At 43.6% G+C, this 131,846-nt stretch overlaps 4 protein-coding genes across 5 annotated transcripts; 1 reads left to right on the top strand and 3 right to left on the bottom strand.

Moving 5' to 3' along the window:
• Positions 1 to 2,765: 2,765 nt before the first annotated feature.
• VIPAS39 (VPS33B interacting protein, apical-basolateral polarity regulator, spe-39 homolog) lies at positions 2,766 to 14,096 on the bottom strand. Of its 2 annotated transcripts, XM_054400059.1 has the most exons (19): positions 13,997 to 14,096; positions 13,439 to 13,538; positions 11,760 to 11,903; positions 10,791 to 10,829; positions 10,386 to 10,450; positions 9,364 to 9,420; positions 8,395 to 8,487; positions 7,723 to 7,756; positions 7,273 to 7,375; positions 7,157 to 7,184; positions 6,908 to 6,981; positions 6,313 to 6,388; positions 5,892 to 6,026; positions 5,296 to 5,337; positions 4,820 to 4,909; positions 4,260 to 4,346; positions 3,650 to 3,739; positions 3,254 to 3,358; positions 2,766 to 2,982 (listed from the first exon to the last, which is right to left on the bottom strand). In XM_054400059.1, exons 1-19 carry the CDS (start codon positions 14,087 to 14,089, stop codon positions 2,962 to 2,964), a joined length of 1,476 nt encoding a protein of 491 aa, XP_054256034.1. In that variant the 5' UTR covers positions 14,090 to 14,096; the 3' UTR covers positions 2,766 to 2,961. The 2 variants fall into 2 exon arrangements, with proteins under 2 accessions (XP_054256034.1, XP_054256035.1); XM_054400060.1 differs by lacking the exon at positions 3,254 to 3,358 and having other exon boundaries at positions 2,962 to 2,982.
• A 588-nt stretch (positions 14,097 to 14,684) lies between these two features.
• Positions 14,685 to 21,031, top strand: AHSA1 (activator of HSP90 ATPase activity 1). The gene is made up of 9 exons (XM_054400207.1): positions 14,685 to 14,768; positions 15,135 to 15,325; positions 15,502 to 15,584; positions 16,386 to 16,503; positions 18,186 to 18,274; positions 18,608 to 18,742; positions 19,548 to 19,649; positions 20,168 to 20,219; positions 20,644 to 21,031. The coding sequence occupies exons 1-9, from the start codon at positions 14,689 to 14,691 to the stop codon at positions 20,814 to 20,816; spliced, it is 1,023 nt and encodes a 340-aa protein (XP_054256182.1). The 5' UTR covers positions 14,685 to 14,688; the 3' UTR covers positions 20,817 to 21,031.
• Positions 21,032 to 30,643: 9,612 nt separating this feature from the next.
• On the bottom strand, positions 30,644 to 47,114 carry ISM2 (isthmin 2). The gene is made up of 6 exons (XM_054400748.1): positions 46,977 to 47,114; positions 34,047 to 34,307; positions 33,155 to 33,527; positions 32,222 to 32,362; positions 31,677 to 31,754; positions 30,644 to 31,161 (listed from the first exon to the last, which is right to left on the bottom strand). The coding sequence occupies exons 1-6, from the start codon at positions 47,112 to 47,114 to the stop codon at positions 30,644 to 30,646; spliced, it is 1,509 nt and encodes a 502-aa protein (XP_054256723.1).
• An 8,347-nt stretch (positions 47,115 to 55,461) lies between these two features.
• Positions 55,462 to 124,699, bottom strand: SPTLC2 (serine palmitoyltransferase long chain base subunit 2). The gene is made up of 12 exons (XM_054400491.1): positions 124,574 to 124,699; positions 116,903 to 117,097; positions 107,559 to 107,713; positions 106,415 to 106,563; positions 106,073 to 106,197; positions 100,668 to 100,761; positions 98,016 to 98,121; positions 96,959 to 97,178; positions 94,953 to 95,079; positions 62,897 to 63,032; positions 60,696 to 60,825; positions 55,462 to 55,581 (listed from the first exon to the last, which is right to left on the bottom strand). Exons 1-12 carry the CDS (start codon positions 124,697 to 124,699, stop codon positions 55,462 to 55,464), a joined length of 1,683 nt encoding a protein of 560 aa, XP_054256466.1.
• Positions 124,700 to 131,846: the final 7,147 nt, after the last annotated feature.

Here is a 131,846-nt window from a genome sequence, read left to right as displayed (position 1 = left end):
ACTGCAGGCAGTTTCTCCACACCTTGTTTCCTGTTCTATCTCACAAGTGATTATCTTACAGCAGTAATCTGAGGCCCTGTTAGGAGCAGAGTTTCAATGCCAGCATTGTGTTTAATCTAGATCTCCATTAACTCCTTTTGATAATTTTCAGGTCTATAGCCACAAAGTCTCCAGCTTCTCTAGACAATCAAGAAAGGTGAAACTCTAAAGTGTTTCTGTGATTCTAGCAGTTGGAGACTTGAGGAAGTGACCAACTGTGACAAGGTTTGCAATGACATTTCACAGTCATGAGAGGCCACAAGAGCTCTGGCTCAGCCAGAGCTGTGCACTGGGCTTGCCCAAACAATGGCAGCATGTTCTGAAATGATGTGGTCCGTTTCACCTGAGGAGAGGGATGGTGGTGACAAGGCTGTACACAATGCAGGATTTCTGGGTAGCAGGCTGAGTGATGAAGTAGATAAGCAGCATATGCAATGGGAGGCAGCAGAGAAATGCAATGTCAGCCAGGTCACCAGTTGAGTGTGGATATAAAAGCACTCAAACCCCTGCTTCTGCAAGTCTGCTGTGATAACCAAGGAGAAAACAACTCAAGAGTCCATGGAACCAGCAGAGGCAACTGACTTCTGGGCACCAGCAGCATGGCTGCTTGTGCTCTACCACATGCAGGTGAAACACAAACCACCATGCCCTAGCTGGGACTACTGTCTGCCTGCCCAAAGTGGCACTTAAGGACACTGACTGCTGCCCATCACTGTTCCTACATGGCAAAGGGCAGCAGCAGACTGGCACAGAGCAAGAAGCCTCTGCCATGAATAAAATGCAGGGAGCTCATCTGCCTAGCCCCAATTCATGCAGACTGATTTGAAGCCTTTAGCTGAAACAACCAGGCCTTGGGATCTGGCTAGTTCTCAAGACCTATAAAAAGCTATTTAATAATCCCTGCTTCTTCTGTGTCCTGAGATGATTAGAAAGAGGATTTTATTGTTCCAAGCATCTCCCTGGAGGACTGTTCTCCCCACTTGCCTTGTTTTATGTAAGAGTTTACAGGGCAGTTAGTTTCTGTGCAGTTGCTGTAATGCTGCAGGCTGAACCCTCCTGGCTGGGTGTTGAGAGCCCACCAAGAAGCTTGTCTGCTATAACTGACCCTGCAGCCATGCAACAAGGAAAGAGGCATCTCTGTTTCAGCACTGATGCTCATTTGGTGATTTTTTTTTTTCTCTGCTGGGTGAATATTTAACAACCTGGAGTCTCAACCACCACTTACAATTGGCCTTAACTAGCCAGCCTTCAGTAAATGGGGTTTATGTACCTACCATGTTCCAATAGGGCTAGTGAAAAAAAAAGCAAACAACTAAATAAATGCTTCGTGAACAGCTAAGTTTCCAACCAAATGAACAAAGCAAAATGAAGATCTCTGAAGCATTCTTCTCAATAAAACCCCTGGAGTTTCCATGCCATCAAAAATTTTGTCAGAAAAATATTATTTAGTGAGTTCTGCCTGAAGTGCTATGAAGAAAGTGCAGTGGGCACAAACTGAAGGTGAAGACAGGAAAACAGCTTTTTACTGTGAAGGTGGTCACATTCAGGAACATGCTGCCCAGAGAAGCTGAGCCATCTCCAGCTGTGCAGGTACTGAAAATCCAAATAGACATAGTCCTGGTGCGCCTGTTCCAGGTGACTCTGCTTGAGCAGGATTTGACTTGATGATCAAGAGGTCCCTACTAACCTAAACAAATTTTGTAAGAAAACCAAACACTGCCAGAAAAAAGAGTGCACAGTGCATCAGGGAGACGGGAGCTCAAGCTTGCCCTCACGCTTCCTGTGTACACCTTTGCAGCATCAAACTCTCTTACGTTATTAAAATTAATTAATCTGTGCTGATGGCAGTGGAAATGTAAAATAAGATTACTACTGCAAGCAAAGCACTAGATTTGAGGACATGAGAAAAGACCCTGCATACTTGCTTTGTGGGAGGTGTGAGAAATCGCTGAGGGTTAGCACACAAAGTGTTCAGTGTGGGAAGGAAAGAAACAGTCCAAGAAGAAAGAGACACAGCTTTATTTAAGGAATTGAATCGAGGTCTGGAAGGATGAAGCCATCAGTTTCCTGAGGAGTTGTATTTCTGTGAAAGTGCAATTCAATCCCTCCTGGCTAACACTTTCAAAGAAAAGAGCTGCAGTGACCAGCAGCTTTGTGCCAACTGAGAAGGGTCCCTCCTTGCTCTCCCTCCAACCCAGCAGGGCTCTGACCAGCTCCACACTAGGTGCCTGTTCTGCCCTGATATAAGGATCTTCCAAGAGTTGAGGGGTAGCAGTGCAAGCATAATGGCAGAGGCTGCTATCCTGGTTCTCTGTAGGAATTCACACAGCTCCTCTATTCCTAGGGTGAGCCAGAATGAACTAAGAAAAAACAACCAAACAAATAACCCCAAATAAAAAGGATTAAAGGTACAGCTGCTGAGCTGGTCCTTTCCCCCAATACACTCTTTGATGCAGGGTGAACACAGTCCAGTAGGCTTTACTCCAACCATAGCCATGACTGGTGGTGCCCAAGCCTGTCTTGAGTGCTACAGGGATGGGTCAGCACTGTCTGGTGGCAAGATGACAGGTGAGACAGACCTGTTCCTCTTGTGAGAATAGGCCCAAGCACCACCTAGAGCAAATGCTAATCTTGTTGTGCCCAGCAACTTCCCTCTGTAAACAAAAGCAATGCCTGGCTTACAGCCAAGTCAAAGAGAATCAGATTCCAAAAAGAATCAACCCTGGTAGATCAGTACCATGGTTTTACAGGCTACATTGGAGCAGCTGTGTTCAGCCAGCCTGAATGCCACTGTCCCATAAGCCACAGGCACCCACTGTCACTGACAAATGTTGATCATGCAGTTGCTCTGTTGGCACTGGACTGAGTTTTGCAGTTTCCTCTTACACTGGCAAGGCAATGGCCAAGCTGCTTCACCGATGCTCAGTTCTTCCATCGGATTTGCTAAGAGAGAGTAAGACACGACTAACATCAGTGCTGAACACAGATTCCTCAGGTGAAAAGTCAGCGAGTCCCACAATCCTTCCCACTAACAATTATGGCTAGAGAGTGCTATTTCTCTCAGTTTCACCTTTCACTCCGACATTGAATACAATCCCAAACACAAGATTAGCTTCCTAGCAGGGATAAAAAGTATGTAGGGCAGTCATGCCCTTACACCTCATCTATGGCTGTTTCTGATGAGCCCTGGAAGAAAAAGAAGGTATTTTCTCACCATGTTGTTGAGAATGCTGTTTATCTTCTCTTCTTCTCCAGAGCCTCGCTCCACCTTACATTTATATGCTGCAAGCTGGATGCGATCCTTTAGATCCCTGTACGTCTAGATAAACAGCAAAACCAGCACCCAGCTGAGCGAAGAGGAAGGACACTTCCACAGTTAGACAGTGCCCTGTCTCTTGCCCCTCAGCACAATTCCACAGCACAAATGCTAGGAGCCACTCTCCTGGCCCACTTGTTTTCCACTGGCCACTGTATCACTGCTCCCAGGCCACACAGATAAACAAACTCCACCAGGCACAGGACTGCAGTGGCTCAGGGTAGAGCAGGAGAAAGATAGAGAAAAAAAAGCAGGCTCTTGTCCCATCTCTTCACACACAGAGCAGGGACCTACCTCAATGACAACATCATGACACTTGTACTTGGTGGCGAGGTTCAGCCGCGTCTCCACATCCTCCACCAGGCGCACGTACTCCTGCAGCACCTGCGAGGGAAGGAACAGCATCTCAGCTGCCTTCTGCAGCCATCTCCTGCCTCGTTCTCTCACCCCAGTCACAAAACCTTGCAAGTCTGCTGGTCACACAGACTTGACCCTTCCTAAGACAAAAAATGACCAGGACAAGACTGCTCAGGACCCCAGAAGCAGTAAAGCTTTGCTCGCAAAGCTCAAAGTCCAAGGCTACCTTGTTCCCATGGATTGGGTGAACCAGATTAAGCACAAAGGAAGTTAATGCAGCAAACAAAGCTGACACACTGTGGGAAAAGAGCTCCCAGATAACTGCTGTCCCTCTTGCAGTCAGTCCTAGGGCCCAGCCCTCATTACCACCCGCCATTCTTTTTGGTGTATGGGTTGCTCAGCTAATTGCTGTGACCACCTGGTCGAGTCAGCGTCTCAACAAGCTGTTCTCCCACTCCCAGCTGGGAAGCAGCTCACTTCAGGGAATCATCCACACCTCAAACCCACCCAAAGAGCAAGATGACATAAGCAGTGGTTCCTTGCTCACCTGCACAGGAGCATTGTTCCTCTGCAAGATCTCCACCACTCGATGGAAGCCAATAGGTGCCTTCTTCTTGGTGTAGCCCAGCCAGTTCTGAAACGAGAGCCAAACCCTGTTACTCCTGAAAGGGCAATCTCTCCCAACCCCCTGTTACTCCTGAAAGGGCAATCTCTCCAAACCCTCTGTTACTGCTCAAAGGGCAATCTCTCCAAATCCTCTGTTACTCCTCAAAGGGCAATCTCCACATACACAAGAAAATGTTTTTCCCCAGTGCCAGCAACATACGCCACCAATCCCCACATGCAAAGCTGGCACGGCCCTTCAGGCAGTGGCTGGGCACAGGTTGGCTGAGAACTCTTTGGTAACAAGAGCATGAGGGCAGCCCTGACCTTGTTGTTACAGTCAACTCAGACTAAGCAGAGGTCTTAGGCAAGGAAAGTAGGAAGGCAGTGCAACCCCCTGCAGCACAGGTGCTGGGCCCTGCTGAAGTAAAACCAGTTTGTCTGGTAACTCCAGAACAAGCCAGATAACAGCAGTGTATGTCATTACTTAGAACTGCTGCTCACCTTGGTGGTGAAGAGGGCATCCACATCATCCCAGGCTCGCAGCTTGGCACGGGCAGCCAGGGCAGTCAGCACATACTGCTTATCAGGAATCTGCAAGGCAGAAAGCTGCAGTCAGAGCAGTAGCACAGCTCAGACGACCTGTGTGAGCTGCATCTGAGCCAGTCCTGTCAGGACCTACACCAACAGCTAGACAAGGAGATGAGATGCTGCCTAAGGCCAGGGCCAGCACTTGCAGAGAGCAGAAAGTGGGGATTTACAAGTGCTGCTGCAGACAGGATACACTCAGTGAAAACCTCCACATGGCTCTCACTTGCATTTCTAAGCCTCCAGAGTGTCCCTGCTCAGGAGGATGCCATGCTCTTCCTTATCTCAGTGCTGAGCTCCTCAAACTCCTCCTCCCCAGTCCCCTTGCCAAATACAATTTGGCTACTCACATTTTCTGCTACTGCTGCCACAATGGCAGGAGACTCACGTACCTTAAATGTTTTCTTCAGGTTGGTCGGGCTGCTAAACATCCCCTAGAGAGAGCAGCAGACAAGTCAGAGAAAACTCAGCAGGGTACGCTAGGGGAAAGGTTCAGACACCTGTTGTAAGGCCTTGCACAGGGTGAACCTGACCAAGTTTTTACTGCTTTTTGTTCATGTCAGTACCACAGACGGAAACGGCTGGCAGAAGAGAACAACTATCCCAACACCATTAGCTCTCAGGTTTGGTTTCCCCTACATCCTCGACTGGTACACCACCAGCAGTTCCAAGATCAGTATCACACACCTCAGCCTCATGGGATTAAGGGTTGATTCTGGCTCCTTGGAGCCAGAAGTAAAAGACAGTTGTTTCTAGGAGGCAACTCCCTGACAGGCTGTCTGATGTTTAATGTCCCATCTTAGAAGCACACAAAACTCCAAAATGGTCCCAGACGAACAAGAGGACCTAGGTTCCTCTAGGTCTCTCTGATGGGTGAAATATGACCTCCCCCTAGTTTTTGCCTTAACATGGCCTGGATTAACCACCCCACATATTGAGGGCTACAAGGATGAGATGTAACCCTTCTTTTCTCCCACATCATCCTCACCTCAGCCTCTGTGTAGTGGTAGAAACAGGAATAGAAGAGGGTGGTCACGAGTGGCATGTTGAGAATTGAAGCCTTGCGAGGATATTTCCGAAATATCTCTGACTGCCCAGCAGTCTCCAGGTGTCGATCATTGGCCTGTGGAAACAGAACGACAGAGAGGGTGGGGCTGAGCCAGGCCAACTGCCTGACCTAGCTGCAGGGTAGAGACCTGCAGAGAGTGTCATGACAGCACAGCTTCAACAAGGCATTAAGTTTCAGGGCTGGTATTTCACACATGTGCCTGGCACAGCAGTGCGAATAGCAGTTAAATTAACACTAGCCAGGGCAAGCTGATTAGATCTAAAGTGAGACAAGTTAGGGACAGACAGAGATCTTTCAGCTAGCCCCAGTCATCTTCTGACCAGCAGGGAAAATGTCATACCTCAATGATGATCTGTCGTTCCAACAAGGTGTAATGGTCTTGGATGTGGGAGGTATCCTCAGCTGAAAATGGTAGCCTGGTGAGGCATGGAGGAAGGAGACACTGTCAACAGCTATCAACAGTACACTTTGGAAGGATGCTCTTCTCTACAAAACGTGCTCCCCACAGAGCATTCTCCCCAGCCTGAGTGGTTAGTCAAGCTTCTGCCTTGCTGGCCTCTCCAACTGGCTCTCTCCCAGACAAGCTCCAGAGAAGGAAAAATCATGTGGTGTCTTCACAAAACAACCTAAAGCTGATGCTACCAGTTCCCTCAAGCACTCAAACTCACAAGGTTTTCATCCTTCACAACCTGAAGGGTCAATGATGAGAAGGTACCTGAAGCATCTTTGCCCACAAGTAAGCAGCAAAAGCTGTTGGACTAGTGATCAACACAAATTCTTTCTCTCTGGTCTACACTGTGTCCACAACATCCCACTGCAGCAAAAATCAACATCAGCTCTCAAGCTGTGGCACTGGGATAGAAGTCTGATTTTATTTACTGTCGCCATCTGTGAAGAACTCTCATCCCTCCCACCCTCTTGCACTTTTATCTTACCCAATGCAGCCTTTCAAAAATTCCCTCCTTTTTTCCACATCCTGGATGTTCAAATGCTCTCGGTACTGGGACAGCTGGAGGGAGGGAAAAGGAGCACAGTCTGTCCTCATGGATTTGGAAGGTACAGGACTCCAGAGGGAAAAATGGGGATGCAGAATTCTCGCCTGACTACCCTGCAGGCAGCATCCCTTGCCCATTACATTCTCTCTTCACTAAGAAAAGGGAGCTTCTCCTCCTGGGAATACTCACAGCAACTTCCTCAGTTCTGTCCAGGAACCTGCAAAAGGAAATGAGCAAGCATTAGCGTGGAGGCAGGTTCCTAGCAATATGCTCAGCCCTGCCACAAGGCTGTGCAAGAGCCTCACCTGAGCAGATCCAGAAGGAACTTCTGCTCGCCTGTCTCTTTGAGGAAATGGATCAGATGACACAAGGCCACCTGCCGCACCTCCAGCTCCCGAAACAAGATGTCTACAGTAAAGAGTGATATGTACAAGTGGTAAAGTTAACTCTACCAAGCCAGAGAGGGCTAAGCATGGTGCCCAGAGTTGCATGCCACTGGCAACATTCAACGACGTTACCCCATCTCAAAGCACAGTGTTAGAGGCTAGAGCACAGGAAAGCCTATTCACTAGGCTACCAGCTAAATTCACAGCAGTCTGCTAGCCCTACAGATTCATTTGTATCCACCCCATCACCACTACCTCTGCTTAAAGCTCCTCTCTGGGGCCTTTGTGGGCATGACCAACCCCCCTACCATGTTACACTTGCCCTGCAATGAAATACATTACAGAAACCCTGTCTCCAGTCACACTTACCTCTCCTTAGAGTCCGCTTCAGGAATATCAGGACCTGTGAACACAGAGAGGCAGCTCTCAGATGAGCAGATCAGTCCTCATCCGAATTAAGACAGAGAGTGAGTGAGCTATGCCTGGGGAAGCTTTTGCAAAGGGCCTCTGAATACACAACTCTTACAGCATCACACTGAATTCTGCTACAGACTAGACACAGGACAAACAGTAAGCCAGAGCCACAGCTGCCTGGACACCACCCTAACTCCTACTCTGGAGCTTAGATGAGATCAAAATTTACAGAGAAAAACCCTTCCATGTGAGATCTGGATGAGGGAAGCTCTGACACAGTCCCAGTTTGCTGCTTGATGCTTTGGAAGCCAAATAAACTGGAAAGACCTCTCAGATCTTCAGTGTCACAGTGAGCAGATTAAGCTTCAGCCTTCAGGAAGTTGCTGCAAAGATCTACTGCAAGGCTGAAGGATCAGGTTCCTTGTTAGGCACATGACATAATTGTGCAGAGCGGCAGGAAAGCCATCAGCAGTATGGAACCTCCCAGCCTCCAGCTTTGATGCTTTTCAGTAACTTCTTGGGTTTAAGCAAATAACTCCCCAACTTGCAAGATACTGCATTCACACAACCACCCTCTGTGGGGTCACGCAGGAAGTCCCAGCCCTATACAGCCGCAGCAGGACTCACAGCTGTAATGACATTCCCATCATGCCCTGCCACAGCTTCATCCAAGAGCACCAGCTTGTCCTGCAGGGAGCGGAATCTCTCTAGAGAGCAGACCTAGAGACAGAAGTAGTATATGGTACAACAGGCAATCCCTAGGCTGAACCAACCCACAAGGTACTACCTATTCTTCCCCCATGAGTCCTTCAGCAACATCAATAACTGCCCTCCCAGCCAGCAGAGAACTTCTCATTTAGCTGAAACTGCACATGGCATGATCCCTGAGAATCTGTCCACAAGGTTTGCAGAGCTAGCCCTCGTTACTGCCCCAGCTAGGACAGCAGACATTGTATATGCAGCACAAATACCCTTGCAACAAGGCAAAACTTCCCTGCAAACCACCAGGCCTGATAGGAGAAGGACACTCTGCAGGGCCCTTTCCACAGAGGAGACCAAAAAAGTAGGCTAGTAAGACTCCTCCTTCCTTCTCCTTACCCCATAACTGTGGCCTCTCTCAGCCTTTAGGTCACCTCAGCCTTTGAGGAAGTAAAACCAAAAGCAGCTGAGACTAAGAGTCCAGATTTGGTGTAACCAAGATTGCTTCTGTCTTCCTCCCTCCATTTGCCACCAAGTAAGAAGAGATGTAAAGCCCCACACCTTCAGATTTTTTCCACAAACCCAGCCCCACGGAGCAGAAAGTTTACAGTGGGACACAGTAGTACACACACCTTCTGTCAAAGCCTTGCTGAGGGGATGACTCAAAACAACGCAGCAAACCCCTGAAGGTCTCTTGCTGCTCCTGAGCTAGTGTGCTGTCAGCACCGCCACCTGGCAAAGCAGTGGACAGGCAGAGCACCATCCCTGCTAGATGCTGCAAGAAACTCAGATCCCCATCCTGCTCTGGAAACAGCCAGGAGCATAGGAAAGTGTAAAACCATTTAGGACCTCCCACCCTCTGTGACTTGAAAGCAGGTGGGAGTGGAAAGCCCTTACCTTGCCCCTCTGCATTCGTATGACTGTGTCTTTGGGGCTCCAATCACTGCTGTAATCCTGACACAAGAAAAATAAAGAGCTCTTGAGGCTCAAGAGGTCAGATCACACCAGCAGCCTCAAAGCTGCTTTCCACTTCTGCTGGATCAGAGTGAAGGCCCATGTGTAGCTGCTCCAGGGTGGGTGTTTGTAGCATGTGTCCCTATAGTGTTCAGGTGCAGATGCAGGGCCATCAGATTCTGCATGCTGGTGGAGAGAGAAGCTAGAGGCTCAGATCTTAACACAGAGTCTATCACCTCAGTAAGGTCCACTATCAGCATATCCTTTATAAGAAGTGCATTTCAATAGGTTGTCCTCCTTGCAAATTAAAGCTCCAGTGTCGCTTTAGAAAGGCAAACAAAATACATGCAAACCTGACAAACCCAAAACTGAGGAGAAAGGATGCAGTTCCTTGTTACAATTCAGACAAACTTCTGCTGGTGAGCCTTCCACAGCAGTGTGGAGAATGCAGGGACAACAGCCTCAGGCAAGTGCCTGGAGACCTGCACAGGACCAGTACAACGTGACAAGGGTGCTGAACCCTTTAGTGAGACCATCTTAAGGTAATATGCTACCACTGCCACAACGACCAAAGTCCTTCCCCTGCAGACACCATGATCTGGAAACAGTGGCAGTGACCTGAGCACTTGAGCCAGCAGCTGCAATTCAGCCTTCTGCCTCAAATGAGCCAAAGAAAGGGAGTAAACAGAACTAGGTCTGAGGATACTGAATTTTCATTGAAGATTTTCTGAGACTAAAGAAAAAAAAACAAAGGGCTGATCCAATCCTATTAGGGTACCACTGCACATAAGTCTCTCAAGTCAATGTACAGCTGAGCATCCAAGGTCCTGAACACCAGGGTTCCCTCCAGCACCTCCGGCCAGAGGCTGTCTGAAATAGCAATTAATCACTTCACATAGAACCAATAGAGTAGAAAGTTCTGGCAGTGCTCTGACCTCAGCGTGCCACAAACACAGGCTGCTCACCTTGTACTCAGCTTTCGGTCTGCGCAGCTCTGGGGCATAGTTTTTAACTCCTGTGTCAGAGAGGGCTGAGAGGGAAAGGCAAAGCTGAGTAGCACATCAAAATCCTGATTTACACCCACTTCCAAAATCACCCTTTCCTTGGTTTTCATGGTAGAAGGTCCAAACTCAAGCACCAAATGGCAATACAAAATTGCTCTAAATCCAACAGCTGTTAGTCCTACATAAGCAGATTAGCCCACACCAGCATGCCAGCTCTTTCGCTTCTTTGCTGAATGACTTTCAAACAACCCAGATTGAGTTTCCCTTTCTGCAACATAAGGAAAATGACACTTCCCTTTTTTTTTTTTTTTTTGGTCTACGTAAATCTGCACCCCTCCCAAAACGAGGCAGGTATTCAAAACTTACCATCTGAAAGGGACTGGAAACTTGGAAGTTTGTTTCGTCCTGAAATCAAGACAAACATTCGTGTGAGACTGTCTCTTCATCAGCAATATCTCCTGCAGAGGTAACACAAACCTACGCTTCAGGCCAGTATGCTGCAGCTCTAGAACAAGCCACTCTGTATGGTGATTCTCAGTGGCATAGCTGAGGCTCACCTGCTTGCAATCTAAGGCTTGAAGTTATCTGTGGCATCACAAACCACACCACACGCTGGCCCTATCTGCCCTCTAGCTGTTTAGGCCAGGAGAGGTTAGCCTAAATTCACTTAACTACTTGCAGAGGAGAGGCTCAAGCATGCATCACTGTTTAGGCCATGGCAACACACACAGCTTTCTTCACCGGGGCTGTGATTTGGATGCCTTCTATTATCACCATATTATCAAAGTTGAAGGTGAAATCCACCCCACAGAGAGAGACAGAGCAAAAGCTAGGTTGTTGTCTGGCTGTGAAACAACAGAGCTGAATGCCTGCAAGCTGTGTTAAGTCTCCCCACGGCACAGCTTCCCCTAACCAGCTATGCTACCACTGCTGCTACCATGGCTGAAACAACTAGAACATCAACAGCTGCCAGCTGAGCTCCAAATAAAGAAAAACCAACTTGTGTTCTCTACAGTACTGAAGGTCAAATGAGCGCCACATGAGTCAAGCCAGCCCCTTTGCAGCCTTCTCTTTTCCACCATGCAAAGTCTGCTGTACAGTCTTGTGCTCTACCTTGCTGCTCTGTGGAATATGGCTTTTAAGAAGCCATGAACTCCAAAGCTCCCTCCAATACCACAAGAACATGCTAGTGAGAGATACACTCCCACACTGAGGAGAGATCAGAGCTTCCCTGTGGTGCAATACACTTAAAAGATTTACATGAGATAACACAATTACCCCTTGACACTCTTGAGAGAAAACCCATTTGTCCACATTGTATAGGAGAGCCCTCACCTTTAAATAGGCTGCTTAGAGAATAGGAAGAAGCTTGTTTGGGAAAAGCAGCATAGGAGGAAGGGCCCTTCTGTAGGCTGGAGTCTTGGCCCTCCAATGAGCTAGTGCTGCTGGAAGCTGTCTCTTTAATCGACCAGGAGATACCTGTGTGCAGACAGAAGACATTTATGACAGGGAAAAACAGTCTGTAAAGAACCATCTTATGGCACCGGAGGAATATTACCAAGCGTGTCCCAGTCAGTTCTGAACTGGCACATCCTGATAACACTGACCCTCAGCACTAAGTAGACAAAGTACCCAGAATCCTAACCTCATGTAATACTGCTTGTGAAAACATTTATGCATTGTTCTCCAGAAATGGTTGATTTCAGCAATGTTCATCATATCACAGCACATTAGAGGCTGGAAGGGACCTCAAGGGAGTCCAACCCCCCTGCCAAAGCAGGATCACTTACAGTAGTCAGCACAGGAATGCATCCAGACAGGTTTTCAAAGTCTCCAGAGAAGGAGACTCCACAACCTCTCTGGGCAGTCTGTTCCAGTGCTCCATCACTCTCACTGGAAAGAAGTTTCTCCTCATGTTGAGGTGAAATCTTCTATGTTCAAGCTTGAAACTGCTGTTTCTTGTAATATGCTGTACAGCTGGCATGGCTTATAGAAAAAAAATGCATAGACCACTCAACATTTATATGTCGTTGCATGGGGCTCTAGAGGCACACAGCAACACAGAGAATCCCTGTCTTACCCCTAATTACAGAAACATAAGAGCATACCTTCCTGAACACTAGAACACTAAGACAGTTTTCCTCCCCACACAGACAAAACAAACTATCAATGTGCACATGCTGCTGGCAACAATGTGCATGTCTCTCTCCTGCTTGTCTGAGATTTCCTTTTCATGCAGCCACACAACACACAAGTTTTAGGACAGGGTGACAGAGCAAAGAAAGCCAATAGGCAGAGACCTTAGGTGGGAAAAGAAATGGCCTGAACCAGAGGGAGGAGCTATGGCATAGAACAAGAACAGGCTCTTTGAAAGTCCTCTGGGTAACCCAAATGTAAATTTTCACAGTTTGGCACTGGCTAGCAAGTGCCACACCATTCTGCAGGTCATGAAATCCAAATCGTGATAGACAGCATTACGTGTGGGTCAAGAGCTCACTCCCATCACCACTAGAAACACATTTGCTTAGTGCTTACAATACCTTTTCAAACCTCTAGCATAACAGTTTGCCCATAAATGCACACTAAACCCTGGAATATCTCCTTAAAGTCTTGTGGAGACAAAGCACAAAGAACTTTAAATAGTGCCATTTCAAGCAGCAGTGTGAAGGAAATGATCACCTAGAATCCTGCAGGCCAGCTAAGCACAGTGAGTATCAAGCCATAACCTCCAATGTACCAGCTCTAAGCTGGGCTGCATACTGGGAAAACCACAGTGAATTCCCTCCACTTGTCTGCACTCCTCTTCTTTATGTAATTTGGAATTTTGCTTGCTCTCTTTTCAGTGGACCACACAGATAAATCAAGTGGCTCCTATATAACCTGAGGAGATGACAATTAGATTAGATGTGCAGGACTAGATAGCAAGTAGTACTCCTAACCTTGATTAAATTACTTAAGTGGTGATTTTAAACTCCTTCTGTTTCAAGGATAACTTGCAGTACTTCTGCACTTACTTCCCACAGGTTCTCCACTCCAGCTGACCCTCTCAAGGTCATCATCATCATCATCGACGATATCCCGAAGGCTATTCACTGCTCGTTTAGATTCTTTTAGCTATGGACAAAAGAAAGATCTTGCATAAAACCCAGCAGTGGTGCAGAACACGATTTGTTTCCTATTCCCTTGAATACAGCTTTTTCGGCTTCTGCTGTCACCTCCAAAGAACAGAGACAACGCCTGTGTATGTGTTTCAGAGATGTTTAAGAGATACAGCAGCCCTGCTTCACCACTGGGATTCCAAAGGCCACTGACACCAACACTGACAGCTCAGCCAGCAGGAGGTACACCACGGCCCTACGCAGATTTCGGACTGGCTACCGTGAGGGGCGAGAAGGGAGTCCACGGTGGCCTTCAAGCAGGGCAAGAGACAAGCATCCACCCCACCCAGGAAGAACGGACCCTCCGCGAAACACGGGGCCGAGGCCTGGGCTCAGACGGCCACGGAGGGGGCCTGCCCAGGGGGTTCTGAGGTCGGGCCCTGGTGCTCCAGCAGACCGGGGATCGGACCCTACCTGTGAGAGCTCATCATCCTCGTCGTCGAAGGTGAAGGCACGGAACTTGGAGCTGTGCCAATACTCTTCCTCGTCCGCCCTCGCCCAGCTCATCTGTAATGGCACCGCGCGGCAGTATCAGGGGCGCGGCTGCCTGAATGGAATCCTCGTCCCGCCGCCTGGTCCCGATCCCAGTCTCGTCTCCCGGACTTGCTGCCCCTCGGTCCCGCTCACCTCTCCCGTGCTAGGCACTGCCACCGGCAGGGCACTACCGGGGAGGGGAGACAAGGAAGTGCGGCTGCCGCGCAGAGCACGCCGGGACTCGTGGTCTCCCCACCGCTGCCCACCGCGACGCTTTCCCCGTGGCATACTGCGAGTACCGGCATGCTCTGTGCCCCGCGACGCCGCGGGCACCGGACTGCACGTCCAGGGCGGTGGCGCGGCCTGCGTGCTGGATACTAAGGGCTCGGCTGTCGACAGCCGGGTTCGGGCGACTGTGAGGCGTGGCCGGCTCCGGGAGCTGCCTACCAGCAGAAGCAGCAGCTGAAGGCGGCGCAGCGGAACTAGAAGGCAGGCCTGCGCCAAGCGGGGGAAGGGCGCCGGAAGGGACCGTACCGGTGACGGAAGCCGGGAGGTGGCGCGGCGGCCGGCGGTTCTAGCAGTTTCCACGGACGAGCCGTGTGGAGGAGGCGGCGACAGCGGCGGCGGTCCCGATGGCCAAGTGGGGGGAGGGAGACCCGCGTTGGATCGTCGAGCAGCGGGCGGACGCCACTAACGTCAACAACTGGCACTGGTGAGCTGGCCGGGCCGCCGGCCCCGAGACCCGTCAGGACGTCCCTTTTGGCGTCCCCCGTCCCCCTGGGCAGAGGGAGGCTGCCGGCCGCTGTCCCTGGGAAGGGGCTCTTCTCTTCTTCCCCTACGTGTGTGTTGGTGCTGGTTGAGGGTGCCTGGGCTGACGCCTCGGAAGGCTTTCGCCTCTTTTTATGTGGGGGGTGCGTTGGGGCGCCCGGGGAATGCCTGGGTAAGCGCCTTGGGGAAGGGCTCTGTGTGCGTGTCGGAGCGAGGCAGAGAGGGAAGGATCCGGGAAGGCCAGGTAGTCCCAGTGTGTGCTGGTGGTACGGCCTGTCCCACGTTCTCACATCACCTGGTCTTCTCAAAGGACGGAGCGAGATGCCTCCAACTGGTCCACCGAGCGGCTGAAAACTCTCCTCCTGCCTGTCAGGGTGGAGGGTGAGGAAGGGGCTTGTGAGGTGACAGAAGTGAGCAAGCTGGATGGAGAAGCTTCCATTAACAACCGCAAAGGGAAACTTATCTTCTTCTATGAGTGGGCTATCAAGCTGGCATGGACTGGTGAGTGACATTCTCCACTTCTGTTTCAAAAACAGATTCAAATACGGGATTAAAGATAAGGATACTTACCTAATTTAGGAAATAGTAATAAAGTATTGCATTGTGCTACAATATGTTTGCTTTTGCAACAACTGAAGCAAGAAATTTTAATCTAAACAACCTAATTGTGATTATAGGCACCTCCAAGACAGGGGTGAAATACAAAGGTTATGTGGAGATTCCTAATCTTTCAGATGAAAATGACATCGACGAAGTTGAGGTAAGCACAGCTAAAGGCTGATACTGTTTGACTGTGTGGCTGTTCTAACAAGAATCCTTACAGAAATAATACTTGTTAACCTGTTAAAGTATATTTCTGTATAGCTTTTTTAGTGTTAGAGACTACTTAAGTTAATGGGACCATGGAATCGTAGAATGGTTTGGATTGGAAGGGATCTTAGAAATTACCTAGTTCCAATGCCCCTGTCATGGGCAAGCACACCTTCCACTAGACCAGGTTGCTCAAAACCCCATCCAGCCTGGCCTTGAACACTTCCTGGGGTGTATCTTTATCAAATTCCTGTCCTCTAGATGTAAGTGCTGGTGCTGGTCTCTTCTCATAGGTAGTTAGTGATAGAACAAGAGGGAATAGCCTCAAGCTACGACTGGGTAGGTTTAGACTGGACATTAGGAAATTTCTTTTTCACAGAAAGAGTAGTCAGGCATTGGAATGTGCTGCCTAGGGAGGTGGTTGAGTCACCTACCCTGGATGTGTTTAAGGGTCATTTGGATGTGGTGCCTGGGGATATAAGGTTTAGGGGTGAACCTTGTAGAGTAGGGTCATCGATGGGACTTGGTGATCCTGAGGGTTTTTTCCAACCTGAATGATTCTGTGGTAATGCATGAAGATATTTAGGTACATGTGTACATTGCTGTAGGCTCAGAGAGATAAAGTGAAAGATTAATAAAATTGCACTGTTACTTGTGAAAGTTTAGTCAAAGTCTATCTGTGATGTTGAACTGAGTAATAAAAGGGACCATGCAAGTATAGCTTTGTTAATCTGTACTTGTCCATGTTTAGATCCTTGTCAGCCTCGCTAAAGATGAGCCTGACACTAACTTGAAGATGTTGATGAAGCAGGAGGGTGCAAAAAAAATAAGAGATGCAATGAAAACATACATCAGCACTCTCAAAACAGGTATGTAACGGAGATGGAAAAGTGCTGTGGGAGCCCATATGGGCTAGTGCTAAAGGAAAAACTGGAGTAACAAGAGGATTGAATATTAGATCCTCACCCCATCTCAACAGGAAGGTGTCACAGCAACAACCGTAACTTTTCTGGCTCTTTTGAAAGTGGTTAGTGTCTGTCAAGAAGCACTTCTGTCTTTAAACACTAGCACAGCCCAGAAAGATTTGGTTTGGTGACAACTCAGTAACAACTTTTGCATTGATATTCTAAAGTTGAGAATGTCCTTCACACACTGAAGCTCAGCTGTGGAGAAAATCAAAGCCAGTAAAATGTGTTTGCTACTCCAGTGACACAGAAATACCAGTCACTGCATGTGGCACAATTTGCCCTTCAGTTAGTCCTGTAGAAGGTGATAACTTCTCTCTAGTTTGTTAGTTTTTCTCTTTTGCTACACTAGTAAAGGCATCTGGTGTTATTTGGATTTGAGAATAACTCAAAACTGGGCATGGCTCTACAGGTTTTGTGTCTGTCATTGAATTTCTCAGGTCAAGATCAAAATTAATAGAGAAGATACACCCGATTCCAGCAATTGGAGCTAAATCGGTGTGCTCTGGATGAGTTCTGCTTTGCTGTGTAGTACAGACTGGGAACACTACAGTTGCTTTTTATATCCAATTACTTCTACTGCACTACATGAGCTAGATATTCAAGCTTTGTAAATACAAGCCACTGCTGGCTGCTGCTTTTCCAGGATAACATTTCTGTACCCTTGGGGCTTTTTTCAGATGTTTTAGTGTTCAGGGTGGGAGTTGAAGTCACCCAGTGGAAGATGAGAATGTTGTTCAGGTATAACTATATAATCTTGTGGGCTGGAATAAGTAATAATTAGGAAGTAAGTGGTGTGGTACGCAAGATTATACACACAAATGTGTGTATATATATATATATATATAAAATAAAATTCTGCTGTATAATGGAATTTTGCCAGTTTGAACAGATGAAGAAGAAGGAGAAAGAGCAATGACAGAAGCGATAGAGCTGGAGAAAAAGCAGCTGAGAGAGGTAGAAGCTTCTGGTGGAGTTATAAAAACATTAGTGCAGCTGGCAGGGCACTGGTGAGACCTCCCCTGGGTTTCTGTATGTCATCTGTCATCTAGTCTGACTATGTCATCATCAGTCCTGTCATCTGGTGTCAACAAAGATAATGTGAAGATGGAGTTAGAAGTAACTATTCTGTACTGCAAAAACAGGGAGAGGGCAGAGCCAGTCTGAAAAACAATTGTAAAGCTGGGTTTGGTTTGTCTAGACCAGCAAGATGGAAGTATTTGAGATGTGATTGCTATTTATATTGGAGAATGAGAGAGGGGAGAAAAAGCTACATAAGTGTAAGGCTAACATTAATACGAGAACAACATGTGGAACATAGCGATTAGTGTGTCTAGGCTAGGAAGAGGAGGTAAGTTGAAACAAGTTCTGATACGGCTTTCAGTGAGGAGTAATGAGGACAAGAAGAATTAATTGCCTGTAAAAAGAGGTTTCTCTACTTTTTTCAAAACTGTTTTGAGTCATGGATGCTAGCAAGAGCAGGGGAGAAACCTGGAATCCTTTTTTGGTTGTGAATTTTGAAGAACAGTTAAAACTGTTCACTTGATCTTTTATTAGTTTTCATGGGCACATTCCTGTCTTTCCAGAATTCACCCAGGGCATGATTTTGCCCACAGTGAATGGTGAACATATGGAAACAACACCTCAGGTGGCTCCTAAAGCAGAAGACCGCAAGGTAAATAAAACCGTGCAAACATGCTTTTGGATCTGTGAAGGAGAAGGTACACAGCATTAGATTCTGGAGCTTACAGGAGCAACCTATGCTGTTTATTGGATGCATATAGTCAGGAATCTGTGGGGAGGCCTGACTGTTTCATTTTGCAGCACGTGATATTTCTTGATTCAGTTAGAGTGATAAATCTGCTTTTTACGCTCAGATATGGTTGTACCTAATTATGCCTTTACCAAAGGCCTTTGTGTTTTTTCTCTTGGATATGTGAACCATTTGTTCAGCTTTTCTGGTGAAAAATCTATAGGGGTGTGTGTTTTTTCCTTGTTGTTTTGCTAGACGGCTGCTAGCAGCAGTACTGCCACATCGCAGTCCAAATCCATAGGAGTCAAGATCCCTACGTGCAAGATCAGCTTGAAGGACACCTTCTTAACATCTCCTGAGGAACTCTACCGGGTATTCATTACACAGGAGGTAATGGCAAGCTGATCTGAGATGTGTCCTTTGCACATAGAAGATCGTTTCTAAAAAGCTTTTTATAGTGTTCTGTAGGATGCTCATGATCCATGAGAATGGAGTAAGAAAGCTGGTCTGCAGAACAGTTGTGTTACAGTGGAGCTTAAAGCTCATGTGTGCATCTTTTCACACAGCTGAAAAGAGAGAATTAACGCCAGCCAGAAGCCAGTTCCAGAATGCTATCAGCACCTCTCTGTAGGTGTATCCCTTACTGCATGTGGACACATCTCTTGGGATTTACAGTTGTGTGCTCTTGGTTTTTTGGTTTTTTTTTTCCTTTTAAGGTTAGGTGGTATCAAAGGGTACTTTGGACATAGCTTTCCCTTTTCTGCACATGCTGTTATGTAGTTTAAGGAGAGAGAGTGACATTCTGTTATTATTTAAACGTGGTCTTAGTGTTTTGTTATTCTTTTTCTTAAAAAAAAAAAAAGAAAAATGCAAAGAAAGGGAAAAAAAACCCCACTTTTCTCAGAACTAGGTTTCATGAAGGAGTTAACAGAGTATAAGCATGGCTTACAGAACACTGCATGGAATATGTAAGCTAGAGGTTCTTTTCCCATGGCAGGCAGAATGCTGTTGTGGTGGCTACAGCCTTGATTTTTCTGGCCAGGCCCTGGTATTTGTCTTTTCTTGATGAAGACCTCACACTGTTGACTTACCTCCTCTTCCAGAGCCTTGGTATCTTGGTGAGGGAGGCATTAGACAACAAGTTTGCAAGCAGATGATGCAAAGTAATACAGATCTTCTCCTGAATTCTTTTCAGATGGTCCAAGCTTTTACTCATGCACAAGCCACCTTGGAGGCTGATAAAGGAGGCAAATTTCAGTTGCTGGATGGCAGTGTCACAGGAGAGTTTGTTGACCTAGTAAGTACTAACTAGTGCAGATATATCTTGCTTAGAGGCAGCTTCTTGTTTTTCAGGTATCAGTTCTGTAATAAAACTTCAGTTAGTTGAGGAATTCTGCCTGGTGCCCATAGTTATCTAGAATCGATTGCTGTGGCTATTGAACTGTTTTTTATAGTACAGATTAATGTATGGGACTTCAATCTGGGGAGAAAATCTGGCCTCCAGTCATGCAGCTGCCCTGTCTTTGATTTTACTTACTTATTAAGGGTTGAAGGGATGTTAAAGACAGTAAAAGACTCTTTTCCTCTTTAGCCCTCCTTCCACTGAAGTCTTCTGAATAGGGACACTGTCTCAGTGTTTGGGAGTGTACTATGGCCTACCATCCTAGAATAGTGGAAAGAAAAGGACACTTAAAAATCTCTTTCCCTCTGTGTGTGTGCTTGTGTTTCTCAACAAGTCTCTGAGGCTTCAGATTAACTTTCTTACTAGACTGCAAGATCTGCAAAAAATTACTACTCAGTCTTTCTCTTTCCAAGGTCCCTGAGAAGCAACTTGTTATGAAATGGAGATTTAAATCTTGGCCAGCTGGTAAGTAGTTCAAGAATGGACGTTTGCCTGTGTTTGAAGCTTTCCATCCCCATTTGCCACACTGCACTCTGGCTTGTGAACAGGGAGCACAGAGTGTTCTGGGAGCTGTACCAGCCTTATTCCAGCTTCATATCTCACACTATCAGGTCAGAATCGTCATCTGTGTCTTAGAGCAGTAGTCAGGGATTAGGAACAAGGAAGTAGCAGTTTGCTCAGCTGTGGCTGCAAGTGCTTCGAATCCCATGAAGAGGGAGCCCTCTCCTCCCTCTCTATCTGAAGAAGGCCTGCAGCTGTCATAAATAGGTCCTCTGGGATGGATCATGAGGAGTCTTAAAGTGGTGCTGTGTGAGAGGAGGAGCAGAGCAGCAGCCTGAGACAGCATATACTGTACCACACACTGACAGATTTGCTTTGGTTCCTCCAGGGCACTTTGCAACTATTACCTTGAACTTCACTGACAAAGGTGGTGAGACAGAGGTGTGTTTGGAAGGAAAGGGCATACCTGCTAGTGAGGAGGAAAGAACAAAGCAAGGCTGGCAGCGCTACTACTTCGAAGGCATTAAACAGACATTTGGCTATGGCGCCCGCTTGTTTTAATACCAGTTGCTGGGAAGGCTCTGCCTGAAGACTCTGCCACGTGGACTGATAAATTTCTCACCTGTCCCTTTCTAATCTTGGCCCTGCTGCTGAGTAAAGTGGGATGACAGGTGATAAGGAACGCCATTGAGCAGCACCACTTTCAGTCCCTCACAGCTTTGTGCATGTCTCGTGCTGCAGGGGATTCTCTTACATGTACATACTTCTATTGCTAAATAAACCTAACTTAAAAAAACCCACCATGGAACTTGTGTCGTCAGATTGGCTTGAGTTCAAAGGGTTGGGTGATAGGCTGAGAAAGGGATCTGTCTGGAAAAACAGCAATCAATAAGGAGCGCTGATCCCGATGTGATTTACTCCTCGCTTCTGGGGGAGCAGAGAGCATTAGCTTGATGCAGTTTTTAGTTTGAGCAGCTGCTCATTTTCTCTGCTTTTGATCTGCCGCTAGTAAATGTTTCAAACCCTTTCCATTTCTGAAGGGATCTAAGATGCTGTTCAAGCTATTTCTCTCCTCCCTTACACATCCCTTTCTCCAACACAATCCATTCTTAGTCAAGCCTGCTCTACAAGAGCGCTGGTAGTTTGTTCACCTGATGTCTGAGAAAACCAAATGACTGCTAGGGAAACTCCTGCTTACAAAATGGTTGCAGGTCCCAGGGTCAGCTACCTCCAAGAGCTTTAGGCCAAAGCAAACTACATTCAGAGGGTGGGATTGGTTCCTGTAAAATAAACAAGGTGCAGTACTTCTGGCTGACCCCACTTCCACTGTTTGGCTGGTAAGGGGAAAACCACTTGTTTGTTCTCTAATGTTAACACAGTTAATTTGCAGAGATGTCTTCCAAGGCAATAAAGTTGCTTAGAGGATAAGGAATAAATCCAGTTCTGGTCAGAAGTGCCAATCTGCTTAATCTCAAGTGCAACAAGTGCTCGGTTTTCCTTTTGAGGCATGAGCTTCTGTCACACACTTTGTCTTATGCTAGTGTTTTCTATAGAGCACCTCTAGTAAGCTAGAAGTAAGTACTGCTGCTGGGTGAGAATTTGGGGAAGTTTTTTTGATTCATCTCTTACTAAATCTGAATGGCATGTTGTAGCCATTCCCTTCAGTAGAGGAGACACAACCCCACCCCACCCCCAGATCCTGTTTAAAAAAAACAAATGTAATTGAGTTGCCTTTTAAGCAGTGGAAATAGCATTTCTAGCCTTTTCCACTCACTAATCCAAAGTGATTTATTCATGGCAAGATGAGGGATGGCAAGAGTGCAGTATGACTGCACAAGTTCTATACTGTGCTTACTCCTGTGTGGATCTGTGACTACAAAAATTGTTTGAAGATAGAGCAGGTGTAGATAGGGTAGGGCTTCCCTGTTGCCCCCTAGGTTGCCTTCCTTAAAGAGCTGTCTGGGTGGGAAAGGTGCTGCAGGTATTTTGCCAGAATTCTTATGCACAGATGAACATCTGTGTAGGCATCTGCTGGGCTGCAGGAGTGTAACAAAGGTAAGCATGCTGATGTCACTGTGAATGGTTGGTTTTCTGTTTGGGAAATCCTGAACCATGGGAAACCTTAAACAGCATGCCTAGCAGATATGTTCACAGCCAAGGCAAGAGCTTCAGTAAAAGAACTGCAAAATTATTTGAAAACTGAAAAAAAAGTTAGCTCATTCTAAGTTAACCTGGGACAAACTCAGCAGCCAAATCGAGTGTCCTTGCTGTGCTTTGGCAGCCCTGCTGGCAGCAGTGCTCGCCTGCAGCAGGGCTCTGCTGGTACAGCTGAGCCAGGGCAGCAGAAGGCAGGCCCTGCTAATCACCTGCTGCTGGAAGAAGTGGGACAGGAAGGCAGCTGAAGTGGAATTTTAGTTGCCTTCCTTTCATCACAAACAGGGTTTTCTTCAGGTATTCTGCTGCTGCTCTAATAAGATAGGCTTTGGCCTCAGCCAGCAACCTATATTCATGGGGCTCATGGGTTCTGGGCTCTGCTTGGAGGCCATCTGAGGGCTCTTCTTCCAGCCAAATTGCCTGCCCTGAGTTACCCTGGTACTGCACCAGATGGCTCCTTGTCCCTGGGGCTGGAAATTGTGCACAGCAGCAGAAGAGGCTGGTCGCTGTGTAGCCATGCCTTGGCTGCTCTTCACAACTAAATCTATTGGCCTAACCCAATAGATTCTATTGGTGAGGAAAAGCCTGTGCCAGCACACACTGAGCCTGAGCCACAGAGTGTGTCAGGATATGGCAGCAGGGCACAGCAGTGGTTATGCCTTACACCACTTCTGCTGTTTATTTGGCAAAGGTCATCTGAGGCTTAAGTTGAGGCATGCTGGGGAAGGTCTCTGTGCTACATTCACCTGCTTTCACAGCATGGAGACCCCCTCCTTCAGCTACAGCTGACATCTGGTGCAAAGTGTTTGCTTCTCCTGAAAATGCCAGGAAAACTGGACACAGTTTTCAGTCCTTCAACTGTTGGAGAGAGGGCTATATAAGACAAGGAAGAAAAGCAAAGTCTTGTATACTCCTGCCCAAAAGCTCTTTGAGAATCTGAACTGACACAAGGTAAGAGAGAAAGTTTTGTGAATTAAAGAAAACAAAGGTTAAAAAAAACCTCAGAAAACAAAGATAGAAGTAAACTGTGATTTTTTTTCAGTGCTGAGAGGTTAGAGAAGGATGCTAACTGGTTACGCATGAGGCATATGGAGTGTAAGGAGCAACCATCAAACAAGGGAGGGAATATAGTAGCCCAACCAAATTAGTCTCTGAACACAGTGAATTTTGGAATTTCTTGCAGCTGGTGATTCAGTAGCACTAAAAGTTTGCATAGATTCAGAACAGGAGTGGAAAAAATCATGGAAGAATAAACTAACCAAGGGCTATTAATCAGACCAACCATCATATCTCAAGAAGTCTCTTGGCCACCAACTGCTGACAAGGAAAGTACTTCAGGGAAATAGCTACATGTGCTTGTCCTTCTCTTTACTCTTCCTTACTACTCACCTGCTCTTGACTGCTGTCAGAAACTGGATGCTGGTTTAGGTGGTCCCTGAGTCATGTGTTTTGATCAAGTATGTATGTGAAACTTCTATGGGAAAATCAGGCCACAAATCAGAAACAGAAATCCATCACTAGCTTAAGTAACTATTAAAACTGCTTTGAAACATCATCCCAACCCTACTTCAGATAAGCAGGTAAAAAGTAATGAGCAACACACCTGTATCATGACTACATCAAGCACAACTTGTACTGAGCTAACCTAATGCCTTTCTTCAGCAGAATATGTGGGCTTTACTAAGGCTTTAGGCAAGTTTTTTTATATGTTATTTTTATTAGCAAGTAAGGGAAGGCTGTAATGAATGCAGTATGTTTTGGTATAGAAGATAATATAATGGATAACTTAAATGTCTAAAATCATTTACATCACTGTCAGTGCTGTAAAATCCTTGGCAGACAAGTTTAGGATTGAAAATTGTCATGCCCAAGTGGAAAAGTGACTCAGGATCAAAAAAAGAATAAATGCATATTTGACCTCTCTGAACTGCTACATTTTACACTGAGGCAGAAACTACCAGTAATATGCACAAGAGGAAAAGTGAAAGGCTTGGCAGCACATCTGTAAAAGATGATTGAACTGGGCTGGTTATGGTGAATTTTCAAATGAACACAAATTTAAAACATCATGCAAGAGAAGAAAAGCTGCCTGGGCAGGCTGTGGTTTGTAGGATTTGTGAAGAGATCTTTCCACATAGCATTAAGAAAGCCCCACAGTTTTGGGTTGCATGCTTCAAGAAAGATGTCAAGCTCAGTGGAGGGCAATGAGACTGACCAGAGGTCTGCAAGTACTGCCTCTAAGGAAAGCCTGCATTAAGTCTAGAGAAGAGGGCAGAGAAGGAGGGAAATAGGGAGCACCATGATAAAACCCTGAAATAGATGAGAGGTAAAAGCAAGTAAGGCAATAATATGCTCTCTGTGGCCACTGCAGATTAGATGCAGTGGTCTTAAAGCAGGAAGGCTGCTAGGAAAATATTTCTCTCTGAAGCACAGTAAAGCTGAGGGTTACTGTGGCATCTAGCTCACTGGGTTTGAAGCCCAGGAGGGAGTGGGACCCATCAGTGAGATACAATTTGTCCATGTGCCCCACGGTGGGGCTGTGTAGTTTCTCAAGGCTCTTGTCTAAATCTGTTTGTCTGTGGTACATCTCTGTGTGCAAAGGCTGAGATGCCTGGCAGGGGGGACACTTTCTTCTGGCTCTTCAGAAACTTCACAGCCACTTTGCCAGTGACTGCTCAGCACACCCAAGCCTGGGTAGGGTCAGGGCTGTCAGGACCTGGTGTGGTGGGGGACACTGGCTGGTGCATGGCTTTGCAGCATCCCCTGGCCCCTGTGTGACAATCAAGCTGTGCAGGGCTGTGATCCCTACTGCTGGACTCCCATGCAGTGACAGAAGAATAGCTGACATGCTTGCAAGGCCCTGGAACAAAGCAGAGGCTGAGCCCCGCCAGCTGGGCTCCTCTCAGGCATTTCTGAGGGGCAGCTGGCTGCTGCGTGGCAGGGAAGAAGACATTCCTTTCCTGACTGCAAACATTTGGGTCTCTTCTCTGTGCAGATGGAGGGAGTAAATCCTGCCACTTGGACACGTTAGGCAGGGCTACCCAGGCATGATTTCAGCATGCCCCTGCATAGTGTCACAGAATCACAGAATCAATCACAGAATTAACCAGGTTGGAAAAGGCCTTCGAGATCATCAAGTCCAACTTATGACCCAACACCATCTAATCAACTAAACCATGGCACTAAGTGCCTCATCCAGTCTTACTTTAAACACTTCCAGGGACAGTGACTCCACCACCTCCCTGGGCAACCCATTCCAATGGCCAATCACTCAGTTTAAGAAAGATGTTGAGTTGCTGGAACCTCTCAGTGAAAAGTGGAGCAGTGGAGGGGCTCTGCTGGGTGCTGGGGACCCACTGGGGATGATTTTCTGCACTTGGCATGAAGGCAAAACCCAGGAGACCAGGTCTTGCCACAAACTCCTGTTTGCCCAGTGTTCACACTGTGGTCAGCAGGACTGCTGCTGGAGAACTGCAGCTAGAGTGGTTTAAAGCTTTTTTCTACTCTTCTCTCTAGAAGTTGGCAGCAGTGTGCCATGCTGTGTCACCAGCACACCCAGTCCAGAGGGCTAGTGTGGCCACGCAGTGGGATGAGTCCCTTTACAGACCCAAAAATGGGAGTGCTTGGAAGGTTCTTTTTTTCCTCTTCAGAGCCTCAGTTTTAACCCAAGGTCCACAGATCATTACAACCACATACTGTTCTTTCCTAGGATAAGGCCAGGCCTTGCAGTTAGGTCTGCTCCATAGGCTTTGGCCAAACTCTTCTGGTATTGTCAGTCTCTGTCTTCTCTTCCCAAAGCAGCTCTTTTTGGGACCAGTTGGGATTTTTGAGTGCTTTCCAAGAAGCAGATTCTTGGAGCAGGAGCCCTGGAAAAAAAAGCAGATAGCTAATGGAATTTCTGTTGCTGTAAACATGTTTCTATGACGTCTCATCTTCATCCCTGAGTGATGGGCTGCACTCACTGCCTGCCAGGCAGCTGACCATGCACTCATGCCTTAAAGGTGTCATCTGCTGCGAAGTCTTTGCATAGCTTGCTCCTGACTCATCTGGGGCCAAGACTGGAGGTCAGCAGCAACAGGAGTATGCTGACTGCTGTGCCTAGCAACACCTGGACACTGCTCCTTCTGTGTACATATTAACTCAGCTGCAAGTTGGATGCCAGCTGAGCCATGCAAAGCTCCAGTCCAGGCTGGCAAACTTTGACAATTTGGCTGGTCAAGAAGTCCTGCCATTCAAAGCAGTAGGCAAAGATGAGGCAGGCTTACTCCATGGTTTCAGGTGACACCTCCAGGTCTTGAGCACTAGCAGAATTAGGGCAGCAATTCTTCCTGCTTCTATCTTTTGGCTGTGGGATTTCTATAGCCCAGGAGTTTCAGAGCAGACATCAGCATAAAGCACAGTGAGGACCTTGCTGCAGAGGATAAAGGCATGTTAGGCATATTACATACAACTGTCTATCCAGAGAAAGAGTGATCTTCCCTGTGCTGCTCTCCCTGCAAAGTGCAGCTCAGCCTGTTGTCTCTGGTTTAGGTTCCATGCAACAATGTTTTTGATATTGAAGATCAATAGGAACCATTCTTCACTGAGAGGAGCCACCTGCTAATCTCAGGCAGGGGTCAGTAATGGCATCAGGCAGCTGTGGAGCAGAGCCCCATGCTGGAGTAACAGATAACCCTTGACAGATGTGCAGCCAGCACAAAGCAAAAGGAGAAACAGAAGAAGGGAAAACATCTGGAAATAAAAAGAGCTTGGAAGTGGTCATGATTTATGTGCCTAATTAATGACAACAAAAAGTTGTGATCCCTGGAAAGCTTCACAAATCCCCCTGCTATCATTAGCAGTTGGATCTGGAGGTGGTTTGTCAAACTAGTTTTACAGCTGGGATGATGCTGGGATTTTTTTTTTCACCCACTCCCATGCTCAACACCTGCTTAAAGAAGTGTGCTTGTGTAAGGCTGGTTGGCATCCAGCTTTGGCCAGGCTGAGCATGGCATAGAACCTAGGGTAAGGGCTGAGGTACAGGCAATGCATTTGCTTCTCAGCCAGCACTGACCCTGAGGAAGGAGGCTTCCTTCTCCATGAGCAGAACTTCACATATCCCATGGCTGTGGGTCGCAGATAGGCTCTGTTAGCTGGAGTTCTTGCAGTCAAACACCATTTAATGCAAATGCTAAGGGAAGGAAGCAAAGCAACCAGAGTCTTTGCAGCACAGTTGGGGCTGGAGACCCAAGACATGTAGCATTTAATGTAGTGTCATCAACCAAAACAAAAAGCAACATAATGCTTCAGTCCCACCTGAATGACATCAGTAACACACATATATATATATATAAAGTGCTTTATTGCAGCATCAGAATAAAGGATTCTTCTCTATGAAATTTTGTAGGAAAAAACCACATTTTATATATTATATATAAAAACCACAGTCAACTTAAGGAGAGGAAGCTTAGATTTATCACTTAAATAACATTGAGCTGGACAGAATCTTTGATGGGATATAAAAATAAATGCTTCCTTAATGTCTACTTTTCTCATGGTGCCCTGCAAAACCTCCCAGTATATAAGGTGCTTGTGTGAGGAACAACACTGCTTCGTGTTTCTCATGCTCCAGTTCATGCCTGGAGGCATACAGAGGCAGCAAGGCAGAACTGCCACTCAGCTTTCAACCAGCTCTTTTGAGAGGGAACTCAAAGCAAGAAATGTTTCTCTTTTCCCCTGGGTGGGAATCCCATTTATTACAGCAATTATAGCTTCTTTTTTGGGGGGATTAGACAGGTTGGCATGTCCAGTATAAAAAGGAGGAAGATGCAGTCCTCATTGAAGTAGCACTTGCTCTGAGAGCAGCCAGTCTAACAAATAAATTGGCTGAGCTATCCAAAGTTTCCTTCAAGAAAGGCTGCTTGCAGAGGTCCTGCTTCCTTGTGTGGGTTCAACACTGAGGCACTAGGCACACTTAAAGGAAGATGTTTTAAAGTCTGTGCATTGATGGTAAATAAGCTCTTCTGAGACTCTGCTGATGCTAACGGCAGCCATGATGTATGCTATGGGAGAGGAAATGTGAAGATACTCTGATGAATGACAGAAGGTAAGTAGCTCATCCTTCCCTGACCTGCTTCCTATACAAACACCTCCATGTTTGTTGCTGAGCTTCCCAGTACATGTCCTAGACTCCCAGAACCAAGCCACCAGATCACTACCACCCCCTCTTGACTACCTCTTTATGACCTACCTCTTTACCAGTATTTACTAGTCACTCTTTGCTAGTGAGCAAATGAAAACAAGCCATGAACATTTTCTAGGGTCTGGGTTTCCATCCATGCTTATTTGGTTACGTTTTCCTTCTTACCCTTTACATAACACTGACCATGGCACAACTGTTGGGAAATGGATGGTGTCTGCCAATGTTTTGACAGCACTCATAACTGGAGCCTTGGGAATATGTGTAGAACAGTATTTAAATAAGAATAATTCAGTGATAACTTCATTAATACTTTTGTTTTAAGAACAATGAAGTTTTAGGTACTGATGACCAAGGATGTAATATTCTATCGGTAACCAGGGCAAAAGGATCCACATACACTCAACATACATAAAACACTCCCAGAAAGGTCCCCAGAGTGCTATCAGACTGTGGATATTCACTGGCCCTGCAGAAAGCTCCTGAAAGAAGGACAAACCTAGCTCAGGATAGTCAACCAAGGACCTCTGCATTCAGACAGATGTCTTTTGCATTAAAACAGAGAGTAGACAACTGCCTTGGGTTAAACCCCTAGTCTAGAAATAACTCCATTCTTTTTCATGTGTGCTTGACTTGCTCTTTTTATTTCCTCTGATGAATAGCATTTGTTAAATAGCTATGAACAATTTCTCCCAGGTTCAACAACTGACTGTCCAGGGATGAAGGTGCTTTCTCTACAGGAAACTTGGGAGATCCCAAAATATGCTGCCACGGACCTGTGAAAAGCTAAATAAAACCCAGGCAAGACCAAAGTGCCAACAAAGAGCATGATGATCCACGATCTGCAGACACCAGGTATTGACATTATTAGCATGTGTATATCTTCCTTCCCTGGAGCCACACTTGCTTGCCTGAGGAACACAAAGTCTGCTCATGACTTACTTTCACAGAGCTGCCTCGCTCTGCTGCCCAAGGCCAGCAGCAGACCAGGGAGGGGCAATGCTAGGCACTCCCAGCAGTCCCTGACTTGCTCCCATCTCCATGGGGAACTTGGCTCAGTGCTTTTTGCTCCTCCAGCAATGGCACAAGTAGTGGCCGAGCTGCCTCCTGTCCCCAGCAGGGCTATGGGTGAGAAACACAGGACTTTGTGCCAGGCTGCATCAAGGGTGCTCCCAAGCACTGAAACCCATTGCGGGGCTGCTGGGGAGCAGGTGTGGAGACAGGCTGGTGGTGGGACTTGCATGGGTGCTGCCACCCCAAGCACTGAGGTGGAGGCTGAAATGCCCACAGGTGGTGCTAACCTGAGCTGACCAACTCCGAGGCTCACCAGTGTCTAGCTCTGACGTCTAGTGTTCCCTGTCACAGCCAAAACTGTCGTGACAAGAGAGTCTTGCCAAAGGAGCCCAGGTGGCCAGGCTCCTCCTGCCTCACATAATTCCTGGACCACAAAACCCTGATAAACCTCTCCCTGCTCCTTCCCAACTGAGCATGCAAGAACTCAAGGAGAGGGAAAGCCGTGTTCTGTATGCATGAGTGGGACAGCCCTGCCCTTCCTGAGGAGAACCCAGCCCCAGTTTCAGAAGCAGATCAGCATGTACACCAGAGCAGGTGTACAGGCAAGAGCAGGCAGCTCTGCCTGCAGCAGGCCAGTTCTTCCGATGTAACGTGAAGCCAGCAGGATCTAAGGTCGTTTCACCCTGCAGAACTTCATCTTTTAGCTTGCACTGATGTATCATAGAGAATAAAAGCAGATGGGAGCGGCCCCCCATTCACTTTATGTCTCCCATCCCCTGTGGCTCCTTGCATGCCAGCAGGCACTCCGGGGTGTGAGACCTCCCTGGGTGGTGCAGCAGGGATCGCACTGCAATAACCTTTGGCCCCTTCTGAAATCCAAGGGGGGCCGAGGCACCCCTTTGAGGAGATGAGATGGACAGCACCTCCTCCTCCCCACTCTGCCCAGTGCCAGCAAGGAGCCCATAAGCAGGGCCAGGGTTTTGCCAGGCTGGGCCAGGTTAGGGGCCAGCAGCGGCCCTGCCTCCCGTGAGCGTGGCTTCGGCTAGTACTCCTTGGCCTCTTGCAGCTGGGAGAGGTACTCCTCCTCGGCAGGGTTGTCGGCACACCGCCGCCCGTTGTTGGGGGGCCGGATGGCGTGGTAGCGGCTCCAGTCGCCCTTGCAGAGGATCCAGGGCAGCATGTCCACCTTGTAGTGCAGCTCCGGGGAGAACTCGGTGCTGATGAGGTTGGGGACGCCGGCGCCCTTGCCACGGGTGATGAGGCGCGTGTGCTCGTCGTAGCAGCAGTGCTGGGCAGCCAGCGTGGTGCTGTCGAGGGACAGCATGGAGCGCAGGCAGAAGCGTGCCGTCGGCTTGTAGATGTCCAGGCGCTCCTTGGGGCCGCTGGCGTCCCGCCATCGGAAGCTCTTGCCCTGCTGCTCGTCCTGCAGGTTGACGGCGCTGTAGACGGCCTCCAGCGGGTAGGAGCAGGGGCAGCTGGGCAGATCTGTCAGCACCTTGCTCAGGTACTTGGTGAGGAAGTCGCTCTTGCAGTTCAGCCACTTCTCACAACTGTCCACCTCTGTGGGGGAGGGCATCAAAAAGGTGAGGGTACGTGCAGCCCTGCACCCCACTTTACCCAGCTGCTATTTGCTTGTGGTCTCACCAGCACCACCAGCAGGGCCTGCAGCTGCCAAGTGGGATCAGCCAGCCTTGTGGGACAAGCTGGGCCCAGGCTCCATCACCAAGGCAATGACAGAGGGAAGAGGTTTCACGCTGAGGCAGAGTTGGCCCTCACAGGGGCCCTGCCTGGGGCACCCATTGCTGCAGGGGCCAGGCTGGCAGCATTACCTCTTGGGAGAGGGCTTGCAGCAGGCTGGCCTCAGCCACTGCACCATAAAGTGGGATTGTGTTGTACCAGGGCTGTGGGAGGAACTCGGTTTCCCAGCATGACTGCAAAAGCCTGCATGTTTGGGTGACTTAGATCTGGACAGCTGATGTAGAAGACCTTAGCTGAGCCCTCCCTGCCAGCCAGCTAACATGCCCAGAAGAGCCTGGCACTGAAGTACCCAGAACAAGGCAGACGTAGATGCTGACCTGAGTTGAAGATCTCTGTGGTGTTGTCACTTTTGAAAGGCGCCTCTTCTGTGGGGAAGACCATTTCCCCTTCTGCTCCTTGAAACAGGAAAAAAAAAAAAAAACAAAACAACAAAGAGCCAAGCTGCAGTAGTGCTTTTTTTCCTCCATAAGTGCTCCAGACACTATCCGTTTTTACACCCCCTCTCCAGCTACTTTGGTGACAAACCTGTGCCTGGAAGGAAGGGCCAGCAGCAGGACAGACAGCCCCAAGACTGTGTTTATGCAAATCCCAGTGGATGGAGCTAGCTCTCAGTATGTCTCAGGAGAGGATTCCAAGCTCCCAATGTGAGAAAGACATGAGGAGTCACACAGTAAGCAGAGCACCAGCTCTGCCACCCTTGGGCACCATATAGCTGCTTGGGGATCATGAAGACCCATTGGTCATTATCACAGATCACATAACTAGTTTTTGAAGCATGAGTTATACTCAGCCCATAGTGGTGGGAGACCAGCCCACATCAAGGTCAGACAGTGCCCAAGCACTGGTATGGATGAAGGCTTACCAGGGCAGTGAGGAAGGTCACAGGTCCTTGACTCTGTTGCTGTGCAGGCATAGCCACAGGACCGAGTCCTCTTCTGGTTGCCGCTGCCACAAGTGGTGCTGCAAGGGGACCACAGGCTCCACTCCTCCTCATCTTCATAGTCTGTGCATGGCAGGACAGAGAGTGGTGGACCACAGCAAAGCCTCAGCAGCTCCCTGGAACCTCCCTCTAGCTCTGTCCTGTCCCTGGGATGTCATTTACAGGGACACAGGGCCTAGGGTACATGGAGGTGACCAACCATGTGATGCCAAGGGACAACTCTGCCCTTGCTGGCAACCCCAGAAAAGCAGCCCCTGAGCAAAGGCTCTCGTTCTCACAACTTTGTTGAAGGTTGCACCGACTCAGACAGGCATTGCTGCTCACCCCCATCCTCACTGGCCCTGCTTGATGCACTGGCCCCCATGCTGAAGCATCATGTTAGCAAAGTTTGACTGGTTTTGGGCTTGTGGTTGAGAAGCTGTAGGAAGGAGCTGTAGTGATGCCTTAGCCTGTCTGTCCACTGGCACCTGCCATCAAACCCTCTGCAGCTCCCCTCCTGGCAGACTGCTCAGGTCTGTGGCAAAGGCTTCTGATGCTGGTGTCACCATGGGGATCTGAGTTGATGACAACATTTGCCATTAAACATTTACCTTGCATTTCTCATCTGAGCCTGCCTTTGGAGGAGTCTACACTCCTGTCTGATTGTATGCAAGGACAACTCCTGCTGGGATGCTGGGGTGTGTCTGCCTGCAGGCATCCCTGCATGAGTGCTGGCTTTGCTCTTCAGCATGCTTGCTTAATTTTTAAGTAGGAAATGAACACCACTGTGCTGTGCCCCCTGGTGCAGGGCTGCGGCTGTGGCAGAGCAGCAGAGGGCAGCCTGCAGGGCAGCTACGCTCGCCCAAGGGGACTCACCATAATTATATTTCTCTTTAAAGATCCAGTTCTTCTGCCCAGGCCACTGCTGGTCCCAGTCACCTCCCACTCCGCTGAGCATGGACTCCTCCTCCTCATACTCTGCTGTGTAATCTTCCTCTTCCTCCTCTTCCTCCTCATCCTCTTCTTCCTCCTCCCTGTCCCCGACATCCAGCTTCTCATCCTCTTCCTCCTCTTCCTCATCCTCCTCCTCCTCCTTCTCACTGTGGTCAGTGTATTCCCAGAAGAGGGGCCAGAAGAGGTCTTTGTGGGACAACCACTCAGAGGACATCAGGGACCAGTCATTGCTTGTCTCCTTCAACAAGTCCATCTCCATCTCGGCCTGAGGATCATCCACCACTTCGATGGTCACCTGGAGGCCAGATAAGAGGTAGGGCAATGAGCTGGGGCATAGCCCTGGAACAGACCTACCAGCCCATGCACTAGTTCCCAACCTGAGATGCCAGAGATGCTTTGGGCTACAGGACCATGTGATGGGTACAGGAGGACTCATTTCATCTGGAAGGACTGAACAGAGGCAGAGTGGGAGGTGCAGGGACGCTGGTGGTCACGCACAGGGACCAACACCACCCTCAGAAATTGACAGGTGACCCCTGTAGAAGCATTTGCTCCTGCTCTGCAGCTCTACAGAGAGGAGCAGGGGGTGGGGTGGAGAGGGTAAGGTACAGAGAAAAGGCAGTGAGCAAATTCCCCTGCCATGGAGCTTGTCTTTGCCAGCTGTTTGCATCAGATAGCTATCAAGAAGACAGATGTCAGTGCCTACAGGTAGACCACGCATGAGATCTTTCCTCCTAGGGAACCAAATGAGGCTGGGGAGCACATATGGCACTCACCCACATGCCTCTGCAGGCTGCCCAGACCTGATCCCTACCTGGATGTTGGGATTCTGGGCGCTCAGGTCCACATTGGTCAGCCCCGTCAAACTCTGCAGGTCCAGCACGAAGGGTAGGTTCTGCTCCTGGTTGGTGTTGTCAGGATGGGGCAGTGCTGGGCTCCTGGCTACCTGCTGAGCCACCCCCCGGCGCCTGTGCCGCCGCAGGCCAGCCTGCCCGCTCCGCCTCAGCCCCCGTGCCTTGCCTGGTGGTGGCAGCTCCTCGTCCCCTGCCAAATGGGGGTTGGATGAGGCAGAGACCTGGAAAAGGAAGAGGCAGTGAGGACACCTCCTTGAAGGTGGCTGTGCAGGGAGCAAACCACTGCCCAGCAAAGTGGGATCTGGTCTCCTGCACCAAGCAGTTCCTCCACCCCACCTTACTGCAGCATCAGGGTAGTAATTAACATGGTATTTAATCAGGTTAATATCCAGTAGTCTGTGCTATTCCAGGTCTTAGCCCCACTGCATCTGAACAACCTACAAGACTACTCAGGCTGGTGCTTTCCATCCTGTGACCACCCTCTCTGCACCTCTCTGCTGTCCCACTGCCCATCTCACCAGGCTTCATACTTCTCACCCTCCCTTTGTGGCCACTGCTTAGTCCCTGGAGATGGGCAATGGGAAGGGCTGTTTCTGGTCACAGTTACCAGAGCTCATGTTTAATAATTTTCTGTATTTATATAACAAGTCTATAACACAGACTTTACAATGAGGGGGAAAAACTCGCCTGAATGTATTGTTCTGTGGTGCTGGTAATAGACAGATGACTTCAGGCAACTGGAGTTTAACTGAGATTTCAGATGCTGCCCAAAGGGTACCACAAAGAGGGAAAGAAACTGCTGGTTGATATAAACCAGCTACCTTCACCTCCTTAGGAAAGGAAGATGCCAGATGAACAGGACAACACTACTTACTTGCCAGTGCTGCCAATGGCTCTAACTGCTGCTGCCGCTGTGCTGGCACGCAGCCTTGGCAGCCAGCCCTGCCCAGGAGGTGCGGGGGGAGCGGGCAGGGAGCCAGGGTGGCAGTGGCGGCTGGCTGAGGACATGGGGGGCAGCCAACAAACCCTGCCGACGGGCCGTGCTTGTGCTGAATTCCCATGTTCCTTGTCCTCGTCCTCGGCGCACGCTGGCATGCAAGAGCGGGAGTCCAAGGACCAGCAGGCTCCAGTGCGCCCGAGAAACCAGAGATGGAACAACTGGCAGAGCGCCCCCGCAGCACCGGACGCCCCCGGGAAGGTCTGCAGGGCCCCGCAGCTGGAGGCTGGGAGCGGAGGTGCCCAGAGCCCCGGTATCTCTGCCAGCGGCTGCCTCTTCTCGGCTGCCCAGCAGAAACCCCCTTTTGTTCCCAAGCTCTCGCCCTTGCGCCAGCCCAGCCGCGGGATTAACGAAGGGAGCGGCATGCCCCATCTCCACAGGGGACGCGAGAGGCATTTCTACCTGCAATTAGAGCCAGATGGTTCGGGGAAGGACTCCCCTCCCTTTCATCCTGATCACTGGAGCACTTCAAAGGCAGCTGGAGCCTGGCCAGGCTCTCATGAGCTCACACAGCCTGTCCCCAGCTCTGTGCCCGCACATCAAAGCTCGCGACCCCCCTCTCCGGTCCCCGGGGGAGGGAAAAGAGCAGCAGGGACACTGCTGGTCCCTTGGCTGCTGCCCAGAGCGGGCTGCACACAGGGAAGGGCTGGTGACAGACTTCACCAGATGGGGCCGGAGAAGAGATAGCTGTGGGGAGGAGGGAGCCTGTGCTGCCTGGTGAGAGGATTTGAGGCTCACCCCTGTCCCTGGCCAGAGACCTGGCAGCAAATGTAGGCACAGACAGACCTCTCTGCCTGCACCTTTCTCTCCTAGCTCCCTTTACCCCCAACCAAAACCACAACAGTTTTGTGAAGGGCCCATGGGAAGAATGTCTGGCTGTGCCCCAGCCTGGCTCCCAGTGCCTCAGCCCCCTGCCAGATCTCATCTTATGCCCAGGGACACCCTGGTAGAGAGCAAGGAGGAGCCCAGGTGGAGCAGAAACCACAAGGGGGGCCGAGCAGGCAAACCTGGCTGTATTCTGGTGCTGGCCACATGACATTGCCTGCTGGTGTTGGGTTTGCTGCCAGCTGTGTGTATCCAACAGAACCCCTTCACAAGGTGCTGCCAACAGCCCTGCGAGGCTTGGTAAGCTCATTTCACAGACAACCTAAATTTAATACACATGGAAAGAGAGGTCTCTAGCAACAAGATCCAAGCCTACCCAAGGACATCAGAACAAGCAAGCCAGGAACAGGCTCCAAGTCTCTAAGCTTACACCCAGTGCCTAATTCAGATTTTATGCCCAAACAAGCTCAAGAAATTCAGAGTACTGCTCCCACTGGGAAAATACAAAACTGCCCCAAGGGGACTGGCTATGAGTGTTGTAGGGTGAACAGAGTTCCATTTACTCCCTAATCCTCCCGAGGCAAAGAGAAGTCTGTGGGGGTGTCCATGCTGCATAGCCTAGAGTCTTTCAGCAACAGTCACTGCACCGTACCACCCAACCCTTCTCACATCTGCATCACTCTGAGGCTTCGTTTGGTTACAATTTGTCCCTGTATCAAGAGATGTCCCTCCTGAGCAAGGTCCTGCTCAATGCCTGGCCCCTGCTGATCAAGCCATGGGTTTTAGCAAGGTCCTGTGATAGCTAGTGCTCTCTCTGGGTCAGCACGTCCATGGCACTATGATCCTGATGGGTAGATGTGTCTTCTCCCTCTCACCACAGGGCTGCTGCCTTCAAGGGTCACACTCCTGTGTGACACCTACCTTCTCTTCTTCCCTTCCTAGGCAACAGATGGATAAAGCAGTAAAGCCTGGAGCTAACCCACTGCAGTGCATTAGCTAAGGGAAGAGCTGGCCTGACCTGAGTGAGAACTCCACTCCACTCCCCTCCTCTCCTCTCCATGGAGTGCAGGGGAAAGGCTGCAAACCATTGCAGAGCTGGTCATTAGCAGCTCCCTTCTCCTTCTGCCGCTGTGGAAGGACACTTGCCTCCACAATTCAGAAGCAGAGAGTGCAGTACTGGAAAGCCACCAGTATCTCATGGTCGAGCTCCAGCCTTCTGTGACCAGTCAGCACCAAGTAAAGGAAAAAGCCAAAGGAGGAATTGCCTCAGTGTCTCCTGCATATACTTGGGATATCCTGTCTGGCCAGGAATAAGGTTTTCCAGGGTAGGAACCCAAGAGAAACTCTGGGATAGCACTCAAGAAAGACCATGTTTAGACCACAGGCTATAAGCAAGATCACACCCTCCTTTCTGCCAGCCCAGGAGCCCTTCCCACATAGTCTGGACTATCCCACATGTAGCACTGACCACCAAAACACCTTGGGGCACAAGCTCAGCAACAGTGTTAGGAAGGGGAAGGAACTTATCAGCAATTCACCCCGGTGTCGTGCCTACTTTGTATGTAACACAGACAACAGAGCATGCGGAGAAAGTGTGGGGAAAGGCCACACATCATTTCTGCAGAAAATCAAAGTCGGTATTTTCCCTTTTCTAGTCCATATACCTCTATTAAAATTGCTTGGAAATCTGAACATGGAGAAGAGAGCAACCACAAAATCATTTCAAGGGATGGAAAAACGTTACCACTGAAAGACATATAATTCAATTTGTTTGTCATGTTAAAAAGAGAAAGGAATTACTTGATTTCCCAGTTCTTTAAGGCAATAATCCACCAGGCACCAGAGACTTTCTAATCCAGAACAGAAACACATAATAGGAAACAATGTGCCTGAGTCCAAGCCAGATAAATTCAACTGAGGAATAAAGATCGTGCTTTAAACACTGTAGGTGATTAACCACAGGAACAAGCTAACAAGGGAAGTGGAGACAGTCAGATCCATGTCACTGGGCTCAACACATATGCACTGCATCTGTGCTAGGAAAGAAATTCAAGGATCTACTGTTTTCCTCTGATCTTAAAAATCTGTGATTTTGCTATAAACTTCTCTAAAGACTGAACTAAATCCTAGGTTAAGAAAGCAAAACAACCAGTATTCACACGCTGCAGCTCTTAAAAGTGATTACAGATATGACATCTCAGATCCTACAGCAGGTTAAAACCTGAAAACATCAACAAGACTAGTCTCTGTACTGTACTGCCCTTTGGCAACCAGGGACACCACTATGTTAATACCACAACCACAGGTACTTTTTTTCCCTCCAGCACATTCCTCCGCATCCCCACAGGCCCAGCAAGTTGCCAGTGAGCCCACCAGCAGGGCTCTTTGTAACTACATACACTGCTGAGCAGAGCTGCTCTTCATCACAGGGCTACATCCAAGCCAAGTACACTCACCACAGAGGGAAGCACTGCTGGAGCCTGCAGTGCCTGTACATCAGCAGCTTGGAGCAAGTGAGGCCCCAGCATAGGACAAGCTCAAAGGACGCAGTTTCTACCCACACCTATCCTGAGCCAATTAGCAAGCACATGAACTCGTTCATCTTGAACCAAAGAAACCTGTGCATATGGGAGTCAGATCAGAGGCACTGTCCAGGCTGTGCCTTGGGCTTGTTAACACTGCAGTGAAACAAGGATGTATTCATTAAACACCGACACTGCACTGGGCTGTAATATAAGGAATGGGGTGGGGGGTGTTGCTTATTCATTACTGCTTGTCTTAAATTTCCTTTGAACAGTTTTACCATGTTGTACTGAAAGAAGACTCCACGAGAAGAACTATTGATGTTTTCCTGAATAAAGCTGAGTCCACACAAGTGTCTTCTGACTCCTTCCCCCAAGCTCTCTCCAACATTATTTTCAAATCTATCCCACAGTCTGTGGCAAACTTGCCCACTTATGAATCAGTCAAGTACAAGATAGAAATCAGAACTTAAAAAAAATCTATTTATTACCATAAAACTTTGCCTTCTATATTCACCTAAATGAGCTACAAAGATACAGAGAAAGCTTTTAAAAAACAAAACAAAACAAAAAAAAAAAACTACAAGAAATATAGAATCATAAAATTGTTAGGGTTGGTAGGGACCTCAAGGATCATCTAGTTATGCACACTTCATCCATGCCCTAGTGCTGGGCATGCTCTCTTCTTCATGACCCCACCACAAACACTGCTTAAAGAAAGGATTTTTTTAGCCCAGCAGGCTGAGATCACTTTAGCCTCCTGAGGGCTCTAATTTCATTTTTGTGGCTCATAACCCATTGACCAGCACACAACCTGTCTTTCACCCAGATGGAAAATCCACTGGATGCACATCAGGCGAGTGATCTCTGCTACCCATCAGTTCATCACCTGCTTAACAAAATTCCCAGAGTGCCAAAGTGCAGCATGCTTCTACAGGTGTCAAGAGCTGGATGGGTACTTACAAGAAAATGAGGAAGAAGGTGCCACACAGTCCCCATTACTGCCTGTAAGCCCTTCCAAGCCACAATCCCAACAACCAGACACAACATCTTTAGACTCAGAGGCAGGTGGTTTAGCAGGAGCCATCATCACTCTGGGTTTGGGCAGGTGAGGTCTGGAAGATCTGCCAGAGGTAATTTAAGGCAGTGGACACCTCCGGCTGCCTCCCTCTTCTTCTGCCTTGGGTTACACTCCTGCCCACAAAGGGGCTGTGGCACATGTAAAGGGCAGGACCATGATCTCCCAACTGCTCTACTCACTGGTCTGCCTCAGGATCAACTTGCACTTGAGTGATGGGTTGGGGATTTTTTAAAAAATAAAGACAAAGCCATCTCCCTTTAGGTTTTGGGAGAGCTCTGCGAATGCTCATGGAACAGGCAAGGCACTTGGTTATCACTTGCATGGGCAGATCCTGCTTATGACAGGAGCCAGTGGGAGGCAGAAGCACAGTGTGGGCTGTGTGGATCATTATTATGCCCTCATGATTATAATCTTCATGCAGTTATGAAAATACTTTAGAGCCTATGGAACCTCTCTCTTTTCTAACTATCTTCCTCACAACTGTCTTGAGTAGGAAGCTGCAGGAGGCAGGAAAGACTTCCTCATGTCTCATTCATTTTCATAACTCACATTTATTTTCATGTATCATGACTGCAACAACACTAGTATCAAAACTCTTTCCAGAGCTGTTGACTTGGCTGTTCCTGAGGCAGAGTCAGCCCTGAAGCAGGAGACAGCACAGCAGAGAGAAGCAGCAGCATGCAGCACAAGGAGCCAGGACAGGGCATAGCTGACTTTGTGCAAGATCAAAAATGGTCAGTTGATCATGCTGCTGTTAGTGCTCCTCACCACATGTTCTTGTCGGCGTGGCCCAGCCCCTCTTGCAATCAGCTTTCCTATGGGTACACTAATGAGTAACTTGCCCACGGCACCCTTGGCCCACTCTTCAGGTCACCTGTGAGCCACAAGGACAAGTAGGAGCTTGGCCATTATGCTTCAGTTAGGTGTTTCTCTAGCATAAATCTCTTTCCCCTCTTCAGTGTGAAATCAAATGCTGTAAAACCCTCATTTTGCAGACAAGCAAAATTACCTGTGCCAAGTCTCTTGGGTATCCTGTGGCAAAGCCAGGAATAGAGGCAGGTCTTCCATGTTATATTTGGAGAAGGATCTCAGGAATATCTACCACAGACCAGTTTCTCTTCCCCACCTGCCCCGCAGGAGGAGCTGCCCTGCCTCCCACACAGATGAAACTAGCAGGTTTTGCAATGGAAGACATGGAGCGCCTGATTAGCACCACTGACATGTCCCAGCACAGCAGCTGGGGTTGTCCTTGCACTGAAGACTCTGCCTAAGTGCATAGGTCCAAGGGCTGACCTTTAACAGGTGGCACCTGCTGCAAGGAGCCCAGCTGGCAGCAAGGCACCCTTACCTAAGGAGAAAAATATCCTTGAGACCTGTGCTGCAGACAGGTTGGAGCTGCCCAGATGGGGCACAGCTGTGGGTATGGAAGCAGGGTCCCTGCAGAGGCTGCACAGAGAGGTCCCCTGGAGAGGTTAACAGACACACATCCATACCCTCCAGTGCTCTTTGGAAAACGCTCCTGCTAGGGCACATGTTTTCCGTTAACATAGTTGAGCTGTAATGTGCATAAGCTCTTAATGCTTTGGACTAGGTGCTGGTAACTTGTTCCAGCTCTGAACCTCCTGTGCTTCAGTAACCATTAACTCGTTCCAGTTAACGATCCACATTTGTTAGCTTGCACACCATAACCCTCTGACTGCTGCAGCTGCTGCTCCCCTCCCTGCAACAGCCCAGGCAAAACTGCAAACGAAATGCAGAAAGTGGAGGGATCAGACCAATGCCAGCCTCCCCCTGCCCCCCATCCCTGCTGAACACTATAAGAGATTTCGGTGTGGGGTGGAAACAGGGTAGACAGGAGTGCAGGGGGCACCCTTGTCCCGTGCCAGGCACACAGGCTGCCCACTCCATGCAGGCAGCAGGACAGGAAACGCAGCTGACCAAGCAGACGCAAATCCATCAGGGATCCCTTAACAACAGACAAAACGGGCACTTGAGCTGGGCATGGGGAATCTCCATGCCCTGCATGGGAAGAGATCCAGATAAGGACACTGCATGTCAGTCTCCTGAAGGGACAAAGTGGAGCGACTCACAGCCAACAGCCCCTGATCCAGTGAGCTCAGCTCCCCTCCCCAGCCCAGTGGCACGATTTAGTGACTCCTGTACATCAGCATGGAGTAGAGAAAGGATCTGGGGTATGGAAACCTTCCTCTCCAGCTCCAATCTGTCGTTCATAACTCATTTGTTCACAAGCTTTTCCAGGATAGTCCCTGCTACTTCAAGCACAATCCCTATGAGGAGAGGTTGAGGGAGCTGGGGTTGTTTAGCCTGGAGAAGAGAAGACTCAGGGGAGACCTTATTGCTCTCTGTAACTACCTTAAAGAAGGTTGTAGCCAAGTGGGGGTTGGTCTCTTCTCCCAGGCAACCAGTGGCAGAACAGGAGGACACAATCTCAAGCTGCACCAGGGGAAGTTTAGGCTCGAGGTGAGGATAAAGTTCTTCACATAAAGAGTAATTTGCCATTGGAATGGGCTGCCCAGGGAGGTGGTGGAGTCTCTGTCCCTGGAGGTGTTCAAGATTGGATGTGGCACTTACAACCATGGTTTAGTTGTCATGAGGTGCTAAGCACTAGGTAATAGGTAAACTTGATGATCTCTGAGGTCTTTTCCAACCTGGTTGATTCTGAGATTCTAAGTTCCTCACCAAGAAATAATTACTTTTTTTCCCCCCAAGAGATGGGAGTCTGAGGCCTGAAGGACTGCAGAGGCAAGTCCAAAGGGAGAAGAAAGCTAGGGCACATCGAAACAGAGACACCTGCTTCCCCAGCATCTTAGTCTCCAGTTGACCCCTTTTCTTTCTGTCCAGTCACTTCCCAGTGGGACCTCAGCTGTAACCTCAGGACCCATCCTCAGCATGGGCACAGATGCTCAATAGCTGAGTTGTAATCCCAGCTGCAGGGGAATCCAAGCTGACCCCAAGATGCTCACAGCATTTTATACAAAACCCAAGCTTCTGGCTGACAGCATTGGAGGAGCTGGATGGCATGGGCCACCTTGCTGTCATGACTGCAGCTCACACTGTCCTCAGGCTTCCCTGTGGGAAGTGTCTGGGTATCTTGTTCTGGGGATTATTCTGTGTGGAAGAATATTTATTGATACTGTGGAACACAGAAGATCCCTGGTTTGCACTTCCTAGGCCTATGACACTGACAAGAGGAAAAGAGGAACCAATCCCCAGAACACTCCCACTATCACCTTGCTGGGCTTGGAGGGACTGGGTTGGAGGCAGGAGGACACCCCAGCCTAACAGTCTTTAAGGAGGTCTGCAAGAGCCAGGCACTTTTGAGAGCCCAGAGAGAGGGCCAGGCAATGCCTTGTGGAGCGATTTATGCCTAATCTCTTCCCCTTACATGTGCCTTTTACAGGAACCCCTTTGACTGTGACAATGGGAATGCAGCAGACCTATTTATGCAGTGAAAAGGGAAGAAGCCCCCATGTCGGGCAGCTTCCCTACACCCGGCTCTCCTTTGTTTCTGCTCCTGCCTCAGCCCCAGGGTGGGAGGGTTTTCAACTGTGTTGACTAAGATAATTTGGCACTTCTCAAAAGGAAATTTGCTACAAAGAGCGAAGTACCTCCCAGTGCACAAAGAGCCCCTTTCAGAACGGAAGGATGCTTCAGTGCACGTTTTGTACCCGCAAATCCGACCTCTGCCACGGACAAAGCCAGGGACAAGAGCGCTTAATTGCTGAAGAAATGAAAAGGTAAAAAGCACATCCGCAAACAGAATGACTCTGCTACTGACACAGCACGCAGTGGCAGTGCAAGCAGCCAGCACCGACCCAGCCGAGCCCTGCGGAGCGGGCTGCAGCGCGGCGAGATGTCCCCACGCAGGGCAGGCATCGGGGACAACACAAGCTGGAGATCTGCAGGGCCAGACAGCTCTGGGCAAAGCGAGACCCTCTCCTCGACCAGATAGCCCTAGGCGAGCCAAGGGAGACCGAGATCTCGGGGAGGCATATGAGGCTCCGTGCCTCCGCACACAGGAGCCGCTCCCAGGCTCCTGACGGCCCATCCCGCCGGTGGCTTCCCCAGGCAGTGTGTCGAGGCTACATTAGGGCTCCCAAATGACAGGGTTACCCCAACTTACAGTCTCCTGACAGACTCCTTGAATGGTTGAATCCCCAGCTGGTATTTCCCTTTAATGCTTTTTATCTAGTACAGCCACTCCATACCACCTTGGTGCTCCTTCACTCTCTGCTTGCTGGTAGCAATCAGAAAGAATCCGAACATCTATTAATAATGCTTAAAGCCAAAATTCTGAAATCCAGTGAGTTTATCAAAACATATTTTGCATTTAATCCCCCTTGACTTCATAAACAATCAAAACATTAAGTAACGTGATGAGCTGTCCCTTGTCTCCACAAGGGACATAAGCTTTTCCAAGTACTCAGTTACCCAAATCTAAAGAGCATGGATTGGTGCTTGGACCTGTCACATTTGTGCCCACATCAGACTGTAATGCATTCAGCTGTAATGCAAAAGTGCTTCTAAAACCCCTGCTGTACACCTGCCTGCTGCTTTGGAGCTCATCTGCCTTGGGAACATCTGTTGTTCCCAAACAACACCAAAAATTCTTTGAATGAGCAGGTACCTTCTTTCATTACTTTTAACTCATAGTTTGGAAAGGAAGTATTCAGCCTTTTCAACTTCCAGACAAACAAACTGAAGAAATAGCAATATTCTCACTGTATCTGTTGTTTATACTGGAATCAAGCAAATTGTTTCTGCAGTATGACTGCTGAGAAAATGTAAATGCAAGTGCTTGCTCCTTTGGCAATGGTTGGAAGTAATGGATTCTAATTGAGGTACAGGGCTTTGGGACATACCAATGTAGCTACTGCCCAAAGACAAAGCATCTGCTCCCTCCATCCTTCCTGCAATTACAAGACCTTCTAACTCAAAAAACGTACTAAGAACCTCAATGATTTTAATTTTTCCAAATTGTTTAAGTATAGAAGTTCAGCTCTGAGCATCAGCAGAGATTATAAAAAATCCCACTCAGTTCTAAACCAAGGAAAAATGTTTGCTTTAAATAAAGATGTTAAATTAAACCAAGTCCAAGTTATGTAATTGTTTAACGGCTTTGATTGTCTATCTGCTCTGCTCTGTCATTTCTATTTTTCTTCTCCAGGCCCCCTTCATTCTACCCACATCTGTAGGGCATTACCCATAGTGTAAGCAATACTCCAGCTGTGGCTGCCCTGCTGCCATAGAGACAGGACCTATCAGCACTGCAACAGGAACCATCTGTGCATATGACCCAAAATCACTCTGGATTTTTTTTTTCTCAACCACCATACTGCTGTGCTTGTTTTCAAGCTTTAGTTCAAACTCCAAATTCTCCCCCACATACACCAGAAACAGAAGGTTTCCTCCCAAAATGCAGCTAGAAGACACATACCAATACCTATTGCTTTCCCCCTGCTGTGCGAACTGTGCAGCCAGGTCCCCAAAGGGACACGTGCATGGGATCACTGACAGATCCCCAGTGGAATCCATTCTTCATCTTCTTCCTTGCTCCTCACCTCCACCCTCAAACCTTTCCCTACAAACTTCTTGTATGTTTTTATTTCTGCGAGAAGCAAATGGGACAGAGGCTGTGCTGTGTAAGTGCTGTATGTGATCTTTGGCTGGTCACACAACGTTGCCATTCACAACCATTCACAAAACGGACTGACAGCAACTCACCCCACTTCCTGATGTATTTTAGGCATCAGATTAAAAGGAGCCTGAGATCACACTGCAGGATCCTATGGTGAAAACGTGCATAGCTTCCTCATATGCAGTTTGTCCCTATCCTATGTGCCCTGCCACAGGGCTGCTGTACTTTCCTGGATTTCAAGCCATAAATCTCTATTCCCTCAGGATCTGGAGCCTGAGCACACTCTGCCTGGCATTTGTCTGGTGGTGAATCACTACCTATGTCAGCGCTTGAAGCTTCACAAGCAAAGTACAGCATCAACATGGTTTTACCAGCACTGCAGCACGTAATGTCCGTAGCAGTTTTCTTTGCATCTGCAGGGTCCACACTCCAGACAAAACTATTACCATGCTCAGATTGTGGTACGTGGCTGGATACAGCCCATGTTCTCTCTTGTCTGCTGGCCAGGCTTTCTGTGCACCAGATTCCTTCTTCACACTTGTTCCCTGGATTTCATGCTGCAATGAAGTTTAGCACATCTGCCAGGAGCTCCCAGTGTGACTTCTCCACAGATCAGCACAATGTTTTGGCAATAACTAATGGTAAGGTATATGCCCATCATTCAGCATCTCCTCTGCCCATGTGATCTGCAGATCAAATCTGCTCCTTCTCATACTGCTATGTATCACCAAGGGCTGCGCTGCCCTTACCCTGTCCTGCATAACCTCCTCCTATTGCCACCTTTTCCACTTATTCCTGTAATCCACTTTTAACAGCAGCATTCTTCAAAAGATAATTTTAAAATACAGCTCTGCTGCCTGAATTACTTTTCTGCAGTGAACAGTTTCAAGATGAAAACAGCTTGTTTTAAGCGTCCAGTTGTCTATCTTGTTCAAATTCTTCTCCTTCTCCTCCTGGTAGTTTGATTCTTCCCGCTTCCCTTCCTGTCATCCCCATCAGGTCTCATCAGCTGGCTCCCAGTCTAACCAATCCCTCACTGCCTGCTTAAGTTTCACTTTCCACAATCTGTGCTCCGAAGCCAGCGGTGCCAGGACGTGGCTCTCAGGAGAGCGAGACGCAGAGCCCCGGGACTTCCCTCCGCTGCCTGTAAGGGCTCCCAGGGCGTCCTGCCCGGGGAACGCTGGACCGGGCACAGGCCAGCAGTCCGGGGGATGTTGGACGGGGCGCTGGCTGCCGGGCTGAGGACGGAACATGACCACTCTGGAATTTGCCCCAGTGTCGTCCCAGCGTGAAGGAGAGATGGTGGCTGAAATCCGCCACGTCTTATTTTTGTAGTAGCGGAGTTTTGGAGTTCCTGGCAAGCCACCAACCTTGCTAATTTTACTGCAGGTCGGGCCGTGCCCGCCCTCCCCTCTCCTACGAGGGCTGTTGCCCCCTGGAGGCAGCGGATCTTCCCGGGTACTGGGTCCCAGCATTCGACCCCGATCTCAAAGCACCTAAACCAGCCCCTTTACTGCAGCATCTGTGAAATGCGAAGACCTGAGGCTACCCGGAATTCTCAGAAGCTGGGACAGGGCTCTGCCCCTCAGCGAGTGAAGGAACAGCCCAGTAGCGGAGGCACCAAGCGCCCCTTCTCCCAGCTGCTGCCGCGGGGACACGTGTTGCGTTCTGTTCCCTTCCGAGCTGCACGATCGTCTCTAAGAGAATCCTGATGACTGCCCAGGTGTCCGGCTGCTCTTCTCAGCCCACGGACGGCTCGCCCCAGCACCTTCCCGGCTCTCCATCCCTCCCCAAAAGCTGCCTTACCTCCGCCAGCTTAGAGCTTCTCTCCTTTGGGCTGTTGCTGCGCTCTTTCCTCACGGGCAGTCCTCTCACGGCAGCCAGGAAAGTTGTCAGGCAGACGAAGCCGAGGATGAGCAGGACTCTCCCTCTAATCACAGGCATCTCTCCCTCCCTCTCGCCCCACCTCGCACGCCCAGGGCAGGCGGCCCGGTAGCGCGCCCGCCCGCAGTGCTGCAAAACCCGTCCTTCCTCGAGGGAGCGAAAGGAGCAAAGGGAAAAATTAAAAAAAGAAGAATATATAAAATATCGCAGAAGGGAAGTGCAGTTCCCCGCGGGTGCGGGCAGGGTCCGGGGCAGGGTCCACCGGCCCGGCCCGCTCCGCTCCCTCTGATCTCTCTTGCAGTTTGCCGAGCACGTTTCGGTGTCGCTGCTCCCCCGGACTCGGCTGCCGGTGCCACTGATGCTGAAGGATAACTCTGAAAAGCTTTACAAGTGTGTGCGGGGGGGGGGGGGGGCGTGAGGGGGGAAAGAGGGTTTCGCCTCTCCACCCCCCTGCCTAACCCGTTCGGCAATCTGATTTCTTATCTTCCTCTTCTCCTCCCCCGGCCGAGCCACTCTCCGGTGCTGCCGCGGCTCTTTAGTCAACGCCGGGCACCGGAGGGCGGGCGGCTGCTCCCCGCTGAGAGGCTCCTTCTCGCATGAAGCGCGGTCAAGCCCCTCCTGGGCGAGCAGCGCGGCAGCCAGCCTCGGGCACGGCCCCGCCGCGCCCCTGCCCAGCTCGGGAGCTGCCGGCGCTGCCAAGCCTCCTCCCAGCTCCCTCCGAGCGCTGTCCCCTCCGGGGCGCCGCCAGCCACTCCTCCCCTCCCGGCAGCTGCATGGCCCGGGCGGGCGCGACCCCCTCTACCCGGCGGTGCCGGCCCGGCCCGGCCCGGGGCTCTTTGTTCCGCTCTCGCGCGGCGGCTCGCCTCGCCTCGGCGGCGCCGGCCTTGCACAAGCCTCGTGGCACCGGGGCGCTTCCCTCCGGGGAGCCCCGCCGCAGAGCCGGGGAAGCGCCCTCACGGCGAGCAGGGCGGGGCGGCGGCGGGCTCCGGACTGGCCGCATGAGGCGGGGAGCGTAGAGGGGCGGGAGCCGTGTCGGGGCTGGGGACTCAGCGGCATCGGCGTTTCAGAGCCTCCCGCCTGGCCCCCGGGGAAAGCAGATTCAGTGCGAGGAGCCGGATTCCGCTTGCTAAGGCCTCCCCCCTGCCCGTTTCCCAGCAGCGCCGGGGCCACTCTGCTGGTGAGCGGGGACAGGGCCACCCCCGATCTGGGCCAGCCCGTGGCAGGCAGAAACAGGGCTCTGTACTCCCCGGTGAAAGCTCCGGCTGTTCCCGAGCTGCGGGAGGAAGTTTCCGTCACTCAGAAGTTTTAGTTCTTTGATCTGCTCTCTCCTCCGCCGGCAGCATCTTTTCTCATCTCCAAAAGCCGTTGGAAATATGGCGAGCCTGTTTATTTGAGGTCTAGAGAATATCTTTTCCAGGATCTCCACATCAGCCTGGGAAGGAAATTATTACGAAGGAATTATTAGGGAGAGACACTTGAAAGAAGGTTTTGGAGCCCATTGAGGAAAAGTGCCAGTCCTGGCACAGACCCCAGAAGAGGACACCAAGGAAAAAACAAAGGCCAACATTTCTACAGCACTTTAAACATATCCCTGCGAATCATCTGGGCCCAGTTCTGCACCCACAGCTAAAAACAGGACCTGGCACCTCCTTTTCAAATACCGACATCTGGTTTATGCAAACTCGGGGCTAAGATGAATGGAAGGAAGTATTTAAAACAAGGCACAGTCTGCAAGGCACATGTGAGGTCAAGAATCCCATGCATGACGGATCAAACATCTCATCTTTTCAAACATCTCATTAGCAGCATGACAGTTGATAGCAGCCTGACTGCCCACCATAGCCAGCTTCATGTAACTAGCACAGAGCTACAGTGGGCACTGCAGCTCAGGAACAGTAGTAGCCTCTGCAGACCTGTCTCTCCCCAAAAGCAGCAGCCCTCTACACTGTGCATCAAGGCTGTTGCTGTATGATGGACCTGAGACTGAAAAGCAACAGCTGAGTGTCCGTCTCACTTGCAAGGTTTCCTGACTCTGGAGTCCAAAGCTATGGGGGGACACTGATATATCTGAGCTCTCAAGTAGGCTATGGTTTTACTCAGCCATTCCAGTATGAAACTCATGTGCTGGGTTTGGTTTTGGCTTTTTTTTGAGTGGACGGGCAGTGGAGTGGTAGAGCAGTTGGGAATGAAGGGGAAAAGGGTTTGGTCTCCCTATCAGGGGAAAAGACTCATTAGTATCAAGAAAAAAAAAAAAAAAAAATCACAATACAGCTTTAAATTTTTTTTTTTAAGTCTTTATTATGCAGAACATAGAATATATTTGAATGGATTTTTTTCCCAAGCATTTTTTTCCTCCAAGTGTTTGGTTTTTGTTTTTAAACATGCATTGTTATCTTTTAAAAGCCAATGTACCATCCATTATTTATTTTCCCCTGCACACAGAGCATCCAACTTCATATTAATCCCAAGTGTAAAAAAAATTAGACATCTGGCATAAAATATTTTGGGGGAAGCCCATTTAAAAATTTTATCTAAAATGTCTTATCTACAAAAAAATTCAATATATATGTACATTATAGCAACACAGAGGCATATGAATACAGTGCAATTTTAGACAAAGTGCTGTGACTTGGTAATTCTGCCCAGGGCTTGTGGAAATGTGGGCCACCATTGGCTTTGGGGCTGCTAGCCTAAAGCCTCAGGCTCCAACAATCCTCTGATCTCTTTCAAACTGGTCTGAAGTTAATAATATTGGAAGGCCAGAGATGCATTAGCTTAACATACCGTTAGAGGGTAGCAGAAACACTGTCTGAACAGGGTGAGGTTTTGCAGAGAACTCAAATGCTTTACAGGGGTCAGATGGCTTGGTGCATGTTTCACTTCACCATGGGTTTTTTTTGGAATGGCACCAACCCTTGGCATATTCAAGTGAGGCCTGTTTACATACTGTTGAGGAAATTAATTTGCTAGCTGCCACTGCTTCTGAAGTCCCTGATCCTCTCAACAATTCTCCCACTTTTGGCAGCTCAGCACCAAGTTACCGATGCTACATGGGAACATCAGTGCAGAGAACTGCACTATTTTTTGCCTTCACATACAGACACCTCTTCTGTTCCTTAAACAGCAGTACCTACTCCTTAACTGAAAGCACAGAGTATTCTTCCATGGGTTAAAATCCACTGCATTCTTTAAGGTCAGTTTTAATTTCAATTCTTCATACCAAGAGTCACAGTTTAAGGCCTTGAACACCCCCCCTCACACTCCCCCCCCCCCACACCCCCACACACCCCCCACACCCACATCCTCTTCATCCAGCCCCTTTTGGGCATGTAAACACAACAGCTTCAATGTCTGCACCAAATGCTTCTCTTAGTGAAAGATAAAGCACAATACTTCACACAAACACTTCATGGTTGTGCTCTAGCTTCACGTCCAAATCCTTGGACAGGTGAACAGGTGAAAGGCTGGGGACATTTACAGGAATACAAGCTATCACAATGGCATCTGAGTTGGTTTTGGTTTTTTATCTTTTCTTTCTTTCAAAGCCATGTTCAAGTTACACAGGTTGAATGATTGGTGTTCTTCCTAAACAGTGGTCCAATGCCACTTGGGTTCCAGGTCCAGCACCAAAGCCTGCAATGCACCTGCTGAGAGGTCATACTAGGCACTGGTAGATAGCTCAGTGCTTCACTATCAGTAGAACAGATCACGGGTGCCTCATATCTCTGTGCAGAAGGTGCCACCCACACAGATCCCAGCATGCTCGACACTTTCACAGGCTGAATATAAACTGTAAAAATAATATAATCTAAGATGTATGTCTAAACTGTATACATTTTGACTGAGCATTGTATATTGGGATAAATCTCCACAAGTTTCCTTCTCTGGGATCCAGCAAGGGAGCTTGTGCATTGCACATCAGATCCAGTGCTGCAAGGTGTTCTCTGAAATGGAGAGCTCATGCTCATGCTTTCCTCCAACCTCTCCTATGATCTGCCTGAATGGATAACCTGGCTTCTGGATGAGCAAACAACTGTAAGCTGAACACTTTTCAGAAGTAAAGAAATTAAAATTTGCACACAAGGAGAAGAATTATTTACTTGATGTGGAAAAGTTGTTGAGGGGTGTCCCTCTGGGCACTGAAGTCGCAGTCCTGTCTTAGAGATGCTCGCTCAAGTACACAAGAGAGATCCCTAAATATAGGTGAGAGAAAGTGATGACTGACTGCCCCTTTTCTCCATCTCTGCTCTATCAGTCCTTCAACCACACAGCATGGGGCTGGGTCACTGATTTCAAGGACTCACTTCCCTTTTTCCTGCTCTGTGTGAAGATGCAGCTCTGACAAGAGGGTATCACTCCTGCACTCTTAGAAGAAAAAGCAAGAGAACAATGAATGATGCAATTCCTTCACTGCACAACTTCATCACAGTAAGATGTTTGGGCAATTCACTCCTGAGTTTTTGCCTAAAGCAGAAGCACGGTACACCAGTAACATAAAAATCAGAGCAGCTCTTTTTAAGGAGGGAAAAAATATAGAAACTAAACAAAGAGTTAAATATACCATATACACAGATAATATACAAAAGTTTGTCTCTTGTGTAAAAAAAAACCAAACAAACAAAACTCAAAAATCCCCCAATCAACAAAACTAAAAGTTTTGAATATTTTGACATGAAAAACCCCCTTGGTTTCTTTTGTGCCAAAGAACTAAAGAAAAATTATGAATCAGGCTTCTTAAGACAAAGGTCTCCTCGGAAAGGCCAGTTTCTAACAAGAAGCAGATCTGTCACTCTTTGCTGATGCTTGGTAATAGGAGCTTCTCAGTTTTCTTAAGTGTAAAAGAATATGGCCATCAGCCTTGAAAACTATAATGGTTCTAAACTCTTCACTCTGCTCAGCAGAGGCAAAATTTTGCTTGCTAATTTCTTCACAGAGGTACTGGTAAGGTAAATTGTATATTTATGAGTAAGTTTAGCCAATGTACAGTACAGGACAAAATCCTTTGTTCAAAAGCAGCCTTCATTTTCTTTTGAATTTTGCATCTCTTAAGAAACACCAGGAGTCATTTTCAATTAGAATGTCTCAGAAAAGTTGGCAGGGACTGAAGTCTATTTCTAAAGCAGCTTTTCTTCCTTTGTGATCTTTCAAGTTTGGTTCTTTCATTCACTTCTGCTGCCAGGACAAAAGAGACACACATTTCTGTCTAGTACATAAACATCAATGTAGCAATCCATCCTACACATGCTACAGGTTTGCTTAGTACAAACCAGTACTGGGTTGCTCCTTTGGTTGTGGGAGCAGATTTTTTTAGTAGATGTGAAAAAAATATTCCTGGCTTTCATGCTCAGTGAATTACTGACTTAAAAGTGCAAAATCTTGGACTTACAACTTCTTGTGTTTTTTGTTGGTGTCTTTTTTTTCTTCAGAAGTGGTTTCAACAGGTACTAGACTTTGGCAGAAGAGCTACCCTTGAATAAAAGACCTCCAGGGTCTGGGGTGGGGAAGTTGCTTCCCAAAAAGGATGTGGCAGGGCTGAAATGTAACCAAGCAGTTTGCAAATGTTTCTAACTGCCTGAATGATTTCTGAAATGTCTTTGCAACCCAGAACTGGAAGTCATACACAGAAAGATACTAAATGGCAGAAGATTAGCATGAACACAATTTCCTGAACAAGTGCAACTGGAATCCCAATGGGGACCAGTAATTTTCAAACACTGACAATTTCAGAACTGTTATATAGAAGTTAGCTGAATTACTGAGATCTATCCACTTTTTCTCCCTTCTAAAGACAAGCTGGCCTAAAGATGAATCCCAGAGACAAGATTAAGACTCGAGACTTGCAGAATCTACAATAACCCACTTCTAAACTTAATACATCATACTTTTCAAACTGACTTGACTACACAGCAGACAAGTACATGGTATATCTGGGAATGCTCAAAACAGTTCCTTACTGACTCATGCCTATATCTTCAAGTTGGCCAGTTTTGTCTGATCTTAAATAGTTTTGTGATCAAGTCTCCAGAGCTGGAAACAGGGCTTCCTGCACTAACCTCTTCTTGTTCCATACTACAACCCAGAAGGAAAAAAAAAAGGCAAGCAAAAAAAAAAAGGCAGTAATTCTTTGAGGCAAAGTTTCTTGGAAGCCAGAAAGCAGGTCATCTGTTGGAATGTTAGAGCTAGCCCTGGGCAGAACACAGATGAGAAAGTAAGCTCATGTAGTTGCAGTTTACTCACTCTGTGGCTGAACAAGTGAGACTACTCCATAGCTAGTAAAGTTGCATGTACAGGTTATGGACTTCTTAGACTGTGCTCCAGAAGGTGAGCAAATCAGCATTGGTGGACTAAGACAGAAACAGTTATCTGGACCTGCTGTGAAAGAGTTTTAGTTCTTCTCATCTAATTAAATTTTTGAAATGCAATGGTAAAAATCTGAACTCCTGTTTTGAAGTTCCATTACATTAAAGTGGAACAAGATCTATAAATACATGAAGATAGATATTCCATAAAACCCAATCCTGCTTTAAATCACCAGTTGTATATGCAGAATTGGTTGGTTCTAGTGACCAAAGTGCTTCTTCATTGTTAACTGCAGAATGAACATGACAGAACTTATCTTTTTTTCTGTAGCACCAGGCAAACAGATTTGAGTTGCACTCGGACTTAGAAAACTCCAGTCATCTGCAAAGAGCATCATGCTAACTCAAACTGGAGAGCTGGCCCAACAAAACTATCAGTGTTAAAGCAGAAACCCTAAATGTCCAAGGTATAAAATACAGAAACAAACGATACTGCAACAGACTCCTGTTAGGAAGCTTTTGGTAACTCTTCAACAATCCATCCCACTTCCTGAAAGAATTCAAAAGGCAACGACTAAGTAGCAGAGCACTTCTAAGGTGTGCTAGAGCAAAGATGTCCATTTCAAACATTGATCAGAGTAAGACAGTGTGGAACTTGCAAATCAAGATTCCAAATAGAAGCTGGCTCAGTGACTGTTAATTTGATCTCTAAAATAAATGCAAAAGAACAAAATTCTCCAACTAAATGCAATTGTGAGGACATTCTCTCTTCAGAAGAGGTCTACACAGACATGCAGCTGCCAACTGACTTTGATGAATAGCCAAAATGTAATGTATGATACAAGATCCAAGCTGTCTACACTCTTTGTGTAAAAGCCTTGTTCAACAAGGCCAACAAAGAACATCTCATATATGACAAGAAGCAGTGAATTAGCATGGCCAAGAGTAGCAATCAGTCTTTCACAGACCTGCAATGAAATAAGTGGTTCTGCCAGTAGTCATCCATTGTATAGGCCTGCTTATTGAGGGGTTCTGGTCCCTATCAAGAAGCACAAGAATTGCTATGGTTTACTTATTCCAAAGAGCACCCTTCAGGAACTTAGCAGCGACTTGTTAATGGTTGTATGATAATTCTAAAGCAAGAGAAACAAACCTGCAGATGGAAGGTAATGCACACTAACCCCATCTTTTTCTTTTTTTCTTAAACAGAAGTAAGTCAGAAGGAAGACAAAACACAACTCATTAAAAAAAAAACCAAACCAAACCAAACAAACCATACCCAAATCCCCTCTACATCACTTACCCTATTATCAAGAAGATAATGAGTGTCAAAAATCAGGAGACAATTCACTATCCATACTGAGAAGGAAAAGAGGCTAGAGCTCCAAAAGTCCTTATGTCTGTGGCTTACAAAACTAAATAATGTTTGGGAACAATGATCCTGTCAGTGACATGTCAACAACACATTTATTTTAAAAAAGGCTAAATTCAAGTTTTAAACACAAATAACTGCAAAAGAAAAAAACAAAACAAAACAAAGAACCAAAAATCCCAACAACAAACCCAGCTTTGGTTGATTATCCATCTTGTTAAATATGTCAAAGTTAGCAATCAACAGCTTCTCTAGAAGTTTCCAAGAACAGACAGGTCAGCGCACTCCTTACTCGGAAGGTCAGAGACCTAGCAGCGACACTGAAAATGCTGCCATGCCAGCGTCACACATGCTCACAACATCTCAGCCAGCATTTGGGAGGGTAATGGTGCACACAAAGTCTGATCTGATCAGCCACAGCCAACTTGGACTGCTGTGAACTCACTGAGACAAATAAATAAAAAAAAAAGGCAACAAGAAAAAAAAAATAAGCCAAGCACCTGTAGGGCCGGACCCCGAAGACACAGGAATCAAGGAATCAAAGCTTTTTTTTTTTTTTTCCTCTTCTCCTTATTTACAAAATGCCATTTAGAGCTGATGTGGCCACTTCAGTATCACGAGGAAGTGTCTTTTATGCTAAACAGTCACAAGTGTGTTGTTCATGGACGCTGTTGGCCTGTATGCCATGGAGTGTTCCACAGGGTGTGTCCATCCCACCAAGGCACATGGAGGGAGTTCAGTCTTCTGTTTCTTCATATGTCGTCTCATCGAACGGCCGGTCCAAGAGAGGTACCAAACGGTGACGGGAATATTTCAGTTGCAAAAGGTCCCCAACTTCATTGATTTCTTTTAAAGCCTGAGAAAGAGACCACAGTAGATCAGCAGAAGCGACAGATGCACGCAATTATATCAGCACATCCTCCTTTTCACATGCCTGCAGACTACTGAGAGATTTTACTTAAGTGAGGTGGTGTTGTGCTAGAAGTCTGTAGTTTCAGAGGTGCATAGGATTTAATTTGATTTTAGCATTCAGAAGTCTCAAGATGAAGTGAGCAGCACTGGTCACTCAACTGAGAGTGACTCTGCACTCACCTGACTACTCCAGTTCCAAGGTGGGATCATAGTATCCAGTAATACTAACTCAAATTTCAGTCATCCCCAAAAAAAGCCATGACTATTCACAGACAGAAAAAAAAACAAGACCAATGTTCCTCCCTTTCTGGAGGTGACAAAGCTGAAACAGAAAAAATGTAGGTGGAGGTTTGACTCCTCTTAATGAATCATTCAGTATGAAACCAACCTGTGTGTTAATGTACCTGTTAGTATACCATCTCTGGTATACTCTCTTTCTGAAACTGCAAGATAGTGAAAAGCAAAATGCAATATTGTGCTATCAAGTTCTGTTGAAGCATTATATCTCCATTGGGTTAATTTGTATTGTCCATATCCAACTAGAGATGCAAGGTCTGTATTGTTAACAACACTGCATAGGAGATTCTTGCCAGCCAACCCAAGGAATGGAAAAAAAAAAGTTATTCTGGGTAGGCATTTTCTCCCTAAAAAACAAGTCCCACTGAATGAGGGTGCCATAAAACAACACTCACACAGCTGATGGCCCAGAACAAGCTAACAAAACCTTAAAACCTTTCACTATTGACCTGAATACAAACGTTACAAAGTTTACCAGAGATCAAGCATCTGCTAGTGTAAGAAATGAGTAAAGTCCCAGCTCAGTTAATCATGCTTTCTTTATGTTGCAATCTCTTTGATAAAACACTGGTTCACAACAGTGTTTGCTGAAAGCCAAACCCTAAATTTCATTTCTCTACAGAACACTCCTGGAGCAAGGTACAAAATAAATCAGTTGCTGCAGACATTCTGCAACAGTACCTTGCAGGCTAATTATCTTATATAGGCAAGTGACAAAGAAATGAATTCAGAAGATGACTTCCAAGTCCAATGTGATTTTTGGCCTCAAAGGTTGAGTTAAAGAATTGCCATTCTGCACCCTCTTGAAGTGGTTGGCATTCTGCACTCCCTTGAACTGTACATTTATTCATATGGGTACATTCAGAATTCCTTCAGCATGCAACTAATGCAGCATTAATGCTCCAATTTTAACATGTTCTGGGTCAAATGCCTGTCTCTTGAGAATAGCTGGCAGACAGGGGTTAATATCCCTACATGTTTTTCCTTCCTGGATGGATAGTTCAAGTTTTTGTTTCTTTAAGCAAAGCAATGTCCCCTCAATGCTTGCTCATGCTTGTTATATCTGGCAGCAAAAAACCTCTCTACTCTAAAATGTGGGGGGAGCAACAAACCCAAGCTGGACCTTGGTAAAACAAAACTGAAACAAACAAAACCACAAACCAAACAAAACCCAAAACAACCAACAAAACCCCCACAAGAAAAGCGTGGGCACAGTTTGCCAGAGCTTTAAGTAAAGACCCCATATGGAAACAATTTAAGGTTGAGTTTCTGTTGAAAGAGTCTGTTAACTGTTATTCTTGAATGCAGATTTAGGATTTTATTAATTTAAAACAAAAAGGACCATGTGACCAGCAAAGACTACAAAGGAAATGGCATTGGTGAACTCTGACTTCAGGGGAGTGTAATATATTTTTCATCACTGAAAAGAAAGTACTAGCCCACAGGGATGCAGGTTATGAGGGACTTCACTCTGATCCTGAGCCAAATATTTTCAGGCAAGGAAGTTCTATTTACATAAAACGGTTAAAATTGTAACTGAGCACTGTTCCTCATCATGTGGGTTGATTTAATAAGAACAAGGAATCATTACAAGTATCAGCATTTACAAGACAAGCTTCTCTTCCTTGTGGTCAAACCTGGATAGACTTTTTTAAGAAGAAAATGCCACAACAGCCTTAGTTATCACACAAGGATGGGCCACCAAGTTTTCCTCACTGTCATTGACTTGAAGAAGCTCTCTGCCAGCTCTCTCCAAGCCTATTCATTCCAGTTCTTTTTCCTTGTGGATAGTGTTGCCACAGTTCAGCAGAGGGATCAGATCTTAGGGCTGCTTTAATGATTAGCTGCTTGAAATCAATCCCCTTCCACTGCATCACAAGAAAACATAACACAAAGTCAGTGACAGAAAGACTGGCTCCTTATTAACTCCTTTTTCCAGTGTTCTGGGTTCAGAGTATGCAGCTGTTTTGAAGCCTAAAGTGGATTAAAGTAACTTGGAACAAAGCCTCCACATACTGAGCTAAATTGGGATTTCTTCATTCGCTTCAAAATTCACACCTCATTTTGCCCTGGATTAATTTCCTTTGGCAGACAAGCCCTAATATATTAAATAAGCATTTCTTCAATTTAGAGCATTTAGCACCTACAGAAGTCCTCCAGAAATGAATCTTCAAGAGTTAAATGCACAAAACTTGAAACTGTCTGGAAAGCAGAAACACTTGTAAGCAAATTGACAGGAAAAGAGCCTTTTTTCATCAGAGTAGTACAAGTTACAGATTGGTTTTGGAAGAGACTAAGTACAGTAGTTATATAGATCTGCAAAAGCAGCTTGTTATGGTAAAGACTCCAGTTAGTCACCAAGAGAAAAGACCAAGAACCTAATCAACAGCAAGAGTGTGTAACTGCTCAGGTCACGCCAACACATCAAGTTTGCATGGTTTCAGTTGTAGCTCAGTTTGCAGCAATGTGAATTCACAGACTTCAGTTTTGTCTCTTCTCCTTCCTTCCATCTCCTGCCCATGTCCATCTCCCTGATCCCTCATGTGTCAATGCACTCAGCTCTATTACTGTGCTCTGAGTCAACTCTATGATACGATTCATTTCACACTGGGAGGAAAGGAAGGACAGAACCTTCTCCAAACATAGTTTCAGAATTTTTATTTGGAACAGAAACTGTAATTTTCTTAATTCAGTTGTAAGAGTAGCAGGACAAGTAGCTGAGAAGGAACTCCTGAAGCAGTTTGCTGTTGGGAATGTCAGGGAAGAATCACTCAGGTTTTACAAGGCAGAAACAACTCAGTAGCATCAAGTACAACACCACAGACATGTGGCACATTGTTCAACTGAAAGAGAACAACACAAAGCATACATCAAACTGCACACACCACTGCCCTACTGTTTTTCCTAACCAAACTGAAATAAAAGAGAGCAAATTTCAGCTGCTGATTTGGAAGTTCCGTGGCAGTGAAGTGAGAAAAGTCTGAGGTGTTACCAGCTGATCATATGTGGACACTGGGCAGGATTTCACCTTCATAACTACTCCCAAACACCTTCTTGTCCACAAAATGTTTGAAAATAGTTTCAAGGGTATTTTTTTTCCATTACCTCCCCAAGGATCAAGGTAAGGCTTCTCAATCTGAAGTTCTTCAGATCATATTTCTTGCCCTTCTTGAAGTTAGCGATGATATTTGCTTTCTTCTCATCTTCAGGAACCTCCCTTGATCACCGTAACATTCCAAAGATGATAATCAAGAGTGGCCGTGAAGGGCCAGCCAGCTCCCTCAACATTTGTGTGTGCAGCCCATGAAGTCCCATGGACTTCTGTATGTTCAGTTTGCTTAAATATTTCCTTATCAGACACTCCTTCACACCAAGGGTAAGTCTTCATTGCTCCATATTTTTCCATTGACCTCATGGGCCCAGGATTTCTGAAGGCAAGCCTCATCAGGAAAGACTAAGGTAACCAAGACACTTGAGTACCCTGTGCTCTTGCATGCCATTTATCACCTGATCCCTATGCCATTCAGCAGTAACCCCACAGTTTCTCTGTTCATCCTTTTGCTACTGATATCCCCATAAAAGCCCTGCCTGCTGCACTTCATGTGTTTTGACAGAGTCAGGGGCAGGTGGGCTTTGGCTTTCCTGATCCCATTTCTGTATGTCTGTTTTCCTCCTGGGTCACTTGTTCCTGCTTGCACCTCTTATATGCTTCCATTTTATGCTTTTGTTGTCTTGTCCATCAGTGCAAGCTTCCTGCTACATCCTGTAAGTCAGGGTGGATTATTCTTCAGGGGGAAATAACTAAAACCAACAGTTGCCTTGGACACCTCCTCTCTTCAAGGACATATCCTATGAGATTCCTTAAGGCAGGTCTCTGGATAGGACAATCTATTATTCTCAAGGCTAAGGTTGTGAGTCAATCTATCTTAGATTCTGAGTGGGGAACAAAAACACAACAGAAAACTTTGAAAGAGCCTAAGATAGCCCATGTCTGTGTCCATCAAAGGTTATTCAGAAGACTCAAAAATGCATGTAGTTACCACACTAAAATGTAACAAGGATAGGCAGGCTTATTCATATAATCCCTTTTCAGCTGTTATTAGTCAGAGAGTAAACCTCCATAATTAATTTTTAAGGCAGCATATCATAAGTAGCATCCTTAGAGGGAACCTCCATTCCTGCTGGATCGTGCTTAGGGCAGGCAGGAGTCAGTAAGGCATTGCACATGGCACAGATGCATTTAGGAGAGGATTATTTAAGATATAAGTGATCTGAAGTGGTAAATAAGAACTGGAATAGTCATCTTCAGAATAAGAATTCTCACTGGTAATCACACGCTGAGGTTTGCACTTGCTTTTGGGAAGATTATAGATTTTTGGAGGTTCTCAGGTGTTTGTTGGGTGGGTTTCTTGGGATTTATTTTTTCGGTTAAACTTCTATTCAGTAGAAGTTTTTCCTTCTAACATTCAGTGGAAGGTAGAGCCTCTTTAAGAGCAGAGAAAGCATTGTCTCAAAGGAATGAGACTCTCACACAATTAAAACAGGAAAAGAAAGTTGCTGAGGTTTACTGTAGGCAGACATTCTGCATTGTTGAAGGAAGGAAAGAGGTGGAGTCATTGTCAGCTTTACTACACAAAGCTTTGAACACTAGGCTCAACTGATTTGTGTACCAAACACTGAGCCAGTCCACAAAAAACAGACAATTGTTGCATCTGTTTATAGAAGGCATGAGCAAAAAGGAAGACAAGGTGAGACACTTACTGTATCAAGCATCTCTTTGGTGTGAGCTGCAGACAAACAGAACCTGGCTCTGGACTCGATGATGGGGGTGGCAGGGAAGCCCACAACCACAACACCGATGTTCCGCTTCAGCATCTCACGCCCAAAGGCACTGCCAGAGAGAACAAGAACGACTGTCAGAATGCTATTAGTGGAGGCAAAGCAGCAACAGCACTAAGGTCTCAGTATGTTAACCCATAGAGGCCTTTTCTGAAGCAAGCCTGTAAGACCACAATTTGGAGCTTCAAGTACGTTTTTTTAGAGGCAGAACACCTGTTCACAAAAGGCTTTTTTCAAATTCAGTCCCAAGGTCATCCTCCTCAAAAGGTTTGACTGAATTAAGTTCTAACAAAGCTAAAAGATTCTACACGGCAGAGGCTAGTCTTTTAGCAAGCTGTTTCTACATGGATTTGTAACCTAAGCTTGGAAATCTTACTGATAGGAAAAGGAGATTTTGGCTCAGAAGTCTGACTATACAAGGAATCCCCCATGCTGCAATGCCCCAAAGTAGATGCTTCTGCAGTTTCAAGATGATTTGTTTTCACCACATTAATTCAAGTACATCATGGTGTCATAGAATGTACCAGCTATCATGGGAACCACTGAATTGCCACAGTAAATTGAGATCATCTCATCTGATGCAACATATTTTTGAGGAGGGTGCAAAAACCTCATAAACCAATCATACAGTATCTTCAACAAAACAAATTCTTATGGGGATTAAATGAATTAGTATCTGTGACATGCCTCAAGAGGCACAAAAATCTACCACTTTTTAGGGATGGTGGTGCAATTGTGAGTGTTTCTACAGGCCACAGGAAATAGTTAAATCTTTTTGAATTGACCTTGCCTTGAGAAGTAGCAAGGATGTATAAAAGGACCATCCTTTTACAAGGTTTCTAAATTTTCTGCCTTTTATTTCTGCTGCAACTATTTTTCTTATACATAGGTGTATTCTGATACACTTCATTTTGTATCCATTCAGTAATCCCAAACTATTTTAAAGGCAGGCTGAGACAAAGAAAGAATGAACTAGACTGCATGTAGATCCTAAGGGCCAACTCTCATCAGAGCTCTGAGTTCTTTTTTTTTTTTTTTTTTTAATTAAGTTACTGGCCCAACTGCTCAGCTATTAAATATTTCCATGGGCACTTCCAGGGAAAAGATTGTACTGACTGGTAGAGCAGTTGGGCAGTAGAAACAGTATGCTTCTGTGTGCTGGATGGTGCAAACTGCAGATGCTACAGCAAACTGCAGACTCTACAGCACCTATAAAGGTTACAGACCTTTTAAATTTGGTTAAACTGAGAAAGGTGGAGAAGACTATATATAGCTTCATGCAGAGTGCCAAGAGATGTTTGTTCCCTCACAGAACTACAGTGCTTAAACAGACTGAAGCCTAAGTGAGCTAGAAGAGCACCAGAAATGTGTGATATGGCTTTAAACGAAGCTATGCTTTCCAAATTTCAAAGTGTTGGTTGAGCACTGCAATATACATAGACACTGAAAAGCAGCTATCAAAGCCAAGTTGTCCTTGAAATCAGGCTTTTGTTTATATTGCAAAAATTTTTTATATATACATTGTATCCTGCTGGCAGAATTTTAGCCTTAATTATCCACACAGCAGCCCACAAGCATTTACAAAGCTAAGTATTTACAGTAACAATATCTCAGCTATTAAATCCAGACCTCTTGAAAAACTGGGGATTCATCAAATACAGGTTTTTGTGACCCATCATGCCTTGCCCCTTGCTTTTTCTTTTTGTTTTTCCTTAATTTTCAGATTTCGTCTATGGAAATGTTGGCTCCTTTTGATCCAGGAGCGGCTGAAAGAATCCTCCAGTGACTTTTATTGTTAATTTCCATTCAATTGAAGCTTCCTTTTAGCACATACATACATTCTACACACAAATAAATTAAAGAAAAAACCTCCCAAAACTTCAACTTTTACAGCTACATGCCATGTTTTAAAACTACTTCCCTGAAGTGCTTTTTTACTAAAGCAGAAAGCCTCCACTTTCTCAAGCTCACTTATAGGAAGTTTCCATGTTTTACAAGACTCAGTAATGATCATAAAAGCAAACAATCAAATCAGTCTTTTCTTATGTTTAGAAAAGTCTTAATATTCTTGCTCCATCCTAGCTTTAAAGGAAACAGATGAGAAGTTATCTTGTTAAACCGACCCAATTTTGGCTGGCATGTACAGCATCAGAGGCACAACAGGAGAATCTTCATTTCCATAGATGATAAAGCCCATCTCTTTCAGTCGTCTCCTGAAGTACCTTGTGTTCTCTGCTAGCTGCTGCACACGTGCCTTCCCTAGAAAAGAAGTTAAGGTAAGACCATGAACACAACAGTCATTAAGTCACATGAGTAACTGCAACACAAAGCCCCTAGTTAAAGTACAAACTAAGAAATGTACTGCTTGTGCTTATGGAAGTGTTAAAAAGAAACACAAACTAGAATTCAGAGTCTCTTCTCCCTTGTGCAATAAAGATTAATCACTCATCTTCTGACAAGGCTGTAGCTGAACAGATTAAGACAGGCACAACCATCAAGTCCAAGCACTCCCCTAGGTTCTCCATAGGTTTTTATTCAAGAGGTACCTGGCTAAACAAGGCAGTCACATCTGCTTTTAAACTAGAGTCAGAATTCCCTAGTAACTGCATCCTGCTTAGCAGATTGAGCACTATACTATTGATGAGACTATAATAAGCAACATTTATAATTACTTGTCTCTAGTCCACAGAGTATAGCTGGTTAATCAGTTACCCAAACACTGCCTTCACCAGATGGATGATTCATATGCTGAAGCATTAAATCTGCAGCAGTGCAAGTCCATGCCACATTAGTGAAGTAGGCTGCTAGATACTAATCATCTTCCTTTGGATTTGTAGATAACAAAGTGATTAGCCAGAAGTAATGCCAGGTCTCAAAAGAAACATCTAACATCCACATAGCTCTGCTCCAGGCCACAACAAATGTAATTTTAAGAACCTATATACTATTTTGGAGCCAAGAATATCAGACACTTCACTCACAACCATGCAATCAAAAGGAAAAATCCCATCAAAGGCAAAGCATGAGAAAAACGGATGAAACCTGTTAAGTTTGCAAAACTTGGCCTATCATTAGTGGGTAATAACTGGTATTTTTAACAGCAATCACTACTATTTAAGACATCTTTTCTCCTCCATTAACAGCATTATTTCTTAATCTTTTCTCCCACAGAGTTTCTACAGAAGCTTAATTCCTCTTCCTTCAAAAGCAGTAAGATTTCAGTAAACCACAAAGGCATCTTGTGCTTATGAACTTACTTTTAAATTGGTTCTGATTGGGCCACCTAATGGAGGCCTTGGTTTCTCTTATCTTTTGGTTATTTTAAATACCCCAGAGTGCAAAGTGAAGGTCCAAAAAAAAAAAAAAACCAAAATCAAGAAACCCAACAAAAGAAACAGGCCTACTGCAAGGTACTACAGACGGTGGGTCAAAACCCACAACTTAGAAGTCTACATGCAGGATCAAAAGGCTACCTTAGTACCTTTTGAGAAAGATGCATCTGTATGTGTCCTATGCAGAAATACACAGCTTCTGATAACGTTTCAAGTCAGTTACACAGAAACCCACTAAAACACAAAGACTTCACCACTTCAAGAGGAGTAAGACAACATACACAGCTGGATACAGTTGCTGTGATCACCCCCTCTTCCACAACCAGGAATGCAACTTCTCCCATACATACATTCTCTCCATGCTCCCAAAAAGCAGGGAGTTTACAGTGTTTCAAGCAGAAGGAACTTCAGCACCTTTATAGTTTTCCTCTCTATACATTCACATCCTTTTTCAAGTTGTTGGGAGCCTTCCAGGCTAAAGAGCAACTTTAATTTGTACTTGGCAACTACTTCACAGTCTTCCATTTCCTTCCTTACACTCTTTCCCATAACAAGAGCTTATGATTCTAGATTTGTCCTTATGGATTGGAGAGTGTAAACAAGTTTGGCGTGCAAGTCTTCTAGTTCTCTAGAGACATAATCACATACTACAGCAACTGACAGACTTGGAAGACACTTGCAACCTTCATTTGTGGGTCTCAAAGACCTGTCAGCTTTTACTTTACTTCAGAACCATCAGTCAATGTGATGAAATTATTACCTTTCTACAAACTTGTTACCACAGCTACATCACTACCACAAGCTTGAAAATATATTCACTGGTGTCTTCTCATTACCCACCACGTTACTATCTTCTGAAGAGAACTGTAATTGTGGAGAAGCTAAGCACCACGAATTGAACAAGAACTGAGTGCAGGTTCTTTGTCCTTTGCTTTCCTTTCTCCCTGTATCCTGTGCAACTACTTTTCTCTGCACTTCAATATATTTAGTCTCCTATTCCTCTATAAAATCCTGCACTTAAACAGTCACATGTTAATTGAGTAGGGTTTGCAGTATTACACAAGCAGCATACCCACAGTGTTCTGCTCTGTTAATATGCCCTGGTTCAGCCTCACTGGTACACACTAGCTGTGTGCATGTATGTTGACTGGCTGTTAACTGCTACCACAGTTTTATCATGTTCTCTGGGACTACAAACCAAGCAGTGTCTGGAGACAGCAGTGACTAGGTAACACTGCTAATCCCACTGTACCCAAACAGTGCTTGAGGATTCAGTCAGGACCTCAAAATCCCTTCTCAGTCCAAACACACTCTGCACTTCAGAGCTCTGTCCATATCTGCTCAACTGTAGGCCTAGAAAGACTGCTGGGACTGCACGCAGTTGGCTTTCTTGGCAGTATGCAGATTAATTTTTAAGACTATGCAAAAAAAAGAAAAGGCTCAGCCACCACCCTACCAATTGTTCTCACATAGAGTTGTGCAATGATTCTGGTAACATCGTTTCATCTAGGAAACTGGAATGTGATGACCTTCAGGGAGGGAATGAAAGGGAGAAGAAAGGGAGAATTACTGGAACTGAGTTCTTCAAAAGGCTAAAAAACTAGAACTCCCTTATCAAAGTAACTGATCTGAAGTCTCTTATGGGGCCTGTAAACGACTTAAACTAGCTACTGAGAGAACTACACTGGAATTAGAGGATTAACTAATAACTTCGCCTTTGCTTTCATGCCCTTTTGCAAGTTTGCTGCAGTCATAAGATTGCTCTTGCAATGCAGCAAAATACCAAACCACTTACGTGCTTCTATCAACCTTGGCATCATTTAGCCTAAAGCCCATGGGTATGCCCTGAAGAACATGCTGTCATTGTATCAGAAGTAAAGGTCACATGTCACCTAAAGGGGAGAAACATTTACCACCCTCAACTTAGAGATGTAGCAGAGAAAGGAGGAAAAAAAAAAAAAGAGAGAAAATAAATGCAACAATTGCCTACAGCTGGATAGCTAAGATGAGCTGGATATCTACAGCTAACAGTTTGAGAAGAGGAACTTGCATTTACAACTTGATACTAGTCCAAGATAACAGCCAGTCACTTTGAATTGACATTACTCATTTTCATACTGAAATTTGTTTTACTGTATACCTTAAGCACAGAACAGATGCTACAGAGCTGCAGCCCTCCTATCCTAATAATCATCAGGTGCTAATAATCATCTGTGAACTCCCAGACAAGCAGTGGCTTTGCCAAGGAAGTCACCTGGGGATCTTCTCAAACCTTTGCTCCAAGGCATTGCCCATAACATCATGGTTGTTACCTACTCCACATGGTCAAGAATGCCAGATATATACTTTTGCATTTATAAACCTTAAGCAGTTTCACTTTAGACTTATCAGAGCAGACAAGTCAGGCTTTACAGCCTGCTTTTCTGCAGCAGAAGAGTTCACTACCAATGGCTATTATTTTTACCATTCTTCCCATACTTAACACATGCCTTCCAATACAAACAGCAAACTTCTGACCACTTCTAAACAAGCTTCACAAGAGTGCGTTTCTAGATTTGTGCTGAGGGAGAGTTTATCTCTTCTAACATTTTACCGTACGGCATATCAAGTCTTGCAAATATGTAAGACAAGCAATATTCTTTACAAAATACAGCTAGCATCTCCCTGAAAGAAACTACCACAAAGTGTCCAAACACCCTAGAGAAAGCACTCCGTCATGAATCTAAAGGCTCACGAGATGCATGCTCCCCACCACCCTAGTGGAAGCAAAATGAGTATCTCTGCCAGGACAGATTCCCACAGGCTAAAATGATACTTTATCATTTGTGAAGGCCTCTGCTTTAAAGGCCATATTGCTCAGAAAGGCAGAAGTGAAAACATTATGTAGGAGATATTTAAACAGATTTCTTTTGTAAGCAGAAATTGAGTTGGTGCTTACCACAGTTATCTGCAGGATAAAAAGTGGGCTGCACATTCCACCACACCATATGTAGACTCTGCCTGCAATGGGTTTATCAATGAGGCACATAGAGAAACTCACCTGTGTTTAGTGTCACTGCTCTTGACCATTGTGAAGTGAACATCACAGAAGTTCGTGCTTAAACTAACAGCCCAAATATTGCAAGGGTTCTCAGACAACCCTTACTTGCAAATGATAGTTTAATAAAAAACCAGGAATTGCTAAGCAATTAAAAATTTTTACAAGGCTAGGATAAGCTAAAAAACCAAACAACCAACCAAACAACAAAACCCCAAAAAATCCAAAACCAACACCAAAACACCACACCAAAAAACCAAACCAAAACCCAAAGAACCAGGCATTTCTTAGACCTAAGATTTGCTTAATTTCTCTATTTCTCTGTTTAAAAAAAATATATCTCTACAAAGAATAAGAAAGCCCTAGGAATTGTGGAAGTTACTCTGTCACAAAGATCTAATACTTTTAACATACTTGTCATCTATTAAGGCTGATGAATAAACTATCATGGATGGCATTACACTCATAAGAAAATTTACTTCAACCAGGGTTTATTTGGTTTTCTCCCCTCTTGTGATCTTGAGGCAGTAATTGGAGAGCAATCACAAATCCGTCCTCCCAAACAAAGCAACACTTCATCAGCAAGGCTTCTTGAGAAATAAAAGGCATGTTGCATTGTACACAGACTACTGCCTGACACTGAACTCCAGAGGGGCAAACCAGCTTCAGATGGGCAAAACAACACAAGCAGGATTTTATCTGCTTGTCACACTAGGGATCTCTGTCACTTGGATCTATAACAGATACTTGATGCAATACAAAGGAAGCTGTATGTCTAAATTTTAAATTCGTTCTTCAAAGCAACATAGGACACATCTTTAAAAGCAGTTCCTGAGCAGTGAATCTCTTAACAGTATGCACTAGCTGCAATATAGTTCTTGTTGGGCAACAAACACTAGTTCACATTAGACAGCTATGATAAAGATAATTCTTTCACTAACTAATCCTGTAGCTATTTGACACAGTTTTAACCTTCCAGTCTTAACTGAATCTATTTTTTTTTGTTGTCACCAACACAGACAAAAAGGCTCAACAGCAGTTTCTTACCTTTTCCTTACACACCAGTTAAGGCTAACATTTTTGAATGATTAAATAAAAATTTGAGAATAAATGAAAACTCTTGATATGAATAGATTTCCTGCCTTGGCAGAGGAGTTGGACCTGATGATCTCTTGAGGTCCCTTCCAGCCTCTGATATACTCTGATACTGTGATTGCTATTCAGTACGTGCAGAATCATTCCACTTGTGATGCATGTTTTTTTACCTCAATGACTCAGTTTCTCAACAGCAGCTCACGCTGTAACATAATGGAGTGACCTCAGTTCCAGTTTTCATTATGTGGTCAACTAAATTAAAACATTTACCAGCAGAGATTTCTAAGAATTCTGTGAGAACTTGTGAAGATGTACTCTGACAACAGCACACTGCCTCTGGTTACACTCAGTACATATCTAACAAGAAGTAGGTTTTGTTAAGAAGATTGGCTGGATCGTATTAAAGATATCTTTTAAATCACTGCAAGAAGTAAAGAGGATTAGGGCAAGTCAATCAGTACCAGAACCATAAGGCATCTTTGAGATGTAAACACCTGATTAATTCTTTGCATAGAAGTTATTTTCAGTCTTTAATTTAATTTGTTTTGTAATGTTTTTCAAGCTTGTCCAATCTTTCAAACTGTTGTCAGTTCAGAGGTGCTGGAGTGAGAGGCACATGTACCATCATTAATTTGTGGCACAATCATTTATCTTCCTATAACTTATTTGAGTCAATAAAGCAATTTATCTGGCAGCATGCTTACAGCTTGACTGATGTTAGCATGACCTCAGCAGGAATAGTTTGCTAGGAGGGCTCTCAGTTTTACAGGACTGCTTACCTGGGCAGGTTTCTTGTCCTCTTCTCTCCTGATAATCACAATCTAGGGAACCTAACAAATCTTTTCCTTCTCTTACACAAAAGCTTTCACAAGACTAAACAAGTTCATTTTTTCATCTTTCTTAGAATTAAAAAAAAAAAAGGTAAGAACAAAAAATAAAGCTACCCCAAAGAAGTTACTTGGTTAACGTAAGTGCTTGTGCAGATTATGGTAGATTTGTGTGCATGTGTAAGGACATCAAAGCAGCAGAACTCAGCCTGCTTTTTCAGAACACAGTGCTGAAAGGCATTTTATAACCTAAGCAGTAATATTTACTGACTGTTGCTAGCTGCTTATGTTAAAACTGAGCCTCCATACTTTTGTGTGGAACAAAAACAGCTTGAGGAAAGGTTGTGTTCTGTAGCATCTGCCATGGTTCCCAAATGACACAACCAATCTACAGCCCGGTATTATGGCCAACCTCGATCACATAGGCTTACTAAGGTTTTTAACAGACTTACATATAAATCAAAGGGCAATCATCACTTAAAACAGAAAAAAGAATGAAAGAAAGAAATCACAATGAAGGCACAAAGAACAAAGTGATACCATCATGTCCTGCTCCCCAAACAGAAGATATGTCTAAATGCATCCTACATGGAAAAAACATGGACCAGGCTGCAACATGTTGGCTTTTCTGAGAGCACCAGCATCAATGACTGTGGGGATAAGCCATTATTTCATTAGCATGGATAGAGTTTTTTTTTCTCCATATACCGTGCTCTCAAATGGGTCAAACAGAAGAAAATAAGTGATACTCTCTACTTCAAACAACTTGTATTTTTGGACATTTGTGAGAGTTTAAATAGAAGTAAACTGGTGATGAAACCTTGGTTACATATATCATACTCTAGAATTTTGTTTCTTCAAATCAGAGCTTGTAAATTTTTCCACATTAAAATGCTCTTGTTTCTGCAAAGGCTTACACTTCCATTCTGTTTATTATTTCTACATTCCTGTCTTTTGGTTGGCTGTTTCAGTGGAAGACATAATTCAGCACACTCTGTTTTGGAAATAAGCATTTTTCAAGTCAACCAGGAATTCAATATTCTTCTGCTGATTTAACAGATTCTCCACTAAGCTTTCAGAAGCTAAGTAGCCTCCCGAGGGCTTAGGAAGATCTTTTGCAATCTTAGCATAACAAGCCAAGTTGTTTTCTGGACACTATACTTGTAAATAGCTCGTCATTAAAAACAACGCAACAGCCAATTCCTGTTTTGAGAAGGCATAAAAGCACTACTATTCTTTCACTGCCATGAACGTGTTTTTCATATAAAACATAGAAAATTCCCTCTTTATGACTTCTCCTGAAAAGCACAAGTCAACATGACTTCTAACAACATTTACACAATGGAAAAAAAATAGCAAAATTTTTTAGATTGGCCAAGTAGTAGAAAGGACAAGCAGGACTATGGAGTATCTGACTGGAAATAAGGGTCAGCTTTGAAACAAAGTAGTACCTGTTTAAGAGCTATAGCAACTAAACTAGAGAAAGTAGAATGAGATTTTATACTAAAACCCATTAGAACACCAGACAAAATTCCAGTCCAACACTGATTAAATACCAACACTTTTATCTTTTAAGGAAAAGCTGCACTTAGGAAGAGCACAATGTTGTTCAAAAGGCTGTAACAGATGTTTAAGGACCCGGGATGGTAGTATCTGCTAGAACTAATTTTAAGAGGCTTGCAATATCATCTGTAAGAAAGAAGACTCCTAACAAAAACTCCTATCTGAAGGCAGAAATGGGAATTAAGACCAATCCGTGTGAACAGTCCTGCCAAAGACAGCACTCACCTAACATAACAACAACCTATTTGGTCAGCCTCAAAAAAACAAACAAAAAAAAGGTGATTTACAAAAGCTCAAATCTGTAAGGAAGGTTTAAAGACAAGTTTGCACTGGTTTCTTTTGAGAAATCATGCTATAAAAGCCAATATGGAAAATATTATTATACATTACAGACAGATTTCTTATCTTCCAGAATACTTTTCCTATCTCATTGTTTAAGTTCCAGGGACAAGGTGACTCCACATTTACCAAATTGTTTCCTCTGTTGGCATGTGTGAGTGCTGCACCACTGCCAATATTTGCAGTAAGAATTTTATATCCTTCCCTTCAGAAGCAGAAGACAGATTTTCATTACAGGTCTTCAGAAAAGCATTATATACAATTATACGATGTAACCTGAGATTGCACAAAGACGAATTAAAACGTATAGGTTGGAATATTATATTCCCCCAGTCTTCCAATATAAAGCGCAGGCTCACACTGGCAAATGCTGAGAGAACCTGCCAAAGCAATGAGAAGCTTAAAAAAGTACTTAAGAGACTCTAATTCCTTAACTCAGTGTTATTATATTGCTGTTTAATAGCTCAAACTCTAGTATTTAGCAAACCAGTCAGGAGAGAGAAGTGAGTCATTGGTTTCTTTCCACAATGCTGCTTGGGGGGATCCAGGTTTGAAAAAAGCTCAGAAATGGCAAGAGTCATTATGGGAAGTTTTTAGGCCTTATGTCTAGTCTGAGGTCACCAGAAGGACCAAGCATCTTCCACTAGAGGCCACTGCTGCACAGAGGGAGTACCTCTACGGTACCCGAGGGCAGCTGCCGACTCCCTCTGTGCAGCAGTGACCTGCTGTCAGGATGCGCTCCCCCGAGAAAACCTACACTGCATCATGGTAGAGTCATGCTTAATTCATCCAGGAGACACTAAGGAACCACTGACTGGACAGCTGAGTCAAGTTCCTTATTCTTCTGACACACTTGCGTGCTTCCCAAGTTCATTACTCAGGAGATAAACTACAAATAATGTGGAAAGAGAAGCTCAGTTCAAGAGCCAGAGCACTTGAAAGCATGAACAAGGGGTTAAAAAAAAAAAAAAAAATCACTGAGGCCTCACGTTCGTGGCCATATGGCAGCAGCATTAGCAATGATTTATTTTAGGAGAAACAGTGAATGTCTTGGCTTGTGACCATTCTGATCTAACCCCATGTCTATGGCTTTTTAACAGGACCCTCTGCAGAGGATTTGCCTGGATTACATGGGCACCAAGTATGGAGCCTTTGCAGAGGTGATGGCAAAAATGCTCAGTGCTTTAAAAGGACAGAGGAAAACAGTTAAACTTGATTTTAAAACCTGGCAATGGTAAAACCAAGGAGATTCAGAAATGGAAAAAGAAGAAAAGAAAAACTACTGCTGAGGTTCTTGGCACTGAAAGGTCTCCAAGAAACAAAATTTATGCTAATACTAAGTATCTACCATTACATTTGCTATCAAGCCAAACAATTCCAGTGGAGTCTAAAAGCACGCCAAAAACCAGCTGGGTGCATGCATTATGTACTCATTGAATTTATATATACCGGTGAGATTGAAGCCTTTGGCATATTCCAAAGACTAGAGGAGTATTTTTATATTTGCATTTTCTCATTTTGTTTGCAACTACCAGCTGCATACAGAGAATTTCAAGGCAGCCTGCTCACACCATGAACTTCATCACAAAAAGATGCAGTTCTTAATATAAAGAGATCATGTGGCTGGAAAGATACAGTATGCTAAAGAACTGACATTTAAAATATACTGACTTCAAAAGAACTTTGGTTGAATATGTAATCACAGAATAGTTTGGGCTGGAAGGGATTTTTAAAGGTCATCTAGTCCAATCCCACTGCAATAAGTGGGGACATTTTCAACTAGATCAAGTTGCTCAGAGACCTGTCCAACCTGGCCTTGAATGTTTCCAGGGATAGAACATCCACCACCTCTCAGGGCAATCTGCTCCAACATTTCACTAGCCTCATTGTAAAAAAATGTCTTTCTTCTATCAAGTCTGAATCTACCTGCTTTTAATATAATACCATTACCCCTTTGTCCTATCTCAACAGGCCTGACAAGGGTTAAGGCTGGGCCAGCCACCAGGCAAATTACAGACGCTCTCCATTGACCCCTCTCCTTTCTCAGAAGGGGAGGAGAAAAGGAATGAGAGACTAAGTTACAGACAGAAAAAGAAAACCAAAACAGTTTCAATGACAATAATAACAATAAAATGAAATATATACAAAATCAGTATCAAACCCAACCCCCTTGATGGCAATTGTATCACCACATCATGAGCTGGCACTGGGCAAGTCCCAGACTGGATTCAGCAGCAGCAGACAGGAATTGCATTCAGGAGCTGGATTATGGAACTGGATTTAGGAATGCAAAGATTGGGACTGAAGGCAAAATGGACCCAACCACTGAAGAAGAGATCTTAACCCTTGTGATTCCTCACAGCTTTATACGGAATATGACACATAAGGGATGGAATACCTTGTTGGTTAGTTATGGACCACTTGTCCAGTCTGCCCCTCACCACAGGTGTGATCTCTTGCTTTGGAGGACACCAACATGGTACACAAGATTTAGCAGTGAACTTGGTGTCTGTAAGAGCAAGTATCAGCAAGAACTTTCTAAATACTGATCCTTAGAATTAACTATAAACACCAAATGTTACCACACTTCTAGAAGCAGACTCTGCCTGCAAAAAATAGGACATTAACTGCAGAAGGTGCAGTCACTTAGAAGGGACTGAGCTGAAAAGTTAAATCACCAAACAGAATTAGATCTGCTCTAGCTCAAACCACGATATGGTCTTATCAAAATGTTTTTCCCCATCTTTCTTACAAGCCTTTTAAAGTATTGATAAACTGCAATGGAAGCGCTTCCCCAGACAACCTTACTAATTGTTCAAAATAAGCCATGTTCCACAGTTTATTGTTCTGTTACTAGATGCTCCATGTTGGTAACCACAAAAGAAACCAACTGATCAGTCTGCACATGCACTCCAAACATCACAGTGGTAGTATTGCCCAACCTCATTGTGGCCAATAAAATAGTATTTGTATTAACAGGATAAATCTGGTTTCTTTGTACTGTCCTGATTTGTGTATCATTTAAACAGTAAGTTCTCTGGAGCAGTCACGATGTCTGTACAGCAGTGAACATAACATCCTTAGCTCATGTTGTAGGTGTTCTGCAATATGGTGACACAAAGATGTTACAAAACAATGTGGTAATAAAAATTAGGTAAAATGGCCTATCACCCATACACAGCCATGAAAATATTCTAACTGATGAAGTCATCTTTTACTTCAAACAGCAGGCTTCATTATGTGAGCAGAGAGACTTTGAAATAAGATACATGCGTAAAGGACACCACTGTGAATAAACATTTTAAGGAGTTAGTAAAAGCAGTATTAAACCAAATTGATTTAAACTAAGCCAATATTTATCAAACTGCAGGGGACTGCTTTTCTACATCCAAGTTCCTTTCATAAAATCCTGAAAACTCAAGCTTTAAAGAGATAGAGACTAAGCCAGCACAATGCCACTCATGCCACAAAAAGAAAAAAAAAGATGGGTTAATGGATCATCCTGCCTCAAATCTGGCCAATGCTGGCTCCTACAACCAGCACAAACCAAGCATTTAGTAATAGCTGCACATACACAAAATGAGTAAATTTCATTAGAGATGTTTATAAATGCCGAAACTTAGTAATTATAAATGCTGAAACTTAGTAATTATTAATTCATAGTCATTAAAGTGAGACTCCAAATGTTAATCATTTTGCCTACACTCCGTGGCATTTTTGTACAACCAGCCAGAACAAAGCAGCAACAGCTAACAGCAGAGCTCTGGAAGTAGAAAGGTAACACACTGGCATACCTCCAACTATACATTTTTACTGAACTACCACGTGGCAGACCAGGATTCATATACACACCAGACAGGCAGTTCAGAACTTAAGGGCTTTCTACCATCACCACTTACACATTTTTTCACATAGTTGAAGCCAGGGGTTAAAAGCATATCCAAACTACCTTACAGGTCCTATCCACAGAAGTGGAATGGATATGGCCTCTAACATGCCCAGAGTTCAGTCCAGAGAGAGTGGCTGAAAAGGTTTTGCTTGGTGAAACTTGTTAAGATTACAGGAAAGAAAACAACTTACAACAATTATTTAACTATTTCATCTGCATTTATTCTTCTGAGTGCAAATATACCATCAATGTTCATATTTCATATATCATCAATGTTCATACTTTCTGCCTTCACAATTGGCATAATTGTACCTTCATCTTCCTCAGCATGACTGAAACAAGGCTAAAGTTCAGCCTTACATGTGCCTTTCTGTTTCTCAACTAAGGAAACCTCCTAAGGACTCAGAAGGAGGTTACAATGCATGAGAGGAATACATCAAGTATTTACACTCCTTAAGAATGGTACATCCACAAATCCACAGGACAGGAGGCTCCAAGAGCTCTCTGCCATTACAAGTAGCCAACGATGAGTCCAAATCTTTAAAATGCAAGTGAATGAAAAGGTGCTTTATCAAATGTAGCATCACCACCAGACACTGTACCAGGGGCAGATTTTCATGAAGCTGTAACTAAAATATGAGATTGATCTGCAGATGTCCAAGAGACATTTTCAGGTTAGTTCAGATTATGACAGAATATTTTAACAGAGTATGCTTCCACTACTAGAGAAGAACCTTCTGTAACCAGTCTCAACACTCCATGGAAGGACTGCAGCTATGGACAAACTAAAGTCTTAGACGAGACTTGATTGCTCTTCACAGCAGGAAGTTTCAGCCCTGCAGTACAAAGCTTAGACAAAAAATCTAAGAATATAATATCCTGACTTGGATAAAAGTCAAACACAAGCAAAAAGAAACTAGTACTAAAAGCTGTCAGTCATTGCTCTGTAGGAAAATCACCAGAAAAAGTAGTCCTCATAGAGGGGAGGAGAAAGTAATTGTCATCCTAATGAGGCATGTAAGTATAGTAGGAATTAAAACTGGAATTTGACTTAGGAAGGAACTTTTTTTATTAAGGAAAAGAACTTTACTGGCCTGCTTTGGTACTTCAGGGGTAAAGGGTGACTGAATGTAGATAATGACATTTCAAAGACGTAAGTGGCCAAGGCAAATGCAAGAAACCAAGTCAGCTTCCCTGACCACAGGCTGGAAATGCACACAAGGAATCAGAAAGAAATCAACTATAAAGCAGCAGGAATTGATATAATTAAGAAATGCCAATGCAATGAGATAATTCTAGAATACATCTTGCACAGACAATGATTCTGAAAACATCCCCTCTGCACCTTTCCCTGTGGTCCAATAGCACTGGAAAAGGCATTTGTGGAATGTAAAAGAAGCTCTACAGATTTATTATTCTCTGTGTAAAAACACAAAATATCACAGATGCTGAAACAGGATGTTACTGCTGTGGGAGGTTCCACTTCCACTTTTCACAAAATCCTTTATGTTGGCAGAGATGTCTTAAAATCAGCCAGTCCATTCCACTGCCCAGAATTGTACCCAGTTGGGTTTTCACTGTCTCCACAGACGGTGACTCCACAGTTCTTTATGGGCAGCCTGTACCAATGTTTGGCTACCCTCACATTTTTTAGTTTTCAGATTCCTTCCCTTTTTGATAAATCTCAAAATTATAAAAAAAGTTACCATTTATTAGATGCAGAAAACAGCTAAAATTACCCACATGAATTCAGTTCTACTTTGTACTTCAGCTGCCTCCCACACCAGAGGATGAAATTTCCTATCTATCAGTTTGAGATACTAAAAATAATGAGCACTTTGCAACTTTTGCACATCAATATGGTGCACATAATAAATGAGAGGCATCTTGCCTAAAGGACTTGAAGCTCCAGAGATACTTTGCCAGCAAAAGGTGAAGGTCCAAGCTGCCAAATCCCAGAATAATATACATCTGTTTCTTATGTACCCTGGCAGGCAATGAGCAAGTCAAACTTACCAGGGCACTTCACTCATTACACATAAAATGCTTGACTAAATTTTAGTAACAACTCAACATGGCTTCAGAGTTATTTTAACCTGTGGCCAATCCCTCCATGAACGTCCAAACTGCCTAGCCACAGAAATAACAAGCATAGCAAAGCCAGGTTCAAAGTGTTTTCTCTTTACATCTAAATCTAAGATAAATGTTATTCATGCCACACTGTGCAAATATAACTACAAGGATTCCAGTTCTAAAAATAGAAGTGGTATGAAAGTAAGAACTAGTAATGAGTGGTATTGCTGCTACCTCTGTCCAAGTAAGAAAGACTAAAATGCTTTGCAGAGTTAGTTCCCTCCACAGCAATCAGCCTCACAGAAGGTATCAAAAGAACTTGGCCAAAATAAGGTTCATCATGGTGTTGCTGTGAATCAATTTTTTTCAAGCAAGTAAAATCAACAAATTGAGGACATTTCTAAAACAAGGGCAGTAATATATGGGAAGAAAATCTAGCATCATGTTCCAAAATAAAAGAAAATCTGGAAGTGGAGACCAGCCAACATTTTCAACAAATCAGACACTACAATAAGTCACTACAATAAGTATGCTGTAATGGCAAGCATTTAACCTTGTCTTACAATGGGGTTATAATTGAGACACCAAAGCTGCCTCTTCCCTCCAAGACACCTGCAGATATCTCTGTTTAACAACCACCAATGACTCATATTTTTCTTTTTGTCAAAAACACAGAACTGAACCCAAACATACCATATAATTAGGCAGGCTAGAAGAAGCAACTTTGTTTGGGACAGCAAGAAAAAGAATTAGTTGCGCGGAGGACCAACTAGCTAGTGAACTACCTAGCACCACTCTGAACTTTTATTTATAGATGCAAACTGACTACTTGGCAAGTTTTCAGAGAAGGAACCTACCACCCTGAAGCTACAGCAACCAACATATTTAAGAACAATCACTTCTTGGGAAAAAAAAAAAAACCTTTAATAATCTGCACTGTTCTTACTACAGTCCTTGGGTGGCACAGTAGAATCAATGGTGCCAATTACACCTGAAATATTCAAGATTTCCATAACTACTTTTTCAAGCTCTCCCTCAAAAAATCAGTGGAATTGAACTTGCAAGCAAGAATTAGTTCCTGAAAAATTCATGCACTATTTTGCTTTCTGAAATTTTCCTTTAGAGGTACACCCAATAGACATAAAAAGAAGGAAAAGCATTGTGAGCTATAACAGGGGAGTATGTAATTTCAACAATATGTATTTCTTACTTTTTTTACCAACCTGAATTGTGAAGCCTTTAAGTCATCCATTGCTACCAAAAAGCTGCAGCCTTGCCAGGGCTATGTAGTTTATCACAACCAGATGGTGTGCTGTCAATAAAGGAGGGGCTGCTATCATTCCAGGGCCGAATAATTACCTTCCCTTTGAACCAAGGACAATGTTTTCAATATAAACCTGAAGCTGTTTAATGCAACTTCCAGCCTGTCAGACTCCCACTGTGCAGCTCCAGAATTCATTAGACTCAAAGAACTGAAGGAGACCATTTGTTAAAAACACAAGTCTCTCAAAGAGGACATTGATGATACAGGTTTAAAAAAAAAAAAAAAAAAGGCATTTTGAGTCTTCTTTAAAAACACAATGCATAGACTCTCCAAACACCAGTTTTACAGAGAAAGAAATTAAAGGCATTAAAACACCTCCTAGGCCTAAGCCTGTTACCCGAATTATGGTAGGTATGCACCACTTCTGGCTCTGCATTTCTGCATCTCAAAAGCAGGAGTAGGGACATTTATTCTGGGGGAAAGACTAACAGGTAAGGGTTGTAAAGCAGATCATTAAAGGTTAGCTAGTAAACCAAATAAAGAATTTCCAGGCCAAAACATACTAGGTTGACATTGCTCTGACATCTGGAAACACATCCCAGCTATAGCGGAGTATTATATGCAAAAGACGGGGTGAATTTCACTACACACTAGATTTCCCCTGGAGTTTTGAACTCTGCCAAATATAAAGCAGTGATTATTTGAACACTCAAAGTATTTCTGAGTCTGTTTCCAAGTCGAATTTTGATTTTCAGTTTCCTCTTCTTTCAACAGGACATATTTAATGAAGTGGTTAAGAAACACATCCTCTTTTCAAAACAGCAGAACATTTCGTTCATCTTGAAAATCTAGAGAAATTAAAGGTGAGCTGCAAGCCCAAGTGTGGTCATTTCCATGAATTACACTTAACATAACAGAAAGGAAATTGTTCCTGTAGTTTTATGGATCTGGGATTGTAAAAAAATATTAAAAGATGGCTGAGTCATTTTACTCTTGATTGACCCTCCAACTAACATCAAATCAGCATGTTCTGTTCTTCATGGAGCAGTTCCCTAAAGGATGTTACTCAGATTCCATTATATTTTACATGTGATTTACAGCCTTAGAAGAAAAAGGTATGTAGGGAAAGCATGACAGGGGAGAGAAATCCCAACACAACAACTGAGCAGCACTTGAGATTCATGCAAAATCTCAACTGCTGCATACTTCTGCCCATCAGCTTCAGGAGCTGCAGTCAGTAGCTGATTGCGTACCACCCAGAAGACCATAACTAATAAAAAAAGGGCAAAAGATAAAGCACAAGATCTCCTGGCCCTCATAAGGAGTACAGTTATGTGCATGAGCAACAAGCTTCACAGGGTAAGAATAAATCATCTCCTCTGTAAGAATAAGCAAGCATGGCTCTTACCACACCAGAACTTCAGAAACATCCCTGGAAAAACCTCTGTTTTTTCTTAAGGAGCAGCAAGGCCATAACACAATGGAGACAACAAATAACAACCTTCCACCGAGAAACAGATTTATTTTTACTAACACTTAAACTCTTCTCAGGGTCTGAGCATTTCTCACACTTATCCAACAGCCTTCAGTGGGGGTTTTGCAGGTTTTTACAAAGCTCACAGACACAGGGCTGTGGCAGCTCAGTGCACAAAGTGCAGACAAGAGAAAGTTCAATGTCCTTTACAAGGTAGAGGCTTTTTATTGTCTTCCAACCAATTACTTTCATCTTGATAATGAACCATTTCTACTGTTCTTGTTTTGTACGATATTGTTCTCTCCAACTCTGCTGTACTACACAGAGTATACTACAAAATCATCTTTTTTGAGCTCCCCACCAACTACAAGCATTAGTGTTGCCACTGCTATTAAAGGTACTTTAATGAGAAATTAGTGCAAATTGAGTATATATTGTATTGTCAGAAATTAATCAATCAGGCTAAAGACAGCTGAAGCCATTTGTCCTTATATGAAGAAAACAGTGATAGAATTGTTTAGTTTGGAAAAGACCTTTAAGGTGAAGTCCAACTGTTAACCTAACTGCTAAATACACCACTGAAACATGTACCTAAGCACCATACCTACGGAACACCTCAAGAGATGTTGACTTGACCACTTCCCTGGGTAGCCTCTTCCAGTGGAGCTGCCAATATTGACTGATGCACAGTACTTGGAAAAGTGAAGCCAAAGAACATAGGCTACACCATAGCACAGATCACCTGCTGCTAATTATGTCTGCACTTACAACAGGGCAGAACCATACTGTAGCATGTTCAGGACCCTCCTCTTGAGTAATCTCCTTCTTCAGTAAGTGATTGAGGAATTGATACCAGTTTCTAATTAACACCACATCAAATCATGTAATACAACTCTTGAGGGCAAACATGTCAGAACAGTTTTGCTTTAGTTTTTACTATGACTCTTCCTTCTAGTTTACATTTTAGATTTCCTAATTTATCTGAATTTTCTAAAGTGACCACCTAAATTAACCTATTTTATTAACTGAAACACCTTAGTCTCTCTTGCCACACAGATGGATTGGTATCTGTACTGAGATGTAATTAAATGAAACAAGGGGGAAAAAAACCCCGACCTACAAAAAAACCTCAAAACCCAACCACCAACAACCCAAACAACAATGCACAAAGCACCAACAGCCAATTTTTCTGAGCTTTGTAAAGAGAAATTCAGTATAGTTCTGGGGAATATAGATTTTTAAAGGCTTCACTGGTATGCAACAACATGGGTACACTTATTAGCATTTTAAAAAATATCAGATATTTACAGGACTGTGACAAAAATACAGCCAGTGGCTTAGCCTTGGAAATAGCTCGTGTATTCTTTCAAATCTTGTTTAAAATACTGCTCCACAAGAGGAACAACGTGTAAGTCTTTGGTACGTCCAAAAGACAGGATTATTTGTAATTTAATATGGAAACATTTCAGCTATCTTAATACCAGGATAATTCCTACGCAACTCTGACATTTGAGACATGCCACATATTTGTCATTGAAGTGTGTGCATTTTTGTGCCCTTATGTGCAGTCCATCAGTTGATGCATTGCCCTTAACAGTACCCACCCCCCCGCCACACACTCCCTCTTGGGTTGCTGAAGAGATTATTTGCCCTCTAAATCTAGAGCTTTTTCATCAGACCACTTCTTTGTTCTCTAAGGCAGCAGTCCTCAGGAGTTCACAGCTAGGGATACCAACTAATCTGGCTGTGAGCAATTCAGCAAAATGCATGTGTTTACATTCATAAGCCTTTAAAAGAGATCTTAAGAACCACCTGGTTTGTAGCAATAACTTCCACAAGGTTTAACGCTTGAGTTGCAGTGCTTTTTCCACCTCTGATTTTAAAAGCTGCCCTTTCCCTCTATATAGGTAAGAAAGTGACACAGAACTAGGATAGGGAGCCATTAGCATCTCAGGCTCTCTGTGTGGTAATTAAAGGAAATTATTTTCTAACCTCTAGAGTCTTTGAAGTCTACACAAGAAATAGGTAGAGAAGAGGAAATTATTTAGTAGGACATTCACCCCCTTAGGCTTGTCCCTGCAAAAAGTTCTGCTGGACCAATACTTTTCTCAAAACCCAGAAACACTTTGGCAGCAAAAAAAAATAGACAATGTTCAAGGACTGCTGTGAAACAGAGTTTGCATATCACAGTATCACAGTATATCAGAGGCTGGAAGGGACCTCAAGAGATCATCAGGTCCAACCCCTCTGCCAGAGCAGGATCACTTAGGGTAGTTCATGCAGGAATGCATCCAGGTGGGTTTTGAAAGTCTCCAGAGAAGGAGACTCCACAACCCCCCTAGGCAGCCTGTTCCAGTGCTCCGTCACCCTCACTGTAAAGAAGTTTCTCCTCATGTGGAGACGAAATCTTCTATGTTCAAGTTTGAGCCCATTGTTCCTTGTCTTATCACTGTGAACCACCCAAAAGAGCCTGGCCCCCTCCACTTGACACCCACCTCTCACATATTTATAGACATTGATCAGATCCCCTCTCAGTCTTCTCCCGACTAAATAGCCCCGGGGATCTCAGTGTCTCTTCACAGCAGAGATGCTCAAGTCCCCTAATCATCCTCATGGCTCTCTGTTGGATTCTTTCCAGCAGGTCTCTGTCTCTCTTGAACCGGGAAGCCCAAAACTGGACACAGTATTCCAAGCGTGGTCTCACCAGGGCAGAGTAGAGAGGTAGAAGAACTTCCCTAGAACTGCTGGACACATCCCAGGATCCCATTGGCTCTCTTGGCCACAAGAGTACATTGTTGTTCCATGGAGAACTTGCTGCCCACCAGCACTCCAAGGTCTTTCTCTGTGGAGCTGCTTTCCAGCAGGGCAGTCCCTAACCTGTCCTGGTGCCTGTTGTTATTTCTCCCCAGATGTAGGACCTTGCTCTTGTCCTTATTAAATTTCATGAGGTTTGCCTGCACCCAGCTCTCCAGCCTGTCCAGGTCACATTGGATGGCTGCAATGTTTTATTCAAACCTAACATTGACTGTGATACTGTGAATCCCAGTGCAGCAATACTGCAGTGAGAGAGTGAGGCACCCTAACTCCGATGCCACAAGCCACTCCAGTACTTTTCCACACTTAACTTTTCTAGAGACTGAATTTATACTGAAAGCCATTTAAGTTCTCTCTTGCTAAATAATCCTGTCTGTAAACCTATTCTAAGCAATTACCCTGTGAGACAAAAAGTGAGAACAAAAGCACACTGGAAGCTGACAGTAGTTGAAGAACCTGCAGAGGAACAGCAGTATTGCCTGCAACAAATAATCCCCCTTGCCCCAGGAATCTAAAAAGAGCAATTTCTAAAATATAGTTTACAAGAGCAACACTTTTTAATGATTATTCAGTTTTTTCTTTGTTCATGTTCGTTTCTACCTTGCTTACTGCATATGGTTATACCACGGTCAGGTGGCTGAAATTCACCACATCCTACCAATTATGATTTACAGTCAGCTTGATTTTGAAGTTGGTTCAGCTGACCAATAATTTCAAAGACTGAGATTAGAGCTCTCCCTCCAGAACAAAGGAATTAAGTTGGTGTTGCCTGGGTACATGCATTATCTAACTCTTCATGTTAATTACTGGGAGGGAGGAGTTGTAGGATTGGTATTAGCACTACTTACACATCAGCTTATACAGAACGCGTATTGCCACAAATGCACAGTCATTATAACAACATCCATAATCGCTGCAAAGGCAGCTGTACAGATCCTGCCTGACAGTTAGTCTTGTGCCTAGCTGAGAAGACAGGGAAGAGAAATGCATGCTTGCAAACTATTTTTCTGAACTAATTATGGTGCCTCCACCAAGAAGTTGACAAAAACATGGAAAAAAACATACACAGTTTCAGCAGAATTTTACTTGACAAGTGAATGGGATCTTAGAGAAAAGCAAGCATTTTAAACTTTCTGTTTTCTTTTTATTATGACACCTTGGACACTGGAACTTAAAAAGCACATCTTCACTCAATATCTCAAGAATAAGACAAAGCATCAGCAAAGAATAAACAGCAGGAAACAGACTCAAACCTGAGTTCAACACAAGCAGGTTGGCAGGCCTGAAGCCACTGAGAGAAAAAACATCAGCAACACATACAAACACTTAACAAGAGAAGGAATGTGCAAGCTTTGACAAAGCATGTTAAATAAAGGATGTTTATAATCTACTTCCATGGAGACAGCTCAGTAGCTTTACAACAGAGCAACAAAGAGTGTGAACTGTATTTTCCATCTGTTTTCTGAAAATTGTTTCTCTACAATGGAAGCCAGTATCAAAGCTAATTGTTCTTTGGGATTTTAAGCACAAAATGGCAGAGAAAGGCTCTTTGCCTTTGTAGTACAAGAGAAAACGTATCAATATGGCTTTTTCATGTTTCAACTAGGAAGAGTTACAAATAACTTAGTAGTCATCTAGTTTCAGTTAGCATTACTAACTGCCTTTACTAACTGTGAAATACCAGATATATGGTACCTTACAGAACCAGACAGATTATCACGTCCAGCTAAACACCTGCCACAAGAACAGAAAATCATTCCACTTCCAGACAAAAATGAAGGATATTGTCAGTATAAACTATAAATTCAGCTTTAGCTGAAGCATGAGAACACAAATGCCAGCATTTTAAGAACTTTATCTCTAAAGTTCGCTTACAATGGTAGTATAAAATTTCTTCTGAAGCTGTCCAGCTCAAAAGAGATAAATAACAAATGGCATCTATTGTACTTTTATACACCATAAGTTCTGCCGTGCTGACAGCTGCTTGGCTGGAGTTCACCGTACATTATATGGCATAGATGTTCCCAACATCTATGAACCACTAGAAATCGCATGGTAAGTCACATTCTTTTCCTGGAATACAAAAAAGCTGTAGGACACACCAGCTGTTCTGAGAAAAAGCACAAAGTTTAATAGGTCTGATCTGGAGAGACAACACTTGAAAGAGCAAGGCACTTGAAACACTTACACAAGACATTACCACTATAGAAAACAAAACATGTACGGCTTGTACAACTCTCATGGCCACACGTTAGACTACCCTCAAACCTGAAGAAAGTCATTGTACAGTTACAATCTGTATTAGGAAAAACTTTACTACAGAAAAACACACACACACACACACAAGTCTTCAAACAATCCACCAACCTTACTGAATGCATCAAAACCTTAACTTCAGCAATCTCATTTATGTACACCACCTCGTGGATCTAAGACTATGCCTGAGCTGTAGCAGTTTCTCACCACACTAATAAATGTCACTAAAGCAGAACTGTCAAAGCCCCCAAATCCTACACAGATGTTCTCAGAACACAGTGTAATTCCTCCAAGTTTACCAGGTATCTCCAGCACTGCCATGAAAACACTGTAGGAAAGTCATTGTGAACTGTCAAAATTCACGAAGAATTGTCAAAAGAATTCAATCATGAAGACAAGCACTTGGTGAATACTTTTCTATCTGCAAAGTTTAAGGTTTCCCTTGGTAGCAAAATTTCTAAGTTAACTATACATCAACATCCATACACTCCATGAAGACATTAGGGCTCAATCTCCACAGTCAACAGGCTACAAGCTACTACCTTCTTCATGTGGACAAAATCCCATAGTAACAACAACAAAGGCTACAGATACACAGAAACTCCTAACCACAAACACACACACACAAACCCCGAACCCCACAGAAAACCAACCACCATCACCAAAAAAACCCCACCAAAAAACCCCAAAGAAGGTTGTGTAACCTTTCTCTGCTCCAAACAGGGCTACTTTCTCTCTGAACACGGTGAAGGAAGCAGGTACAAATATGTGGCACCATAAAAATTAAAAAGATTAAAATCCAATAGTGCATACAAAGCAGACTTACAGCAAATGCTCAGGGTTGGGAAGGATGAAAAAGAGTCCAACAACCACATCTTGTGTCACTGAATGTCCTGTGTTAATAGATGAGCATTAAAATAGCTAGTTTCCAAGTTGGTTTGTTTGTGTTGTTTGTGGTTGGTTTGTTTTCTTTTCAATTTGTTTGTTTATTTTTCTGGGTTTTGTTTGGTTGGTTTTGGGTTTTTGTTGGTTTGTTTCTTAACGTGTGGGGTTTTCAGGGCTTTGGTTTTTTGTTTTGTTTTGGGTTTTTTTGTCAGGGGTCTTTGGGTATTTTGGTTTGGTTTGTTGTGGTTTTGTTTTTTGGTTTGTTTTGGGTTTTGATGTGGTTTTTAAGCTGCCAGCTGCAATTTTCACCTATATGTAAATTCATATATTTTTATATACATCAGATGTGGTACTCTGAAAAAAATCCTATGGTTTGAATTAAAAATCACCAAAAGTTAACTCCAGATGTTCCAATAACCTCAGGATTGTGAAAATGAAGTTAACAAAGGTATAAATATGTAAGCTTTTCTGTAGGGAATGTACATACCTAAACTTAAAGTAGTACCACTACAGGTGGAACACAGATATCACAGGCAAGGAAGCAGCCATAAGAAACTGCACAGACTAACTGCAGATGACAAGCAACAATCATCTCCCTCATTCCCTACAGCTGCCTCAGCCACTGAAGTGCTGTTCTTAACTGTAAAATCAGATGGGAAGTCTACAAGTGTAAGAAACAGTATTCAGCAGAAGTAGGTTCGTTGGTCACAATCCATGTCAATACCTTAGGAGTTTCTAACAGCATTATTCCTGAGGCAGTTAGATTAATACACAAGGTCTAACACAGCAAGAAAAGTGGAAGAGATATAGATATTTAGTCAGCTATGAAGTACCCATCTCTGGTCAGAAATGGGCAGTAAATCAGCTTAGTCTAAAAAGAGACAAACAGAGCTAGGGCATCCATTCTGTTACCTCGTGAACAGGGCTGAGAGTTGGGATGTGTTTGACTGTTCTTCTCTTTGGCAAACTTCTTTGGGAGACAGTAGCCATAAACAATGGAGTACGATCTTGTGGCCAAACTGAACACAAATCAGCTTCATAAAGAAACAATGACAGGAGCACTACAAAATGGGCTCCCTAAGCTTGAGATAATGAGATCCTACACAGGAGTAAGCTTTAACCAGTAACTGATACTGTAAGGTACTATGAAAAGTATTTCATCTTTGTGTTAGCACTTAATCTGAAGACACAGACAAAAAGCCTTGGCAGATTATTTTCTACTACTAGTCTCTTGGTAGGAGGATCCCTTAAGGAATAAGGACAGTGAATAGAATAGTCCTAAACACCTACTTTTCCTCAGTGGTACTAAATGGGACTTTATGGAATGGAGCACATAAGTTTGCAAAGGTTGTTTTGTCCTTCAACATGACTTTGCTATGCCTCCCAATATTGTTAGAGATTTCATTCACCTAACATAAGAGACAGGACATGGCAAACGTGTATGTGCTCTTCACTAACATGTCCTAAAATTACGAATTTCTAATCTGGAATAGGTGACTTGGTTTTATTTATTTGGCTTTTTTAAACAAAGTTGTTGTGTGAAGTCACTGAGAAGGTAGCACCTCAGTCATTCACAGAACACAGTCCTCATACATCTCAAGTTTCTCTTTTCACATCAAACGTGCTTATAGTAAAGAGGTTCATCTCATGATGTAAAGCTATAACTTGCAAATTTGATGCCGTGTCAGAACTGCCCACATCTGTTAAAACAGCCATGGTTGTCCTTCTTCAGTGTTCTTTCAGATTTGCCCTTAAACTCCACGATAATTTCAACAGGAAGGGTGTTGAGCCTTCCCATGTTAGTAAGTTATATTTGGCAAGCAGCTTCTGGTAGCTTGCCACCTGGAAGGGCAGTGAGGTGGAAGAGTAGGCTTTGAGCCTAAAAAGGCCCAAACCCCAGAAGCCTTGCCTCTGCTGTGACTTTTATAGACTTGTTTTCCCTGCGCAGCTATACTATCCAAGGATCCTGGCAAGATCAAAAGCATATAAACCCCACAATTGTCTGTACAATGCCAGGTCCCGAACAACAAGTTACTTGTCAGGAACAACCCTAGGAAAGACAAGTTCTTTGCAGCTGAGACTGGGGGCACTAAATGTTCAGCCTCCAGCTCTTGGTACAGACAGCTGTTCCGCAAGAGTACCATATCTGTTTGTGCAGAGTAGTTAGTTCTGGAGATGCTAGTTGTAGGGCAAGGGAATTCTCCACTGCCCACTTATGGCCTGAGTTTGGCAATACATTCATACAATATAATATTAAAGCTGACTAGTAGGAAAACAAGCTTTAAAATTCTAGGAAGCTTCAGAAGTATTTTAGTGGTTTTTTTGTTGTTGTTGGTTTTTGTTTTTTAAATTTGAAATCCCACCGTCCACAAAGAGTTAAGAAATCTTAGCAGCTGGTAGCCAACATAAACTTGAGAAGCATGCATACTCTGTAACACCTTTCCAACCCCATGCAGACAGCCTTGTAACTACAACTTTTCCACTATGCAACAATTAGGCAATAACCTGAGCATTAACAGAAGCTTATCCCTGGCAGCAAGAAGCTCTACAGGTCAATTTCTCCTATTCTTGACAAGCCAATTTGTCTTGAACAGAACTGCACTGTTGAAGCTAGGCTGCAACAGATCTTGCACAACTTTATTTAAAGTCATCTCAAATGTCTCCACTGACCATATATGCTCTCAAAACACTCTAACTGGCATGCAGGTTTTTCAGACAACTTTCAAAGACTAGAACTGTACTATCCAACAAAGTTTATTAATTCTGTGACACTAGCAAACATCTGCACACTAATAGCACTAAATTCCAAATTGTAGATTGACAAGATTATCAAATTTGGGGAATTTGTGGTAGATCAACTGCACTGATGTCAAATGGCATCAGCTGACCTGGTGCCAACTACATTTTACATTGGAATCCACTGAAGTAGGCAAGCACAGTATTTCAACTTGCCTGTGAGTCCCATATAGCCTAAAACACTTGCACACAGTTCACAGAAAGGGCTTCAATTACAGACTGTTGCTTGTTTCCTAAGAAGCTAGAAACATTTACACTTGCACTTCAGGGAATGAAATTTTGCCATGTGCAGACACTCTTGTAATACTAGTATTAATGTTTCTACACAGAAAGCTGCTGCAGTTGCCATGTCTGATGGTAGGAAGTGGTAATTGTGTGGGTCATTCACCTATTTTCAATAAATTCTGCTCTAGTAAATGATGTATCATTCCTGGTATAATGAACTCTTCCATACAGTGCACATCACCTAATTTGTGATTACTACTGTTCAAACACTTTTTACACTTCAACATTCATACTGACTTACAGCATTTTAGTCACACTACTGATAACAATGCTACTATGCTCCTCTCCAGTATTTTCCCCTTTCCCTGTATGAGCAAGACATCAATATTCTGTAGAAATGTAACATCTCAATTCCTATTGAGAGTAAAAAAGCAAGCCACAAGTTTTAAATCAAATGTAGTGTAAGAAATAGGCAAAAATGAAATTACTTCAAAGCAGCACATTCTTAGTTTTATTTCTGCTATGACACAGTATTTAAGCTACAAAGATGTAAGATGACAGTTCACACCTGAGCAGAAACAGAATGTTATGAGAACAAAGCAGGTGTACAGTTGTAAAGGTTTATAAGCTTTTGCATAAACACCAGAATGTTGATATCAAAGTGCAAAAGAAGAGGCACTGAAGAATTCTCACATTCCAATGGCCAACACAAAGGGTACAGCTCTTCTAATATCTGTAAACACTCTTCAAAGCACCCAAGGCTGAAAGATTTTTCCCGCATAGCCTAGGTTAAAGCAATTTTTCTGGAGGCTTTCCATGCTCTGTGGGAGGGAGGCAGAGGTGCACCAACAAGCTGGATTTAAAAGATCCCCAGCTGAAAGCACAACTACAGAGAGTGATGTTTAAAACTGTTAGTGCTCTGGAGGGAAGCAGGAAACTCTCTTTATGACCCCCAGAGTATTTGTTCTTCCAACAGTTTCTCAGCTCAGCTTGAGATTCTCAAGGGCAGCAATGAACAAAACAAAACAAAACAAAACAAAACAAAACAAAACAAAAAAAAAAAAAAAAAAAAAAAAAAACCACAAAAAAAAAACCAAACAAAAAAACAAAAAAAAAAAAAACACGTTTTGACTGGTCCCTGGGTTCCTAAGGTGATAATTTAACACCTCATTAGCAAGTGCATTATTGGAGGAAATTCAGATGAATTAGTTTTAATGCAAATAGAATGTTTTCAAACCCAGTCTGCAAAAGGAGCATTTATTTCCCCTTCTGAGTACAAGAGCAATTACTGCTAACATTGGAAAGGTACAAACAATTCCTATTTATACTATTTGCTACATAATATTGAATTTAAGTGATGTAACATGGGCTCTTTCATTATTGCTTACACTAATATTAGATATACTTCTGGCTTGTCTTTGGAAAGAAAAGGGCAACTTTACTAAACACTTGCAGAAACCTTCTGATAGGCAGCTGATTGAACTACTGAGGTCATATCTTCAATTAACCACATGGAGGTTAAAATACCAATTGTAGTCTTTTTTTATCTTCCCTAGAATTCAAGCAGACCAGGCTTAGCTTTGTTTCCGTCATGTTTCTCCCTGTCCATATAGATGGTCCTGTCTTCTCAGCAGCTCAGTTAGGCTCAGCACTCTGCCAACAACTGTACGTTCCTGTTCTCTTTGCCTATAATTGGTTCCCTTTTCTGATTTAAGTCACTGGAGTTTGTTGTGTGCAGCCATGGCAAAACTAGAAATCCTTATTTGTTGACTATTCGGTTTTGATTCCTCTGACTAGCTTTTTACAACTAAGGTGCTCAGATGAGACAAATACCAACCAAAGTATGCACAGCTGACTAGCTTTCAAAGGTTACTTAAGAATTTTTGATAGTTTAGCAGCTGGGGTGGCCTGTACAACTGCTACCTCCATTGCTTGCAACATTAGAGCCATGCAGGATAACCCTTGGTTTCTAAACAGTGTTTAAAACAACATCCACTCAAAATTTAAGTGTAATCCTGGGCAAGATCTATCAACAACTTAGCATATATATGCTAAACACAGTGCCGTGATTGAGCATTGGATATTTGCCTCCTGAAACTGAGATGGAAGACAGTAAACATAAATGTCAGCATGTATAAGCACTACTATTAACATCCACAGAAGGAAGTAGTTCACCTCTTTTACAAGCTAGTAACACTGCCAGCTTTAGTTCAAAATGGATTTAAGATTTACATTCAGTTTTTAATAGGAGAGAGAACTAAGTGTAACCTCTGAAGGAGGATAACCAGTTCCTAGACTGGTTTTACCTTGCATGTTTTTATTTGCCCAGACCTAAGTAAGGTTACTTTATGATTTTCTTCCCCTTGCCCCAGCAATGTCATCATGGCAGCAAAGAGGCCGAGTCCCAAAGACCAACAGTGCTAACAGAGCTGCAGTTGCACAGGATATATCACTGGCTGTTATGTAAACAGTGGAAAGGAGTTGACCTGATTCCCAGTCCTAGTGAGATTGTTACAGTGAAAAATCCAGCTTTCAACTCAAACAAAATTGTTGATGCTGAAAAATTCACTGAGACAGATTAAGTACTTAATACTGTAAGTCCTAATGTTTCATTTTCCAGGACAAGCACTGAGCTGTCTCATTTACCCTACAGTCAATTTAAATAACCCAAACACCGCATGAACAGCAAGAATCAAATGGCTCCACATAAGAAGTTTTCAGAACCCCATTCCAGAAATCAGTTTTCCATCTTTGTGCATACTATGACCCCAAACAGTCTGCTTATTGTGGCTTTTTATTATTAGTTGAAAAATGCCCCTTTATCTACAAACTGCTGGAAGTTCATCTTTGTGGCTGAACAGAGAGAAAGAGTAGCATCTACTGAACATCTACTGACAAGCATCTGCAACACTTGCTTGTTAACAATTTCAACCATAGTGATTTTGAATTGGAAAGCCAGCTCCAGAATTTTACTTTTGTGGAAAGAAGCCTCCTCTGGCTCTCCTACTGACCTTGTTCAAGTATACACCAAAGCTAAATGTAATGATATATGAGATATCCATGTACATTGTCTAAAGACATTCCACGTGCTTAAAATGTTCACTACTCTTGAGGACAACTGTTCCTTCAAAGACAGTCTCTGTATTGGAAGCACCACTACCAAGAACCCATAACACGGCTCTGCCATCACTTTGGCTGTTGGGAGGATTTTTTGCAGTTTAGATGAAGGAGCAAGTGATACACTTGTATTCATACATAATTATATTCCTGTAACTGTCTTCAAAGAGATTGAAACTTGTTAGTCACTTACACGCATAAACAGTACAAAAAATTAACAGATTAGTTTCAACAGAAATCAAGACACAAGAAACTACTGTTCCAATTCAGGCAGCACATTGCATGCTGTCTATCTTAAGTTCTTTATAAGCAGTCCTTCAGTTTTTAATAGCATCTGTATTTTGTCTGTGCTGCCTCCTACGAATATCCTATTTAGTCACTGGCAGCTTGCTGGAAAGGTCTGAAAGAAGATATTTACTTTTTTTAGTTACGTGAAGTTTTAGCAACTACAATGCCTTATACTGTAAGTTTTGAGCCTCCAGATGTTTCATTAGATTTAGAAATAACCTGAAGAGGAGAGAATGAACTTATCCCTGCAAAATAATACACAAACCCCTCTTTTGTTCTCAAAACCTAATTGCTTCCTTCTACTTGCTCCTCAGCTATCAGGCCATCTCAATCTGACATCAGAATTTCCACACAGGTTTGATGCCATGGAGAAGAGCAGCTCTTAAAAATAGTGCATTAGGAGCAGAAGCAGGCAGGCAAAGAAGCCATAAAGACCCTTTTCAAGAAAGCATTCTTGAAACCATTAAAAGGTTTAGCAGTGGATCAAAAAACTGTTTCGATTGCAGCTCCAACTCCTGTGCCCTTGTAAAACCATTGCTCTTAGTTTCCTTTCCTCCACTAGTTCAGCTTGACTAATTCAAAAAGAAGCAAATTTTTTGTTATACACAGTCAATTCAGAGGTACTTATCAGTGACCCAGTTTAACACTATTTCTCTACTTGTCTTCCACAATTAACAACTCTTACCAGCACCACTCTACTCCATATCTACTCATAGTCTAACCAACTGCAGGCACTGGTCCTCCAGAGCCCCACCCAAAATTCCACAGAATCCAAACAGAGGTTTTTCAACCAAAGCCCTTAAACAAGGAAAAAATTTTGTCATGCTATCATTAAGCAGCTGCTCGATTTACTCAACTGAACTTTTGCCAACTGCATCCGCATAAAATGCCTACAAGGGAATATTATCTCTAAAGCCCTAAGGCAAATAAAAAAATCCATGACTGGGAACAGCACTGTGCAGGAAATGAAGCAGAGAAGCACTTTCATGCAGGGATCATCCTATGAGGTGATCACCCTAGCTGAGGGCTGACTTAGATGCTTGGAAAGCCAGTAACACTTTCATGAGACCTGTAGCTGAGAGATTCTGAGTGCGAGCAGACAGAACTTTGGCTAACCAATTATTATAATCCAGCACTTCCGGTGCATACAGAACTCAGACATACAGACTCTTCTTTGAAATGACACAGCTTTCAAACATGAAAAACTTATTTTTTTTCCCCCTTGATAGAAAAAGTGGCTAGGAATTCTGGTACTCCTTAGCACCAAATGAGAAGGATGTAGCCTGATGTGCATTTTAAGGAACATTACAACAAAGAAGGCCTTTTATTCTTTTGCCAAATTGATTCCCAATCTGGTTCACTTTTCAACTCTGATGGATCTTGCTGGCATAATGGCAAGAGAACAGTCTGGTGTGGAAGTTGCTTCCATTCTCCTGGCTTGAACAAATATCACACTGTAGCCTCAGAATGGATCAAAAATGCCTTAGTTTGAATACTGCAAACAGAAATCAGTTACACATTTCTTGCTTTCCACTTCATTAAGCAAAAGAGATACTGGAAGAAACCCAAAACAAGCAACGCCTGAGCAGACCACACACTGTTCATCAGCTTGAAAGAGTACTATAGTTACTTTTAAGATGATGGCAAGACCCAGGCCTTTTGCACATCTTAACTTTTCACGTAGTTTGAGGGTTGGTTACTATCTGTCCTCGAGAGCAGCCTTGAGGAGAACTCTTGGATGGTACACATATCTCACACGGTCCACTCTAAAAGAGTGCAGATACAGACTGCTTGCCTGGCTGTGCTTGCCTCAGTGACGACTTCTCTATTGAGCAACCACCAACACCAATTGCTGGCACTTAACTCTGTAAGCAAATTGAATGAAATCCATTACAACAGAAAAATTCCAGAGTAATTTCTCCAGCGAGCTTTTTCACTGCAGGAGTCATCTGTCAGGTTATTTGGCCAGATGACCCGTGTTCAAAAGCAAACACAGCTCTTCAGTATACACCACCACCACCTCGTGGCCGGATGCCTGAAACTCCCACAACTGAATATATTCTGCAGTTTGAATTCTTCAAAGAGCTTCTGAACTGAGCACTATAGACAGATCTTCACTGCTGTCCTATGTGAGCTACTCAACTTTTTAATTGCCTATGAAGAGGGAAAAGAAACCTACATGCCTAGTGCTGTACAATTTCAGTTTCAAGGCAGCTCATGCTTTACAAGTGCAAGCTATTTACTTCTTGCTATAAGTGAAACAATCTGCTACCTCCTAGGCAAATGGGACAAGAGAACTTGCAGGTTTTACTCTGAATGCATCGAGACTAGCAAGGATTCCCCTGTTCTTACTTTCAGACACACAAAGATGATGAACATGCTGAATTTCTTCTCCTGATACACTAACTCTACTGATCTTGAAAACTGCCTTTAGCTCCCCAAGTAAAATGAAATTTCAGAAACATTCCTGTATTTTCTGAGGCACAAACATCAAACCATACTACAGATGAAAATAAACAGCATTGTCTCTGTACTAACCAGCCGAAAAGGATACACAACAAAATACTCTGAAAGTGATTTAAAAGTGAGGCAATCAACAAAGGATGGACAATGGGAAAGAGAAAGAAGGCAGCTACAAAAGCTGGACACAACAAAAATCAATACAAGACAATACTGTGTCTTGGACAAGGCTAAGATGACTTACCTCTAGCTGAAAATTCATTACCCTGTTATTAGGCTGATCTGCCAAATAGGATGGTAAATTTATTTGTTGATCCAAAAATTCCAAGTCTACATGTACTAACAGATAATTATGAATGTGCCCACTCAATGAGTTATCTGTTAAAAGTGATAGAGGCTCTGTTTAGTTTCCCCCTTTCACATGCTTACTGTTAGAAAGACTCACCAACAGTTGTACCATCTTCACCCATTATGCACTTCATTGAGGTGATGATTTGCTCCACAACAGGAGGTGACAGTGACGTTGCATACACAGCACTGTGAGAGTACGTCCTGAGGTAATCAATCAGTTCCTAGTAAGACACAAGAGCCATCAGACATTGCCTTCCCAGCACAAGAGATACGCTTTATTGTCATGTCTTAATCATACAATGAAACAGACCACCACAGGAAACCTCTTTCAGAATGTCCTGGAAGAGAGCAGGTATCTCAAAGACTGGTTTTATGGTATATGTAATAAACAGTTGAAAAGCGAACAGCAAGGGCACGACAACCCATAATTATATCAGGAGGCAAGAATGTGCGCTGATCAAAGACAAATACCTACAACAGGCTTGTTTAGCCAACACCCTGAGCACTGGATTGCAGCAAAGTGTTTTGCTTGCATCACTCAAGCTGTGTGCAGGTTACGTTTCAAAAGAGTTTATAACCAGTGGGAGTCTAAAACAAATGGAATAGCGGGGACTAGGATCCATAGGGGCTTATGTATTGTGCTCAGCACAACTGTTTAACCACAAGTTAGTTACCAAGCAGGGAAACAGGTCACAAAATATTTTCTCCCATTTATCAGGATAACATAAATAAAGCAGCAGGTCTAATTTAAGAGTGCAAGAACCTTGGCCTGTCCCTTCCTGCATTTCCAGCTAAACACATCTGCTACATTTGTTAGAGGACAAAAGAAGGTCATACAGGAACTAAAGGACCAACACACTGCAGATACAGGCTGCTTGTTAACTGCAACAAACCCACTCTTAAATATCCAGAACACTCCAGCAAAATATTATAAAGAGCAGTATGAATGGCAGGACAGATTCTGTCTTCAGCTACCATAAAAATTAATAATGATGGCCCTACAGATAGCACAAGTTGTGAACATATTACAGAAATATGTGGGAGTGTTCAATTTTATGTTGCTGTCTGCCTGAAGTCAAAGTTAAATGAAAGGAAGTTGTAAAGAGACTTTGAATCAAATCAGGTAAGAAGATTTAAGTTCTCTTAGCTCTAAAGCAATCCCTCAAACAGCAGCTAAAACACAGTTGTGGACTCTTAGCTGCTTCACATTATGCCAAGAGAGTTAATCCTGCTGGCTCACTATCTTTGGAAAAAGATTAATAGGATGCTTTCTTCTGGGAAGATGTCACAGTAATTTTAATCCAATTCCAGTAAATTCCCCAAAAGAAACATCTGCGAGTCCCATCTCTATTTGGATGGGCTGCAGCAATTGTCACTATGTAAAAAAAAAATTAGTCACAGTAACAAAATGGTAGACTATTACTCTCAAGTAAAGCTTAGAAGCCTGTTCTGTAAAACACATTTGAGGATATGAGAAAGGGGACACATGCAATCACCTACATCATTCCTCCCAAGAGGAGGAGCCTGGCAAGGCTAACGCTTTCTAGCAGTACTCTTTCTAGAAAAGAGTCAGTAGTCAAAAAAAAAAGTCCAAACAAAAATCCCAACCAACAAACAAAACCAACCAAAAAGTGAAGAAAGTGTCTTTTAAGAGAAAGTAATCTGTTCAAGTCCAGAGGGAATCAGTTCTACTGGACTAACCTAAGAAGATGAACATGATGAAAAATGTCAGCATTTAGCATTTTTCCTGCAAGTCTCATTAAAAATAACATTAGGAAACACCTACTTCCTGGCTCTTAGCAGTTTCTAAAAAGACACTACACCAGTACTGTACATTCTGAAACTGGGATCATTGCTGATCATGTGAAAACTATATAGCTATGAGGTGTTTTACTAGACTAGCCTCCACTACACTGCAGAATTTCACTCTATGTATGTAAAATTACGCAACAAATGTATATATGTATTATGAAATACTGTATAGATGTAAAATTATGAAACAAATGGATAACCAGAAAACTTGAGAAATAGACTGACTATAAAATGTTTACTGAAGGACTCCATCTCCAGCCTGCAGCCATGAGATTCCTAGCTTTTTACCTTTTTGCCCCCAATGTATCCTCCAGCAGCTCCAAAGCTTTTGGTGAATGTTCCCATCATAACATCCACATCTTCAGGATTGAGTCCAAAATACTCCACTACACCCCGGCCACTAGGACCCAGGGCACCTATACTATGAGCCTCATCAAGGTACAGATAGGATTTGTACTTCTTCTTAAGAGCAATCACTTCAGGCAAACGGACTATGGATCCTTCCATACTGTTGAGAAACAGAAATTCAGGTCAGTTCATTTAATTGCTGGGGCTGCCTCATAAAGCCTAAAGTTACTAAGCTTTCTTTTCTTCACTCTTTCAGTATGAACACAAAATTTGCTAGACACATCATGTTCTGCAGAAAGATGTAACTTATCCTGCACCTGGGGCCTCGATGTCTGCTTTCTACCTGTTTAACATCTCTGGGATGCTGACACAGAGACTAAGTAGTAGCAGCAACAGTAAGTTAAGGCAAAGGAATGTGTTCAATGACAATTTTATAAAGCAATGTGTTCACTGATAATCTTATGAATTAATCATCTCACTTTTACTTCCACTCTTATGTCAGTATTCTGATCTGACACCTACTTACCTGGCGGTTTCAGGTTAGTAGCACTCCAGAATACCCTATTTTGTGTTGAAAGTAACTGTGATTTAAATGTTTAACACAACTAAGCCTGCTAGATGCTCCTACTCACTCTCAGTGCAAACATTCAATTTGCACAATTCCATTCACACTAGCATTGTCTATGAACACAGGAAGAATGGAATGGACAAGCAATTTAAGATCTCAGCTCTGATGTAAGTAATCAGTTTAGATTAATTAATTTCTACAATCTAATCAGGGTATGGGAAGCATTGTGATAATAGCAGGTGCAGCTACAGTACCAGCAACAGAAAGTCCAGGATGTGAGACAAACATAGCTCCATTTAATTCACAGATGAGATTAATGAAATAACTATGAAGTGGCAGCATTCATTGTTTGATTTGGCAAGGGAACCCAAATACTAAGCAGCTAGATCTCACGTGGAGGGTCTTAGGAACATAAAGAATAGTTTGTACCTGTATATTCCTTCCACCAAGATAAGAATTTTTTTCCAGGGCCTCCGTGTACGAGGTTGCCCATGCACAATAGCATCTTTGAGCAGCTTCTCCAGGCTTTGCATATCTGCACCAGAAATTACTGTTAAACGGTACCAAAACAGCTACTAGCTTGAGCTTTGACATGACTAATGACAGCAGTATTCCAGAAATGCACAAATTGCTCCAGTGTGGAGGACAGACCATACATAAGTCAATAAGCATGGGCTTCATCTAGCTGCAGGCCCATGGATGAGATTGAAGGGAATGGGTGACTGTATGAACTCTGAGGAAGAATTTCATTATCCCAAGCTAAAAGCATTATTCCAAGCTAAAAGCATTATCCCAAGTTAGAGCATTAGGCACAAACAGCAAACAAGGAAGGAAGTAAAAAAATAAAAAATCTCATTGTGAGGAAAAGCAAAAGCAATTTAGGTAGTGTGTCCTTCCGGGAAAAAATAAGTCAAAAAAAGTACAAGCAAGCTTAAGAATGATCCACTACAGACAAGCAGAACACAGACCAAAGTGCAGAACAAGAGAACTACTTTATTTAAAGCTGAACAGACTGGAAGTGTGGAATGGGAAGCTACCAAACCCAAAACAGAAAAGGAAGAAAAAAGAACCAGCAGTGCAGGAAAGAGCACAGTGCTAAGTATTTCAGAAACTAGAGAGATGGTGTTGCCAACAGCAATGTATTCTGAAACCTTACTAGCTTTGGTTATGAACACTTGACATGATCCTAGGAGAACCTGACTAATGTGAGCACATAAATACACATGAAGTCAGTCCTGAAAAAAACATCTGAAGAAAGGAGTGGAGATGGGAGCAATCAAACCATAAAAGCTAAAGTGCTGAGCAAGAGAATTTAAACACTAAGGCATGAAAAAGAACACAAATGATCATGAAAAGAGGACTGGTAGACTAGATCAGTTGTAGCCAGAAGAGGAGCTTGTGAACTAGAACTAGACTAGAGATCATACAGAAAAACAGGTCAGTTAATAGACTGCTTAAAGACAGCTAATGCTCAGAAAAAGACAAAGATGAAGTCAGCAGTGAAGCCCCTGCCTCCAACAAATTTTTCCAGGAAGAAAGGACAAGTTTAGTGCAGTTAGAAAGAACAATGGAATATAAACATCTGCTCCAATTTCTCAAGAAAAAGGGAAAGACTGAGAACTGGATCTGACTTTAATGAAAGCTACAGACTGCAGAATAAGGTAGGAAAAAAACGAAACCACTGAAGAAGGATGTTACATTTTCTTCCATAATTTCTAAAAAGCAGAATATGAATGAAGCCATTAACATCTCAGGAAAATGAAGTTACCTGAGGCAGCATAAAGTATTACAAGAGCAGGACTGAGAACACATGCCTAGTTATGAATTGCACATCATCTTGACAGGCCAAGAGCACTGACTGCATTTTGCCTTCTGATTGTAAGTTGCCACTGCATTCACCTTCACAGATCCCCACCATCTATAAAGCTTCTAGAATATCTCCCAATCTCACCTCTGCTAGTTTGTACCCCGTTCAAACAGACCCTCTCATTTTCCTCATCACAAAAGAGCTCCTTCTCCTCATACTCAGAACTCTGTTTGTCACCAGTGTTCTCTGAAATTCTGTAATTTGTTCAGAAGCATAGGTATACAAATGCAGAAGTAGAATACAAACCTTTGTGATTTATTAAGTATTAAGGATAAATAAATAAACAAAATTATCACTGAACATTATGGTAAGCTCTACAACTCTGTAAAGAAAATTATTCAAATGACAGAGAAAGAAATAGTAGCAAAAGAAACAATAAGCACAGCAGAGGATCCACTATCGAGTAGGACAAAGAAAGGAAAATAATTGCTGCCACCCAAGCTTTTTTTGTCATTACCACACACTTCAAAGAGCAAGAAGCATCATGATCTCAGAGATAATCCCATAAAAAGCATTAGGAGTGGCTGAAGAATTAAGGTAGTGGCTTTACTAATCAAGGACAACCAGGCACCTCTTTCTGAGAATAAAAGAAGGAAACCCTTAGTGTTTTTTAATCTGAAAGATATTCTATCTTCTTTGGAAGAAGCTGAAACTAGCAACATAAAAATCCTGTTTATTTTGGAAACAAACAGTGGAAGAGAGTATTCAGTGAAATTAACCTATGCTTCACATTCCAAAATTTCTTTTTGTACATTATACAAATGCATGGCTATCTAGTTCAGCTAGAACATCTGCATTCTTAAGCTTTTGTTACTGTAGAATCATGCTGGCATCTAGTCCTAAAATTAAACTTTCTTATTCGCCAAATAGTAACCCAGACCACTACAAGATCACATTACTATGTGACACAGACTGTTGGAATAGTCTAACTACACTAAGCTATCCAAGTAACAAGAAGTCACATCAAAACATCAGTGCCCCTAGATTTGCCAAAGGGCAGTATGTTTCTCTTCATATGCAGATGTAAGCTGGGACAACTCCAGGGTAAGTGGATCAAAAAATACCCAATTTGGGCTGATAAAATTCTCGGTATCAGCAATCTTCTAACCTTTTAGGTCACCAGCACAAAATTGGATTTCCAAGTATCAGAAGATAGAAGAGATTGTATCCGATCTCTAGCACCTCTGTAGCAGAGCCCACCATCTGATACTTACTGTTGTGCTTAAAGATTCGAATAGTTGCTCCTGACAGTCTTGCTCCAAGAACTAGTGATGCATGATTCAGTTCATCACTCAAAATCAGACAGCCCTGAATTAGAAGGGGAAAGAAGAAGATACTGAAAATGTTATGTTTCACAGCCAAGCAACACTTTCCAGCTCTGAAACGCTTAGAGATCATTTAATAAATAAATACGTATTTCCCACATAAATGCAGCTAGTCCGGGCGAGACTTGCTAAGAAATTGTGCGACCTTACTATGGCAAATAAAAATACATGACTGCTGTTCACTACAAGAACTACTTAAATCTCACTTTTCACAGAAGTGCTACAGCTGAATATGCCTGAGTATCTCCTGGTGATGATTAGCATTCATCCTCCTAAGCAGCCAGGTGAAAAAGAATCACAGAGTCACTATGGTTTGAAAAGCCCTTCAAAAATCAAGTCCAACCCTCATCTAACTCTACCAGGGCCACTACTACACCATATCCTTGAGCACCACATCTGGACAGCTTTTAAATAGATCCAGGGATGGCGATTCAACCATTTCCCTGGGCAGCTTGTTCCAGTCTTTGACAGCCCTTTCCCTTCACCAGCTTCATCACCCTTATCCAAACCTGCTCCAGTACCTCAATATTTCTCTTACACTGCAGCACCCAAAACTGAGCACAATGCTCAAGGTGCAGCTTCACCTGTGCTGAGTACAGTGGGACAACCACCTCACTAGTCCTGCTAGCCACACTATTCCTGATGCAGGCCAGGAAGCCACTGGCCTTCCTGGCCACACTGCTGGCTCATGTCCAGACAGCTGTCAACCAGGGTACAGGGGGATAATCACTTTGCTACTCCTACTGGCCACACTGTTGCTGATACAGGCCAGGATGCTGTTTGCCATCTTGGCCACCTGTGCATACTGCTGTCAACCAAGACCTCCAGGTCCTTTTCAGTCAGGCAGCTTTCCAGCCACTCAGCTCCATGCCCCTAGTGTTGCAAGTGGTTGTTGTGACCCAAGTGCAGGACTCAGCCCTTGGCCTTGTTGAAGCCCCTGTGACTGGCTGCAGCCCATCCATCTAGCCTGGCCAGGTCCTTGTGAAGAGCCTTCCTACCCTCCAGCTGATCAACACTCTCACCTAACTTGGTGTCATCTGCAAACTTACTGAGAGTGCTCTCAATCTCCTCCTCAAGAACACTGATAAAGATATTCAACAGGACTAAGCCCTGGGGAACTGTACTTGTGACTGGTCACCAACTGGATTTAATTCCATTCACTGCCACTCTCTGGGCCCAGCCACTCAGTCAGTGTTTGATCCAGCAGAGTGTACATCCATCCAGGCCTAGGGCAAACAGTTTTTTCACAAGGATGTTGTGGGGAACACTATCAAAAGCTTTACTGAAGTGCAAGTAAACAACCACCACAGCCTTTCCCTCATCCACCAAGTGGGTAACCTTGTCATAAAAGAAGAGGTTCTTGCCACACTTCACTCAGGAAGTCTATAGCAGTGCTAGGAAACAGGCCACAGAAGTCCTAGATTAAAGGCCTTATCAAAGTTCAACTATTTCTTACATTAGGAGGTAACCGCTGACTCAACCCATGTGTGCTCAGTTCCAAAGGGAATAATTTTTTTGAATGAACAGAATTATTAAGTACTTTGCAGATGGAGGCAATACAGAAGAGACAAGAAGTAGAAAACAAAACTGCAGTGAAATGGAGTTTCCTGAAGCCATTAAACATATTTAATTTGCTTGCATTTTCAAAAAGCAATTAAATTTGTCCAAGATATATCCTTGGACAAATATCAAAACAGGATACATCTGTTTTGAGAGCAGCAACAATTACAGGTCAATAACTGATGTGGTGAACATTCAGGCACAGTGTTATCACTGTGGACTACGGAAATGTATATTGGGGAATTAGTTTGTAAGAAAGCAATAATATTTCTAAATAACTTTGGCCCACTATGCAAATCTGCTGCAACCACTAAAAGTGGTATTTTTAACTTAAAAATCCTACAGGTATGGCTAGGTGCTGAAGATTTGACACTAAACACATGCTCATTCTATGTTTCTCTATTAATAATTAGTGGAACAAAGTGTCAAGAACATCTCTGTGATGAGAGTTACTAGAAGGAGCTGTGAAAAGCATTGCCTACACAATGTCCTCAGACACAGGAGGTACCACAAACAGTAGGATTATTTTCTCCACAAAAAAAGGAAATTCTCCACTAGAACTGTAATGTACCTAGAAATACTCCGCATACTGGGAAAGCTCAAGAGTGGTTTCCCCCAGAAACTGCACTTAATCTTAAGTGTTCAAACTGCTGTTACAAGGACATAGACTGCACATTTCAGACTTTAGCATAAGAAGCATGGAAATCTCCAACTAGCATTTGATCTTTGCAGCCACTACAAGGAGTATGGATGCTATGTCAGAGGGCACTGCTCTTAAATACTACTGTATCAAAAACTGAATACAATAATAAGGTATTAGTATCTTTCTTATATGGTAGGAAGTAGGAAAAGGGATAGATTGGGAAAAAAAAAAAAAAGAAGAGATTAATAAGCTCTAAGGAGCTTCTCCATAAAAATAAGTATAAGCTTTTGGTAGAGAAAAGCTTTAACAAAATCGCTGAGCAACTTCTCACTCCCCTGTGACAGAAGAGGACATTCAATTAGACAAAGTAAGTTAATTTAAAGCTGAAGAGGAAGTAGAAGTGAAGTATTGCTTGCCACTAGAGAGAGGGGAAATGATCAGATAAGTCACTGGTATAGTACAGCAATCACTGATGCTGCTACTACAATGGTAAGTTGCATTTATCAGCAATCTTACATTAGAGAAGACGGCTAACACTAATTGGAGTCTAACTAGCCTTAAACAGTCTAACAACTTTTCACTATTGAATCCTCAAATCTCATTATCTGTGCCCTAAACGCAGCATACTTGGCAGTTACTGTACTGGGCAGCAAACAACTTGGCTGTCATCAGCAAGTCTCCTGCTGAAAACTGCCAAGTGCAGAAAGACCTGTTTCTAGTGATGCTTTAACAGCACTGAAAATCAACTTTCAGTGTATACCAACTATACCTCTTTTCGGGATCTGCTTAGTAGAAGCTGCTGGTCACCAGGCATAGTGTATAAAGATCGACTAGGTAATATCGATGAAGCTTTTCAATTTCTTTTGCTGACCAATGCTGATTAGATTATGGAGTGGAGTTGTATCTCTAGGACAGTCAAGTCATGTATGTTACTTTTAGAAAAGGATTCAGTAGCAACATAAATCAAGTGCTCAAGGATTTCACAGAGCAAAACCAGAATGAGTGGTCCAATACTGCATATTGGACACATGAGAGCAATTCCAGTTCAGCGGTTTGTGTTTTGAGCTAATTAAATTGCATTATAGGTGTCTGGATACAATATAAATAATTATTAGCTTCAAATCATATCAGTGACTGTCAAAAGAAACTCCTGGTCAAATGCAGATAACTGTATTTGCCAAACTTCCAAAAATTCATGTTCCAAGTAGCTTTGTATCTGAAAATGTATGTAGGACATGCAGAGATACACAAACAAGAGTTAGAGAGAGAGAGCACCCCAGATACTACTCAAGTATGAGAATCTCTGGGATTTACTGAGGACTCTTGACAAAGCATTGCCAAACAAGCTGTGCACACACAGCCAATTGTGTACCGGGTGGTGCCAGAGTTCAGGTTTTATGCGAGCCCTTATCGACAGACAATGAAGAAATCAAAAGTGCAGCAAGAAGCAACTTTAGGCAGCCCAAAAAAAGCACTTAGTGAACATCCTAAACCGCAAAATGGTTCATTTGACAAAACCCTCTTTTCTTCAGAAGAGGGCATTTTCTCTTTGGATTAGTCACTGGTAGTATTAGGAGCAGAAGCTTCTTACTTCTGTATTTAAAGTGCACAAAACCCCAAGTATGCTCATTATTAACACAGTATAGACTGCTCTATCCATTTATGAAAAGAGTTGGTTTAGTTGGCACAAGTTATGTGCCTGAAAACAGGTATGTTACGAGCCTTGGATTTTACTGTTCAGATTCTCTCACTGGTTGTACAGCATGGAAAATAAGGAACTGAGTCAGGCATCTCAGATATTCTGATAAGGTTTTAAATATATAGAGTGGGATCCATACAGAAAAAAGATTAAGCAACCTTGCAGTAATGGACAATTGGCACTGACTTACAACAGACAGGAGTCTACTTAAATATATTCAACTGTGTGTTCTGGATCCAAAAGATCTCACGGAAAACATGAATAATTTTTCTGTTGAAGAGAAAAAGATGTTGGAAGACAAAGAGGAGAAAAATGCAAGTAGAAGATATGTCAGGAGTAACATACATTGTTCAAAATCATAGCACTGTGGAGGTATTTGGCTCCAGAAAGACTAAATCTGGATCACTGAATTTGTCTCTGGCATTGGACTCAAAAATGCCTTTCATTATGGAAAGCATTTGATATTTATAAACTTTAACAGACCAAAAGAAGAGACGCATAATGTAGACAGTGTTGCTTCATTGTTACAAATAAAACAGCATGAGGGAAGACACTACAGCTAGTCAAGAAACGATTCACCAGGAAGAAAAGTTACCAAAAAGAAAAAGGCAACAATTTTATGATCTGTAGATATCACAAGTGAAGAATTCACAAAATTATCTCAGGAAGTAGAAAAATAAATGAACAAAAGGAAAACACACAGGGACAAAGAACTCCAATAGGGTAGTAGTATTAGGCTAACAGTGAATCATTTTCAAACGGAGGAAATGGTTCAAGTAGTTGCATCAGAAGATGCTAACAAAGAGCTCTCTTCCATTTCACTTAAAAAACTAAAAAACCCATAGTGTGAGATGCAGGACACAGGCTGCGTTGTGTACTGTTTTATGTGGCATATAATAGACATCACCAGTCTACATTTAACCTTGCTTCCCTCAAGTATCTTTTCTACTAGGATTTTGGCTCCTTCAGAAGAAGGATTTTTCAACTGTCACTCAAAGATAATAAATTCTGTATGTACCAAGATGCAATTCAGCTCATCTGTCTCTCTCACTGACACAACCATTTCTTAGTGTCTCAAGAGCATCAAAATTCCTTCAGCCAATCAGCCTGTTAATTAGCAACCACTTCATACACTAATTAATAGCCTGAGGAAACAAGCCTCAACATGGGAGGCTCCCTCCCAGAAAGAGGGCACGATCTGGACTGGTGCTGGTCGCATGGATGATGTTTCCCAAAAAGATTTCTGTGAAAGTTAGAGATGCATACTGTGATCTATAGTTTCCACAGAGAATACCTACCACTGAAGGAAAACAAAACCAAACACGTAGATTTTAGAAAACCCAACCAGCAGAATCTTTGTTAGATGAGCTTTTGCTAGTACTTAAGCCATACCTTGCCAACTAAAGCAGGAATGTTCATAGAGTTGGTTGCAAATCCCATTCCATATGCCATTGCGGATTCCACACCTAGGAACCTGGCAACTAGCTTTTCCAGCTCCTCATGTTTGTCCAAGTTTCCTGAATATAAGACAAATGAGAAATTCAGAGTGAGGAGAAGTTTTCACTATGTAAACTAAACCCAGCAAGTAATTTTTCTTTTTCACCAAACTAAAATCTTCTTTATTGGTTAGCCCAAGGTTCAAAAGCTGGAACACATAATGTTTCAAAGACTTGCAATCAGATTACTGCCTTCGAAACATACATTCAGGGAGCATGCTATCTTGCTCCAACTTACCCATCTCCTGCCTAGTGCTGCACACCCCAGCTCCATACTGGGACAGAACTTTAGCTGCTGCTTCTTGGCAAGTTCCAGACTTCTGTGCAAATCCAAGGTAGTTGTAGGAACCCATATTAATAATGTCCTTTATCACTCTCCCTGTGTACCTGTTTTAAAACCACCACAAGTTAGAACACCCACAATTCAAACAAACAAACTACATCAGAAGACTCTTATTTCAGTCTCCTAGAATATGCATTGAAATATCAAAAAAATCAATAGAACCAAACATTAAGTTATTTCAGTAGTGCTCCTCATTATGAAACCAATCAGTGACAAAAAAGCTATCTCTATCCTATCATCTCAAACTAGACTGTAGAAGAGTTCACAATAAAATAATTAAAAACATACCTAAAATTACTTGAGGCTTTTCAAACCATTTGTTGTTTCTCTGACATTTCTCTCTCCCCGACCCAGAGAAACACAGCTTTCTTGTCAACTACAAACTAAGATCTCTAGATCAATTAATCTGGCAGCCCTTCAGGCAGGATGTCCTCTAACCATATAAAGGAAACACATCTGGCACTGCTGTACTAACAATACATGACAAGGAAATTAAGGAAGAAGTTTAGCAGAAAAAAAGTTTTAATTCTTTTGCCCTTGAAAGCCAAGGAGAGACATGACTAGTTTCATCAAGTACTGTGCTGCAAACCTCTTCACAACACTGTTCTCTCAAATTTTTAAAAATCCTTCTTGCATTTCTGATTTTGTTTCTACAGACTGAGTCAAAACAATTGTGTTAAATTCAGTTTCAGATGTTTACTTCAAGTGTCAGGACTGGTTCTAAAACAACACAAAGGTACAATCAGCAGTGCAATATAAGGTACCTGGTCTAGCTTCTGCTTATCACACCCAAACTACTAATTTTATTATAGGCATATGACCATGAAATCTTAACTCAGTCAGAAGCCTACATAAGCAGCCAAAATATTATAGACATATAATCACCCTGTTGGTCAGATGTGTCTCAAAAAAGTAAATTCATTGATTGAAGCCACTGAAAGCCCAAAACACACACAATTCCCTCCTTCTTTAACCTCACAGCATGCAACTTGCTCTTACAGACCCTCTGCTCCATGACAGCTCTTCACTTCTGACTCACGTGAATGTCCAGTTATAGTCATGAGAAATTCTCTCCATCATGTCCACTTTGGCCCCTGGCACACTGCAGATTGGACGGTTCCAGCTGTCCCGAATGCGCATGTAGAGGTTTCTGTTGTAGAAATTTTCAAAGTCCTGGTACAATGGGACAAAGTCCTGAAAAACATCAAGAGTACTCAAAGGAAAACCTGTATTACACGAAACCAAGAAGGAGAGGAATAAGTGAATTCTGTCATTCAGGTGTAATTTAGAAATGAAAAAAGAGAACTCAAGAAAAAAAATTCAAGAGCTCTTCATTACAAGCCCTGAAACCAATTCCACCCAAAGTGGTTTTATCCTGGAAATCCAAGCCAGTGCAAAATCAACTGAAGGTGAGACAGCAGCAAAACACCGAAGATTAATTTGCCAGCACAGAAATCTATCTGCTAGATGTGATTTCTAAACTTTCTCAACCTGTAAATCTACTACGCCCCCAAGATTTCCTCAAAATCAGGTGCTGATTTGCATACAACTTCTCTAGCAGGTCATAGAAACTAAAAGCCACCAACCACAATGAGGAAAAATAATTGTGGCATTAGGACACGCTTCAAGTTTGAAAGCCTCGAAGAATTTTAACGTATAGGAGAGAGAGGGGTGAAAGCAACACAGAAACTGAATTGGTTGCTCCTAATGACACAATGAGGTCTCGTTCTCTGAACAAACATGGGACTTGAAATAGCTTGGCTCTCCTTCCAGCTTTTGCAGGGGAGTTGAGGAGAGCATCCTTCTCGAAACATACAATAACCTCCTCCATGAAATTCATGACCTTATCATCTTTACAAGAGATTCATACTCAGCCTTCAGAGCTAAGCAGAGCAAGGGAACATGCAATTGCTTTTTGGTACCAAACAGTATGCATTGCTCTACTGAATACACAAAGAGTTTGAAAACTCTGGTACTCCGCCATATTTTATTCTGTAGATCAGAAATTCATTTAATATAGCAGCATTTGCATTATCAGAGAGGTTACTGCTACAACTTTCCACATTTTTTTGTTCTGAATTCGAGCAAATAAACTACGTTATGGTACCTCTCTTCTGCACAGCTTATCGGCACTTACATCCCACAGGATTTCTTTGCATGAGCATTTCCTGAATTCTAGCTTCCCTTCCAATGTTTTTCAGGAAAAGTAAGAGACTGTCTTGAATGGATAACACACAAGAATGTCACACTAATTGTGACAGCAAGGACATTTGAGCACACAAGAACATTTTTTTCTAGCTTATTTAAAATGCTCCAAAATAATGAGATTTCTTTATTACTATTCAATTACAAGAAAGTTTGACACTCAGTAATGATAAGAATGCATAATTCATTTGCTGCTGTATGACAAAGGCAAGGGCTTCTGTTTTTCACAAGAGAAATGCAAACACATTGAAGGGTATTTTATTTCTGGTGATACAATAAGCAAGACAGATTATCTGACCAAATTATGGTGCCTGACATTTGCACCACCAAAGCCAAACTGGGAGTATTTATGCCAGCTTTTTAATGACAACTCAAACAACAAGCACTAACAAGCTTTTACTTACAATGTATGACTGCAGGAAGAGTAGTTTTCTTCTTTACCTTCCTATATTAATGACTTTGCAACTTTGTTCTTTAAGTTTGGAGTAAAAGAACCTCTAGGTCCACTCCTTTGCAGCCACATACCACCAATTGTACAGGAAAGAGCCTTAAAGTGACTACTTCAAAGTAGACACTTGCACTTAAGCTCCCTACTGAGCTGCCTGTGCATAATCACAGAATATATCTGGTTGGAAGAGACCTTGAAGACCACCCACTCCAACCCTTGACCCAGTACTGAAAGGCCAAGACAAAACAATGGCCCTAAGTGCCAGGTCCACACACTGCTTGAACACCCCCAGTGAGGATGACTCTACCACTGCCCTGGGCAGACCATTCCAATGTTTGATAACCCTTTCAGTAAAGAAACATTTCCTGATATCCAGCCTAAACCTGCCCTGGCGCAACTTGTAACCATTTTCTCTAGTCCTGTCTCTTGTTATCAAGGAGAAGGGGCTGGCCCCCTCCTCACTTCAGGAGCTTCAGGTAATTGTAGAGAGTGATAAGGCCTCCCCTCAGCCTCCTTTTCTCTAGACATGCCCGAAAAGCACAAAGATACTAGAAGTCATCATTTTGATGATGGAAAAACAAGCTGGATTTAGCCAGTATGCTCTCTCTCAGCAAAGACAGACAGCAGGAACAAAATTTCCATGAGCTAAGGTGTAGGGTGGGGCAATTATTTCTTTCACGTTCCTGTACTTAAGGATAGTTTTGCATTTCTTAACATGCCAAGTCTTCTCTGAAGACTCTTTATCAAGTGAGCTTAACGGGGGTAATAGCTCAGTTAGTATAAATCTACAGCTAGAAAATCTTGAAGTAGCTACACAGCTCTATCCTTCTTTGATTTCAGTGTCTTGCACTGTTCCAGGCACAAAATGGGTTTCAAGGCTGAATCACTAACCAACTGGTCACTCTGACAATGGAATAAAACATCCAGGTATTGACAAATACATTTGGGAACTTCCTTCATATATGAAGTCACTGTATTATTAAGTGGTGATATGCATGAGAATACTTATAGCAATATAATAGGATTCATGACACAAAATTGAAATAATTATCTAAAAGCATCTGAAATCCACTGCTGCATCATTCATAAGGGGGTGGGAGAAGTGAGATCAAACAGAATCTCTGACACATTAGAAGATCAACACTTGAAGGACTTGTTATGGCTTATTATCTACTGAGATCTTTTTCAACTCTTAGCCATCTTTGCTTGAGAATTCAGCTTTGCAGTAGAAATTCAAACACATTATGTGACCTAGAAAACGATGGAGATTTTAGCCAAGGTTCTTGGCTAGGAGCAGAGAATCACAGAATCATAGAATGACAGGGGCTGGAAGGGACCTCTGGAGATCATCTAGTCCAACTCCTCTGATGGAGTAGGGTCACCTCGATCAGGCTGCATAGAGCAGCATCCAGACAGGTTTTGAATGACACCAGAGATGGAAACTCCACCACCTCTCTAGGCAGCCTCTTGTTCTTCCTCATGTTTAGATGTTCAAGTTTGTGCCCATTACCTCTTGTCCTGTCACTGGGCACCACTGAAAAAAGACTGTTTTCCAGAGGCTGGAAATGAGTCATTACACCAACTCGAGCAGGTATGCCTGGGCTTAGAGTCCAGTCTCACCTCAGACTGTTGATCAGATAGAGCATGTTTTATTTGAAACCCAAGCTGACAAAGCAGGAAGAGTAATGAGCTTGACTGGTGAGACAATCACCCACAAGAGGTTGACACCACCAAGATACATAACGCAAGTACGATCTTACAAGCCAACAGCAAAAACTGAGTTTGGAGTGATTTAACTGTCAAGTGCTCTGAATCTAATGGATTATGGTAAGAAAAAAGAATGTCTTAGAAGTCAACAAGAATTCAAGGAACCCCTCCCCTAGTAAACCATCCTCCTTGGAATACAACAGGGAGAAAGTGTTATTTTGGGATAAATTGTAACTAGATTTCCTCAGTAATCCTAACCCCACCAAGAGATTCTCACGAGCCATGCATTTGAGAACATGAAAAAGAGAAATGGTAGGGTCAGTGTGCCTTTATAAACTGGTACTGTCTTTTAGAGTTTGGAAGCCCACCTCTGGAGCAGGTATACAGGACATGATGGTCTGCCTGGCTGGTTCAGGGGTTGGTTTTTTTTGTTTGTTTTCTCCCTAAATATTTCTACAGTGTGGTATTTCATATGGAAAGATGATAGCAACAAGACCACTTCTCATGGAAATGAAATGAATATTATTTTTTCCACTTCAAAGATTAAAAAAATCCCCAAAACCTAAAAACATTTGGGGAGGGAAGGGGGGATGAAATTTACCAAAATCCATACTGTTTCAAAATTTTGGCACATATAGTCACAGGGCTGTGCTGCAACAGCATCCTACTACTGGAAGCAATCACTGTCACCTTTAAATGACCTTCAGAGGTTTTTATTATTATTTTTTTCATCAAGTTCTCATCCTATTTCAGGTCCAACACTCTTTTTAGCTGTAAGAGACTCTAAGAATATCAGCCTGAGATGGAACAGCTTCATTAGGAGAACAAATATTCTAAGAGAGTTGATTCTTTGAACAATCTTCAGAGTAAGTACAGTCAAAAACATCTGCAAAGGTTATGCTCTTTCCAATGGAGGAAGCAAAGCAGAATGTTCTTTCATCCAAATTCATTTGAACATGGGGCTAGCAAATACTAAACAGCTCAATTCCTGTTGATTTAAGCCTAGAACATATCCCCTGTTAGTGAGGTGATATCTTCTCCCCCTCTACTCTGCCCTGGTGAGACCATACCTGGAATACTGTGTCCAATTTTGAGCTCCCCAGTTCAAGAGAGACAGGGATCTGCTGGAGAGCCACAAGGATGATTAGGGGACTTGAGCATCTCCCCAATAAAGAGAGAGTGAGATGCCTGGGGCTGTTTAGTCTTGAGAAGAGAAGACTGAGAGGGGATCTGATCAATGTCTATCAATATCTGAGGGGTAGGCGTCAAGTGGATGGGGCCAAGCTCTTTTCAGTGGTGCAAAGTAGTAAGACAAGGAACAACAGATACAAAATTGAACATAGAAGATTTCACCTCAACATGAAGAGAAACTTCTTTGCAGTGAGGGTGACGGAACACTGGAACAGGCTGCCCAGAGAGGTTGTGGAGTCTCCTCTGGAGACTTTCAAGATTGATCCGGACGCATTCCTGCGCAGACTACCCTAGGTGATCCTGCTTTGGCAGGGGGGTTGGACTCAATGATCTCTGGAGGTCCCTTCCAACCTCTAATGTTCTGTGATTCTATGATGAAGAAATCCAAGTATCAGTGGTCTCCTAGCAGTTTGAAAGGCACAGCAATTTCAGGAAAGAGCAAAATGAGGGAAGAATAAATTCTCCCTTGGGGTGTTGCACCTCGGTATATGTGCTTTGAGAATCCAAGATTTCATCATACTACAAATTAATACTACAAGTGAAGGTCATAATGACATCTTTGTAACCATTAGCCTGGGGCACAGCAGTGCTTATGCTGCTTTTAAAGCCAAGTTTTCATAGCATTGCACCTAGGCTAACAAATGGTACCATGAGCACCAGCCAGGCTTATCTGCAATTCACATAAGGCATTCCCTGATAACACAAAAATGACTCTGAATGGAAATCAGGTGGACAATTGCAACAAATTTCAGGCTTCTAAAAGGAAGCAGAACAACTAGTTCCATCTCACTGCTAGTGAGTCAAGAGAAAAATGGAGCAATAAGTGTAGGGAGCCTTTATACAATTAGAAGGCCTCTGATGAGCTATACAGATGCTAAGACAGCAGATTACTGCCCCTGAGACAATGCTACGGCTGGATTCCTGTGAACAAGTATTTGAAAACCTCATATACTAGCAACATATTCCAACTGGGCAAGCTACTGAATATGAAGAGGTATGTTAAGAGAGCTAACAGACCCATCTGCAGAGTTGCTCCTGCATACGAAATATACAAGATAATCAACACAGCAAATCAGACCTAAAGAAAGGTAAAAGTGATTTTCATCTAGCCAGTAAAATCCCACAAGCATTTTTCAGATTTAACTACATTGTATGACCAAACATTACATTAAATTTGGGATGCACAAACTGATGCCAGGGTAATTGAGAACTGTTAATCCTGCTGCTTGCCCATGTCTAAACAAGACTAAAAATGTTTGGGAGAGGATGTGCTACACAACACTGGTTTCCAGGAAAAAGCCTAGCTAGATATATTTTAAACAAAGCCAAGAGCCATCAGACTATTTCCTGGAAATTAGTACTAGTAAAGTCTGTCCATTTTCACCCTTTTGTGTTCTAACCATGAGTGAGTATTGAGTTTTGCTGGAATCATTAACTTCAATGCAAGGCTCTAATAAATTCCAAGGAATTCACCCCCTGTCAGAGGCAGTTCCAATATAGACTGATTGGAAAGTCTGCTCTTGAACCTAGTTTGGTCACTTTTGGTTTCTAGTTTTGATGCACAGACTAGGACTACAATATTAAGTGACAAATTAAGGAAAGATTTGCTCTACTGAAATAAACTGCCCTCCAAAACTCACAAAAAAGAAAGGTGGATTTTTTTGGTCTTAGTTTTTAATAACTATATTTTAGACCTAAGTCTACATTATGGTTTTAACTGTGATCACATTCAGAAACACACCACAGAAAATTCACATACTTCAATTCATTGCATCATAGAACTGTTTTGGTTGGAGAAGACCTGTGAGATCATTGAGCCCAACCGTCAGCCTAACACCACCACAGCCATTAAACTATGTCCCAAAGTGCCATGTCCACATGTTTCTTGAACACCTCCAGGGATGGTGAATCCACCACCTCCCTGGGTGACCTATTCCAATGCCTGACCATGCTTTCCGTAAAGAAATTTTCCCTAATATCCAACCTAAAACTCCCCTGGCATGTTTTCAGGCCATTTCTTCTTGTTCTATCACTTGATACTACAGAGAAAAACTTTCAGGACAAGTTTATTCAGACCATTATGAAACATTTTCTCCCTCTGTGTAATTTTGGTTTGCTCACAAGGCAGGTTGTCACACTGCCCAGCTACACAGATACTCCTACTGTTTGCTTTTGAGCTTTTCACTTAAGCACATTATGATTTCAAAAAGCTAAACTTAACTCCTGCTTGATACTTAAGATCTAAGTAAGATCATAATCATCCAGTAAGTTCTTTAGAACTTAAATAATATAATTGTTGCTTTTCACACAGAGGTCACAAATTTGCCAGTCTACCCCAGGGCTCCTCCAGTTAGCATGTATTAACAAAAAAGTGTGAGTTCTGAGCTTTTCCTGTGTACTAGGATCTGCATTCTCTCACCCTACGATGACTGGGTTGTCAGCAGTGAGAGAGATTCAAATATTTGAAAATCATAAGAAATTGTTTCCAAACAAATCATTGAGCACCTCACTCCCCCAGCACTGAAATAAAACCTGGCTCCCACACTAGATGTTCTGCAACATGCTCTCATCAATTTGTTTGCAGGCAAACAAAGCTTAAAGCAGCAAAGTGTTACGATAAGTACTGTATGTTCTAGACCTCACATGATCACTTTTCTGTTTGTCTAATACCAAAACCAGCTATTCCAGCCAAAGCACTAGAAATGTGATTAGGGGAAGTCCACTAGGCTGAGATTTCTTCAACACCATTTAAAACAGGATTTCCTATTCCTCATTCTTACGCAGTATTCACTGGCACTTCTTACTAGCTCCATCCACAGACATCCTATATACAAAACATGCATCTCTTTCCTGCAAGTCATGACCAACATATAAACTCAAAGGGTTTTAAATCCATCTGTCTGGGAGGTATACTTGTTAAGCAAATGCTTCAATACTGAATTAACCTAGAAAAAAAAAAAAGTCAAAGCTAAATTTCTTTCAGAACTAGGATAATTAGTTGCTAACTAAGTCTGTACTCCAACATCCTGTGTGATGGCCTTTACCAATAGCATATACCCAAACTGGAGCTACTGCCTGAGGTCCTCCGCTGGTATGCTCTCAGGTAAGAGTCATGACTGCTCCCACAGAAAAGGACTACTGTAAGCAGCCTTGCACCTTACATTTAAGTAACAGAATAAGCATTTCACAACAATTGTGCAACAGAAAATAACTACAGTATAGAACAATTGCACCAACACTTCAGTTATCCCTTTTTAATCTTCAAGTGCCATGAGTATAGATCAATATTTAAACCTTTATTCTAATGTCTTGGTAGATTTCTGCAACTGTTTGTATGCTCCTTTCTGCCATCAACTTCTAGTTTATGAACAGAAAAATACAAGGGTGTCACATTCTCAGGTGACATAAACCAGAGTAGCTTAAACAACATTAATGAACACTTTGGGTTTTGAATTGAAATTAGTCAGCAATCCTTATTCAGGTATTGCAACTGTTAAAAGGGATCAAAATTTTTCACTTCCAGATTCCAGAAGTCACTTTTGGAAATAGTGTAAATTTAAACTCCTATACTTTTAACTAATACTAAACACCTATTACTCATCAAACTCCTATGAGAATGCTTCTATTTTAGAATTAAGCACCTTATTATGAGTAAGGCTAACTTTACCTCATGACATTCAAAGAAGCTCCTGTGAAGTAGTTTATGGTACTGGTTAGTTTACTACATCTTACCTAATCTACCATCAGATGACATGCACTTCACTCAAAAAATCCTCCAAATAAGTTTTCCTATGTTTCCTTCCCACCATTGACTATTTGTTTGCATTACAGTGACATCCTTCCTACCACACAATTTTCTACTAGCCAACTGTTTGTGTGGCTTAACAGAGAACCAGAAACCAGCAACTGGAAAACAACTCTACTTTACATTTGATAAACCAAACTGGCTCCCCAAAGCTGTTGAGAAAAATAGAAGCCTGATCAGAAAAAGTAAGACAACTGACTTTACCTTTGGAGCAAGGCTCACTAGTATTCACACTGTGCTAAGAGGGCTCACATTAAGAGTCATCAAGAAATAGCTTGTGAAGTACAATTTTAAACTTCAGCTTTCTTAACAGTAACCAATTCCTGTGGGAAATAAAAGCCTCAAAATATTTTACAATTATTCAAAATTAGGGTTATCTATTCCAGACTAACTGCTGAAGCAGGCAAGACTTTTCACCTGGTAACAGATGCTTTTGTGAGTATGTCTTACTACAAATTAACTATTATTAATTGCTATCAGTGAGTCAAGAGTCAGTACCTCAGATTACTCACCTGCTAACCTGCTACTGTTCTGGACACTCAATTTGTGCTCTGGTTCTCATCCACAAGGTTGTTTTTTTGTTGTTGTTTTTTTTTTTTTTGACAAGTGTTTAGACTAAAGAGAATTAATGGCATGCTTCCAAATAAAAAACACAGCCACTAGAGCAGCATCAGAAAGCCTCCAACTGCTCTCAAACCCAAACCAGATCCTTTGATAAGCACTTTTTTTAGCTGCTGGCATAAGTGATGTCTCTTCCCCAAACCCTTGTTTATGCAGCTAGGGCATCATGTTGATGTAACTGTTGATGCAGTTTTGCAGTGAACTAGATGAAGGAACTGCTCCACCAAAAAAACACCACAACTAAAACATTTTGCTTAACGACACAGCAGTGCTATCAAAATATTTGGGGCATTCAGAAGACAAGGAAAACAGCAGGAAACTTTAAGTAACATTGCTCCCTAAGAAATGCTTAAGTTACAGCCTCAGCCACATCATTTCCCACTGGCCATTATTTCCCAATGGTTACCTTTTGTTCTTCTCTTTCTGTTGCATTTTGACACTTCTCAATCTTCCACTGCCGCATGAAATCTCGCAGATAGCCAAAGAGAGTAAGTACACCATAACCTACATAGGTCAGCACAGCAACCAGCATTGGTGTTTCTTCAAAAGCTTCATTGAAAGGCCTTTTGTATAATCCTCCATTGTGCACAATATGATTCATCTACAGTAAAAATTAAGAGAGGCATTTGTAAGATATTCATTAAAGAAATGACAAGTAGGCATTTCAGCATAGCCCCCGGCCCTCTGACCAGCTATAAGGTCTTCATCTCCCTACCCAGTTCAGCATACTTTCAGCTAGGTTCAGCTATTATCAATAGTCAATTTCCATAGGGGAAATTGTTACGCTCTTGATATAACCAAAGTTACGATTACCCACGTAGTGCAGTTTACTCTAAGGTCTCAAAATTCTTTAGCTTGTGAAGCTACCTAGAGAACATTGCTTACATCCAGGCCAACCCAGATGAAAAGTCTGCCTTCCCCCTTCACCAAGAGCTAGGTAAGCACAAACAACAGAACACTGACGCTTCTCAGGCATCCAACCAAAATGGAAATGAAGTTTTATTCATCTAAACAATGTATTTTCAGAATTACGAGACTTGGAAAACAACTGGAAAATATCAGAGTAAGACTCAACTTTGGAACTATGTATTACTGTAACAAAACAAGCATAATCTACATGTCTCCATAGTCCTTAGCCTAAAGATGCTGACACAAACACTGTGCTCATCCATGGGTGGACATGATACCACAGACAAAAAAGTCATTGTATATGCAGTCCCAACACTGCATATACGTCAGCACGCAGAACAAAGCAAGGCTTTCTGCATAAAATCCACACTGAAAGCCATCTTGCTACTTGCATACCCTCTCCTGAAGACAAGAGACTGACTAGATGTGTAATACATGTGGAAGCCCAGCTGAAGTATACATAACATTTGTGAGCACTACAGAAAAACTTCACAGCTACAAGGCAAGGACTCACTCAACATAACACTATGGAAAAAAAAGAACATCATGGTTTTAACTAGGTCACCTGTTCAGAGAACAAAGTTAAAACATCAAATCTCAAAAGACAATGCATCAAAAACCAGAAACCCAGACAGCAGATGCAAATTGTTATCTGTATTCCTAGAAGTTATAGAACAGCTACAATATAAAGTCTGAAAAAACACTCTCCAAGACAAATCCTTTACCTGTAGCCAAGGACCCAAGTCTAACTCCTTGCAGAACAAATTTATTTTTTCTAGTACTCATATTCTTAGGAAAATTACAGCCTCTGAATGGATTAAGATTGGCAGATACTTCTATAACTTTCTGTTTTCCAAATATATTATGAAAGCTGTTGCCAGATGTGCACAAGAACAGCTATAAGAAGGAAACCAAATAATTCCTTTCAATAAATGGCTTTATTAATAACACCATGCTGAAAAGAGGGCTAAAACAAGGATGCATCTAGGACTTTGCCCAAATTTCCCTGGACTGTACTCGAATTGCATGTTATAGTCAGATATAATAAGAAATTTATTAGAAATATAATAAGAAATTTAAAAACCATTCTAATCAAAGAAACATCAGCACCTAGCAAAGAGGTTGAACCTAAATACCTCAAAAAAGAACAACAGCAAATAATTAATGAGCAGGGGCCAGCAGACAATAAAACCAGTTGTTCACCTACAACACTCATACCATCATATGGGGAAGGCAGACAGAGTTGTACTAACCTCTGTGTATCAACTAGATGAATCAGTAAAGACAGAGATACTTGCTGGCCTCACCAGATGCTGCATTATTTGGAAAGTGATACCTGATTATCTCAGGTGCTGCTCAATTTGAAGTCTGGCATTAATATCTTGAAAGTAATTTTTCAGAAGCAAAGGTCAGCTCTTAGGACACAAATATGCTACAGCAATGCAGTCTTTGTATAGTATAAACTGCACCAGCACCTTCCTTCTGCTACTGCTTCATACTTCTTCCCTCTTGCCAACATGGACATCCAGAACAAAGTTTTAACCAGCGCACATCCTCAATTCGGTCACCACAGCTGCAGAAATTTTAGAACTGGTGCAAGTGTGGAAAAAAACCAGCAAAGCCATACTTGTCTTTTAGCAGCAGCACTTGCCCCAAATGCAACGAACTAACTTGTAGTGCTTTGAGGCCAGGTTTAATGCTGAAGTTAATTTTTAAAAACACGGTGTACAGTGGTGGCTTAACCTAGAAAATGACCATGCTCTGGAACAGGTGTAGGAACACTTGCTTACCTCATTGCAGTTCAGATGATGGCAGTTTGAAGCTTTAAAGCAGGCCATAGGCTCATACACTGTTTCTTCAGGAATAGTGCCAGCCAAAGGAACTCCCTCTGCCCCACTCACTCCCATTTGGAGCTACCTGCATCTCTCCCTGGCTTGCATAACTAAGGCTAATCTGATTTTCAGCACAGCACCCCTCCAACACTGAAATGATTTGGGTTGGAAATATAGTATTTTGCAAAAGGTTGTTTATTAGACCATAATAATCTTTGCATCACTGCTCCACAAACTCATTAGATACATCTCAGCCACAAGAACCAGCAGCTTTTGGGGAGAAAAGAGGGGCAGCAGCACCATGACAACCAAGAGACTTGGTAAGCCAACACAGCAGAGGAAAACCCATGAAAGTTTTATCTTCTCTGCTACTATTGAGATTGCTTAACTGTAACACTATGGTTCCAATTCATGCAACCAGAGAATTTTATTGCATCCAGATCTGAGAAAGATTGTGCACCAAAGCACAATTACTAGTTTCACAGCTTGATAGATTAAAGCTGAATTCTTTGTCCCCATGCTGACAGACTATGCTGTGAACAGCAACTACCCAGCAGCAAACAAACAATATACCTGCTACCTATAGCTGGCTACTAGTAGCTGATTGCTGGATAAGCACAGAAAACTGACAGGGACTACTTCACAAACTACTTAGCAGCTAATAAACAGAGATCACATCAAAGCTTTTAATGTCTTTCCCAAGTAACACGAAGTTCATCTGGAAGAAATGAAAGGCTACATCCTAAGGGTATGGATCTAAGTTTATCTAATACCAAAAAACAGCTACTGAAAAAAAAGAATAAAAAATAGTTCAACAAACCTAAACCTATACACCATTTTAATCAGAATAAAAGTATACTGATTTTTTTCCAGCTCTTTTCAGGTGCCTTTGATTATAACAAATGCTAAAACTAAGCAAGATATTCCATATGATCAAACCCTATTATTTCACTGAGATACACCCTTTTGGGAATACTTGTATTGATTCAACACACGCTCCAATCAATTTACTCTCCCAGTGTTCTCCTACCAGCATGCTTATACATTCTTAAACTCCCATGTCAGTAACCACATAAGCTGAGAAGCTTCTATGTTATCCCAGATGAATTAAACATTACAGAAATACTCTGAATGCAATTCCACAGATTTTTCAGGAGACTACAAATATGCTCTAGAACTGCCTATATAAGAGACTTTTCTAGCCACATTTTAGATGTGAGCCTATTTGTTTTTCCAAGAATGCCTTATGAATCCACACGAACCTTCCAATGAAGGCTTACATGCTGCAAGCTCCAAGCTTGCTGCCAAAGAGCTGCAAGTGCAGTTCCAAATACCAAGAAAGTGCCTACAGCTTAGTAATTAATTTCCTTTCCTGGGGAGGAAAAACAAAGTAGAAAAAGGAAGGGGACAAGATTAAGACTTTTATGGTTTCAACAAGTCATGTGATAAAGTGAGCCAGTACCTTTGAACTAGCATATGCTGGTGTATCTAAATGGAGAGGACAAAGAAAGCCCAGGACTCACCTAAGCTAGGTGTACGGCTCAAAACAAACAGATATTCATCTACATCTCTCCTTCCTGTACTGTCCAAGACTGTGTGCACACAGAAGAACACCATCTTAGCAAGAAACTCTACTGCAAGAGAAAAATCAGAGTGCACCGCACAGCTGCTTACAAAAGGCAGTGAAGAGATGGCATTCTGAATCAGCCACAGGTAGGTAATGCCTGTGTTGGGTCAAGCTCTTGGGGAAACCAATCACATAAATCATCATTGTAAATAGTTACTGAGCAGCAGCATTTACCTACAGCTAGAAAAAGGACTGCATTGGTCAAAGCAGAACATATCAGAGTGATGCATTCCAGCCTCCTCTGCTTCTTGGGAGCCCTCCAATGGATCCAGATCTTCACGTGGCTCTATCAGCAACTTTCTCGGGAGCTCAGTACTGGACACAGTACTCAAGCTGCAGTCTCACAAATGCTGAGTGAGGGAGGATGATCACTTCTTCGTGAGTGTGTTAATGAGATTTAGTTCTTAAGGATCAATTTTTTTCTTTTTAGCAGAAATACCTGCATTTTCATTTTACACAGATGTGAAAGAAAGCCCACACAATTCTGTACTAAAATTCCTTTTTTATACTAGTGTACAGGGTAGTTATTAAACATCTTTGTCTTATCCTAACCATATGAAACAAGGGTTCATTCATATCACTGCTACCACTAGTTCACTGTAACAAGAAAAACTTGCAGTATTTCTTGCTCTCATCTTCCTAAGTGTGCTCTCCCTAAGAGAGCAAAAGCATCTATAAAATGAAGATGAAGACATTGTTCCCCTGTATCCTGAAGCATCTCATGATATGAGCCTACAAAAGCACTATGATTGTTCTCTAAAAAACAAAACCCCAAACACAAAATGCAGGACCACGCAAGCTGTTTCTTTAGCATGCACATACCAAAGCTTTCAGAAAAAATAATATCTATGCTGCCCATTTTAATAGCTGTGGAGAGAGAATTCAAGACTTGTGACAGTTCTAAAGGCATGCAAATCCCACAGCCCTCCTACTCTCTTCAGCCAAGCAACTCCTTGTCTTCCTGAGGAAGCAGTATGAGATCTTGTTTATAAAAGCATGAATGCAGTAAGTTATCTGGAGATTGCTAGGGTATGGCATTTGAAGATCTAGAAACATTAGGGAAACTCTAACTTAAAATGATTCCTTTCCTAGCTACTAATAATATTAATCTCCAAGGTAGCCAAAGTCAGTTACTGTACAGTCTTAGTAGGCAGCAAGTTTCCCTCTCCTCTTCCCAAGGGAAGGATTAGCAGCTCAGATCCCAATAGGAGACAAAATAATACAACATGTTTAAAAATTAAGGTGAACAATGTCATCCTTTTCTGCTCCTGCTAGACTAACAGTAAAAAGCCCACACTATGTTAAATACCAGTCTCTCTCTGTGCAGGGTATTGTAAGGAAAGACTGAAATATGCGTCATAAGGATAATAATGCCTTGAATCTATGCTTTTTTTGGTTAGGGTTAAAAAAAGTACAACAAAACCAAACCAACCAAAAGACCCCAAAACTTACTCAGATAACCACAACAAAGATGTCCTAAATACAGGCAGAGTCCTTTTTTCATATCAGTGAAAAAAGAGGAAACCTTTCCTGCACAATCAAGCCCTACAGGAGGGCACAATGATGTACTACCTCACATCTAAGCTCTCCTCTCACAAGCTCCATGCTTTTCCAGATAAACTGTTAGCAACTGAAACAGTTCTTTATAACCAATGGCTTTCCTTCCTCTTCCCATCAATATATTCATTTTATTCAGATGTTTTCATGTCTCTTCTCTCAAGGACCCTGTCATAAGCTTTTTTGCAAAAGCACCTTCCCCCCCTTCATCCTTATTTTTCACTTTTTTTTAACTAAGTTTGCATTTGTACCTTTTTGGTACTTGATTATTTTGCATTCCAGAGACCTCTATACGTGAAGTATTGTATGTGGTGTGGTATGGTATGTAACATACATGCACAGTAAGCATTAACTTTTCCCTTCTCCTGCATAAAGGATCAACAACCAAAATTCAAAAGACAGAGGACCAGTCAAGTAGCCAAATTTGTGAAACATCAACTCTAAGCTCCCATCACTGATGCTGTTTGAGAAACCTACACGTGTACCCCTGAACAGACACTTCTTCCAGTAAAGTTCCAGTATTTAATCCCTTATTTTGAAAGGCAGCAATCTGACACATATAAAATCATAGAGAAAAGAATGCAAGATTCTTAATTCTAAATTTCTGCTTGACCAGTGAGCAGTTGCCATGGAAAAAAAGCACAACTTTGTTATATTCTTGCCTTCTTTGACACTGTCGATACACTTTTGACTTTTTGCTAAGATTTCTCATGACCACTTCTGCCATGAGCCTTCCTCCCCTTTAGAAATAGTTATTCAAACACCTGAGGTGTCCAAGACATAGTTGAATGTAGTATCATATCCAAGCTACTAACTGAACAGAATGTCTCATAAAGCAGGAACGTTTTTAAGCTTCCTCAGTTTGACACTGATGGTTTATCCACTGACATACTGTATCTCCTGTGTTTTCCAGATACACAGCTGAATAAAATCCCTGGAATAAAAAAGTTTCCATACCTTACTTCTCTGTTCAGAAGAACATAATTGAATACAGGCTTTCTTTTAAAAGCACAAAGGAGCAAAAAAAATAACAACAAACCCCACACTTATGAAAGAACCCTCATCATCACCACACTTGGCCTTAGAGCAAATATTTACACCTATGATTTTAAAGGTGCCAGAGCCCCCTAAACCACTATAAGCTGACAGTGCTGCCAAATGAAGGTACTGTACTCTCAAATTTGTTCACTCCCAATACTGTGCTGTCACCTTCCAGGTGGCAGGGCAAATCTGCGAGCATCACTCAGTGAAAGGAATATAGTAAGTGCCCTGGATTAAAATTCACTCAGGGAAAAAAAAAAAAAAGAAAACAAAGAAAAGCTTAGTTTTATCCTGCATCAGCTTTCAATCTGCTTCATCTAGTGACTACACAAGCCCACACTGGAAAAACAAACAGAGCAGCAGTGGAATAAAAGCATGGAGTAACAGGAGGGATGACAGTGAGGGGTAGGTTTTCACAAGCAGCTTTAGGTGCTAAGAACGACCTATTCCATCTTGTTGGGTTTGCCTTCACAAGAAGCATGACGTCCCTTACACACACAAAGGTTTAGTTTCTTTCAGAGAAACTAGACGCCTGAAGTCACAGATACACTCACATCACAGGGTGTTAATACAGCTAAATGGGAAGTTCTGCATCAACCTTTAAGTCTTCCGTATAAGTCCCTATAGAAGGCCACTGAACTTACAGTCTTGTGCATTATACCTGTAACAATAAAATAGAGAAGGGCAGTGCTAATATCCTTTCTTCTCAGACCTATTCTGAGAGCAGACCTGTTCTATGAGAGGTTTGAGTTTGAAGTTCTGCTGGTGACAAAAGCCTTGCAGTAAAGGTATAGCAATGACTTCAGGGCCATTTGTTCCACCTAAAGTTATCAGTCTAGCAACAATCATCCACCCGGCGCAGCCCCCCGACACAGGCCCGTGACGAAGGCGCTGCCCTGCCAGGTCCTCAGGCCAGGGCCAGGAGGCACAAATCCGAACCCCGCTGGCCAGCGAAGTTTTGCCGAACTCCCCAACAGCCACCTCGGTGGGTTCCCGGAGCCCGCCTTCCGCCGCAGTCGCGGCGTGAGGGGTGGCTGTAAACTCCCCCGCCGCCCCAGCCCGCCCCGGTGCCGGCCCCGCCCGGGCGGCGGAGGGCGCCCGCCGCACACACCTGGGTGTCGGGCGCAGGAAGCCCGCGCACGTAGCCATTGCGGAGCGCTCCATGGGACGCGCCACTGCAGCCGTTGGCGCGAGGCTGGGCACCCAATGCCGCCGCAGCTCGCTCGGGTCCTTCCATCCCACCGGCTCCGCTCCGCTGCGCCCGCCCGGCCGCGCCGCACCGGAAGCGCGACCCGCTGCTTCCTCCAATCGCTGGCGGAGGCGTCACACGCGGGGACGGACTCCGCAATGACGCATTAGAGCGCGTGCGAGACTAGCGGCAGAGGCCGAGGAGGCGGAACGGCATCGAGGGGACGGCACCCAATGAGAACTCCGCATAGCAATCAGATGGGAGGGAAACGAGTTGAAGGAAGGGGCTTGCCCAATCGCAAGGGAGTGAGATGGAGCGAGAAGGTAAAAGTTATCCAATCACTTGGCAGCGATGGAACCGGGAACGAAGGAGGAAGATGAGATAGCCAATTATAGCTCGAAATAGAGGGAGGGGCACGAGAGAACAGCGGCATCTGTCCAATGGCAGGAGGGAGCAGCAGGGCGGTAGCTGAGACGGCAGCCAATGGGGGACGTCGGAGCGGACTTAGGGGACGAGGCAGAGGCGAGCCAGGCGCCTGTAGGGAAATGCTGCAGGTCCAGTCCGGGTAGGATAGCTGCCCGGTCGGCTGGCCTGGCTGCGCAGCGCAGCTATGAGTGCACCGCCTGGGCCATGGCAGCGGCCATGTAGGAGGGGCGCGGGGGAGTCGGGTGTGTGAGGCTGCCCTGGCTTCCGGAAGGCACCCGGTGGGTCGGTAAACGCTTTCGCTGACGCCAAGGGGGCAACGCAGCCGAGTGCGGAGGGTGGTGCCACCTCCGTTACTCGCGGCGGCCCTACCTTCGGAGCACCCCTGTCCCCGAGGAGAGGGCCAGGGTATGATGAGGCAGCCGGGGAGCCCCTCGTCTGCCCTCGCTGCTCTGAATCGAGGGAGCTGGTGGAGTGTAGCAGTTCCTTCGAGACTCTGGGCGTGGCCTCAGGACACGCAGGCTTTGGGCTGTGTCGTGATGAGCTGCGTGAAAGCTAAAGTTACCCATCGCAAGTCTGACAGGAGACCTCCTCGGTGAAACTATGAATGGCTTTTTGGGAGGTCAGACTTAATTACTGTGATGTCCTTTCCAGCCTGAAATCGATCTGGGAGAGGTGAATCTTGGCTCTAGTCCATTTAAGTAATGAAGGGTCTGAAAGGAAACGCTGTAGGCTTGTCCAGGCAGACAAGCTCCAGGCAGAGTTTAAGTCAATAGGATTTAAATTTGGGCTTAAAGGTAGGCGTATGCCTGGCTGCTTTGCTGAGTTGCCAGCATATTAACTCTGCCTGCGGCTGTGTTTAAAAATCATGGTATGTTTGGCTATAAATTTGAGTATTTTCTGAGAATTTGAAAGTACATACTTACTTTAGAGGCCAGGTAAACTAAACAGTGTATTTAGCTCGGGGGTAGCTATTACCAACCTTAGTTCGGGTTACCAAAGATCACACGGACAACACCAGAGGAAAGATGCTCTGCAAACCACAAAGCATCTGTATTTGTGCACTGTTAAACAACTTGTCTACGTTTGGTTTCCATGTTGCAGGGGTGTTAATCTGTAGAGAGGAAACAGCTTAACATGTTTAATCACATAGGGAAGAGATGTAAGAGGATGACCTTTCATTTCTGCAGTGTTATTGAGAGGGAAGGGCTGTGGTGTTTCCTAGAGTGCAACTTGAAATAGTCAGCACAAATCTTGGGTAACACACTGGAAAGTTGACAGGTTTAAGCCAATGGATTTGAGAGGATAGTCTCAGCCTTTTCCTTCTGATTTGCTACTACTGATGGTTATTTTTCAGTCTTATAGTCACGTCTTGGAGGCTCTGTCGTGGGTTTCATTGCAAATTCAATACAAATGTGGAGTTCCTAACAAAAATACATTTGCTTCTGTGAAAGACAGTAATTTTCCTTCCCTCAAGAAGATTTGGGAGAGCTTCATGGCCTCGTTTCAGCCTATTTCTAGGCAGTAGTATGTGTCCGATATGCCTCATCTCTGGGTCATTTTTGCCCAGAGGGCTTTTTGTAATGAGGGGAACAAACAGGCTCTGAGGTAACGCACACAGGCTGGGTGTGAGACTTTGTTCCTATTTTTGCATTCTGTGGCCGCTCCCATATCTTGGCTGACACTAAAGCAGGTATGGACTTGTCTAAAAAGCATTCTTCTTTCACCTGGTTTCAGTGTGCTGTCAGCTAGGATGGGATGGGCCTTGTCCCCTCTCATATTGCAGGATGGGAGCATGAGGAAGACTGGTGTTGCTAGGAAGGACCTAGTGATCAAAGCAGCAGATGTCCCTGTTCAGCATTTCATTGCTTGTGCAAGTGGACTTGCTGAAGTAGGTGCAGTTAGGAGTACTGGTGGGAAGAGGTACAGGGACCTCTCCTGCTGCTGAGCTTTTTCTGCATAAGAATGCTGGAGAAGCTCTCTCCTTAATTATAGTATTTGTTCATTTCCTCATAATGAAAAATGAGCTGGAGAGAACTGTAGTAGAGGACCCCAAACTGTAGAATTTTTTTTTTTTAGAGTTTTTTTTTTCTCCTGTTGCCATAGTTGTCTACAGGTGTTTTCTTTCTATCTACCTTTCAACAGAGAAGATTCAATTACACTGACCAGCTTATGCCATGGGATGCAGATGGTCCACCAATCTACATTCACAGGGCATGTATGGGCAACACCCTCTGCTCCCTGCTGACCTATGTATGTGGGAATTTTATCTGCTAATGCCTTGTTTCTAGAGAGGATCAGCTGCCTTGCCTGCCAGGCACTGGATCTCACTCTTGTGCTACCTATTCAAGTAGAGCCTGAACCCCTTCCACATGTAGGCACCTGCAGACTGGTTACTTCATCTGTCCTTAAACCTTTACAGTGCAGTTGTTTCAGTTTTGGTGTAGGAAACTCAGGAAGTAAAAACATTAAGGGATCCACTAAGTAACTCATGCAGGACCAGACAGTCTCACATATGGGACTTCATCACCTGGCAACCAAGTTACCCTCAGCGTGTAGCGAGCAAAACCTGGTGTTTGAGAGGCAGCTGGCCCCTTTTTAGCACAGTGCTGGGGACAGGAAAAACCATGCTCATCCTGAGGCTGCAGTGTCCAAAATATATGTCTAGGGAAGTCCTAGCATGGGGGTACCATCCCAGGGCACAGCTGCTGCCTGCAGAGCACATCCTGCAGAGCTGCTGGAGTCACAGCTAGGTAGCTCTGATGCAGCACTGATGGTGTGACGTGAGATACCTGTGTACATAGGTGGCTGCAGCTTGTGGACTGGATTATACAGTTACAAACAGAGGAGCCAAACAAACTTAGACCAGCGGATTCCAGTTCTGAGTTTCCTTTTAGGTCTCAAGACTGCTGTTCCTATGAGCTGCAAAGCAAAGTCTTACTCAGCCAGCTGAATGAAGCAAAGGACTGTATCAAAAGATCTATTGAGGCAAAAGAAAGAGTGGACAAATCTGACAGGCAAGGATTGCTGTGCAGCAGGCCTATATCAACAGAGAGCTTACGTCACTGACATGAGTCAATGGGTACTGTTTCTAGCCATCTGTAGGTCTGTGGATCACAGAGAGGAGTTGTGAAGTTTGGAGACAGCAGAAGGGCAAGTTCAAGAAGGACCAACTGGATAAATTTTTTCTGTGTAGCAGAAAAAAATTCTGTAATCATCCCAAACAGAGAGAACAGGGGCTTGTGCACTGGTGAGAAATAACCAGGGCTTGTCACTGAGATGTGACTGAGGGGAAGAATTTCAGGAAAGGAGAGAGTTGGTAACTGAGAAAACATTGGTATATGAATGATGCCAGCTATGTATGGAGTCTTGATGGAAGGCTTCAAGGCAGCTGTAGTCAAAAATAACCTAAGGCTTTGCCTTTTGTATTTGCAACACGGAATAAGCAATAGCTCAGCCATCGCATGTGAGGTGGTTAATAGCAGGCAGGCTGCTCTGAGGGTCTACACTTTTCAGGTGCCTTTCATCTTAAGTTTCCAGGTGTAGGTTGAAGTAAGCAGGAATGAGTGCTAAAGATGTAATTGAAAAAGCTGCAATTTGGGCAGACTAGTGCAGTGCTGTGAGGTGAGTATGGTCTCTGGTGCCTGTTTGTCTTTCCCAGGTACAGCAACCTAGCACTGAAATTGCATGGACTGTGCTGGGAATGGAGTTCAAGGAAGCAGTGAACCTTGGGTGCTGAAAGGCAGAATCTCTGCCTAAAGCATAGGACAAGAATTATCAGCAGTGTGGAGGTCTTGGGGACCTCATAGCTCTTAGAGAAATCAGATAGATATGAGGGTGCCCCAGGAGAATTTGTCAAGCCCCTAGGTAAAATTCCTGGAAAGCTGGCGAGGTGTTGGTGTAGCTCATAAGAGGGAAGGGATACTTGTAAAGTTGCCTAGTCTGGTGAAGGAATGACCATTGTTTGTCCTCACCATATTTTGATAAGTAAAGCATGAATGCCCACAGCAGATGGAGGCAAGAGGAGGCAGGTACGTTTTTAAGCAATAGAGTTGGTTGGTTTAAATTTAGCTAAGCTGAGAGTTGTGTTTCTGCACCAGGGAAGTCCCTCCCTGTCCTTAACACTTTCTGCTTTGAATGCTACAGTTCCAGGCTCACCACAGCTTCTGTTTTACTGGCTCAGAGAATAATACTATTCTGGAAATAACCTCTAAACCTATACAATGCATAGCATAAACTCTCTTCTGGTCTCAGGTTCAAATACTTTCTGACAATGCTTTGTACATCTAAACAGGCCTCAATCCCCTAGCTTCAGGGCTTTCTAGTGCATTCATTGTTTGAGCCCCATCTCAAACACCTTGGGGATTTGACCTTCCATAGTTGACATGATGAGTCTCATACTTAATAATTCACTAATTTGCCTCCCTGTCTTTAGCATTGAAGTCCTGTGGCTGTATTCTATGACTGTAGTTTCTGCCTTTTCTGCCACCAATGTTGGGTTATATTGAGCTAATTACTTCATTTTGTTTGTGCCTTACTTTTTCAGTCCATAAAATTCGAGTAGTGAGACCATTACCCTCTTTCTCCCCTCCCCATCCAGGATGAAGTGAAAGGCTGCATCTGTGCGTGGGTAAACAAAGCCCTAATTTACATGTAAATGTGTGTGATATCGCTGCAGCAGCAGAGTTGTAGCAGTGAACCCTTCCTTGTGTGCAGGGAGCTTATGTCGCAGAATAGGACTGAGGTTTTTTTGTTTTGGGTTTTTTTGAGCAGAACTTTTCTAAGCACTCTCAGCTATGTCAGCAAAAATGCTGAATACCAATATAACTGCATCCCCATTAGGACCTGAAGCCCCATGGGTCCTAACTTCTTAGGTGCTTCAATACTTTTGAGGATCTGGGCCTAGGGCTTTTGGCACTGTGGATGTCACTAGTGGCTGCAGAGTGCTCAGAGAAACTCTGGTAAAGGGCACTGAGCTCAGCAAAGCATGAACAGACTGCTGTGGCTCACTTCAAGAATGGTCACAACTGCTGCTTCTGACAAAACTACTGGTACTGTTGGAGCCTAGACAGATTCCTTCTCATTCACCTGGTCCTGTGTGAAGAACATAAGTATAAACAGTGTTCCCTTGAAAATGTGTCTTTGATAGGTTTTGTTTCAGACCTTACTGATGTGATTACAAAGTTGGCCCATGAGAAGACAGCACATTGTAGAGAAGAAAAGAGATGGCGAGGACAGTACTATGGCACCTGAGCAGTGACCAACCCTTAGCTTGGAGAAAGAAGGAGCAGTTTGTCCCCTTTCAGGTACCAAGCACAGTTTTGCAGTTACTCATTCTCCTGCCTCTGTTCTTTCTACCTGAAGAGTGCATGACTTCAACTCACAGATCAAATAGAAAATTATCCTGTGGAAAATTGACTAGTTTTCCTTCAGGTCAGTGAACTGAACAACTTCTTGGCTGGGGGAAGATGGCAATAGTTCAGATGTGAGGGGGTTCAAGAGCTATGCAGCTATTGAATTGAAGTCTGGTATTGGTGGTGATGGGAACACAGAAAGAACCAGCAACTTGAGGCTTAGTCCAGAGAAGAAGGTCAGTACAGGAAAACAAGACTGCAGCCTCTCCTTTTGGCAAGGATTTTATTTGCATGTAAGTAAGAGGCTTTGCCATAGAGTGCAGTGGAATGAGAAGAAATTGATCAAAATCCTAAACCATCCATAACTAAGTAGTTAAAAAAACCTCCCTTGAAAATCAGAGTAAGTGAAAGCCATGCTTAAGTTGAGAAAAGATACTAGAGGTTGGACCCTACTATAGGGGAAATCTGCCCCAGGAGCAGGGGTGGATGCTTCTGTCAGTGTGAGAGATGCAGGCAGGACATGTACTGAGCACTCGAGTTGTCTTTCCTGCTCATGCTGCTCATGGTGTGCTCAGCATCACCCAAACAGGGCAGCAAAGTCCTGTGCTTGTCCCCCAAGTACAGGGAGAAATGCCTGTGCTTGACATTTCTAAGAGGCAACGATGGGAAGTGTCAATATTCACAGGAAAATCACATCTCCTGGGAAGATGCTGCAGGCCTGAGTGGCTGCTGTATCGGGCACGGCCATAAGAGGGAAGCGTGTGCTCAGGCATTAAGTGTCTTTCCCCGGGCTGGAGCAACCCCACCTGGGCTGGCTGTGGGCTTTGCAAGCAGCACGGCCTCTGAAGGAATTGATTTAGGGACCAGAACCCCAGACACTGTCTTACTGATAGAAGGAGATGCTTTAACCCTGATGGGTGGCAAACTCTGGGAACAGAGCGCAGGCAGAAGGAAAACACAGACAGGTCGGCTCCCTAGAGGCCACTGTGACCTAAGGGAGTTATGCAGGGACCTGATAACAAGAACAAAGCAAAACTTAGGACAGAATTATGGAATCCTTTATCTCTTGCCTGACGTATGCTTAAGCCTTGGAAAAAATATATGTGTTCGTGTGATACTTTCTCTTTCTGTAGCCAATCATGAATTTACAACTGTAGTATGGACATACCAATGACCAATTACAAGCTGCCTTCTGATGTTATGTTAATCTATATAAAGAAAAAGCTTTGTACAATAAATTGACACTTGGCTTGCATCAGGCCTCGTCCCGTCTCTCACATCACAGCAGGCCTTTGCCTGGGTCCCACATCCTGAGCAGGGCTCAAAGCCGGGCCTCTGCCTCCAGATGCACCTGAGCTCAGCCACAGCCAGGCATGCAGGTAGTGATAATGGGGATGGGGGGAGAGAGAGGAGCAGGG

Source organism: Indicator indicator, chromosome 4 (assembly GCF_027791375.1).
Source record: "Indicator indicator isolate 239-I01 chromosome 4, UM_Iind_1.1, whole genome shotgun sequence".
NCBI classification, from domain to species: Eukaryota; Metazoa; Chordata; class Aves; order Piciformes; family Indicatoridae; genus Indicator; species Indicator indicator.
Note: the sequence above shows the minus strand (reverse complement) of the source record. Positions and strands in the feature narration are given on the sequence as shown.

Excerpts from the sequence above, each read along its gene's own strand:
- VIPAS39 (XM_054400059.1), bottom strand. The coding sequence starts at position 14,089 with ATGAGCTGGGCGAGGGCGGACGAGGAAGAGTATTGGCACAGCTCCAAG. Across the intron at positions 6,389-6,907 it reads TTTTTGAAAGGCTGCATTGG|GCTACCATTTTCAGCTGAGG; the intron begins GTAAGATAAAAG and ends ATGCCTCACCAG. Across the intron at positions 5,338-5,891 it reads ACCACTACACAGAGGCTGAG|GGGATGTTTAGCAGCCCGAC; the intron begins GTGAGGATGATG and ends TGCTCTCTCTAG.
- AHSA1 (XM_054400207.1), top strand. The coding sequence starts at position 14,689 with ATGGCCAAGTGGGGGGAGGGAGACCCGCGTTGGATCGTCGAGCAGCGG. Across the intron at positions 18,275-18,607 it reads CTAAAGCAGAAGACCGCAAG|ACGGCTGCTAGCAGCAGTAC; the intron begins GTAAATAAAACC and ends TTGTTTTGCTAG. Across the intron at positions 19,650-20,167 it reads CAGGAGAGTTTGTTGACCTA|GTCCCTGAGAAGCAACTTGT; the intron begins GTAAGTACTAAC and ends TCTCTTTCCAAG.
- ISM2 (XM_054400748.1), bottom strand. The coding sequence starts at position 47,114 with ATGCCTGTGATTAGAGGGAGAGTCCTGCTCATCCTCGGCTTCGTCTGC. Across the intron at positions 33,528-34,046 it reads CCCAGAATCCCAACATCCAG|GTGACCATCGAAGTGGTGGA; the intron begins GTAGGGATCAGG and ends TCTGGCCTCCAG. Across the intron at positions 32,363-33,154 it reads TAAAGAGAAATATAATTATG|ACTATGAAGATGAGGAGGAG; the intron begins GTGAGTCCCCTT and ends TGCCATGCACAG.
- SPTLC2 (XM_054400491.1), bottom strand. The coding sequence starts at position 124,699 with ATGGAAGGACCCGAGCGAGCTGCGGCGGCATTGGGTGCCCAGCCTCGC. Across the intron at positions 106,198-106,414 it reads CAGCACTAGGCAGGAGATGG|GAAACTTGGACAAACATGAG; the intron begins GTAAGTTGGAGC and ends TCTTATATTCAG. Across the intron at positions 98,122-100,667 it reads TCGAATCTTTAAGCACAACA|ATATGCAAAGCCTGGAGAAG; the intron begins GTAAGTATCAGA and ends TTTCTGGTGCAG.